We start from the raw sequence: 144,179 nt of genomic DNA, 5'->3' as shown, positions 1-144,179 counted from the left end.
GTGGAGTATGTTGTATCGATCGGTAGGAAAAAATAAGAATGTGTCCCTTTTACATTTAAGGCAGCAAAATGGGTGTGTAGACTTTCAATGGTGACTATAGGAAAGTGTGTGAGGCCTGGTAAGGATAACAGGGCTGTATAAAGCACCTCCTAACAGATAACATATACTCTTAAGTATTCTGAAAGACTGCATAAATGGAGAATCATATAGGAATGGGTCCTAAGGCAGTAATTCAAAACCATTACAAAATAATGGTTACATTAATTGTTGTCCCAGTCTGTTGTCCCCTCATGCTTCAAGATGGCTACCATTGTTCCTGTACCCAAGAAGGCAAAGATAACTGAACTAAATGACTATCGCCCCGTAGCACTTACTTCTGTTATCATGAAGTGCTTTGAGAGACTAGTCAAGCATCATAACACCTCCACTTTACCGGCCACCCTAGACCCACTTCAGTTTACATAACGCCCCAAGAGGTCCACAGATGACCAATCACCATCACCCTGCCCTATCCCATCTGGACAAAAGGAATACCTATGTAAGAATGCTGTTCATTGACTACAGCTCAGTATTCAACATCATAGTACCCTCCAAGCTCATCATCAAGCTGGAGGCCCTGGGTCCTAACCCCACTCTGTGCAATTGGGTCCTGGACTTTCTGACGGGCCGCCACCAGGTGGTGAAGGTAGGAAACAACATCTCCACTTAACTGACGCTCAACACTGGGGCCCCACAAGGGTGCGTGCTCAGCCCCTTCCTGTACTCCCTGTTCACCCATGACTGCGTGGCCATGCACGCCTCCAACTCAATCATCAAGTTTGCAGATGACACAACAGTAGTGGGCTTGATTACCAACAGCGACGAGACAGCCTACAGGGAGGAGGTGAGGGCACTCGGAGTGTGGTGTCAAGAAAACAACCTCTCACTCAACATCAACAAAAGAAAGGAGGTGATCGTGGACTTTAGGAAACAGCAGAAGGAGCACCCCCCTATTCACATCGAAGGGACAGCAGTGGAGAAGGTGGAAAGTTTTTAGTTCCTCTGCGTACACATCACAGACACACTGAAATGGTCCACGCACACAGACAGTGTGGTGAAGAAGGCGTAACAGCGCCTCTTCAAACTCAGAAGGCTGAAGAAATTTGGCTTGTCACTCAAAACCCTGTTAAACTTTTACAGATGCACAATCGAAAGCATCCTGTCTCACAGCCTGGTACGGCAACTGCTCCGCCCTCAAAAAGCAAAGCTCTCCAGAGGGTGGTGCGGTCTTCACATCGCATCACCGGGGGCAAACTACCTGCCCTCCATGGCACCTACAGCACCCGATGTCACAGGAAGGCCAAACAGATCATCAAGGACAACAACCACCCGAGCCACTGCCTGTTCACACCACTACCATCCAGAAGGTTGAGGTCAGTACAGGTGCATCAAAGCTGGGACCAAGAGACTGAAAAACAGCTTCTATCTCAAGGCCATCAGACTGCTAAACAGCAATCATAAACTCAGGGAGGCTGCTGCCTACATTGAGACCCAATCACTGGCCACTTTAATAAAACGATCACTAGTCAGTTTAAACAATGCCACTTTAATAATTCCACTTTAATCTTGTTTACATATCTTACATTACTCATATCACATGAATACACTGTATTATATACCGTCTACAGCACCTTGCCTATGCCGCTCGGCCATCGCTCATCCATATACTTATATGTACGTATTTTCATTCACCCCTTTAGATTTGTGTGTATTAGGTAGTTGTTGGGGAATTGTTAGATTACTTGTTAGATATTACTGCATTGTCGGAACTAGAAGCACACGCATTTCACTACACTCAAATTAACATCTGCTAACCATGTGTATGTGATCAATAAAATTTGATTTGATATTTTATTTGTTGTGTCGTTACAAGTGGCAGAGACTTCTTGTTAGAATAAAGGGCTTCTGGGTGACTCCTTGTTGGAGGGATATATAGTGTTTTTGGTTAATGTGTCAATACATAGGCAACTGTTTTTACTACAACTCAAACAAATGCCATCCGACTGGGGAAAAAACTGGTTGAATCAATGTTGTTTTCACATCATTTCAACAAAAACATTATATGTGATAACGCTGAATCAACGTGATATACTGGATTTTCAAAATGTCATCAAGGTAAGGGAATTTAGTATTTTCTTCTCAGCCAAGTTTGAACATAAATCCAATGACATGGTGAATTTTTTTGTTGATTTCACTTTGAATTCACGTTAGTTGACAACTCAACCAAATGTAAATCAAAACTACACTTTGAAATGACAGTGGGATACCTAATACTTAAATATACTGAAGCTGAGGGGATGGCTGAGCTGGAGCGCAATAGGTGGAGTGAAACATCAAATTAAAATGTCTGATTATCTACACTAATCTTATGCGCGCATTCAAACACTGACTTACAGTTACTGAGTTCAAATAAAGTGAAGCCAGTTCCGACAGGAAACCAGAGTGTGCATCATGCATCAGGTGATAGACTCAGCTGGTATTGCACCAACCAGATTCAGCACTCTACTGTACATTTACATGGCAGTTGACCATAAGTTGACCATGTCCACGCACACATCCTCTGATTTGCTGCCGCACGCAAGCTACATGCTGGATTTTCTTGCTAATATGCTGCTGCTGTAACATGAGTTACGTGCTATGTTTGTCTGTTTTTGCTATTCCACCACCCCGGCCTCCAGCTGTTTGGCTCTGCTTTCGTTTCAGTCAGGGGGATTGATAGCGTATCGAGTTCACGGTCTGTAGTCATTTTATTATCTTAATGATTGCTGCTTGCTCTGGCAGTGAGTTACCCCGAAGGAGCAGAGCCTAATTCCAAGACCTAATATAGACCATTGGCATTTATTTTCTAATAAATGGTTGAACAAATGCATGTGATGTTTTCTGTTTGAACTAAATATTGGTTTTGAGACAGCCATTTGAAATACAGTAGAATTAAACAATATTGACTCATACAATGCTAAATACGTTCAATTGTTAGTCAAGAAGCTTATGAAAGACCAAAGGGTGGAAGGTTGCTCTCTCATTACAATTGTGTAAGAATTTGTAAAAATCCAGCTATACACTGATGGATTTGGCCATCTGTGGGCTGTGATTTTGATGTAGACTTGATGGCCCGTGAATGAACAATTGGCATGATTATACGATTTAACATCCATTTTGAGAGTAAGACTATACAACAAAAGACTAATGTGTTTGTTCATGAATTCTGCTCAATGACTGCATAGTGTGTTGGGATCCTACCCAACCATCCGGTTGCCTATTTGGACTTAATGAAGCGCTCTGAAAGGGCTTACCTCCGGTTTCTTAACTTCCTCAAAGCCTACTGCTGGTTTGGGATGTATTGATGTGTTCAATAGTGGTGCAGCGCTAAGTGCCCTTGGATTGGAATTGATTACATGACAGAGCACATACTTTTGTAGTGCACTTCACATACAGCACATCTCTGTTCACATGTCTCACATTACTGGCTGAAAGCCTCATGGATTATCAACAGGAGCATTTTTAATGGAGAAAACAAGAATGTATGTAACTCTCCTTGACCCAGTCTGTAATCCCCACGTCTCAAGCTGACCACCATCATTCCTGTTTCCAAGAACTCTAAGGCTGCCACAATGACGACCAGCCTGTAGCACTCACATCTGTAATCATTAAATGCTTGAAAGTCTGGTTATGGCACACATCAACTCCATCATCCCAGACACCCTAGACCCACTCCAATTTGCATAGCGCCCAAACAGATCCATAGACGATACAATCTCAAATGCACTCCACACTGCCCTCACCCACCTAGATAAGAAGAATACCAGTGTGAAAATGCTGTTCATTGACTACGTGGCTTCAGCGTTCGACACCATAGTCCCATCCATGCTCGTCACCAAGCTTGGGATCCTGGGACTGAACACCTCCCCCTGCAACTGGATCCTGGAGTTCCTGACGGGCCGACCCCAGGTAGTGAGGGTAGGCAACATCACCTCAGCCACTCTGAACCTCAACACGGGGCCCCATAGAGATGTGTGCTTAGTCCCCTGTTGTACTCACTGATCACCCATATCTGCGTGGCCAAGCACGACTCCAACACCATCATCAAGTTTGCTGACTACACGAGGGTGGTAGGCATGGTCACCAGCGACGATGAGACAGCCTAAAGGGAGGAGATTAGTGACCTGGCAGTATGGTGCCAGGAAAACAATCTCTCCCTCAATGTCAGTAAGACCAAGGAGCTGATTGTGGACTACAGGAAATGGGGGAGGGGAGGGGAGTGGAGCAGGTCGAGAACTTCAAGTTCCTTAGTGTCCAAATCACTAAGGACTTATAATGGTTCACACACACGCAAACAGTCTTGAAGAAGCTGCGACAGCTTTTCAGGCACCTTCCCTTTTCCACATTTTGTTACCTTACAGCCTTATTCTAAAATGGATATAAAACAATATCCTCATCCATCTACACACAATACCCCATAATGACAAAGCAAAAACAGATTTTATAAATTTTTGCACAGTTATTAAAAATAAAAAACAGAAATACCTTATTTACATAAGTATTCAGACCCTTTGTTAAGAGACTCGAATTTGAGCTCAGGTACATCCTGTTTCCATTGATCATCCTTGAGATGTTTCTACAACTTGATTGGAGACCACCTGTGGTAAATTCAATTGATTGGACATGCTTTGGAAAGCACACACCTGTCTATATTAGGTTCCACAGTTGACAGTGCATGTCAGAGCGAAAACCAAACCAAAACTCTTCCTAGTGCTGGCTGCCCAGCCAACCTGAGGAATCAGGGAAGGACCTTAGTCAGAGAAGTGGCCAAGACCCTGATGGTCACTCTGACAGAGCTCCAGACTTACTCTGTGGAGATGGGAGAACCTTCCAGAAGGACAACCATCTATGCAGCACTCCACCAATTACACTCTCAGACCATGAGAAACAGGATTCTCTGGTCTGATGAAACCAAGATTCAACTCTTTGGCCTGAATGCCAAGCGTCACGTCTGGAGGAAACCTGGCGCCATCCCTATGGTGAAGCATGGTGGTGGCAGCATCATGCTGTGGGGATGTTTTTCAGCAGCATGGACTGGGAGACTAGTCATTTGTGAGGCAAAGATGAACGAAGCAAAGTACAGAGAGATCCTTGATGAAAACCTGCTCCAGAGCGCTTAGGAACTCAGACTGGGGCGAAGGTTCACCTTCCAAAAGGACAAAGACCCTAAACACACAGCCAAGACAACACAGGAGTGGCTTCGGGACAAATATCTGAATGTCCTTGAGTGGCCCAGCCAGAGCCTGGTCTTGAACCCAATCAAATATCTCTGGAGAGAACTGAAAATAGCTCTGCAGCAACGCTCCCCATCCAACCCGACAGAGCTTGAGAGGATCTGGAGAGAAGATGGGAGAAACTTCCCAAATACAGGTGTGACAAGCTTGTAGTGTCATACCCATGAAGACTCAAGGCTGTAATCGCTGCCAAAGGTGCTTCAACAAAGTACTGAGTAAAGGGTCTGAATACTTATGTAAATGTGATATTTCAGTTTTTAAATTGTAATAAATTTGCTATGTCACGGCCGTCGATTGAAGTAGCCCAAAGCGCAGTGTGGTAAGCGTACATATTCCTTTTTATTAGGATGACGCCGACAAAAAACATTACAAAACAAACGTGAAGCTTAAGGCTATGTTCCACAAACAAATACAACTTTCCACAAAGAAAGAAGGGAAAAGGGCTACCAAAGTATGGTTCCCAATCAGAGACAACGATAGACAGCTGTCCCTGATTGAGAACCATACCCGGCCAAAACATAGAAATACAAAATCATAGAAAAACAAAACATAGAATGCCCACCCCAAATCACACCCTGACCAAACCAAATAGAGACATAAAAAGGCTCTCTAAGGTCAGGGCGTGACATGCTAACAGTTCTAAAGTTTTTGCTTTGTCGTTATGGGGTATTTTGTGTAGATTGATGATGAAAAAAATATATTTAATCAATAGAAAAATAAGGCTGTAAACTAACAAAATGTGGAAAATACTTTCTGAAGGTACTGTATACTTGCATTCTCATGTTTCTTTAACTCTCATCGTAGTTCTTGTGTGGTATTTATTCTTTCAAATCTTTTTCTATTATTATCTATATTATTATCACTGCATTGTTGGAAAGAGCTTTCAAGATAAGCATTTCACTGTACTGTTTTACACCTGCTGTATCCTGTGCACGTGGTGAATACATTTTGAAACTTAAATTCCCTTTTGTCTACAAATGAATCATTAATATGTTGGATTCATGTCTGTATCTCAACCAACCATCTACGTTAAGGAATAGGACTGAATCAAATAAAACTTTGAGTAAAATGCATTTCAAATTTGATTTAGTCCAAATTCTATAACTTCGATTTTTGGTTGACATAGAGATGTGAATCCAACAAGTCCAGTTTGTAGACAAACTGGAATTAAAGTCAGACTAGTCAATGGCACAGATTGAACTATCCAAATAAATCTCCTGTTAATTGCGTTGACAACCAAACACAATTCAATATCACTTTTGAAATACAATAAATAGCCTATTAACAAATTATATGTTGGATTCATGTCTCCAAATCAACCAAAAATGTAAGTTGAAGATTGGGATAAAGCCAGTGGCTCAGATTAATTCATATGTTGTATGCATAAACAACATAGCTGACATTGTATTCCCATTTTACCTTTGCCGTGCTTTTAAATGGTTGAAAGCGCAATGATAGACATTTGGGTGACATCTAAACAAAAAAAAGTGACGTTTTTTCATTGAAATTTAGTTGTGCTTTTAGATGGTTGAAAGCATAGAGATAATACATTGGAAATTCAACTAACTTTTGGCTGTCTTTTTGAGTGGGTGAATATAGGTTGTAATCTCATTGATCAACGTCTCAACCAAATATTACCCAATGATGTGGTGTGCCCAGTGGGCTATTCCTAGGCTTAGGCTATAGACTTCAATTCTTGTTATTTTTGAAAGCCACTTTCGGACAATTCCTTCGTATTAGGAAATATTAGGAGAATTCGAAACGGTTCATAACTTAACTTGTCTCAAAGCTTTTATGATAGGCCAGTAGGAGGAATGAGGATAGGCTTTTGGCCATTTGGTTTACAACCTCGATGAATTTTCTACCATGGATATTTTCTTTCTTAGTAAGCTTAAACTTGATTAAACTTGTCATTCGATTTTTCTAAAGGCTATTGATGTTGTTTGATCGCTCTCATTATTAGTCCTCTGGCTACCTTACGTTTCTAGGCTACTCAAATAACTTTTTGAGATGGAAATCCGTTACATTCATTGTCTGATTGGGAGAAAGCCATTCATAAAACGATGAAGCCTAGCCTTTATATTCACATAGCCTATATTCCCTTCTCCATTCGATATGCTATGTTTTTTTTAAACAGCTAAACACAAGATAGTTAAGTGTCTGTTATAAAAAAAATTGATGAATAGGTTTAGGCTATAACTTAAAGCCCATGCATCCGACAGAGAGAGAGATAAACAATATTTTCTGAATGCATATTTTCCACTGCTTCAGTTGAATTCTCTGCTCTGTCTGGCCTACAATCCTCTCTTGCATTCTGTAGGCTACATAACATACAGTATTTATCAAAAGGGCTAGAGCAAATAGCAATAGGCAAATTACTCAGAATATCACTTGTGTGGGCTGCGAGACTCCATTCTTTACAGTGGGGCATCACTCAAGTTCAAATAAGCTAACCCCATCGTCTGTCACATTACGTCGTCGTCACCATCAACGATGGCTGTCGATCATCGTTGATAGATGATGCAATCGTAATACCACCCAACCTTACTAGTAATCCAAGTCTTTACTAAAAGCAATTGGAACAAAAATGAGGCACAATGTAAGTACACTGGAATAGTAAAGACCATGTCTCATACTACTCATACCACATACTGAGTTTGAAGCATTTTAGTTTGGAAACTTGCAAGTGACTCCGACAGTGAAGATGATAGATCTGGAAGACTGCTCTTTCTCATCGACGAACTGCCCATATCTGCTTCAGACATAGCAGAGGAAACAAAGAAAAGACCCGGTGCTTTCAAAAGTCTTGGATTTAACATTGGCCGGCTGGCCGACCTTCGTAAATGGCGATAACCTTCGTTCATTCTTCGACAAGAAAGACCAGTTGTCTACTGATCAAGGATGTGTTCTGTGGGGATCAAGGGTGGTGGTACCTCACAAATTCAAGAGGAGACCTGCATGCGGGACATCCAGGTATCACTCGAATGAAAGCACTCGCCCACAGTTATCTGTGGGGGCCTGGACTGGATCAGGACATTCAGAAGCATGTAGGCCACTGCTCACTCTGTGAAGCTGTTTGGAACAAGCCTGCTAATGCACCTCTTCATTCATGGTCCTGGCCTACTACACCATGGGAACACATACATGTGGATTACGCCGAGATTGACAAGCAACAATTCCTTGTTGTCGTCAATGTGCATTCCAAGTGGATGGAAGTGTTCCCTACTCAACTGACCACAGCTGAGAAGACCATTAATCTTTTCAGACACCTGTTCGCATACCTTGGACTAGTCAAGGAGCTCATCTCGGACAATGGCCGTCCTTTCCCATTGAACGATTTCCAAATGTTTCTCAAGAACAACGGAGTAAGGCACATCCTGTCACCACCTTAACATCCGGCATCAAACAGAGCAGCGGAGAGAGCTGTGTAAACATTTAAGAAGGACTAGACTCGAGGTTCAGTCTGTGCCCACCCACCAAAGGCTTCCCCATTTCCTGTTTACTTACCGTAACAAACCACACACAGTAACGGAACGTACACCAGCTGAACTATTTCTGAAACACCAACCTCGTACCCACCTGACATTGTTGAAACCAGACTTGTCAAACACTGTGGCAAAGCACCAGCTACAGCAGAAGAAATCTCATGACAGACACTCAAAGACTGTCAGAGATTTCAAAGAGGGAGAGAGGGTGATGGTACGTGATTTCCGACACACCAAGCGCGTGGAACTCAGGTGTGATCTTGCAATGCAGAGGACCATTGACTTACCAAGTCTAAGTTGGTCATCGCCATGTCAACGTTCATGTGGATCATCTGCTACGGTTCAACGCCCCAGCAGAGACACGCCGAGAGAACAAGAACAATAACGACCCCCAGGATTGTTCTCCTGACTGTGGACGTACGGGAGAAACAGAGCCTGACTTTCCACCCAAACCTGGCCCACCACCGGAAGCCCAGGAGGAGTGGAGATATCCTGTTCGACAGCGAAGGGCACCTCAAAAGCTTGAGCTGTGAGCTGAGCTGTTTCAGGAGGTAACGAACGGTAAAACAAACAAACATTTCAATATGTCCAAGATAAAAAGGAAAGAAAAAGGACATTACTTGGGTTAGTTATTAGGACAGAGGTTCCATCTTCGGGGCAGAACAATCCCCTGGATTTGTGCTAGGCTCTGAAAAGTCTGCTTCAGCCCAGTAGTTGAGAAATGTTTAAGAATGCATTGTTCAGATATTGCATTAGTATTTCGCAAACATATTTACCTTGTTCTCTGGGAGTTACAAGCTATGGAGGAGGAGTGTAGTATTGGTGATCTATATCTGTCAATATTAGTTACTATGCTGTTACTAAGCAGTAATGTATTACGGCAGTGTTATGTTACAACACCAAATAAGCAGCAGGACAGAACCATCGCTAGACCGGCACATTACAAGGAGCACAATAATAAAAGGTCCAGATGCACAATTAAAGGGGAATTACTCACTTAAAAATCAATATGTTCGTTTTCTTCCAGACCTGGATTCGTTTTCTTCTTCACATGGATTTAAGCATCGACATGGACTCAGAACATCCAATTTTTGTTGTTTCTCTATGAACAATTGTAATTTTGAGAGTGATTTAAAAAAAAATCTAAAACCAGGAAAAATAAAAAACTGAGAAACTATAATTTGGTGATACTATAATTTGGGAAAATAAAAATAATAATTTGGGGAAGAAATCACAGATTTTATAGGGCCCCATTAGAGTTGTTTATTGATCATTATTTTACCATGGTATATTGACAGAAAAAATAGTGCACTACTTTCTCTTGTACACTAAAGACCCAGGGAAGAGTTGCAGGGGAGAGGAGAAGAGAAGAATGTGCCTAAAAATGAGTAGCTCACAACATATTTAATTTTTTAAGTAGCTCGCATGCTAGAAAAGGTTGGAGACCCCTGGTCTATGCTGCCAGCTGACCTCGACTGGGCCCCACTGCTGTCAGTGGAGCACCTGTGGCGTCTGACTAATCTATCACACAAATGAACAGATGGGTGCCACAGTCAGCTCGTTAGTACCCACAATCCACAGGGGCCTCTGCACCATCACATCGTGATTGAGCTCCAGTCATGAATATTCATCGACTTTCTTCTCTCTGACAATGTGTAGACTGCTAAGGCTATGGTTCTATTCCACATATTTGATTGGAGATGGTTCCGAGGTTTTATTTTCTTCTCATGCGCCTATGGCTATCTAAAAATATATATACTTGTGAGGTCCATTCTATGATCAACAAAGACTTGCAATATGTCAAACACAGTTGGGAAAGCAGATCTTTGAATGTAACAGCCTTGTGTAGGTCTACACATACATGAGTATTTGCCAATGGGAGTTATGCTGTGGTGAGGTATTACTTTTATACTCAACTTATATTCTTTATGAAAATAAATTTTGCCCACAGCAGCTGAGCCCAGCTGCTTGGCTCCTGTGTGTTGTGTGTGTCATTGTTTGGAGTTTTTCCAGACCTCACCAGTTTTCGTTTTTTTTTCAATCCAGATATCTGCTCACCATTAGAAATCGTAAAACCGTCCAACATGGTTCAATCTGGTAAGGCCCCTACATTGTTAAACTGTGTTTGATCAGGCCCTTGAGCAGTGTCTTTAAAGGGCCAACGCAGCAGTATCTCAGTATAAAATCATGTCTGTGTTGTTTTCAGATACAATGGTGAAAAAGAAACAAAAATAGCTTCTTAGCAAAGTAAAATTTCTCAAGGAAGAATTTAGCAAAGACTGTCTGGGAGTGGTCTGAGTGGGGAGGGGCAAACTGAAAATGAGCTGTTATTGGCAGACAGGTTTGGAACTCTTTCTTAGTGGTATATTAACTAATTTCCTGCATTGTGTTGTCACCGTGAAGGCCGTAACTCCACCCCAGCAAAACAGGCTGAAATTTCAGGCAGTCTTTTCCAACAGCTCTTACACTGAAAGGGCATTATAATAATTTTCACAATGTCACAGTATTATTAGAACCTCATAGTGTGGACATATATATATTTATACACACTACCAGTCAAGTTTGGACACGCCTACTCTTTATTTTTAACGATTTTCTACATTGTAGAATAATAGGGAAGACATCAAAACTATGAAAGAACACATATGGAATCATGTAGTAACCAAAAAAAAACTGTTAAACAAATCAAAATATATTTTAGATTTTTTTATAGTCTTGAAGGAGTTCCCACATATGCTGAGAGCTTGTTGGCTGCTCTTTCTTCACTCTGCGGTCCAACTCATCCCAAACCAGTTCAATTTGGTTGAGGTCGGGTGATTGTGGAGGCCTGGTCATCTGATGGGTCAATATCACAAAACAGTACCATTTGGACCATGCAACATTTTAATTGTTCATTTCAGAATTTGTATTCCTTTTATGTCTTACTATAAAAATGAAATATTCGACGTGTAGAAAAACATGTTGGCCAAGCTCCAGCACTAAGAGTTAGATAATTATAAACACATTTTCAGTGAATCAGGCATATGATATGTCCACCCTGTTACGGAAATGCACTTATCGGTCTTTAATTACTTTCATTGGACTATTTTAATCATATTAACATTTTCATGAAGCTATTGTGTCCCCTTGTCAACCCTGTCCATTTGTTCTGATCAAATTCTAAAGATATAACAGATTTTGTACACAATGTGTGGTTTTATACAGAACTTAATCTAATTTGCACCTTATCTTTCTAAATTGAGACAGGTATTAATTATGTGTTATCGAAGTTTATAATTGTGTGGTGTTGGTTGTGTCTTACTCTGTAACTGAATTAATTTGAAAAAGATGCCAAGATAACAGGGTGGACACCCTGAACACACATAGACATCTACATAGTAATACATGTAGTAACAACATTGGAACTGCTATTTAGTTACATGTTCATTGTGAAAAACAACACAAAAATGCATTGCCGATACAAAATCATTGGAATTAGGATTAAAACACATTCCTGTTAAAACACATCTGTCCATCAGAGTACCAACAAATATCTTCCTTTGGGCTTGGCCTGAATAATTTGTTGATGCCATTCCGTTCCATGCAATTCACCTTAATGTTATGTTCCTCTACATCCATGATGATGCCAGGGTATCCTTCATGGTCATAATTGACAACACACCACTCCCCTACATGATTAAGTTCAATGGTGCCAGGTCGCCATGTGGTGTCAGCCTCGTCATGAGATGCAGGGAGCTGGTTAGATACTGCAGGGTCACCCAGAGTTGCCTCTTAGAGCTGAAAACAAGGACAGTCCAACATGCCACTATCCTTCTTGCACAGAGTAATGTCCCTGTATTTTATCTGGCCTGGTGAGACACTGATAACCTGATGAATCTTCATCGTTCCTTTAATGGCATCTAAGGCAGTCATCTGAGGTGAGAAGAGATAGCATATGATAAGATATAAAGGGTAACAAACACCTTATACATTTCAATACTCAACCAGCTACTGTACAATAAAAATGTATGTACAGTTGAAGTCGGAAGTTTACATACACTTAGGTTGTATGTATTAAAACTCGTTTTTCAACCACTCCACAAATTTCTTGTTTAACAAACTATAGTTTTGGCAAGTGGTTAGGACATCTACTTTGTGCATGACAAGTAATTTTTCCAACAATTGTTTATAGACAGATTATTTCACTTATAATTCACTGTGTCACAATTCCAGTGGGTCAGAAGTTTACATACACTAAGTTGACTGTGCCTTTAAACACCTTGGAAAATTCCAGAAAATTATGTAATGGCTTTAGAAGCTTCTGATAGGCTAATCGACATCCTTTGAGTCAATTGTAGGTGTACCTGTAGATGTATTTCAAGGCCTACCTTCAAACTCAGTGCCTCTTAAAATAAAGTGGGGATCCTAACTGACCTAAGACAGGGAATTTTTACTAGGATTAAATGTCAGGAATTGTGAAAAACTGAGTTGAAATGTATTTGGCTAAGGTGTATGTAAACTTCCGACTTTAACTGTATGTGTGTATGGGGAGGAAGGAGGGTTACCTCTGAAGACTGCAGCAACACAATAGACTTGGCCCTGGCTCTGAGTATCCTTTTTGAATCTCTCCATTTCTTCCTTTCTGCAGGCTGCACCCTGTCACTGAGTTCAGCTATTGTCTTATTCTTCCCTGTCTCTTTATCTTTCCTCCATTTCTCCCTCTCTTTCTCGAGATACCCTCTCCTTCTTTCTGGGTCAGCATTACGTCGTTCTCTGTATTGCCGCTGTCCTTCAGCTGCACTAAGAGGAGGTGCCATTCCTTCAGAAAGACCAGATTCAATTGATATGTATTTATTCTTAAAATACTATACATGCTATATATACACACTGTACTGTATTTAATACAATTCATGAACAAAGACACATACTTTGTAACACATTACTGCATCATATCCATTTGTCCACCCTGTTGAGTGCATGTCCACCCTGTTACGTGTACATGGATAACAGGGTGGACAATAACAGGGTGGACATTTTGAGCTAAAATTCGCAACTATGCTCCAAGTGATCGTGATGAAGCTAGGATAATGGCTGCCACTTCAAAAATAATTTGCATTGTTCGACAAATATATTTTGAAATTATGAAGTTTGATTAACGTCTTTTATATTTTTGCTTAACAGGGTGGACATGTTATGCTTTCCCACATCACATGAAAATGTAATAGTATGAAATCTAGATACTCACCAGGTTCACCACAGTTGTTTTCCCGCCAAGGAAGTGACATCATTTCCTGTTTTTGATGTCATTGTAGAAAATATATATTATTTGGGCTGCAATTTCTGAGGCTGGTAACTAATGAACCTATCCTCTGCAGCAGAGGTAACTTCCTTTCCTGTGGCAGTCCACATGAGAGTCAGTTTCATCATAGCGCTTGATGGTTTTTGCGACTGCACTCGATGAAAATTTTAAAGTTATTGAAATTTTCACAATTGACTGACCTTCATGTCTTAAAGTAATGACGAACTGTCATTTCTCTTTGCTTATTTGAGCTGTTCTTGCCATAATAAGGGCTATATTCTATATACCACCCCTACCTTGTCACAACAGAACTGATTGGCTCAAATGCATTAAGGATAGAAATTCCACAAATGAACTTTTAACAAGGCACACCTGTTAATAGAAATGCATTCCAGGTGACTACCTCATGAAGCTGGTTGAGAGAATGCCAAGCTTGTGCAAAGCTTTCATCACGGCAAAGGGTGGCTACTTTGAAGAATATCAAATATCTCACTTTTTGGTTACTACATGATCCCATATGTGTTATTTCATAGTTTTGGTGTCTTCACTATTATTCTACAATGTAGAAAATAGTAAAAATAAAGAAAAACCCTGAATGAGTAGGTGTGTCCAAACTTTTGACTGGTACTGTGTATATATATATATATATATAAATAAACACAGAAATATCAAGTTTTGGACTGCACTGGGCATTTACATGATAGCTCAGGTGGATCATCAATGATGACCTGTCAGTTAATAGTTGGGAAGCCAATCTGCAATGAGGGTGGGACAAAGAAGTGATGGACCCCTCCATTAACAGATAGAGCCGTCCCCACAGACACAGGCGACCACGGCAGGTCTCAACATTGTGTCATTCTGCTGCTTCCTTATTTTATTTGCTGTCCGGAGTTTTAATCTGCCCCACTGATTGCTTCTTGCCTTCCTGGGCTGCCAAGCCTGCAGAAGCCAATCAGGCGGCAGAGCTTTATGTCACTGTAGCCCAGACACAATCAACTGTGGAGATTATGGTAATGCCGTCACATCCCGGGAGCGGTGTAAGCCTCCGCTCAGAGATAAGGCCGTAGGACCTAGTCGGAGCATACAGTGGACAATTAGTTTCTAGTTCGGGATCAACTATCATTTCCCAGACACATTTCCGAGAGCTTAAATGGATTCATAATCCACCCGTGTGCCCGAGAATTCCCTCTCCTTGAACATTGGTGTGATTTTTGGGAGGTTTAAGTCACAGGCTAACGTAAGACCACAACAACTTACTGCATGGTCAGCTGTAGCGTTTTTCAACTTTAGGTATACTTTAGCTCCGCAGGCTAAGTCTTGTGATGCACAGATGACCCAGATTTGATACACGGATGGTCATTCTTTTTATGATATAGAGATAAATAGCAGCATAATGATGATTGCTCCTGCAGTTTATTGTGCAACGTTTCGACCCAAAGATCTTCGTCAGACTTCCATCTTCATGTCATGAGTATTTTGTTATACCCAGCAGTGGTAAGATATTGGATGTACTTACACTACATTTGAAAATGGTAATTCTTTCTATGTCATTTTCACTTGCCCTTACCTAAAACTCAACACTTATCTCTCTCCGTTTTGAAAAGCAAGTGGCCTCAGTTAATTTACAACCAACCTCTCTGTGTCAAGCACCCATTTAGTTTGAACCAGAAGAGTGATACACAAATCCAAATCAGAGGTGCATTAACCTTACAGATGGACATTATTCAACACTGCGTAGTCTTTTGACAAAAACACCAATCTACATGTATCAAATAGTTTCCAGGAAACCATAAAATGAAAGATTTCCATCTGAATTTCTGGGGAAAACTCATCTGTAGAGGCCTCTGAAGCATCATGTAATTGATGCCATGGAAGGCTTTGAAGGCATGCTATCACATATAAAAAAGTTAACATAAGAGTAAAATAATTTTTATATTACTATAAAAAGCAACAGAATCCATCCCTGACGTCAATGGTTTAAGGGAATGAAAGGAGCTATTCAGTAGACCTAGACAAGGATTGAAGGGCACTATAGATGGGTTCGTGGTTTAGCAACAAAACCGATGTGTGCGCAACTATGGGCAAAACAGACGGGTTGGCTTAGATTTGTTGACAAAGTGTAAACTATATTTCGGCAAAGAAAAATCTGGATTGAATTTTTTTTGAAAACAAATACATTTGCACAATGAGCACTTGTTGTCTTTCAAATACATTGTTACAGTTTTTGGTTAGCTAGCTGCCGAATTGTAGCCCTATTACCATAGACATGACAATAGTCAAAACACCTCAAAGCAAAACATGGTATCAAGAACAAGATGAATATATCTGAAACAAGCCACCTACAATTTCCCACATGGCAGCTTCTTGTCATTGTTGCCAACTATCTGGCCATCCAGAATTACAACACAGACTTCTGCCCAATTGAACTGCGCCCATCGTTTTCGTGACGTTGTCAGCTTACCCATCTAAGTTGACAAAAGAGCCCACAAATGTCAAGGGCAGATACACAAATATATAATCAAGTTAATAGAATACGACAAAGACAAGAGTCTGAGAAACATTGCAGTATCTTCAAATGTCTCCATTCATGATGACTGCTGAACAGTTAAAACGTGGACGATGAATGATCCATGACTCAAGTGAATGGTCCTTGACTCAATTGTATATTCAAAGTTATTGTGTTGTATGTTCGTCAACATACTTAAGTGTTATTTTCCTGATTGGAATGCACCCCGGTGAGTAACTTGTTTACATCAATGACTGTATATATGAATGGACAAAGCCATCAATTATGTAACACCATTCACTCCTATGTGAAGACTCAACAGCGCATTGAAGCCAAATTAAGTCGGTTAAAATGGCGTCTCATGGCGCCAACATGCACATTTTGAGCTACTCCAGGAAATGATGTTGCAGCCGAGCTCAGTGCTGTCTCCTCTCATTGGGTAACTCAAGTTGAAGGCCGACCGTGGTACTGTAGGCTGCCTTTAGCAACTAAATTATCCATATAACATCTGCTGTGTGCGATTTCTAAATAATCGCTTCAAGACATACATCTGGTGTATTATAAGCAATTATTGGTACCATGATTGTCTTCTAAAAAAAGTATTTACACGAAGATTGACCACGAAGTTTGCAATTTTTCCATTCACTAATGGGGGATCCTATTTTCTGCTAACAATGCCTGTAGTACTGCGGTCGGTACTGCAGGAACCTTCTGTGGCTTCAGTGAGAGTGGGAAGTCGTTCTCCCCTGGTTTACACCTATAGAGGTTTGTGAGATTATACTCCAGCCCTATTGATTTACTTTACTCTTTACTTTGTTATGGATCCCCCCGGTACTGCTGCTCATTCCGTTTCTGGAGGTCTACGTCACCGGCTTTCTAGGATTCACTGAATGAGATTCATTATCATTAACCCTGGACTGTCTTGTCTGATTACATACACCTGGTTCCCATTTCCCCTGATTAGTATGTTATATACAGTTGAAGTCGGAAGTTTACATACACCTTAGCCAAATACATTCAAACTCAGTTTTTCACAGATCCTGACATTTAATCCTAGTAAAAATGCCCTGTCTTAGATCAGTTAAGATCACCACTTTATTTAAAAAATGTGAAATGTCAGAATAATAGTAGAGAGAATGATTTATTTCAGCTTTTAATTCTTCAATCACATTCCCAGTGGGTCAGAAGTTTACATACACTCAATTAGTATTTGGTAGCATTGCCTTTAAATTGTTTAACTTGGGTCAAATCTTTCAGGTTAGCCTTCCACAAGCTTCCCACAATAATGAATTTGGCCCATTCCTCCTGACAGAGCTGGTGTTACTGAGTCAGGATTGTAGGCCTCCTTGCTCGCACACACTTTTTCAGTTCTGCCCACAAATTTTCTATAGGATTGAGGTCAGGGCTTTGTGATGGCCACTCCAATAGCTCGACTTTGTTGTCCTTAAGCCATTTTTCCACAACTTTGGAAGTATGCGTGGGGTCATTGTCCATTTGGAAGACCAATTTGCGACCAAACTAACTTCCTGACTGATGTCTTGAGATGTTGCTTCAATATATCCACATAATTTTCCATCTATTTTGTGAAGTGCACCAGTCCCTCCTGCAGCAAAGCACCCCCACAACATGATGCTGCCACCCCCGTGCTTCACGGTTGGGATGGTGTTCTTTGGCTTGCCAGCCTCCCCCTTTTTCCTCCAAATGTAACGATGGTCATTATGGCCAAACAGTTCTATTTTTGTTTCATCAGACCAGAGGACATTTCTCCCAAAAGTACGATCTTTCTCCCCATGTGCAGTTGCAAACTGTAGTTTGGCTTTTTTATGGCGGTTTTGGAGCAGTGGCTTCTTCCTTGCTGAGCGGCATTTCAGGTTATGTCGATATAGTACTCGTTTTACTGTGGATATAGATACTTTGTACCTGTTTCCTCCAGCATCTTCACAAGGTCCTTTGCTGTTGTTCTGGTATTGATTTGCACTTTTCGCACCAACGTACGTTCATCTCTAGGAGACAGAACGCGTCTCCTACCTGAGGGGTATGACGGCTGCGTGGTCCCATGGTGTTTATACTTGCGTACTATTGTTTGTACAGATGAACGTGGTGCCTTCAGACATTTGGAAATTACTCCCAAGGATGTACCAGACTTGTGGAGGTCTACAATTTGGCTGAATTCTTTTGATTTTCCCATGATGTCAGGCAAAGAGGCACTGAGTTTTAAGGTACACCTTGAAATACATCCACAGGTACACCTACAGTTGACTCAAATTATGTCGATTAGCCTATCAGAAGCTTCTAAAGCCATGACATCATTTTCTGGAATTTTCCAAGCTGTTTGAAGGCACAGTCAACTTAATGTATGTAAACTTCTGACCCACTGGAATTGTGATACAGTGAATTCTAAGTTAAATAATCTGTCTGTAAACAATTGTTGGAAAAATGACTTGTGTCATGCACAAAGTAGATGTCCTAACCGACTTGCCAAAACTATAGTTTGTTAACAAGAAATTTGTGGAGTGGTTGAAAAACGAGTTTTAATGACTCCAACCTAAGTGTATGTAAACTTCCTACTTCAACTGTATTACTAACCTCGATGTGGATGAGGACTTCTCCTTCAATGAGTCGGCGATGAAAGACATTGATTATCCCGGACCAGGCCAAAATCCCAGACACTCGGAGAAGGAGGAGACGGCGCTATAAACGCCGGCATGCAGGATACCTGACGAGACTACGTCGGAGAGTGGATAAGCCGCCTCTACCCTCCGTTCTATTGGTGAACGTGCAAACACTGGAGAATAAACTGGACGAGCTCTGTTTGAGACTGTCCTATCAAAGTGATCTGAATAACTGTAATATCCTATGTTTCTCAGAGTCGTGGCTGAACAAGGACATGGAAAATATCAATCAAGCTGTTTTTTCTCTACATCGGCAGGACAGGACAGCAGCCTCAGCTGGTGCGGAATCTCTAATATTAAGGAAGTCTGGAGGTCCTGCTCAGCTGATTTCGAATACCTCATGATAAGCTGTAGACCATTTGGGCTGTGATGGTAATTTGATAACCGTGTAACTGACAGTTATTGATGAAGACAATCATGAAAATAAAATATCTCAAAACCGTTTAAATAGGCCTACATTCATTTTGGTATACAGTACCAATCAAAAGTTTGGACACATCTACTCATTAAAGAGTTTCTTTATTTTTACAACTTTCTACATTGTAGAATAATAGTGCAGACATCAAAACTATGACATAACACATGTGGAATCATTTAGTAACCAAAATAGTGTTGTTGCCAAGGTTTACTGACACCGGACATATTCAGCCGGTGTTGAGCTTTCAAAAATAAATCAGTTATTCTGAACTCTGGCACACTAAGAAATGTAGCTAGCTAGCTAGGTAGACAGACGCGTGCTATATGGCAGACCAATACAAATTCATCTGTCGGCATGTCCAGCCCACTCATTATCTCAGCCAATCATGGCTAGCGGGAAGGTTGCTTTCTTCTTCTGTGGCTAAACCAACTGGGCTAATAATTTTATTCATATTTACAGATGGCAAAAAGTTTGATATTAACCTTTTCATGTGTGAGTTCCAATTATCTCTAACTGTCGCCCCAGCGTGAGTTTTTTTATGCAGGTGATGTTAGAACGTTCTCTCCGTTCCAGAATGTGATTGTTACGCAGCAGTACATTTAATCGGCGCTGCCCTCAAACCAAGGCACGCAGCCTGTTTTTATTTATAGGCTGTTTTCAACTTGTCAATTTCAAATGATTTTCTAACAATTTTTTTATTTTCTAAGAACAGTTTGAATTGAGGTGTGTTCCGCCTCATTCATTCACATAAAATGTGTCATTTTTACTTTTGCGGACCAATTGTTTTTGTTGACATTTCTGACTCGGACAAAATTCCCCAAGCACTTCCCAATTGTTTGTTCCATTCAAGTCTGCAGATATTTGCGCATCTCCCGTCCTGCACACACGTGTTCCACATTTTCCATTTGTTGCATTCATTGTTGTTTTCGTTACCAATAATAACTTTGGAAATGTGTGCGTTTCTATCAAAGTAAGTGCCTTACTACGTTACAATAGTTTCTGTATGTCGTGTTGTCATTTCTACTGAAGCATAATATATTTGTGTATATTCCTTATAACCACGGACACGCGAGGTGACGTTACTCATTTCATAACGTTTATGGTGTTCTATTCAATCATGCTAATGTAGCTAGCTACATTCTTCTATTAGCTCTGTAAAACAATGCTAATTGCATCAGAGAAGTATTAGCTTGTGTTGTATTTTGAAGCTACCCTGGCCTTATGACTCCCAAGTGGTGCAGCGGTCTAAGGCACAGCATCTCAGTGCTAGAGGCATCACTACAGACACCCTAGTTCAAATCCAGGCTGCATTTCTATCAAATTAAGTGACTTATTACGTTAATAGTTTCTGCATGTGAACTGTCCGTCCATCCAATTGCAAAAACATACCTTGTTCTGTAATCATCTCACCTGTTAGTTGGCGGTGAACTATGTGGGCATTGAGGGCAGCGTCGATCAGATGGAAAAATCTTATTATACCACTTTTTTGTTTTCCGAGTGCATTCCACAAAGCTGTTTATCATGTTCGCCTTATCCACTGCCCTCATTTTGAGGTTATAGTCAAGCACACAGTCTGGTTTGATTATTCTCTCTCTGTGGCCGACATGGTTGCTGTATGGACAGTGAAGAGGACATGGACGTCTCGTTTGTCATGCCACTTTACTGCCAGTTGTTGACCATTCTCCTTGAACTCCCTCTCCCCTCTCTGCATCTTCCTGCATCCGAATGCCGGCATCCCCTTCCTGTTTGACCTGACTGTGCCACAGGCCTCTGTGCTGTTGGAGAGCAGATGCTGGAAGAGTGTGGGACTGCTGTAACAATTGTCCACATACAAAGTGTGTCCCTTGCTGAGATGAGGAGCCAGCATGGTCATCACCACAGACAAGGACACCCCAAGCCCCTCATGCTCATCAATGCTATTGTGTTAGTATGCTAACCGCTAATTCTCCTCAGCCTTTTCACTATTGTTTTAGCATCCCCTTTAATCACTGTGTTACTAAATAAGCAGGGCCTTTTAGTATGCTATTGCAGTATGCTAATACACTAACACAGCCAAGTTATGCTAACTTATTAGTGCATATTAGCATCAGGGCCAGGGCAGCTCAAAATGCTTAACCCTGACCTTTTCACCAGACCTGCTGTTTTCAATTCTCTAGAGGCCGCAGGAGCGGTAGAGATACTCTTAATGATCGGCTATGAAAAGCCAACTGACATTTACTCTTGAGGTGCTGACTTGTTGCACCCTCGACAACTACTGTGATTATTATTATTTGACCATGCTGGTCATTTATGAACATTTGAACATCTTGGCCATGTTCTGTTATAATCGCCACCCGGCACAGCCAGAAGAGGACTGGCCACCCATCATAGCCTGGTTCCTCTCTAGGTTTCTTCTTAGGTTTTGGCCTTTCTAGGGAGTTTTTCCTAGCCACCGTGCTTCTACACCTGCATTGCTTCCTGTTTGGGGTTTTAGGCTGGGTTTCTGTACAGCACTTTGAGATATCAGCTGATATAAGAAGGGCTATATAAATAAATTTGATTTGATAAATAGTTTCTGAAAAAACAGTGTGGCCAGCTCAAATGTTGATTGTTGCGTCATTCGAAACTGGCCGTTCTAAATAAGCGTTCTAATTACACGGGTGTGATCGTATGCTACAGGGACCACTGTAGAATGATCACACCCGTGTGATGGTACGTGTGAAAATTTTGGCATTTTGATAAAAAAATATTTTTTACGTTCAAACAGCTCTCCTGTGAAGTTGTGACTTGCCACATACGCCTAGTTTCCTGAATCAGGTCACATTTATAAGTAATAACCTGAATAATAATAATGAAATGCCATGATAATAACAAAGTGCAATGGCTTGTTTCAAATAGATTTTATTAGGAAGCAGATCCATGTAAACAAGAGTACAAACAGAATTGTGAACTTTTTTACCTCCCCCCAATGGTTATGTTGGTGACTGTGTACATTGGCCGCGACAATTACCTTAACCTCAAATTCTAAGACCGTCACAGCCCTATAGACCATACTATTTATCAAGAGAGTTTTCAACTATATTTTTCATAGCGGTCCATTTACCACCCAAACCTATGCTGGCACTAAGACTGCACTCAACGAGCTGTATAGGGCCATAAGCAAACAAGAAAATGCTCACCCACAGGTGGCGCTCCTATTTGAATGCAGGAAATCTAATTTCTACCAGCATGTCACCTATGCAACTAAAGGCGAAAAAAGTCAAGATCACCTTTACTTCACACAGATTCATACAAAGCTGTCCCTCGCCCTCGATTTGGCAAATCTGATCATCACTCTATCCTCCTGCTTACAAGCAAAATACATACTAGTGACACGCTCAATACTGAAGTGGTCCATTGAAGCGGATGCTAAACTACAGGACTGTCCTGCTAGCATAGACTGCAATATGTTCCGGGATTCATCCGATGGCATTGAGGCGTTTACCACATCCGTCACCGGCTTTATAAATAAGTGCATCGACAAAGACATCGTCCCCACAGTGACCGTACATATATCCCAAACAGAAGCCATGGATTACAGGCATCATCCGTACTGAGCTAAAAGGCTAGAGCTGCTGCTGTCAAGGAGCGGGACACTAATCCGGAAATGTATAAGGAACTATCAAACACGGCCCAGTAAATGTCTGGGGCTGAGATCCCTGCCATCCAGGACCTCTATACGAGGCAGTCTCAGAGGAAGGCCCTAAAAACTGTCAAAGACCCCAGCCGCCCAAGACAGACTGTTCTCTCTGCTACCGCACGGCAAGCGGTACCGGACAGCCAAGTCTGGAACCAAAATGCTCCTGAACAGCATCTACCTTCAAGCCATAAGACTGCTGAACAGTTAATCAAATGGCTACTCTGACTATTTGCATTGACCTTTTTTTGCACTGACATTCTTGCACTGGGTCTATGCACACTCACTGGACTCTACCCACACATATTAAACTGACACTGCAACACACACATACATACGCACACACACACACACACACACACACACACACACACACACACACACACACGTGTCCGTCTGTCTACCTGTTTCGCATCCTTATGCACGCGCATAAGGAGGCTCTCCCTCTCTTGCTAATGAAATATTAATAGACTCTGCCTCTCGCTGGCATGCACTACTGCTAAGCACACATCGGCTGGAGGGGGTTGAGATCCATGCCCAGGCAGAGATAACAGAGAGGGAAGGAGAGGAGAGAAAAAATGTACAGGGCTGCATTAGACCTCAGCATTAAAAGCTCCTGCAGAAAGAGTGCCCCTCTTTGAAGTGGAGATATACTATTTATTTCTGTTTCTGCAACCACGTCAGCTGTGTACTAATTCAGCTGGGGCTTGAAACTACACTGTCTAATGTGGAAAGAAACATATTATTCTTATAGATTAAATTACCTTTACATGAAAGACTGCTGTATATGGTCGTAAAAGGATGGGTGTTTGTGGGTACAGTATCCTCACCAATGATTGTAGATCATATCGATCTACAATCATTGGTCATATCTGCTGAAAATGGACCCTCAATTCACATGTACCTTTTTCTGTGAGTGAAAACATACAGTACATACTGTGCATGTCTGTATGACATATTGAGTACTTCTCAGAGTCTTTTTCTCTAAAGCTCTTACCCACAAAATCACATTAAGATCGTATGTGGCTGTCAAGATCTAAAACCAAACAAAATCTAGAGCAAACAGCTGTAGCTTGTTATGGAACTTTAGAAGGTTTTAACCTAGTGTACAACCTCAACTTACATATTCTCAACTTTCTTTCGCTTATTTATTTAATTGACACATTTATCTACACACACATCAATCGAGAGTTCTTCTAAGAAACAAAAAGTAATACTCTCTTCTCAGTAGACTAGTGACTTTCCACAATTTGCCCTTGTCTTGCCTTGAAACCAAGTCTCCACTAAGAGGGCCATTGAGCAATGAGCAATAAGGATCAGTTGGTTTGAGCGCCTAAAAATTCATACTGGCACTATTTGAGTTCGAGCTCTGCTACAGTACGGGACAAACGAGGCGAAATGCAATTAAAAGTGTGGAAGAGAGAACATGGTTCGGCGCAAGCCATGAAATTGCGGGGAAACATCAAAGCCCAAGTCAGAGCAGGTGCAGCATTCTATAGAGTACAAAGCCAAAGGCCAAATAACTCTGAGCTAAATGTTTAATGAGTGGTGAGACATTGCTAACTACAGTGGATGTATGTTATACCCACTCCTGTATGATTACTAACATCAAGTAGTGATTGATTTTGTATTATTGAAACCAAACTGACTTTGGAGAGTGAAGAATTAAAGACAAGTTACAGTCCATCAAAAAGGGCAAAACAGTAGGAGCCAGTTACCTACATATCCTACTTGGGTCCCACTTATAATGATGTTCAGCATTTAAAGGCTTCATAAAGCCTTCATAATGCTTTAATAAGAACTACATGAATGTGTCTCTAAGCATCTATAACCGTATGCCATTTTTATTTTATTTTAACCTTTATTTAACTAGGCAAGTCAGTTAAGAACAAATTTGTATTTTCATGCTATATAAAGTGGTCAGAAATGTGTCATAGGTGTGTGACATAACCACAATTGTAAAATGTGGCATAACACACTGTCAAATATGATATAAACATGTCCTTTATAAAGGATGACATATTGTGCTGAAGGATGGCACACGAAATATAAATCAAATGTATTTGTCGCTGAATACAACAGGTGTAGACTTAACCGTTTAATGCTTACTTACGAGCCCTTTCCCAACAGTGCCGAGTTAAAAAGTGAGATAAATTTGCTAAGCAAAATGGAAATAGTAATACAATAAAAATAACAATAACATATCAAACAAGGTTTATTAAAAATAGACACTTACAAGCAAATACAAGAATATGTTTCAGTTTAATAAAATACGCTAAAAAATAAGATATAGATTTATCAATAATGGCTATTGTTGCCGAAAAGACTTTTGACTGTCTTGAATGGCCTTTTATATTCAAAACTTTGTAAGCTTTCAACTTTCCAGCTGACATAATTGAATCAAAATATTATTTAAAAAGGTCCTAAAGCAAAAATATACACAAATAATACATTATCTGATGACATTGCTTAAGAAAGGGGCACAAGACAGGGATGTACTCTCTTCCCCCTCCTGTTTGCGCTGGCAATTGAACCGCATGCAGAAAGAATTAGACAGGACCCCAATGTAACAGGTATCAGTATTGATAAACATGAATATAAACTAAACTTACACTATATATACAAAAGTGTGTGGACACCCCTTCAAATTAGTGGATTTGGCTATAATATAAAATCGAGCGCACAGCCATGCAATCTCCATAGGAAAACATTGGCAGTAGAATGGCCTTACTGAAGAGCTCAGTGACTGTCAACGTGGCACCGGCATAGGATCCCACCATTTCAACAAGTCAGTTCATAACATTTCTCCCCTGCTAGAGCTGCCCTGGTCAACTATAAGAGTTGTTATTGTGAAGTGGAAACGTCTAGGAATAACAACTCCTCAGCCACGAAGTGGTAGGCCACACAAGCTCACATAATGGGGCCGCCGAGTGCCGAAGCGCGTAAAAATAGTCTGTCCTTGGTTGTAACACTCACAACCGAACTGTCTCTGGTAGCAACGTCAGCACAAGAACTGTTTGAATGGAGCCTTATGAAATGGGTTTCATGGCTGAGCAGCCGCACACAAGCCTAAAATCACTATACACAATGCCAAGCGTCGGCTGGAGTGATGTCAAGCTCACCGCCATTGGACTCTGGAAACACGTTCTCTGGAGTGATGAATCACGCTTCACCGTCTGGCAGTCCGACAGACGTATCTGGGTTTGGCGGATGCCAGGAGAACACTACCTGCTCCAGTGCATAGTGCCAACTGTAAAGTTTGGTGGAGGAAGAATAATGGTCTGGGTCTAGGTCCCTTGGTTCCAGTGTTGGGAAATATTAACGCTACAGCATACAATGACATTCTAGACGATGCTGTGCTTCCAAACTTTGAGGCAACAGTTTCGGTGTGGAAGAACTTGACTGACCTGCAAAGCCCTGACCTCAACCACATCGAACACTGACTTCAAGCCAGGCCTAATCGCCCAACATCAGTGCCTGACCTCACTAATGCCCTTGTGGCTGAATAGAAGCAAGTCCCCGCAGCAATGTTCCAACATCTAGTGGAAAGCCTTCCCAAAAGAGTGGAGGCTGTTATAGCGGAAAAGGGGGGACCAACTCCATATTAATGCCCATGATTTTGGAATTAGATGTTTGACAAGCAGGTGTCCACATACGTTTGGCCATGCAGTGTATTTGTAGATGATCTCCTGATTTTCCTGACCAATATTGAAAACTCACTGCCCCTTTTGCTAAAAAATATATTTTCAGAATACTAAAATCTTAGGATATATAATCAACATGGGGGAAAAAATGTAATAATTGCAAAATATATATTTTTATACCTCATAATCTACAGCAATCCTTTAAGTGGACAACAAAACATATAAAACACCTCTTCAGAATGGCACGGCTTCCATAGTTATATTTATTATCGGTAATATCAATTACCCCACCGAAGCAATTCTTTAAAACAGTATACTCGGTCATAAGACTTTGTATGGGCAAATACAACTCATAGAATAAAAAGGAATGCATTACATCTTCCTGAGTCTGTGCGTGGTTTTAACCTTCCAGACTTGGAATTGTATCAACTCGCCACCCAAGGCTTTTACTTGCAACATATAGTTAAATGCACTGAAGAGGAACAATGGGTACATATTGAAGATGTGCATGGCCATCCCCAGATTTTTTTCTCAAGTCTATAGAATAAAGCAAAGAATGTCATAGATAAGCACTAGATAACAACATGGAGGAAAAGTAAACGTATTCTACAAGAGCCAATATCACTCCCTAGAAACACAACCTTATGAAACAATCCTTGTATAGCTTTTCCAAATTCACTGATAAATTGGTCCACAACTAAAAGGCATAGAAACCGTAAATGACTTGGTAATAGGAAATAGATTTATTTCCATGACAGGATTAAAACGCATTTTGGACTGACAAAATATTTTCAAATACATGTAACAATAGTTTCATATCACAAAATGTCGATTTGACATTTTTTGGACAGCAGAGTAATCTTGAGTCAATCCTAAATGAGTCAGAAAAATGTACTTATATGATAGGTAAGATATACAAAACCTTGCAGAGCCTATCGAACTGACAATCTCTTAGAAAAAAATATATAAACTATTGGAACCAAGACTTAAAAAGAACTGATATTTGTCACGATTGTCGAAATGACTGGACCAACGTGCAGCGTGCTTAGGGTTCCACATTTTAGTAAAGTGAAGCAACCCCCAAAAACAATAAAGAAACGAACGACCGTGATGAACAACTGAAGTGCTCTCATGCAACAACAACAAAACAAGATCCCACAAACTAAAGGTGGAAAAACGGCTGCCTAAGTATGATCCCCAATCAGAGACAATCAGAGACAACAGAGCTGCCTCTGATTGGGAACCATACCCGGCCAACAAAGACATAGAAAAACTAGAATGCCCACCCAAATCACACCCTGACCTAGCCAAATAGAGAAATAAAAAGGCTCTAAGGTGAGGGCGTGACAATATTGGCACAACATGGTGGGAATGTTGCAACATACAGTTGAAGTCGGAAGTTTACATACACTTAGGTTGGAGTCATTAAAACTTCTTGTGGGCAGGGGGCAGCATTTTCACTTTCGGAAAAATAGCATGCAAAAATTCAACTGCCTGCTACTCATCCCCAGAATATAAGATATGCATATTATTAGTAGATTTGGATAGGAAACACTCTGAAGTTTCTAAAACTGTTTGAATCATATCTGTGAGACTAACAGAACTTATGTAGCAGGCAAAACCCTGAGGACAAACCATTCAGAATTTTTATTTTTTTGATGGCACTGTCTTTTCAATAATATATCTTAGAGACACCAGATTTCTAATGGACTTGCTTGCAGTTCCTACCGCTTCCACTGGATGTCACCAGTCCTTGGAAATTGGTTGAGGTTATTCTTTTGTGTACTGAAGAAGTAGGGATATCGTAAATGAGGGTCACATGAAGTACATTTTTTGAGAGAGCCACGTTACGAAAAAAGTTGCGTCAGTTTGTTTTCTTTTTGTATTGGACACAGATCATCCCGTCTTCAAATTGATCGATTATTAACGTTTAAAAATACCTAACGTTGTATTACAAAAGTAGTTTGAAATGTTTTGGTAAAGTTTACATGTAACTTATGATATATTTTGTAGAGAAGTGGCAATAGTTGGAAGCTGTCTTTTTCTGGATGAAACGGTCCAAATAAATTGACATTTTGGATATATATCGACGGAATTAATCGAACAAAAGGACCATTTGTGATGTTTATGGGACATATTGGAGTGCCAACAAAAGAATTTCGTCAAAGGTAAGGCATGATTTATATTTTATTTCTGCGTTTTGTGTCGTGCTTGCAGTGTTGAAATATGCTACTCTATTTGTTTACTGTTGTGCTATCATCAGATAATAGCATCTTATGCTTTCGCCGAAAAGCCTTTTTGAAATCTGACACGTTGGCTGGATTCACAACGAGTGTAGCTTTAATTTGGTATCTTACATGTGTGATTAAATGAAAGTTCGATTTTTATATCATGTTATTTGAATATGGCGCGCTGTATTTTCCCTGGCTATTGGCCGGTGGGACGTTTGCGTCCCACCTGCCCGAGAAAGGTTAAAAGTAGTTTTTCAACCACTCCACAAAATTCTTGTTAACAAACTATAGTTTTGGCAAGTCGGTTAGGACATCTACTTTGTGAATTTTTCCAACAATTGTTTACAGACAGATTATTTCACTATATCACAATTCCAGTGGGTCAGAAGTTTACATACACTAAGTTGACTGTGCCTTCAAACAGCTTGGAAAATTCCAGAAAATTATGTCATGGCTTTAGAAGCTTCTGATAGGCTAATTCGACATCATTTGAGTCAATTGTAGGTGTACCTGTGGATGTATTTCAAGGCGTACCTTCAAACTCAGTGCCTCTTTGCCTGACATCATGGGAAAATCAAAAGAAATCAGCCAAGATCTCAGAAAAAAAAAATGTAGCCCTCCACAAGTCTGTTTCATCCTTGGGAGCAATTTCCAAAACGCCTGAAGGTTCCACATTCATATGTACAAACAATAGTACGCAAGTATAAACACCATGGGACCACGCAGCCGTCATACCGCTCAGGAAGGAGACGCGTTCTGTCTCCTAGATGAACGTACTTTGGTGCAAAAAGTGCACATCAATCCCAGAACAACAGCAAAGGACCTTGTGAAGATGCTGGTGGAATCAGGTACAAAAATATCTATATCCACAGTAAAACGAGTCCTATATCGACATAACCTGAAAGGCCGCTCAGCAAGGAAGAAGCCACTGCTCCAAAACCGCCATAAAAAAGCCAGACTATGGTTTGCAACTGCACATGGGGACAAAGATCGTACTTTTTGGAGAAATGTCCTCTGCTCTGATGCAACAAAAATAGAACTGTTAGGCCATAATGACCATCGTTATGTTTGGAGGAAAAAGGGGGAGGCTTGCAAGCCGGAGAACACCATCCCAACCGTGAAACACGGGGGTGGCAGCATCATGTTGTAGGGGTGCTTTGTTGCAGGAGGGACTGGTGCACTTAACAAAATAGATGGCATCATGAGGGAGGACAATTATGTGGATATATTGAAGCAACATCTCAAGACATCAGCCAGGAAGTTAAAGCTGGGTCGCAAATGGGTCTTCCAAATGGAAAATAACCCCAAGCATACTTCCAAAGTTCTGGCCAAATGGCTGAAGGACAACAGTCAAGGTATTGGAGTGGCCATGACAAAGCCCTGACCTCAATCCTATAGAACATTTCTGGTCAGAACTGAAAAAGCGTGTGCGAGCAAGGAGGCCTACAAACCTGACTCAGTTACACCAGCTCTGTCAGAAGGAATGGGCCAAAATTCACCCAACTTATTGTGGTAAGCTTGTGGAAGGCTACCCGAAACGTTTGACCCAAATTAAACAATTTAAAGTCAATGCTACCAAATACTAATTGAGTGTATGTAAACTTCTCACCCCCTGGGAATATGATGAAAGAAATAAATGCTGAAATATTATTATTATTATTATTATTCTGAACTATTTTTCTGACATTTCATATTCTTAAAAAAAAGTGGTGATCCTAACTGACCTCAAACAGGGAATTTTGACTCGGATTAAATGTCAGGAATTATGAAAAACTGAGTTTAAATGTATTTGGCTAAGGTGTATGTAAACTTCCGACTTCAACAGTATATAGGTCCACAGACAATGCAATCGCAATCACACTGCACACTGCCCTATCCCATCTAGACAAGAGGAATATCTATGTAAGAATGCTGTTCATTGACTACAGCTCAGCATTCAACACCATAGCACCCTTCAAGCTCATCATTAAGCTTGAGGCCCTGGGGTATACACCCAGCCCTGTGCAATTGGGTCCTGGACTTTGACGGGCCGCCCCCAGGTGGTGAAGGTAGGAAACAACATCTCCACTTCGCTGATCCTCAACACTGGGGCCCCACAAGGGTGCGTGCTCAGACCCCTCATGTACTCCCTGTTCACCCATGACTGTGCGGCCATGCCCGCCTCCAACTCAATCATCAAGTTTGCAGATGACACAATAGTAGTGGGCTTGATTACCAACAATGACGAGACAGCATACAGGGAGGAGGTGAGGGCACTCGGAGTGTGGTGTCAGGAAAACAACATATTGCGCAACGTCAACAAAACAAAGGAGATGATCGTGAACTTCAGGAAACAGCAGAGGGAGCACCCCCCTATCTATATCGAAGGGACAGCAGTGGAGAAGGTGTACAGTTTTAAGCTCCTCGGCGTACACATCACGGACAAACTGAAATGGTCCACTAACACAGACAGTGCGGTGAAGAAGGCGCAACAGCGCCTCTTAAACCTCAGGAAGCTATAGACATTTGGCTTGTCACCTAAAACCCTCACAAACTTTTAGAGATGCACAATTGAGAGCATCCTGTCGGGCTGTATCACCGCTTGGTACGGCAACTGCACCGCCCAACCGCAAGGCTCTCCAGAGGGTGGTGCGGTCTCCACAACGTATCACCGGGGGCTATCTACCTGCCCTCCAGGACACCTACAGCACCTGACAACACAGGAAGGTCAAAAAGATCATCAAGGACAACAACCACCCGAGCCACTGCCTGTTCACCCCGCTACCATCCAGAAGGCGAGGTCAGTACAGGTGCATCAAATCTGGGACCGAGAGACTGAAAAACAGCTTCTATCTCAAGGCCATCAGACTTTTAACAAACATCACTAACACAGAGAGGCTGCTGCCTACATACACACTCAAAATCATTGGCCACTTTAATAAATGGATCACTAGTCACTTTAATAATGCCACTATAATAATGTTTACATATCTTGCATACTCATCTCCTGTGTATATACTGTATTTTATACAATCTATTGCATCTTGCCTATGCCGCTCGGTCATCGGTCATCCATATATTTACATGTACATATTCTTATTCCATTCCTTTAGATTTGTGTGTATTAGGTAGTTGTTGTGGAATTGTTAGATTACTTGTTAGATATTACTGCACTGGCAGAACTAGAAGCACAAGCATTTCGCTACACTTGCATTAACATCTGCTAACCATGTGTATGTGACCAATAAAATGTGATTTGATCTTTTACAGTGTATGAGGCCTATCTGATCTAAAGCAACCCTTTCCTTTCTTTAGTATCTCTCTCTATAAAGACCCATCTTCTAATAGCAGTGGCCTTAAAAGCCAAACTGCAGAGCTGCAAATGTGGGACTATGGGGACCTTGTTTGGGTTTCGTTTGCGACCTCATATGACTAATTAGAGTCATGCAGAAAGAGGAAGAGAGGCAAAAAAGCCAGAGTGGTTACTGCACTTCTATAATAATTTGATAATGAATTACTTTGACTTCATATCAATAACGCATTTCTTACACATCTATAAGCATTTCATGAAAGTGTTAACAGGTCCTGACTGAATTATTAAAGGTTAATGAAATATATCCATAGCATATCTATAGCACATTCATGTCATCCTATGCAAGAGCTCATATTTATGTCTGTTAATAGATGCATCATTACAATGACAGGGTAGTGTCACAGGCCTATACTGGCCGGTGGGGGAAATGGGGCTAATACAGGCTACAGTGCTTTCAGAAAGTATTCACACCCCTTGACTTTTCCACATTTTGTTGTGTTACAACCTGAATTAAAAACGGATTAAATAGAGAATTTGTGTCACTGGCCTACACAATACCCATAATGTCAAAGTGGAACTATGTTTTTTGAAATTTTTACTAATTAATACAAAAATGAAAAGCTGAAATGTCTTGAGTCCATAACTATTCAACCCCTTTGTTCTGGCAAGCCTAATTAAGTTCAGAAGTAAAACATTTGCATGGACTCCCGAGTGGCGCAGCAGTCTAAGGCACTCACTGCATCTAAGTGCTAGAGGCGTCACCACAGACTCTGGTTCAATTCCAGGCTGTATCACAGCCGGCCGTGACTGGGAGTCCCATAGGGTGGTGCATAATTGGCCCAGCGTCGTTAGGGTTTGGCCAGGGTAGGCCGTCATTGTAAATAAGAATTTGTTCTTAACTGACTTAAATAAAAAATTAAAATAATAGTGTTTAATACTTAAGAGTCTGGTGCATCAATCTAAGCAACATAATAAAAAAATCCACATTCCCCATCAAAATCTATCAGTTTAAGCTAGAGATATGGGCTGGGTATCAACCCATCGCATCCGCCTATGTCGGCCTTCTGCATCTGTAGTGGAAGGTGGCTGAGCTACAGCGGTGTTTGTCAGACATCCCGAAAATCAGTCTTCAAATGAAAAAGTCTGTACGGTTTAGCCTACAAATTATTATGATTATGGAAAGGGGACGATGGTGTTCTCCGTTTTGCTCTATGACCCACACAAGTGTCAGGGACTTGTCTGATGGAAACCCATACAAATGAATGGAAGTATGGAGGTAGTTTTGTGCCAACAAAAATAAGGGGATAAATATGTGTCCAAAAAAATGAATGTTTCCTGAATGTTTCCTTCTTATACTGTATCTACTAGATATAGGACAGACACTTTATTGCAACAACAGGGGCAGGCAAATGACAGGTCAAGGCAGGCAGGGGTCGATAATCCAGAGTAGTGGGGCCAAGGTACAGGATGCCAGGCAGGCCCAGGGTCAGGTCAGGCAGAGGTCGGTAATCCAGAGTAGGGGCAAAGGCACCGGATGGCAGGCAGGCTCAGAGTCAGAACAGGCCAGGGTCAAAACCAGGAGGACGAGAAAAAGAGAGACTGAGGAAAAGCAGGAGCTGAGACAAAACGCTGGTTGACTTGAACAAACAAGACAAACTGGCACAGACAGACAGAAAACACAGGAAAAATACCCATGGGATAAGTGGGGAAGATGGGCGACACCTGGAGGGGGGTGGAGACAAGCACAAGGACAGGTGAAACAGATCAGGGCGTGATAGGCACTAAAGTACAATTGCGAAAAAATTGGCAAAGAAAATTAACTTTATGTCCTGAATAGAAAGCCTTGTTGAGTACCACTCTTAATATTTTCAAGCATGGTGGTGGCTGCATCATGTTATGGGTATGCTTGTCATCTGCAAGGACTAGGGATTTTTTTTAGAGATACAAATAAATGGAACAGAGCTAGGCACAGGCAAAATCCTAGCACATCACCTGGTTCAGTCTGCTTTCCAACAGACACTGGGAGACAAATTCACCTTTCAGCAGGACAATAGCCTAAAACACAAGGCCAAATATACACTGGAGTTGCTTACCAAGACGACATTGAATGTTCCCGAGTGGCCTAGTTAAAGTTTTTACTTAAATCGGCTTGAAAAACGATGGCAATACTTGAAAATGTCTGTCAAGCAATGATCAACAACTAACTTGACAGAGCTTGAAGATTTTTAAAAAGAATAATGAGCAAATATTGTACAATCCAGGTGTGCAAAGCTCTTAGACTTACCTAAAAAGACTCACAACTGTAATCGCTGCCAAAGGTGCTTCTACAAAGTATTGACTCAGGGTGGTGAATACTTATGTAAATTAGATATTCTATAAATATGTTTTTACTTTGTCATTATGTGGTATTGTGTGTAGATGGGTGAGAAAAAAACATATTTAATCAATTTTGAATTCAGGCGGTAACACAACTATATGTGGAATAAGTCAAGGGGTATGAATACTTTCTGAAGTCATACATTATAAAATATGGTTTGGCCTTTAGGCATATTCACTAACGCTGGTATGGCAGAATCACACTTGAGAACAGCCATAATGACGCATCAGTTAACATTTACATTTACATTTTAGTCATTTAGCAGACGCTCTTATCCAGAGCGACTTACAGTAGAGTGCATACATTTTATTACATTTTTTTTTTACATACTGAGACAAGGATATCCCTACCGGCCAAACCCTCCCTAACCCGGACGACGCTATGCCAATTGTGCGTCGCCCCACGGACCTCCCGGTTGCGGCCGGCTGCGACAGAGCCTGGGCGCGAACCCAGCCCAGCCTGGGCGCGAACCCAGAGACTCTGGTGGCGCAGCTAGCACTGCGATGCAGTGCCCTAGACCACTGCGCCACCCGGGAGGCTGTTAAGTTAAGATACCTAAATGAGCTCTAACCTTTATTGTGATTAGGACCTGTTATAACGTGTTCATTAAATGCTGATAGATGTGTAATGAATGTGCTATGGATAGTCAAAGTAAATCATTACCGATCATTTTAAATGGGAGACCTCATACAACATATAGACCTCGGGCACACAGCAACAGACAACCACAAGGACTGTAATCAATCGTCTCGTTTCACAACCTCCTATTCAGTTCAGTTAGACTGTATCTAACATTTATATTCAACTAATGCAATTTGAAGTATGCTCAGTGATTAGATAAAGCTGTCTCTTGTCTCTTACAAAATGGAAAAACCTAGCAGCTTTGCAGTTCTTAACACAAACCGGTGCGCCTGGCACCTACTACCATACCCGTTCAAAGTCACTTCAACATTTTGTCTTTCTAATTCACCCTCTGCCAACCCTGATGTCCTTGCCGTGTCTGAATCCTGGCTTAGGAAGGCCACCAAAAATTCTGAGATTTCCATACCCAACTATAACATTTTCTGTCAAGATAAAACTGCCAAAGGGGGAGAAGTTGCAATCTACTGCAGAGATAGCCTGCAAAGTAATGTCATACTTTCCAGGTCCATACCCAAACAGTTCGAACTTCTAATTTTTAAAATTAATCTCTCCAGAAATAAGTCTCTCACTGTTGCCGCCTGCTACCGACCCATCTCAGCTCCCAGCTGTGCCCTGGACACCATTTGTGAATTGATCGCCCCCCATCTAGCTTCAGAGTTTGTTCTGTTAGGTGACCTAAACTGGGATATGCTTAACACCCCGGCAGTCCTACAATCTAAGCTAGATGCCCTCAATCTCACACAAATCATCAAGGAACCCACCAGGTACAACCCTAAATCCGTAAACATGGGCACCCTTATAGACATTATCCTGACCAACTTGCCCTCCAAATACACCTCTGCTGTCTTCAATCAGGATCTCAGAGATCACTGCCTCATTGCCTGTATCCGCTACGGGTCCGCGGTCAAACGAACACCCCTCATCACTGTCAAACGCTCCCTAAAACACTTCTGCGAGCAGGCCTTTCTAATTGACCTGGCCCGGGTATCCTGGAAGGATATTGACCTCATCCCGTCAGTTGAGGATGCCTGGTCATTCTTGCATGCCCCGTTCAAAAAATGCAGAACTAGGAACAGATATAGCCCTTGGTTCACTCCAGACCTGACTGCCCTCGACCAGCACAAAAACATCCTGTGGCGGACTGCAATAGCATCGAATAGTCCCTGCGATATGCAACTGTTCAGGGAAGTCAGGAACCAATACACGCAATCAGTCAGGAAAGCAAAGGCTAGCTTTTTCAAGCAGAAATTTGCATCCTGTAGCTCTAACTCCAAAAAGTTCTGGGACACTGTAAAGTCCATGGAGAACAAGAGCACCTCCTCCCAGCTGCCCACTGCACTAGGCTAGGTAACACGGTCACCACCGATAAAATCAAGATAATCGAAAACTTCAACAATCATTTATCAAAGGCTGGCCATGCCTTCCACCTGGCTACTCCAACCTCGGCTACTCCACCTGGCTACTCCAACCAACCCCCCGCAGCTACTCGCCCAAGCGTCCCCAGCTTCTCCTTTACCCAAATCCAGATAGCAGATGTTCTGAAAGAGCTGCAAAACCTGGACCCATACAAATCAGCTGGGCTTGACAATCTAGACCCTCTATTTCTGAAACTATCCGCCACCATTGTCGCAACCCCTATTACCAGCCTGTTCAACCTCTCTTTCATATCGTCTGAGATCCCCAAGGATTGGAAAGCTGCAGCGGTCATCCCCCTCTTCAAATAAACATATCACTGACCATCTCGAATCCCACCGTACCTTCTCCGCTGTGCAATCCGGTTTCCGAGCCGGTCACGGGTGCACCTCAGCCACGCTCAAGGTACTAAATGATATCATAACCGCCATCGATAAAAGACAGTACTGTTTAGCCGTCTTCATCGACCTGGCCAAGGCTTTCGATTCTGTCAATCACCATATTCTTATCGGCAGACTCAGTAGCCTCGGTTTTTCTGATGACTGCCTTGCCTGGTTCACCAACTACTTTGCAGACAGAGTTCAGTGTGTCAAATCGGAGGACATGTTGTCCGGTCCTCTGGCAGTCTCTATGGGGTACCACAGGGTTCAATTCTCGGGCCGACTCTTTTCTCTGTATATATCAATGATGTTGCTCTTGCTGCGGGCGATTCCCTGATCCACCTCTACGCAGACGACACCATTCTGTATACTTCTGGCCCTTCCTTGGACACTGTGCTTTCTAACCTCCAAACGAGCTTCAATGCCATACAACACTCCTTCCGTGGCCTCCAACTGCTTTTAAACGCTAGTAAAACCAAATGCATGCTTTTCAACCGTTCGCTGCCTGCACCCGCACACCCGACTAGCATCACCACCCTGGACGGTTCCGACCTAGAATATGTGGACATCTATAAATACCTAGGTGTCTGGCTAGACTGTAAACTCTCTTTCCAGACTCATATTAAACATCTCCAATCCAAAATCAAATCAAGAATCAGCTTTCTATTTCGCAACAAAGCCTCCTTCACTCACGCCGCCAAACTTACCCTAGTAAAACTGACTATCCTACCGATCCTCGACTTCGGCGATGTCATCTACAAAATAGCTTCCAATACTCTACTCAGCAAACTAGATGCAGTTTATCCTTTTGTCAATAGGGGGTGCTATTTGCACTTTGTAATAATTTCGTTCCCAAATTAAACTGCCTCGTACTCAATTCTTGCTTGTACAATATGCATATTATTATTACTATTGGATAGAAAACACTCTCTAGTTTCTAAAACCGTTTGAATTATATCTGTGAGTGAAATAGAACTGGAGCTGGAGGAATTTTCCTATGAGGATGTGAGAATGCTGAAATCTGCTTGCTGTTCTGAGATCTGTTTATAAATCTGCCTGTCTTCTATTGGTTGAGATGCACTGCATACGTCTTCCCCTGGGTGTCAGTGAATAGTGAGAATTGAAATGGAGTTGCTAGGCAGAACTGGGAGGTTATAAATAGCCTGGGAACTTAGGGTCCGGTCTTTGTTCACTTCGCTCTGACGCAGGAAGGAGCTCTGGCTGTGGCTGTAGAACGCTCCGGTTATAGGCCTTAGATATATCCGGCTGTGTTTTTATTCGTTATAGGTGTTAGAGACATCATAATGTTGTTATATTAAACCGAGTTATATCAGTTTATATCGGTATATTGCGGTTTTCGGATATTCATTTGTACTGCGTTTTAGTGAGTCGGACACGTCTTGCCACATGGCTAATGTTTACAGCTTATTCCAACGTTGAAGGCGACAATCTACAACCGAGCAACGATTCTTTTGGACTAAGGACACCTTGCCCAAGATTCTGATGGGAGTTCATCAAAAAGTAAGAACTATATATGATGTTAATTCGTTGTTCTGTTGAAAAAAGTAGAACTATTATTCTGCTATGAATCTAGTCGCGGTCTCGCTTTAACGCACGCTGTATGTTGTAGTAACGTTAATTTTAAAAATCTAACACAGCGATTGCATTAAGAACTAATGTATCTTTCATTTGCTGTCCAACCTGTATTTTTTAGTCAAGTTTATGATTAGTTATCGATTAGAATAGGTGCCTCTCCCAAGATTTCTCCCGACATTTTCTTTGCAGCTTGGCTACTTTTCTCATTGTATAACCACGATTTGTGCCGCTAAATATGCACATTTTCGAACAAACTCTATATGTATTGTGTAATATGATGTTATAGAAATGTCAACGAAAGAAGTTTGAGAAGGTTAGTGAAAAAATTAATATATTTTGCTGGTTTATACGTTATCGCTATTTTTGGCTTGAATCAATGCTGTTGTGTGTTTGGCTATTGTAGTAAGCTAATATAATGCTATATTGTGTTTTCGCTGTAAAACACATAAAAAATCTGAAATATTGGCTGGATTCACAAGATGTTTGTCTTTCATTTGCTGTACGCTGTGTATTTTTCAGAAATGTTTTATGATGAGTATTTAGGTAATTCACGTTGCTCTCTGTAGTTATTCTAGTCGCTTTGGTGAGAGTTGTGATGGTGGCTGCAATGGTAAACTATGATTTATATCTGAAATATGCACATTTTTCTAACAAAACATATGCTATACAATAAATATGTTATCAGACTGTCATCTGATGAAGTTGTTTCTTGGTTAGTGGCTATTTATATCTTTATTTGGTCGAATTTGTGATAGCTACCTATGCAGGAAGAAAATGGTGGAGTAAAAAAAGTGGTGTCTTTTGCTAACGTGGTTAGCTAATAGATTTACATATTGTGTCTTCCCTGTAAAACATGTTAAAAATCAGAAATGATGGCTGGATTCACAAGATGTGTATCTTTCATCTGGTGTCTTGGACTTGTGATTTAATGATATTTAGATGCTAGTATTTACTTGTGACGCTATGCTAGGCTATGCTAGTCAGCTTTTTTACTGATGGGGGTGCTCCCGGATCCGGGTTTGGGAGGAACTAGAAGTTATCATAGTGCCATACGTTTTGTTACTAAAACACCTTATACCACCCACCACTGCGACATGTATGCTCTAGTCGGCTGGCCCTCGCTACATATTCGTCGCCAGACCCACTGGCTCCAGGTCATCTATAAGTCCATGCTAGGTAAAGCTCCGCCTTATCTCAGTTCACTGGTCACGATAACAACACCCACCCGTAGCATGCGCTCCAGCAGGTATATCTCACTGATCATCCCAAAAGCCAACACCTCATTTGGCCGCCTTTCCTTCCAGTTCTCTGCTGCCTGTGACTGGAACGAATTGCAAAAATCGCTGAAGTTGGAGACTTTTATTTCCCTCACCAACTTTAAACATCTGCTATCTGAGCAGCTAACCGATCGCTGCAGCTGTACATAGTCCATCTGTAAACAGCCCACCCAATTTACCTACCTCATCCCCTTACTGTTTTTATTTATTTACTTTTCTGCTCTTTTGCACACCAGTATCTCTACTTGCACCTTGATCATCTGATGATTTATCACTCCAGTGTTAATCTGCTAAATTGTAATTATTCGCTCCTATGGCCTATTTATTGCCTACCTCCTCATGCCTTTTGCACACAATGTATATAGACTCATTTTTTTCCTACTGTGTTATATACTTGTTTATTGTTTACTCCATGTGTAACTCTGTGTTGTTGTCTGTTCACACTGCTATGCTTTATCTTGGCCAGGTCGCAGTTGTAAATGAGAACTTGTTCTCAACTAGCCTACCTGGTTAAATAAAGGTGAAATAAAAATAAAATTAAAATAAGGGATCATAGCTTTCACCTGGATTCACCTGGTCAGTCAATGTCGTGGAAAGAGTATGTGTTCTTAATGTTTTGTAAATAACTGTTCATATGACACTTTTTCCTGTCATGTAAGTCTCCTACATACTGTCAAAACCAAGTTGAGAATGGATGGATGGACACTTAAGAAAACTGATATTCCAACAGTTCTTTCTCATCCAACTGTCTGAGGAATATTGAAGTTTTGGCTCTGTATGGAAGCTAACCTTCAAAAGAATTTCATCCCATTCATTCTTCACCTCAGAGGTCTAAACCCTTCACTTAAAAGAGTTGAGAATCTCAGTTTCAAAAGGGAAAAAACACAAGAGAATTTGTCTGGTGTGGCGAATGAACTATTCCCCCAACCCCTAAAAAGGGCAGCTGAGAGAACATTAATTCCGTCCTCATCTAGCAACAGAGAGATCTGCAATTCTAGCAGAGCGACTTTGTGGTCATATAATTGCCATTACCAAGCAATCATAACCAGGTAACAAGCATAATGGCTATGTGATACATAACACTGTAATGAGATCATTTTGATTATTAGTGGACTCCTCATTGTGGCAACACTTGAGGCCTCTGGCAATAATGTCCCTTCAATTACATGGTGATGTACTACATGTAGCTGTTTCAACGATCTGAACACTCAGGCAGGTATAATGAACATGACATGATGGATAAAGATGCTGGGTGGAATTGACAGTTCACTGACCTCTTGGGATGATTTTCCTACCCTCCCTGATGGGATTGAGTTAGAGGGGCCCAAGGAACAGATAACAGGTAGGCCAGCATTGGTCTAAACACTCCTCGGGGAGCGGTTGATGTATTTGATTTATTCCAGAACTAGCACACCTGATTCAACCTGATAACTAATCATCAAGCTCTTGTTGAATCAGGTGCTAGTTCAGTGTTACAACCAACAATTGTCTGCAGGGGAAGATAGGTTTGAGAAATACTAGGCTACGCAGTCTGAGAATCTCTCTTTCAAACGATGTGGAAGATTCTTTGCTCAACTCTCATGTTTTCTCTTCTGAAATCCATGAATTGTTCCTCAACATTTTTCAGGCAATTATTACAAAAATAACACATATTGATTTCCTGATGTTTGGGGGACAAGAGAAACATTTGTGTAGTAGAAATCCTTGACCAAGAGACACATACATTTCCATCAGAGGAGACTAGTGGGAGGAGCTATCGGAGGATGGGCACATTGTAATGGCTGGAATGAAATAAATGTTACCAAACACTTTTAAAAAAACGCATGGAAACAACGTGTTTGACTCCGTTCTATTGATTCCAGTCATTACAATGGGCCTGTCCTTCTATAGCTACTCCCACCAGCCTCCTCTGATTTACATAGATATGAGCAGTTCACCCAGTCCTGCCTTTGATATTTAACGCTGAGATCCACGAAAGGTGAAACAGTGCCACTCGTCAACCGAGGCGCATTGGTCATTGTCTTTTTTCGAAAAGGAGATGAGCATCAAGCAATGTAATAAAAAACTAATAGTACATACTCTGCTGTTCTATCGCACGCGAGATGATGTGCAATGAGATCCGAGGGAATAAAACAGTGTTCATTGTTTGAAGTAATGTCTTTGTTGTTGTAATATCGCAAATGGACTTGGCAGTTTCATTTTTTTTTTCCATTTGATTTTGATAAGGTTATAGATGGAACAGCCAGATGGGGAATCATCCTGGGTATATATGCCTTTGCGTACCGCAGCCAAGGATTCAATTATGGTGGGCAGATGACTGCCATATGCAAGTCTAAAACAAATATGCCGGGAAGAGTACAGACGAGTTCAGAATAATACCCCACCCCTCATAGAAAGGGCAGATTAAGGTTACTGGCCTCTGTGGTTCTCCCATGGGGGAAAATAGGTCAAGTGCATACGGTGCTCAGCAAACACTTGAGAATATCGAAAGCAGCTAGCTGTAGCTATCTGCTGTAGTGTTGCAGCATGGAGTGTCATTTGAATGGAGAATGTTGAGTTGAATCTACTCCCTTTCCATAGGAAGGTGCAAAGGACTAAAAATACAACAGAAGGAAGGCATTGAGGGGCCTCCTGAGTGGTGCATCGCAGTGCTAGAGGCGTCACTACAGACCCGGGTTCGATCCCGGGCTGCACCACAACCGGCCAAGATCGGGAGTCCCATGCACAATTGGCCCAGCGTCATCCGGGTTGGGGAGGGTTTGGCCAGGGGGGCTATACTTGGCTCATCGAGCTCTAGCGACTCCTTGTGGCAGGCCGGGCGCCTACAGGCTGACCTCGGTCGTCAGGTGAACGGTGTTTTCTCCAACACATTGGAGCGGCTGGCTTCTGCGTAAAGGCGGTAAGAAGCGCGGTTTGGCGGGTCATGTTTCAACCTTCGCCTCCCGAGCCCGTTGGAGTTGCAGCGATGAGACAAAATCATTGGGGTGAAATGCAAAAAAATTGAAGGAAGGCATTGACAAAATGGTGTCATACAAGCAATAGTTGATGTTAAAGAGATCTCTGACAAACCACAGTAAGATTGAGCACTTTGTTCTGGATCTTTGAGAAAATTGGGAAAATTGAAGATTTGCATCAGAGTCAATGAAATATTTTAAGATGTCACAATACCTGTATGACAGTGTTTTCCCAGACTATAATGCAACACAGATATTAGCATTACTAATATTTCCATACTGTAAAGTGTAGCTAGGGACAAGGGATACCTAGTCAGTGTATAACTGAATGCATTCTACTGAAATGACTTTCTACCGAGTAGAACTAACAAACGTGAGAATGTTTCTTCCTCGTCGCCAGTTTTGTTGTATAGCACACTGTATTACTTATTCAACAAATATAAGGACAGGTCATGAGACGGGAGTAGAAACTAACGTAGGCATTGTTTAATGCGTTTGACACGACAAAACATTCCAAGCATTCCAATGTACGGAAGCTGGGGGGCGTTACAGGTGCCCTAAAGGGACAAACTAGAATATCAATACACAAACAAATAGATTTCGATTTAGGTCGTTTTTTGCATGTTCAACTAACTGGCTAGCTAGATGGATATAATTTACATCTAGCTAGCTGGTAATTATCAAGTTAAATGTTTGCTAAATCAGTTGTGTCAGCATTACCATTGTTTGGCTGGAAGCAGGTTGAGTACAGGGCTTGTTTTTTAGCTGGTGAATTGTAGTACAGCTGTGGCAGTCAACAGGTTATAACAAGCTATAGGAGATGAATGAATTCATGTTTGAACAAACCTATTTCCTGGAATTTGTCTTTCAGCTTAAGAAGAACCTGCTCTCCTCCACCATTACAAGGAGAAGAAAGACGGTGAACAAGCAGCACTTCAGGTATTTTGTCTTTGTTCTACTATGAGCTTATTGCTTGAACTTGGTGGTCAGTGAATGTTACTGCTCGTTTGCAAGGTTGTAATGTCTTGTCGATTTTTGTCTGCTTTCCTCTTTTTCAGCTTAAGATTTTTTCCAAAGTGGAAATAGCGCCCCCCTATTGACAGTGCTTTCACTCAGATGGAACCAGATTTCAGCTGCTTTGCAAAGCTGACATCCTTCCTCCCAGAGATGTGCAAGCATCCCCTGGACTTGACACAACCCGGAAAACATATATTTTTTGAAATATCAGGACTTTTTCAAATCAAAAAGGGCATGAACATTACATGTCCAGCTCCAAAGGGCAGGATGGAAATAGGCTCCCAGGGTAGATTCCTTTGTTCATAACATGACATCAACCAAAGTCACTCAAAGGATCTCATGATACAGGCCTAGGTCTAGATAGTGTTTTTACCTTTATGTGTTTTAAGTTTTTCCTGCTTGTAGGCTAGCACTTGAAATCATTTCATGTTTAAACACCTCACTGCTTTAGCACATGGCCACAGTCACATGGGTTCACATGTGAATTCTTAAAGATATGAGTGGGTCTAAGGCTTAAAATGGTATGAACGATACTAAATGGGCGTGTAGCTGTTCAATGTGTAAGGTTATCTTTATTATAAAACAATAGGCAATTTAATACTGTTAATGTTTTGACTAATGGGGGAACTTGGTGAGATAATGTTCAGAGAATCCATTTTCTGTAATTTGGTGAAAGTAACATTTTCCTAAATACACGTTTCCCAAGGATTGATGTAGAGCAAGTGTGTAAATCGCAGCAGCTTTTTTAAAAGACTTTTACTCTTAAATGGGATTATACAATTATCAACTTTTAAAGCAGCATTACTTGCCCCATCCTCCAACTACAGTGTTTGATATATCATTTTGAAGCTCTGTCTGTACTTTTATACAATGTAAAAAAAAGCTAATAACTTAAATTAGATTTAAGCCCCATAGAGAAATCTCATCACATAACACATTTTCAGAGCGGCCCTGCAGACCTCATTGAAGACCGATTGTGATACCCCGGGGCAAAACTACTTTGACACCCCTGGCCTAGGCTATATAAAGTGAGTTTCTGAAACACGGAGTTGCTACTTGCTGATGTGAAGAAGAAACTGAATGAGAGTCCAGGGAGGAAAAACCAACAGGAAAATTGTCTGTAGCCTCATTTCGGGAACAAAGCATCCTTCAACTCAGGCTGCCAAACATACCCTCGTAAAACTGACTATCCTACCGATCCTTGACTTCAGCGATGTCATTTACAAAATAGCCTCCAACACTCTACTCAGCAAATTGGATGCAGTCTATCACAGTGCCATCCGTTTTGCCACCAAAGCCCCATTACTACCCACCACTGCGACCTGTATGCTCTCGTTGGCTAGCCCTCGCTTCCTATTCGTCGCCAAACCCACTGGCTCCAGGTCATCTATAAGTCTTTGCTAGGTAAAGCCCTTCCTTATCTCAGCTCACTGGTCACCATAGCAGCACCCACCTGTAGCATGCGCTCCAGCAGGTATATTTCACTGGTCACCCCCAAAGCCAATTCCTCATTTGGCCGCCTTTCCTTCCAGTTCTCTGCTGTCAATGACTGGAACGAACTGCAAAAATCACTGAAGCTGGAGACTCATATCTCCCTCACTAAATGTAGTATTATTAGTATTGGATAGAAAACACTCAGAAGTTTCTAAAACTGTTTGAATCATGTCTGTGACTATAACAGAACGTATTTGGCAGGCAAAACCCCGAGGACAAACCATTCAGATTTTTTTTTTTTTTTGAGGTCACTCTCTTTTCAATTAGTTTTCATTGGGAATCCAGATTTCTAAGGGACCTTCTTGCAGTTCCTATCGCTTCCACTGGATGTCAACAGTCTTTAGAAATTGGTTGAGGTTTTTCCTTTGAGAAAAGAAGAAGAAGTAGCCATGTTCAGAATGAGGAGACCAGAAAGCACGCTACACATTGTTTTCCTTCGGTATTGAACACAGATCATCCCGTCTTCAATTTTATCGATTATTTACGTTAAAAAATACCTAAAGTTGTATTACAAAAGTAGTTTTAAATGTTTGGACAAAGCTTACAGGTAACCTTTGAGATATTTTTTTGTCACGTTGTGCAAGTTGGAACCAGTGTTTTTCTGGATCAAACGTGCCAAATAAATGGACATTTTGGATATATATCGACGGAATTAATCGAACAAAAGGACCATTTGTGATGTTTATGGGACATATTGGAGTGCCAACAGAAGAAGCTCGTCAAAGGTAAGGCATGAATTATATCTTTATTTCTGCGTTTTGTGTCGCGCCGGGAGAGTTGAAATATGATGGTCTGTGATTGTTAGCCGGGGTGCAGATAATAGCATTGTTTGCTTTCGCCGTAAAGCATTTTTGAAATCTGACACATTGGCTGGATTCACAACAAGTGTAGCTTTAATTTGGTATATTGAATGTGTGATTTCATGAAAGTACATTTTTTATAGTAATTTATTTGAATTTGGCGCTCTGCATTTTCACTGGATGTTGGCCAGGTGGGACGCTACCGTCCCACATATCCCAGTTAAGCACCAGCTGTCAGAGCAGCTCAGAGATCACTGCACCTGTACATAGCCCATCTGTAAATAGCACATCCAACTACCTCATCCCCATTCTGGTGATGCTGTTCGGACTGACCAACGCTCCCACAGTGTTCCAGGCCCTGGTCAATGATGTTGAACCGATTTGTTTTTGTCCACCTTGACATCCTCATCTATTCCCGGTCAGCTCAAGAGCATGTCCTCCATGTCCGACAGACCCTCCAGTGTCTCCTGGAGAACCAGCTGTTCATGAAGGTGGAGAAGTGTGAGTTCCATCCATTCCATCTCCTTCCTAGGATACGTCATCGCTGCAGGGAGTGTTCAGATGGACCCTGACAAGGTGAGAGTGGTGGTGGATTGGACTCAACCCACATCCAGAGCGCAGCAGCAGCGTTTTCTGGGGTTTGCCAATTTCTACCGTAGTTTCATCCGGGGTTACAGCACCCTTGCTTCCTCCCCTCTCTGCACTCACTTCTCCCAAGGTGCCGTTCATATGGTCTCCAGGAACTGACCGGCGTTTTCTGACCTCAGGCAGCGATTCACTACAGCCCTCATCCTAATCCATCCGGACCCGTCCCGTCAGTTCGTGGTGGAGGTCGACGCTTCGGACGTCGGAGTGGGGGCTGTCCTGTCCCAACGCTCTGCCCAGCACCAGAAGCTGCATCCCTGCTCCTTCCTTTCCCATCACCTTAACCCCGCCGAGAGGAACTATGACGTGGGAAATCGAGAATTACTTGTTGTCAAGATGGTGTTAGAGTGGAGGCACTGGTTAGAAGGGGCGGAACAGCCATTTTTGGTGTGGACGGACCATAAGAACCTGGAATATCATCAGAATCCTCCTGATGATCCTCAGTCCCTTGGGTGAATGGCTGAAGTCTTAGATCTACTCTGTTTCGTCTCAGCTGTGATCCATGCTCCATTTGGATCTCATAGGATTGCGGTGCAACTTCTCTCTGCATACACCCTTGCTGCATCTAGGTTCCTATAGTGATGTCTCGGAGTCGTACATGATCTCCAGGTTTCAGTTCAGGTAAGTGTCTTGCACTTTTGTCGTGTCGCTGTTTGTCCTTCGCGAGTTTGAATTTGTGAGCACCTCTGAGTGTTAGCAAGTCCTTATGGATGGGTAGGTTGGTTCTGATGCGACGTCCCATCAACATTTGTGCAGGCGAAAGTCCGTTCTGCTGCGGTAGATCATCAGATTTTTTAGGAAATCCTCCTTTCCATCGTGTGCCTTTTTCATCAGACGTTTGACAATTTTGAATGAACTCTCTGCTAAGCTGTTGGACCTTGGGTAGTTGGGGCTGGAGGTGTTGTGTCGGAATCCGCAGTTGTTAGCGATCGGAATTCGGAACTTGAGAACTGCGGGCCATTGTCCGAGTACAGTTCATACGCAACCCCATGTCTTGCAAAGACTGATTTCGGGTAGGTGATTACAACTTTGCTGGAGGTAGTTGGCAGTGTTGCTACTTCAGGGTAGTTTGAGTAGTAGTTGGTAACAACAATCTGACTTGCCATTGCTGTCAAAAAAGTACATTCCAACTTTGTAGTAGGGTCTGTTGGCTACTGGATGAGGCATTAGCGTCTCTGCTTGCTGCTTTGGCCTGTAGGTCAAACATAGTTCACATGAAGCAGTGGTCTGGCTGATTTCCTGGTTCATTCTTGGCCGGTACATTACTTCTCGTGCTCATTGTTTGCATTTTTCCTCACCCAAGTGGCCCTCGTGTATTTTCTGTAGCATTTCTTTGCGTAATGTAATGGGAATGACAATCTTGTTGCCTTTGAACACTATGTCATCCACAATGGTGAGCTCTGCTCTGCACATCCAGTAATCCTGTATTCTCCTTGGACAGTTGTTTTCTATTCGGGCCATCCTATCAGTGTTGTTTCTTTCAACCCTTTCATTGTTTGGTCAGCTGCGGTCTCTCTTTTGATCTGCTCCATTCTCTCAGAAGACACAGGGAGTGATGCTACGATCATGTTGACATAGGCCTGAATCGCAGTGTTTTTCTGTGTTTCGAAGCTCTCTTTCTTGTCGACTGCTCGAGAAAGAGTGTCGGCGGCGAACATGAACTTTCCCGGGGTATAGATCATCTTCACATCATACTTTTGCAGGCTGATCAACATTCTCTGGATTCTCATTGGACAATCATTCAGTGGCTTAGACATGATTGACACCAATGGTTTGTGGTCGGTTTCTACTTCAAAGTCTTGTCCGCAGACGTATTGGTGAAACCTTTCGCACGTGTATGTGCTCACCAGTAGTTATTGCTCTACTTGTGCAAACCTCGTCTCTGTGCCTGTCTAGGCTCTGGACGCATAAGCGACGGGTTGCCATGTGTCGTCATGCTGTTGCAAAAGAACTGCTCCCAGGCCAAACTGTGATGTATCTGCAGAAATCCTTGTGCTTTTCTCTGGATCAAAGAACCTGAGCACTGGCTCTTCTGTGATTGTCTTTAGGTTTTTGAAGCAGTTTTCCTGTTCATGGGACCATTCCCATTCGTTTTTTCTGTTCCAGAAGACATCTGAGTGGAGCGGATTGTGCTGGCAGTTGAGGTATGAACTTTGCAAGGTAGGTGATCATGCCCATGAAGCGTCTCACATCGTCCTTGTTCTTCGGGCGCTCCATGTTGTTGATGGCTGATGTTTTCCTCGGGTCTGGTTTGACTCCATTCTCTGAAAGTACATCTTCCACGAAGGTAAGTGTTCACACCAAACTTGCATTTTCCCTTGTTTAGTTTTAGGTTGACTTTCCGTGTCAGGTCCAGCACTTGTCTCACTCTCGCGCTGTGTTCTTCTTTTGTGGACCTCCAGACGATGATGTCATCCATCATGGTCTCCACTCCTGGAATGTGCTCAAAGATCATGTGGATTGTCTTGTGGTAGACCTCTGGCGCTGAGAGAATCCCATATGGTAGATCTCTTGGGTCTAGACATATCCTGAGATCACTGTTCTTTTTCACCACAATAACCAGTGAGCTTACCCAGTCTGTAGGTTCATCCATTTTTGTGATGACGTCCATCTTTTCCATGCGTCCGAGTTCCTCCTTGAGCTTTTTCCTCAGTGCAAATGGAACTTTACTGCATGCATGCCCAACTGGAGTAATTTTGTCATCAGTACATATTTGGTGTTCTCCTGGTAAACATCCAAGACCCTCAAACACATCCTCATACTCAGCCAGTAGTGATTCTTGGTCATTTTCAGTCTGTGATGTCACTACTTACACTCTTTTCAACAAATTGAGCTTTTCACATGCAATGATTCCTAGAATAGGCTGTACACTCTTGTCCACGATCTGCAGCTGTGCTCTGAACTGTTTTCCTTTATGCTGTAAAGTTACTATGCAGCTACCTTTGACTGGTACGTTCTCCCCAGTATAACCAGTAACCTTAATTTTCACCGGGTGTATTTTGTTCTTCACTTTCAGTGTTTTGTAGTCATCCAGCGACAACAGGTTTACCTGTGCTCCAATATCAAGCTTGAATGGTATTATAGTTTCATTCACAGTCAATGGCACAATCCATTCAGCATTTACTGCATTGCATATTTCCACAGAATCAACAAAGAATTCTTCAATCTCCTCCTTGACTATGTGAACCTTTTTCTTTGCTGCCTCAGCTTTGCAGCATTTTGAGAAAGGATTATTTTTCCCACAGTTGTTACATGATTTGCCGTATGCAGGGCAATTTTTTGGCTTGTGGATGAATCCACATTTTCCACATGTAGTGTTTTGATTTCTCTCTTTTGCTTGTTATTGTTTTGTAAGGCGTTGTGTGTGGTGCTCCTCTCTTTTTATTGCATACACTGACGTCTCATCCCTGCGCAGCTCTTTAGCTTGTGCTCTGGTGGTTTCAGCTGCTCGACACATATTCACAGCTTTATCCAAAGTTAAATCTTGCTCACGCAGCAATCTCTCCTTGAGTCCATTATCAAGTATGCCACAGACTATCCTGTCTTTCACTAGTGAGTCTTTCAGATTTTCAAATTCACACGTTTTGCTCAGTGTGTTCAGCTCAGCCAAATACTGGTAAAAACTGACTCCCTGTTTCTGATCATGAGAGAAAAACTTGTATCTCTCAAACGTGACGTTCTGGCTTGGTACAAAGTACTCCTCGAATTTAGCCATTAGCACAGTCAATGTCAAGTTTGCCTCGTCTTGCTGAAAGCTATTGTAAATGTCCAATGCAATAACATGCAGAAAAATGGAAGCTTTCAATTTGTCATCAAATTGTCATGCTCCACTGGCTGCTAGGTAGATACTGAATCTCTGCTTGAAACGTTTCCAATTGTCAGCTAAATTGCCTGTTAACTGCATAGGAGTAGGAGGACTACGCCTATCCATGACGGAGAACAGGAACAGTGTCACTGTCACTCTCACTCCTGCGGCTTGTTGCCCTCGCTCTTGCAAGCTAGCATGTTCGACTACCCACGTCACTTGACTCGTGGTAGAATGTTCAATTATCGTTGCGGAAATTTGCAGCTACTCCTTTCCTTTCTCTGTCTCGTCATAGCGACTACCAATCTGACACCATGTTATGTTTGTTCCTTGTATAATGACAAACCGGGGTGTAGGTTTAACTACTTTTAATGAACATATACTTCAGCTAGAAAACTCTTTGTTTAGCCATGCAAGGCATTCTTCAACCATCTGCTTCCCCTGCATAGCCTGCTGGGTAACGTAGTCTAAATGTTATTAACACATAACAACACGGCATATACTTGGTTTTACCTGTATTAAGTACAAATTTCAGCTCAACAAAGGCTTTCTGCAGGGAAATAAAAAGACAGCTTGAAGCTCTAACAGAGCCTGGCCAGCTACGGGGGCAATAGCATACACCACAGTGTCATCTGCATACAGGTGAAAATGTTACTTTTTTTTACAGATAAACCAATATTGTTCATGTAAATGGTGAAAAGAACTGGGCCAAAAATCGAGTCCTTTGGGACACCCTTTGTTATGTCCAAAAAAAACTGATTTAACACCATCAATAAATACACAGTGTTTTGACCTTGAAATAATTTTCAATACAGCTACATGCAGCCTGGTCCAGGCCAATTGATGAAAGCTCTGAATAAGTAATGAGTGATCCACAGTGTCGAAGGTTTAAGATAGATAAATAAAAAGGGTGCACAGGGTTTCTTCTTATCCAAACAATTAAGAACCTAATTTAAAACCAAACAAGTAGCAGAGATGGTGCTATGACCTGGTCTGAAATCTTACTGGTATACATTTAGAATACATTTTGTAGTTAAAAAGGATCCAAGTTGAGTATTTACCAAGGATTGTATAATTTATGCTAGGGAAGAGAGTTTGGAAATGGGGAGATAATTATTTAGGTTACACGGGCTACCACTTTTGTGAAGGGGGAGTATATGGGCTGCCTTCCAGACCCTGGGGATGGTACCAGAAATAATTAAAAGTAAAAAATATGTGTTAAAGGATCTGCAATCAGAGGAGCAGAAACTGCAACAAGAAAGGATCAAGCAATTAAGCAAATCAGCCCCAGTGGATTTTTTATTTTTATTTTTTTACATCAATCTTGTGCAAGGTGTAGAAAGTTGTAGAAAGTTGTGGAAATGAAAACAAAGATTCACTAGAAGTTGACGGAACTTCCATCGAGTCAACTAGGTGCTGGGAGAAGGGAATACAGTTGACTGGCTGACCTAAAGCCTGCCGATATAAAACGCTGATAAAAAGCATAACTTAGCAAATTTTTGTCAGTAATGATGCCAGAGTCTGACACAACCTGCTTTAGGCAGGGAATTAAAATAATATCCATGCTTCAGTGGATTAACTGTTTTTTAGTCTGAGAGAAATCTTAGAAAGTAGCTAGATTTAGCTTTATTGATTGAGGAAGTGCATCTATTTCTCAATTATAGTTGGCAATCAGCTAGAGTCTGTTTTTCTAGCCTTGGCCCAGGCCTGATTTCTCACCATAACAAGGTCTGAAAGTTCTTTACAGAACCAAGGATGTTATATTTTTTACTCTAATGTGTTTAAAAGGGAGCGTGTTTGTCTGTCAGAGAGATAAACGTTGAACATCTGTGCTCACATACTCCCTTAAAAAGACCTCTGCTTGAAAAATGAGGTTAAAGCGGCAAAATTACTATTTGTCCCTCTTGAGATGCCGTAGCAACAACAGCCTCAAAATAGTCTGAATTAATCTAAGATAAATCAAGAAATCTCTATTTTAATGTTCACATTTATGCAGAGGTCCTAGTAATGCAATTTTACATCTAGCTAAGATGTTTTGGGCAGCATTTCTCAAGTGGAAAAATGTGAATGAAAACTAGTCGTCTCTACCGAACTCAAACACTTCATTAAAGAATCCCGTCCATGGTTCCCACTCCTACTAAGAGTAGTACAGTTGACCAATCACTGACGAAGGGGCATAGGCAGGCCTCTAAATAAAAGAATCATTGGTAACACTGGTGCACCCAACTTTAAAAAGGTTAGAAGCACCACATGAATTTAGGAGCACCAGATAATACGATTTTTTAAAATTGAGATACAGCCTATATTGGGCCTATAAGATTTCTAACTACTTTTGAAGCATACAGTATGTTGTGCTCTAGAAACAAATATGTAACACTGTAAAGATGAGTTTATTATAAATGCTAAAACATTGATGAAAATACCTGTCATTAAAATGACAAAGTAATTTGTAGAAAATTAGGTTTCTACATTGTGTAACAGCACTATATTCCTATTGAGATGACATTACATTGAACATCTGTCATTCATTCATTGCTATGCTAGGATCAATGACATACTGAAGAAGCTATCCCTTTTCCTTTCTTTCTGTGCCCCCAAATGTTCGGATATACTGGTAAAGCTAGCCAGCCAATGAGGTAACATCCCACAGGGCACAGACTGGCGCCAATTCAACGTCTATTCCACTGTGGTTCAACATAATTTAATTGAAATGACGTGGAAAATACGTTGATTCAAACCGTGTGTGCCCAGTGGGATGACTAAATGTAAACAAATGGTTAACGATGCGCATAGTTTTAGAATGGCCCAGGTCATGATTTATGAATGTAAAATGCGGTCCTGGTGATCCGCTATAGGAAGATTTTGCGGTGGTATATTTTTTGAGGTGAAAAAGTTGCGGTGGTATATTTGGGTCAGATCTTTTGACCTGGTTGTGCTAGAAGCACGCTCTTTTCACTGTAGTATTGGTGCAACAATGACGCTATCGAATCTGCACTAGATTTTTTTCTCTCACTCAAACAATGTTATAGCGAAGCCTTATAATCAGAACACTTATTATATGGAATATTTTTTGGTAGTCGCACAGTGCTCCCAAAATAAAACTCCTGTTCGCACAGCAAAATATTTGGTCGCACTTTAGAGCCCTGAGCGTAGACTTCGGCTAACAAACTTCGACAAGCCTCAAGAAAAACATTTCTGTGCTCGAACAACTGGGGAAAAAACCTGCCAAACACAAAAAAACGAACCACTGTTCACTGTGTCCCCTAAATCAGGTAGGCACATTCTTTTATATGATGTGGGAGTGCCTTACATTTAAATGCTTCCGGGGCAAAGTTAGGAAATTCATTTCGAAGTGCATGAATGTAAATATTCAATGCTTTGCAACTATTATGTTACTTAAAGATGACAGCTCCTCTCAGAGATGACTACTGCTGGCAGGCAGCACTAAACCCCAAAAATATGTTGACTCTTAGATGGCAATCACATCACTCTCTCCCAATTCGCCAGTGGATACAGTTACTATTAGAAGGTATAACATTAGAGTAATTGACAGCGAGAATGAATGGTGCTAGTCAAGGAACAATTGAGGCCTGGACAAATATTCTCGACTCTGTAAAGAATAATCTCAGCTAAAGCATAACACATACAAATAAACAATCCATAATATCCAACACATACTGTACATTCATACAGTACCAGTCAAAAGTTTGGAAACACCTACTCATTCAAGGGTTTTTATTATTGTTGAATAATAGTTGTCACGCCCTGACTTTAGTTATATTTGTTTTCTTTATTTTTTGGTTAGGTCAGGGTGTGACAAGGGTGGTTTGTTTAGTTTTTGTATTGTCTAGGGGTTTTTGTCTTGTCTAGGGTTTTGTTTATCTATGGGGATTTTGTATGGTCTAGGGGTATGTAGGTTTATGGTGGCCTAAGTTGGTTCCCAATCAGAGACAGCTTTTCTCGTTGTCTCTGATTGGGGAGCCTATTTAGGTTGCCATTTTCCATGTTGGTTTTGTGGGTAGTTGTTTTCTGTTTTGTGTTGCTGCACCTTACACGACTGTTTCGTTTTCGTTTCACTCTCTTTGTTATTTTGTTTAGTATTTTTGTTCTAATAAAAATAACATGAACACTTGCCACACTGCGCTTTGGTCCGATGACTACTCTTCATCCGAAGACAAATATCGTTACAATAGTGAAGACATCAAACTATGAAATAACACATATGGAATCATGTAGTAACAAAAAAATATATACACTGCTCAAAAAAATAAAGGGAACACTTAAACAACACAATGTAACTCCAAGTCAATCACACTTCTGTGAAATCAAACTGTCCACTTAGGAAGCAACACTGATTGACAATAAATTTCACATGCTGTTGTGCAAATGGAATAGACAAAAGGTGGAAATTATAGGCAATTAGCAAGACACCCCCAATAAAGGAGTGGTTCTGCAGGTGGTGACCACAGACCACTTCTCAGTTCCTATGCTTCCTGGCTGATGCTTTGGTCACTTTTGAATGCTGGCGGTGCTTTCACTCTAGTGGTAGCATGAGACGGAGTCTACAACCCACACAAGTGGCTCAGGTAGTGCAGCTCATCCAGGATGGCACATCAATGCGAGCTGTGGCAAGAAGGTTTGCTGTGTCTGTCAGCGTAGTGTCCAGAGCATGGAGGCGCTACCAGGAGACAGGCCAATACATCAGGAGACGTGGAGGAGGCCGTAGGAGGGCAACAACCCAGCAGCAGGACCGCTACCTGCATAGGAACTGAGAAGTGGTCTGTGGTCACCACCTGCAGAACCACTCCTTTATTGGGGGTGTCTTGCTAATTGCCTATAATTTCCACCTTTTGTCTATTCCATTTGCACAACAGCATGTGAAATTTATTGTCAATCAGTGTTGCTTCCTAAGTGGACAGTTTGATTTCACAGAAGTGTGATTGACTTGGAGTTACATTGTGTTGTTTAAGTGTTCCCATTATTTTTTTGAGCAGTGTATATATATATATATATATTTTAGATTCTTCAAAGTAGCCACCCTTTGCCTTGATGACAATTTTGCATACCCTTGGCATTCCCTCAACTAGCTTCATCTGGAATGCTTTTCCAAGAGGCTTGAAGGAGTTCCCACATATGCTGAGCACTTGTTGGCTGCTTTTCCTTCATTCTGTAGTCCAACTCATCCCAAACCATCTCAGTTGGGTTGAGGTCGGGTGATTGTGGAGACTAGGTCATCTGATGCAGCACTCCATCACTCTCCTTCTTGGTCAAATAGCCCTTACACAGCCTGGAGGTGTGTTGTGTCGTTGTCCTGTTGAACCAGATGGGATGGTGTATCGCTGCAGAATGCTGTGGTAGCCATGCAGGTTAAGTGTGCCTTGAATTCTAAATAAATCACAAAGACAGTGTCACCAGCAAAGCACCATCACACCTCCTCCTCCATGCTTCACAGTGGGAACCACACATTGCGAGATCATCCGTTCACCGGTCTAATATTCATTGCTCGTGTTTCTTGGCCCAAGCAAGTCTCGTCTTCTAATTGGTGTCCTTTTTTTGCAGCAATTCGGCCACAAAGACCTGATTCACGCAGTCTCCTCTGAACAGTTATTGTTGAGATGTGTCTGTTACTTAAACTCTGGGAAGCATTTATTTGGGCTGCAATTTCTGAGGCTGGTAACTAATGAACTTATCCTCTGCATTTCATAGTTGTGATGTCTTCACTATTATTCTACAAGAAAGAAAAATCATGGAATGAGTAGGTGTGTCCAAACTTTTGACTGGTACTGTACATACAAGCAAAATACAGTGCCTTCGGAAAGTATTCAGACCCCTTGACTTTTTCAAAATTGTTACATTACAGCCTTATTTTAAAAAGGATTAAATAAAAATGTTCCCTCTGCAATCTACACACAATACCCAATAATGACAAAGCGAAAACAGGTTTAGAAATGTTTTGTTTTTTTATTAAGTATTTACATAAGTATTCAGACCCTTTGCTATGAGACTCGAAATTGAGCTCAGGTGCATCCTGTTTCCATTGATCATCCTCAAGATGTTTCTACAACTTGATTGGAGTCCACCTGTGGTAAATTCAATTGATCGGGCATGATTTGGAAAGGCACACATCTGTCTGTATAAGGTCCCACAGTTGACAGTGCATGTCAGAGCAAAAACCAAGCCATGAGGTCGAAATTAATTGTCCATAGAGATCCGAGACAGGATTGTGTCGAAGCACAGATCTGGGGAAGGGTACTAAAAAATGTCTGCAGCATTGAAGGTCCCCAAGAACACAGTGGCCCCCATCATTTTTAAACGGAAGAAGTTTAGAACCACCAAGACTCAGTAAAAGGCACATGACAGCCCGCTTGGAGTTTGCCAAAAGGCTTCTAAAGACTCTCAGACCATGAGAAACAAGATTCTCTGGTCTGATGAAACAAGATTGAACTCTTTGGCCTGAATGCCAATCGTCACGTCTGTCGGAAACCTGGCCCCATCCCTACGGTGAAGCATGTTGGTGGCAGCATCATGCTGTGGGGATGATTTTCAGCAGAAGGGACTGGGAGAAAAGTCATGGTCGAGGGAAAGATGAACAGAGCAATGTACAGAGAGATCCTTGATGAAAACCTGCTCCAGGACCTCAGACTGTGGCGACGGTTCACCTTCCAACAGGAAAACGGTCCTAAGCGCACGGCCAAGACAACACGGGAGTGGCTTCGGGACAAGTCTCTGAATGTCCTTGAGTGGCTCAGCCAGAGCCCAGTTTTGAACCCGATCGAACATCCCTGGAGAGACCTGTAAATAGCTGTGCATCAACGCTCCCCATCCAACCTGACAGAGCTTGAGAGTATCTGCAGAGAGGAATGGGAGAAACTCCCCAAATACAGGTGTGCCAAACTTGTAGCATCATACCCAAGTAGACGCAAGACTGTAATCGCTGCCAAAGGTGCATCAACAAAGTACTGAGTGAGGCCTTCCGGGTGGCGCGGTGGTCGAAGGCACTGCATCGCAGTGCTAGCTGTGCCACCAGAGATACTGGGTTAGAGCCCAGGCTCTGTCGCAGCTGGACGCGACCGGGAGCCCCATGGGGTGCGCACAATTGGCCCAGCGTCGTCCGGGTTAGGGAGGGTTTGGCCGGCAAGGATATCCTTGTCTCATCGCGCACTAGCGACTCCTGTGGCGGGCCGGGTGCAGTGCACGCTGACCAGGTCGCCAGGCGTTTCCTCCGACACATTGGTGCGGCTGGCTTCTGGGTTGGATGTGCATTGTGTCAAGAAGCAGTGCGCCTTGGTTGGGTTGTGTTTCGGAGAACGCATGGCTCTCGACCTTCGCCTCTCCCGAGTCCGTACGAGAGTTGCAGCGATGAGACAAGACTGTAACTGCAACCAATTGGATACCACGAAATTGGGGAGAAAAAAGGGTTAAAAAAAATGTAATAAGTACTGAGTAAAGGGTCTGAATACTTATGTAAATATGATATTTCAGTTGTGTTTATTAATGCTTTGTTATTATGTTGTATTGTGTGTAGATTGATGAGGGGAAAAAAACAATTTTAGAAATTTTAGAAAAAAGGCTGTAACGAAACAAAATGTTGAAAAAGTCAAAAGGTCTGAATACTTTCCAAATGCACTGTACATATACACAATACATGACCACAATTATGTGGACAACTGCTCATCAAACATCTCATTCTAAAATCATGGGCATTAATATGGAGTTGGTCCCCCCTTCGCTGCTTTAAAAGTCTCCACTCTTCTGGGAAAGCATGTTGGAACATTGCTGCAGGGACTTGTTTCCACTCAGCCACAAGAGCATTAGTGAGGTTGGGCACAGATGTTGGGCGATTAGGCCTGGCTCGCAGTCGGCGAGACAGGCCTAATCGCCCAACATCTGTGCCCAACCTTCCCCAAACTGTTGCCACAAAGTTGGGAGCACAGAATCGTCTAGAATGTCATTGTATGCTGTAGCATTAAGATTTCCCTTCACTGGAACTAATGAGCCTAACCCAGTCCATGAAAAACAGCCCCAGACCATTATTCCTCCTCCACCAAACTTTACAGTTGGCACTATGTATTGGGGCAGGTAGTGTTCTCCTGGCATCCGCCAAACCCAGACTCTTCCATCAGACTGCCAGATGGTGAAGCGTGATTCATCACTCCAGAGATTGCGTTTCCACTGCTCCAGAGTTCAATCACGGCAAGCTTTACACCACTCCAGCTGACGATTGGCATTGTGTATGGTGATCTTAGGCTTGTGTGCAACTGCTCGGCCATGGAAACCCCTTTCATGAAGATCCCGACAAACAGTTATTGTGCTGAATTTGCTTCCCGAGGCAGATTGGAACTCAGTAGTGAGCGTTGCAACCGGGGACAGACGGTTTTTACGCTCTACGTGCTTTAGCACTCGGCTGTCCCATTCTACCAGCTTGCGTGGCATACGACTTCGCGGCTGAGCCGCTGTTGCTCCTAGACGTTTCCATTTCACAATAACAGCACTCACAGTTGACCGGGGCAGCTCTAGCAGGGCAGAAATTTGATGAACTGATTTGTTGCAAAGGTGGCACCCTCTGAAAGTGCCATGTTTGAAGTCACTGAGCTCTTCAGTAAGGCCATTTTACTGCCACTGTTTGTCTATGGAGATTGCAAGGCTGTGCGTTCGATTTTATACACCTGTCAGCAACGGGTGTGGCTGAAATAGCCGAATCAGAGCTCATATTGTAAACGCATATTCAGCAGCCCTTTCCTCTGTACTCCAGTAGGCAAGCGTATCCGCCTTTATCCATTAATCTCTACCTATACAAAATATATAGCGTTATACTGTAATTAGTTGCCTTGTTTCATAAATCCATAACACATACTATAAAAAAAGTATGGTAGTTATTGACATGTTTGTCTGTTAAGTCTGCTTATTTATCTCTCTGTCATCTGGTTTGTCTGGCCATTTGACTGGTTGTCACGGAGGTTTAATGTGTGCATGCTTTAGCTCCAACTTCAGTCTATCAGGTTATCTGACATGGTTTTCCTGCCTGTCAGATATCGATTTGTACTGTTACTGAACTAAGGTAGTTAGGTAGCTAGATTACAAAAAATCCTAAATCCTAATTTAGCTCGATAGGATGGCATTTTTTGTGTTTGGTCCACTATCACTGATCAGCTGATGGCTTATCCATCATGTTCATTCACCACACATCCAATGTGGTGTATGAGCCTATCTAGACACAAGCAAAGTGTGAAAGTCTTTGATGTAAGTCAGATAATGTCATTCTGGTTAGTCTACAGCCCTTTAGTGACTCACATGTCAGATAGACTGAAGTTGGAGCATAGCAAACCATCTTTTACATGGTAGCTATATTCAGAGTGGCTTTTTCTACAATATTCACCACATAGACAATTACAATATTTATAGAATAAAAATCTAACTTAATCAATTACATGTGGAAAAACATATTTGAGTGAGCATTAGCAAGCCAGCAGCAGATGAAACAGAATGTGAATTCTCTCCTCCCCTTCCCTCTCCCTGGTTTTAGCTTGCAGCTATCACTGTCTAGCTGGCTAGGTTTAGGATATTTACCAGCCCATACCAGCGACAAACTTACTGTAGCTACGTTATCGACATATGGCAGTACACAAAGAAACTCTCGCTCACTCTTTTTGCCAGCTACAAAGAAATAGCCACAAATTCATTCAGAAACGGAGGAGGCTAGCTAGCTAAAGCAATAGTTAACGCTAATGTAGCTGCTGCCTCTTCAAGCAGCATTGCAACCACTAAATACAGACTTTTTAATCAAATAATTTACTTTTCAAGTGACATTATTGATAAAACATTGTCATAACCAATTTAACAACTTTCTTACATCAACTGATCCACCTGGTTTCCATTTAGAATCTTTCAAAATAGAGTTTGAGAAAAAACAGTTTCCGCCCACAAAGTCCTAAGCCAATTATATCTATTTGTAGCTCATGTTGTCATGTGTAAATGGCAGTTTTCAGAAATAAAATTGGTGATTGGACGGCAGTATTATAAGGCTTTAAACCATCATAACTATTGGAAAAATGTTGAAGAATCCCCATTGCTAACATATGGTTATCTTTCATTTTGACATATGTACGTATATTGTAGTCCCAAAACCGTACATTTACATATTTCTTGATATATTAGATGCAGTGGAGGAAAGGGAGGACCATCCTCATCAGTGAATTTCATTTTTTTTTTTTTTTTTTACCATTTTAAAAGTTATCCTTGTGGTGGAAAATCTACCCTTAATCAATAATGAGGGGCAAAATGAATAATCAATCAAGGTATTACTTTTATTAAGACTTGTTATAACAAAGAGGCTGGTCTCTCCATTCACGCAAGTGACATGAAGTGAGAGCCCCTGAGGGGAGTTAGCTTCTGGGTTATATACTATCTCAGGATAGGTCAGGATAGGTGCAACTTCAGATATGACGTACAATGGTTCCAAACACTAACCCCACACATCCTGTGCTAGACCTTGGGCCCGAAATACAAATAACTTGTTGTTTTGTTTGAATCCTGGCTTAGGAAGACCACCAAAAATTCTGACATTTTCATCCCTAACTACAAGATTTTCAGACAAGATAGAACGGCCAAAGGGGGCGGTGTTGCAATCTACTGCAAAGATTGCCTGCAGAGTTCTGTTTTACTATCCAGGTCTGTTCCCAAACAATTTGAACTTCTACTTTTAAAAATCCACCTCTCTAAAAACAAGTCTCTCACCGTTGCCGCCTGCTATAGACCACCCTCTGCCCCCAGCTGTGCTCTGGACACCATATGTGAACTGATTGCCCCCCATCTATCTTCAGAGCTCGTGCTGCTAGGCGACCTAAATTGGAACATGCTTAACACCCCAGCCATCCTACAATCTAAGCTTGATGCCCTCAATCTCACACAAATTATCAATGAACCTACCAGGTACCACCCCAATTCCGTAAACACGGGTACCCTCATAGATATCATCCTAACCAACTTGCCCTCCAAATACACCTCTGCTGTTTTCAACCAAGATCTCAGCGATCACTGCCTCATTGCCTGCATCCGTAATGGGTCAGCGGTCAAACGACCTCCACTCATCACTGTCAAACGCTCCCTGAAACACTTCAGCGAGCAGGCCTTTCTAATCGACATGGCCGAGGTATCCTGGAAGGATATTGATCTCATCCCGTCAGTAGAGGATGCCTGGATATTTTTTTTAAATGCCTTCCTCACCATCTTGAATAAGCATGCCCCATTCAAGAAATTTAGAACCAGGAACAGATATAGCCCTTGGTTCTCTCCTGACCTGACTGCCCTTAACCAACAGAAAAACATCCTATGGCGTTCTGCATTAGCATCGAACAGCCCCCGTGATATGCAACTTTTCAGGGAAGCTAGAAACCAATATACACAGGCTGTTAGAAAAGCCAAGGCTAGCTTTTTCAAGCAGAAATTTGCTTCCTGCAACACAAACTCAAAAAAGTTCTGGGACACTGTAAAGTCCATGGAGAATAAGAACACCTCCTCCCAGCTTCCAACTGCACTGAAGATAGGAAACACTGTCACCACCGACAAATCCACTATAATTGAGAATTTCAATAAGCATTTTTCTACGGCTGGCCATGCTTTCCACCTGGCTAACCCTACCCCGGTCAACAGCACTGCCCTCCCCTCTGCTACTCGCCCACGCCTTCCCCATTTCTCTTTCTCCCAAATACAGTCAGCTGACGTTCTGAAAGAGCTGCAAAATCTGGACCCTTACAAATCAGACGGGCTAGATAATCTGGACCCTTTCTTTCTAAAACTATCTGCTGAAATTGTTGCCACCCCTATTACTAGCCTTTTCAACCTCTCTTTCGTGTCGTCTGAGATTCCCAAAGATTGGAAAGCAGCTGCGGTTATCCCCGTCTTCAAAGGGGGGGACACTCTTGACCCAAACAGCTACAGACCTATATCTATCCTACCCTGCCTTTCTAAGGTCTTCGAAAGCCAAGTCAACAAACAGATTACCGACCATTTCGAATCCCACCATACCTTCTCCGCTATGCAATCTGGTTTCAGAGCTGGTCATGGGTGCACCTCAGCCACGCTCAAGGTCATAAACGATATCTTAACCGCCATCGATAGGAAACAATACTGTGCAGCCGTATTCATTGACCTGGCCAAGGCTTTTGACTCTGTCAATCACCACATCCTCATCGGCAGACTCGACAGCCTTGGTTTCTCTAATGATTGCCTCGCCTGGTTCACCAACTACTTCTCTGATCGAGTTCAGTGTGTCAAATCGGAGGGTCTGTTGTCCGGACCTCTGGCAGTCTCTATGGGGGTGCCACAGGGTTCAATTCTTGGACCGACTCTCTTCTCTGTATACATCAATGATGTCGCTCTTGCTGCTGGTGAGTCTCTGATCCACCTCTACGCAGACGACACTATTCTGTATACTTCTGGCCCTTCTTTTGACACTGTGTTAACAACCCTCCAGGCGAGCTTCAATGCCATACAACTCTCCTTCCGTGGCCTCCAATTGCTCTTAAATACAAGTAAAACTAAATGCATGCTCTTCAACCGATCGCTGCCTGCACCTGCCCGCATGTCCAACATCACTACTCTGGACGCCTCTGACTTAGAATATGTGGACAACTACAAATACCTAGGTGTCTGGTTAGACTGTAAACTCTCCTTCCAGACTCACATCAAACATCTCCAATCCAAAGTTAAATCTAGAATTGGCTTCCTATTCCGCAACAAAGCATCCTTCACTCATGCTGCCAAACATACCCTTGTAAAACTGACCATCCTACCAATCCTCGACTTCGGTGATGTCATTTACAAAATAGCCTCCAAAACCCTACTCAATAAATTGGATGCAGTCTATCACAGTGCCATCCGTTTTGTCACCAAAGCCCCATATACTACCCACCACTGCGACCTGTACACTCTCGTTGGCTGGCCCTCGCTTCATACTCGTCGCCAAACCCACTGGCTCCAGGTCATCTACAAAACCCTGCTAGGTAAAGTCCCCCCTTATCTCAGCTCGCTGGTCACCATAGCAGCACCTACCTGTAGCATGCGTTCCAGCAGGTATATCTCCCTGGTCACCCCCAAAACCAATTCTTCCTTTGGCCGCCTCTCCTTCCAGTTCTCTGCTGCCAATGACTGGAACGAACTACAAAAATCTCTGAAACTGGAAACACTTATCTCCCTCACTAGCTTTAAGCACCAGCTGTCAGAGCAGCTCATAGATTACTGCACCTGTACATAGCCCATCTATAATTCAGCCCAAACAACTACCTCTTTACCTACTGTATTTATTTATTTATTTATTTTGCTCCTTTGCACCCCATTATTTCTATCTCTACTTTGCACTTTCTTCCACTGCAAACCAACCATTCCAGTGTTTTTTACTTGCTATATTGTATTTACTTCGCCACCATTGCCTTTTTTATATTTTTATTTATTTATATATATATTTTGTTTGCCTTCACCTCCCTTATCTCACCTCACTTGCTCACATTGTATATAGACTTATTTTTCACTGTATTATTGACTGTATGTTTGTTTTACTCCATGTGTAACTATGTGTTGTTGTATGTGTCGAACTGCTTTGCTTTATCTTGGCCAGGTCGCAATTGTAAATGAGAACGTGTTCTCAATTTGCCTACCTGGTTAAATAAAGGTGAAATAAAAAAATAAATAAAAAATTGTTCAGTACTAACAACTTAGGATATTTCGTGTTACGTTGTTCTCTCCCCTAGTTCAAGATGGAAACTATCTCCCCCTAGGAGGAGGTGACTGACGCACAGACACTGTGGAGACAAGTGATTGGTTCCCCATTACCCATGCCATCCCTTCACATGGTTTGCAATAAAGACACACAGTTCACATATGGAAACAATGTTTCCTTCTGACCTCCTTTGCCATACTCCTTACTGATATTCTGCATAGCAACAGGGACATGTGATAGACAAGCCTGACTTCTCCCCTCTCTGGACCCAAGGTGACTGAGGCCCATTTGAGGGAGGAAGTGCAGCTGCCAACACCAGAGTCCGAAAGGAGACAATCTAATAACAAGAGTTTCAACAGTTCAATCATATAAGCATATTCTGCACATAAGACAACTTAATTATCTATGTTACTTAGCTAATTCTGATTTCTCCACCACATCCTTTATACATAAAACTACACTAAATATAATCGCATCACTAAATAATTGATTAAAACACACCACTTTGCGAAAGTCTACAGTAGCCTCAACAGCACTCTGTAAGCTAACACCATGGTGTAGACGGGGGACAGCTAGCTTTCGTCCTCCTCTGGGTACATTGACTTCCATACAAAACCAAGGAGGCTCATGGTTCTCAGCCCCTTCCATAGACATACACAGTAATTATGACAACATCCAGAGGACGTCCTCCAACCTATCAACGCTATTGCATGATGAACTGACATCTTGTCCACTCAATCAAAGGATCAGAGAATGAATCTAGTACTGAAAGTATAAGCTACAGCTACAGTAGCTAGCACTGCAGTGCATAAAATGTGGTGAGTAGTTGACTCAAAGAGAGAGAAATCATTTGTTGAACAGTTTTGAACAAATACATTTCTTCCAAAATGAAGGAGAAGCAAGAGAGATAGAGATTTCATTTTTTTTTCCAGTTTCACTTACTTAGCTAGGAAATATAGTGAGCTAGTTTAGCCTACTCATACACCGTGCTCAAACAGAGGGATGCTATGTTAGCTAGCTGGCTATCAGTGGTGGAAAAGTACCCAACTGTCAAACTTGAGTAAAAGTAAAGATACCTTAATAGAAAATGACTCAAGTCACCCAGTAAAATTTTACTTGAGTCTAAAGTACGTGGTTTAAAATATACTTAAGTATCAAAAGTAAAAGTATAAATCATTTCAAATTTGTTATATTAAGCAAACCAGATGGCACCATTTTCTTTTCTTTTTATTATTTACAGACAGGCACGGGCACACTCCAACATTCAGACATCATTTACAAATGAAGCATGTGTGTTTAGTGAGTCTGCCATATCAGAGGCAGCAGGGATGACAAGGGATGTTCGGTTGATAAGTGGGTGAATTGGACTATTTTCCTGTCCTGCTAAGCATTCAAAATGTAACGAGTACTTTTGGGTGTCAAGGAAAATGTATGGAATAAAAAGTACAATATTTTATTAAGTAATGTAGTGAAGTGAAAGTAAAAGTAGTCAAACATAAATAGTAAAGTAAAGTACAGATACCCCCAAAAACGACTTAATTAGTACTTAATTAGTACTATTTTTACTTAAGTAGTTTACACTACTGCTGGCTATGACTATCCAACACTGGAACTCTTCCAAGTCAAGGTAAGCTTTTGGTTTTACTAATTTATTGCCACCGGGGCCCACCGGTGTAACTGCTTACTGACTGTACACTGTAATGTTGCTGCATGATTGCAGTGGGTTTACTAATACGTTAGTTCTATTAGCTTTGTTGACCATGACGTTACTTTAGCTAATATGGAGACAACAATGTAGGCTGTGTGTAGTGGTTATGATATGGTTTGGCTTGGAAAGTTTATTTTGCCTGGACACATACAGCTGATGTGCTGTGCATTGAAGTCCACAAGCAAAGGGAAAAGGAGAGAGGAGGAGAGCGAATAGATGCGAGAAGGAATACGACGTGGCAGGTATGAAAGTGAACTGTGTTCACATGTGATCATGGGTGTGTATTCATTCCGCCGATTCTGTTGAAAAACGTTTCTTAAATGGAAACAAACGGAACAAAACAGCGATAAACATAACTGATTTTATCCAATAGAAACTATTGTTTGCAATTGTTGAACTTATGATTACACCCTATATCAGCTAGATGCAGGCAAGAGTGTGCAATGCAGTATTGAATGCAACACTGTCTGCCACCTCAAAATGTTGTATCAACTTGTGTGCACCTACGTTGTAAACTTTCATTCATAGGCTAGGTTTTAGCAACCTCATAATGGCTATAGGGAATATTTGAGTATCATGTAGTAGCCTAAACCTAGCTTGTTATATTGTGCTGGGTGAATGGAATATGAATGACAGTCATCCAATATGCTGTAATAGAAATAAGTCCAGGTTATTGAAAAAAAAAGAACATACTCCCTCATCTCAAACAGCACCGACCACCAATGATTAAATGTAGTGACACTTCTTAAAAATACATGAAGATTTACCAACTTGCTCACTCATTTTCTCCAAAATGTTTGCTGATACTCACCATCTGGCCAAGCTGGAGAGGGGTACAATCCCATCACCTGGTGATATTTGTAGGTGTGTGGCTTAAGGCACATTCATTCACACACATCAAAAGATGGGACAGCATTGTTTTGAGAAAGACTAATTAGATCAGTATATTTCAATGTAATAATAGAACAACTCATTATGTTTTAGCAACATGAAAATCATATTAAAATCTGTTCATATACACCCCGAGGAAGAATGACACCTTTTTGTTCTGGTAATTTTCACGTTGTCATAAATTCCTAGCATGCTTGAGAAGGACGTATAGCAAGGCATTTGTGAAAATTCTATAGCAATATAGAGTGGGAAGCAGCCGTGCGTTTGGACAATTAATAGCCACTGCAGCAAATAAAACCTAATAAAAACATCTGTCTTGTCCAGGACTGGAGTCTACACAGACCGGCGCGCCATAGCTAATCAGAGCTACATTAGGCCTATATGCAAATAAGCAATTTGCCAAACGGGCCTGCCATCATTCACTTTGAGCTGGACTGTGTGTTTACAGGCAGTAGCAACAGCGTGACCTTAGATCATTAGAACACATTCGCCAAAAGCCAGAAAAAACACCTGAATGGATATCTACAAATATTTAAATACCACGGGACTCCTCTTACGTTTGGGAAGTTCACAGTCCTATTTATCACACAACCACGAAAAGGTAGGCTCTCTCTCCCTATGTTGCCTATGCACATCAACAAGATCAACAACTAATGCTAGCCAGAGCAAGATTAGCTAAAATCCAACACCAGAAACATCAGATAAACCCTCTCAAACTTTTTAAGGTAGTTGGCCATAAAAATTGCATTGAAACAATGGGCAATAGTAGCCTGCTCATCCTTCTGCAGCTTGCCTGCCAATGCATGCTTGTCCCAACCTACGTTTGACAACTGAATAGGAACTTGCCTGCCTGCCCATTTGATCAATGCCAAATACATTTGATTGACAACTAAAATATATGCTAACCGTGGATAACAGTCGTTCAAGTTTAGCATAGCTAGCTAGCAAGCAAAGTGATTCATATTTCTTGCTAGCTAACGAAATGACATCTCTAGCTTTAGTCACCGAAAAATGATATGAGTGTAAAAAGTAGGTCACTCACCCACTCCTCCAATTACAGGACATCCTCCCCGCAGCTAGCTAGCAAGCTATCATTAGGCTCTGTGTTTTTAGCTTTCTAAATAAATAGCTAGCTACATAAAAAATATTCATTAGCCTGAGGTGTCAAACTCAATCAGCGCTCGGGCCATATTGAAGCAACTGTGACTGCACCCTTTATAATGTCCACTTCATAAAGGGTGCTGTATAGCGTTTTAACATATTAAAACAAATAGATAAATTACATTTGTTCAGCATTTGCTGCTATGTTTACATATGTGCATAATATGCTGTGACCCAAACAAAAACACAGCTAAGTTTGTTGTAACATTAAAATGTTTTTATTTTTTTTGCCCTGCATAGATCTCCGCTGTGGTTTTATGCAGCATTGCTGTATGGTGCACTGAATGTTTTGTAGTTGAGTAGCCAGCCTAGGCTACTGCTCAAATGTTGCTGTAATAGGCCTACATGTGTTTCCTTCGCATGGTGTTTTGTTGCAGGTTTTGTTTTTTAGTTATTCATTGTCTGGCTTTAAAAACTGAAGCCAGACTGTAACATTTTAGTAGCCTAGCTAGGACTGTGACATGCGTCTGTACACTTTCCCTCCGCTGCACGCTGTAAACGGGACACACAAAAGCAGCACAATTGAAGTTGAATTCACTGATGCAGGTGCATCAGGCTGTAATTTCATGAAGTAGATGACTCAACTGTTGACTCATTTATACTCACCTTTGTGTCCTATTCGGACTGCGGGCCTTGTGTTTGACACATGTGCGCTAGCCTAATAGCCACGTTATGACTGAGTTGTGGTCATTGCACTTGCTAGTTTGATTGTATTGGCATTCCCAGCCTTAGTTGCAGTCATTTGTTTTTGTTCAAAATATTGAGTCATTGAAACAGAAAAAGTGCATCCCGAATGGGTGGAGGCAGCAAACAATGTACCAGATCTATAACACACATTTCTATGTGAAATAGGTCGAGTCGCCCAAAAAGTGACTTATTGCAGCTTTAAATCCACTTCAATCAGTGTAGATGAAGGGGAGGAGACAGTTTAAAGAAGGATCTTTAAGCCTTGAGACAATAGAGACGTGCCATTCAGAGGGTGAATGGGCAAGACAACATATTTAAGTGCCTTTGAGTGTGTCAAGAACTGCAACGCTGCTGGGGTATTCACGCTCAACAGCTTCCCGTGTGTATCAAGAATGGTCCACCACCCAAAGGATTTACAGCCAACTTGACACAACTGTGGGAAGCATTGGCGTCAACATGGGTCAGCATCCCCGGGGAACGCTTTTGACACCTTGTAGACCATGCCCCGACAAATGGAGTCTGATCAGAGGGCAAAAGGGGGTGCAACTCAATATTATTTGGGATCTTTAACTGTTTTCTAAATATTTTTTGAGGGGTGGGACTGCAATTTGCAACACTTCTGCAGACTCACACATAACTGCAGCACAACAAGACGTTTTCCTCTGCCACATCTACACTGGACAATACAGTATAGACTACACAGGAGGTTGGTGGCACCTTAATTGGGGAGGACAGGCTTGTGGTAATGACTGGGGCGGAATAAGTGGAGTGGTTTCAAATACAGTACATCAAACACATCTGTTTGATGTCATTCCATTAACTAAATTCCAGCCATTATTATGAGCCGTCCTCCCCTCAGCAGCCTCCTACCCTCCTGTAGGTTTTTCCGCTTCAACCCTAATATAGGGCACCTGATTCTAATAATTAGCTTGGTGATAAGCTTAATCGGTTAGTTACAACTGGGGTTGGAGCGAAAACCTACAGGAGGGTAGCTCTCCAGGAACAGGGTTGGAGAGCCCTGGACTAGAGTGTTCCTAACCATTCAGTAGTGTTCCTTCCTTTCAGTAGGGATAGATAGAACGCCTTAAAGCAGGGAGGCTGCAGAAGACAGATGGTCTCGGGAGACTCACGCTGCAGTCCGTCATGCAAGCGACAGCAGCATAGCGCACTACGGCCATGGATGGCTGACCCCGTCCTAACAGGAAATAGAAAAATAAATAGATCCGGATGGACAGGCTGAGAGTGTCAGAGCTACGTGTGGAGAGAAAAATACTGGGCCGTGACAAAGGCTAGAAAGATGTAAAGTTGCTGAGTTTAGACAGCCCATTGCTATAGTGTGTACTCTAAACAGGGGTGCACTTATTTTTAATGAGAAAGGAAGGTCCGTATTGGCCAAAGATACATTCATATTTCATGTTTGGCAAAGTGTGCTCTGACCTAAAGGACTAGGCCTAGGGCTATGACGATATTGTGTATGGTTGCTAGGTACTGTAAGGACAAATTATGGATAGAACAAATTCCTTTCCAAAACAACGAAAAGTGATTTGGACCTGAAAGTATACCGAACCAGCAAAAGTAGATGTACTGGATGGGCTATATCCTACAAGTTTTATTTTCCAAGGAATAACGATGAAGTCAATATGAAATATGATTGTTATATGATTATAGACCGAAAACTATAATGTTGTGCAAAGCAGAGTAATGTGCATAGCTTTTAGTAAACCTAACCCCTGGGAATAATTTAATTAAAGTTGACTTTAAATCAAATCAAATTTTATTTATCACATACTTTGTAAACAACAGGTGAAATGCTTACTTTACATGCCCTTCACAAAGATGTAGAGAGAAAATTATAAGAAAAAAATAACACAAAGACTAAATACACAATGAGTAACGATAATTTGGCTATATACCCGGGATACCAGTACAGAGTCGATGTGCAGGGGTATGAGGTAATTGAGGTAGATACAGTTGAAGTCAGAAGTTTACATACATCTTAGCCAAATACATTTAAACTCAGTTTCACAATTCCTGACATTTAATCCTAGTAAAAATTCCCTGTCTTAGGTCAGTTAGGCTCACCACTTTATTTTAAGAATGTGAAATATCAGAATAATAGTAGAGAGAAGGATTTATTTCAGCTTTTAATTCTTTCATCACATTCCCAGTGGGTCAGAAGTTTACATACACTCAATTAGTATTTGGTAGCATTGCCTTTAAATTGTTTAACTTGGGTCAAACGTGTCAGGTAGCCTTCCACAAGCTTCCGACAATAAATTGGGCACTTTATGTTGGTGTTTCTTTTGTTTTGCCAGTTACCTGTACATCTTGTACATACAACATGTTGTTATATACATGTATATAAAATAGTGTTGTAACAATTGATTTAGGACAAACTCTTATAATACTACATTTCCCAGAATGCATTAGTTTAACCCTCAAGTTGACCCTAAGGCCTTCAAAAAGAAGCCAAACAAATTACAGTTGAAGTCGGAAGTTAACATACACCTTAAACAAATACATTTAAACTCAGTTTTTCACAATTCCTGATATTTAATCCTAGGAAAAATTCCCTGTCTTAGGTCAGTTAGAGAATTATTTCTTTCATCTTTTCATTTCTTTCATCACATTCCCAGTGGGTCAGAAATGTACATACACTCAATTAGTATTTGGTAGCATTGCCTTTAAATTGTTTAACTTGGGTCAAATGTTTTGTGTAGCTTTCCACAAGCTTCCCACAATAAGTTGGGTGAATTTTGGCCCATTCCTCATGACAGAGCTGGTGTAACTGAGTCAGGTTTCTAGGCTTCCTTGCTCACACACGCTTTTTCAGGGCTTTGTGATGGCCACTCCAATACGTTGACTTTGTTGTCCTTAAGCCATTTTGCCACAACTTTGGAAGTATGCTTGGGGTCATTGTCCATTTGGAAGAGCCATTTGCGACCAAACTAACTTCCTGACTGATGTCTTGAGATGTTGCTTCAATATATCCACATAATTTTCCATCTATTTTGTGAAGTGCACCAGTCCCTCCTGCAGCAAAGCACCCCCACAACATGATGCTGCCATCCCTGTGCTTCACGTGGTGTTCTTCGGCTAGCAAGCCTCCCCTTTTTTCCTCCAAACATAACGATGGTCATTATGGCCAAACAGTTATATTTTTGTTTCATCAGACCAGAGGATATTTCCCCAAAAATTACGATCTTTGTCCCCATGTGTAGTTGCAAACCGTAGTCTGGATTTTTTATGGCGGTTTTGGAGCAGTAGCTTCTTCCTTGCTGAGCGGCCTTTCAGGTTATGTTGATGTAGGACTCGTTTTACTGTGGATATAGATACTTTTGTACCTGTTTCCTCCAGCATCTTCAAAAGGTCCTTTGCTGTTGTTCTGGGATTGATTTGCACTTTTCGTACCAAAGTACGTTCATCTCTAGGAGACAGAATGGGTCTCCTTCCTGAGCGGTATGACGGCTGCGTGGTCCCATGGTGTATATACTTGCGTACTATCGTTTGTACGGATGAACGTGGTACCTTCAGGCATTTGGAAATTGCTCCCAAGGATAAACCAGACTTGTGGAGGTCTTGGATGATTTCTTTTGATTTTCCCATGATGTCAAGCAAAGAGGCACTGAGTTTGAAGGTAGGCCTTGAAATACATCCACAGGTACACCTCCAATTGACTCAAATGATGTCAATTAGCCTATCAGAAGCTCCTAAAGCTATCACATATTTTTCGTAATTTTCCAAGCTTTTTAAAGGCACAGTCAACTTAGAGTATGTAAACTTCTGACCCACTGGAATTGTGAAACAGTGAAATAATCTGTCTGTAAACAATTGTTGGAAAAATTACTTGTGTCATGCACAAAGTAGATGTGTCACACCCTGATCAGTTTCACCTGTCCTCGTTGTTGTCTCCACCCCCTCCAGGTGTCGCTTGTTTTCCCCAGTGTATTTATCCCTGTGTTCCTTGTTTCTTTGTGCCAGTTCATCTTGTAAGTTAGTCAAGTCAACCAGCGTGGTTTTCCTGTACTCCTTTTGCTGTTCTCTTTTTGATAGTCCTCCCAGTTTTGACCCCTGCCTGACTCTGGACTCCTTTCCCGCCTGCCTGATCATCCTGCCTGCCCTGACCTTGATTCTGCCTGCCCTTCGGTACCTTTTGGACTCTGAACTGGTTTTGACCCTTTTGCCTGTCCATGACCATTCTCTTGCCTTCCCCTATTGGAATAATAAATATTGCAAGACTCTAACCATCTGCCTCCTGTGTCTGTAACCTCGGTCTCGCCTTGTGTCATGACAAGATGTCCTAACCGACTTGCCAAAACTATAGTTTAACAAGAAATTTGTGGAGTGGTTGAAAAAAATGTTAATGACTCCAACCTAAGTGTATGTAAGCTTCTGACTTCAACTGTATATACATATAGGTAGGAGTAGTGACTAGGTACCAGGATAGATTATAAACAGTAGCAGCAGAGAATGTGGAGTCAAAAGAGTTAGTGCAAAAAGTGTCAATGCAGATCATCCGGGTAGCTATTTGGTTAACTATTTAGCAGTCTTATGGCTTGAGGGTAGAAGCTGTTCTGGGTCCTGTTGGTTCCAGACTTGGTGCATCGGTACTGCTTGCCATGTGGTAGCAGAGAGAACAGTCTATGACTTGGGTGGCTGGAGTCTTTGACAATTTTTAGGGCCTTCCTCTGACACCGCCTAGTATAGAGGTCCTGGATGGCAGGGAGCTCGGCCCCAGTTATGTACTGGGCCATACGCACTACCCTCTGTAGCGCTTTGCGGTCAGATGCCAAGAAGTTGCCATACCAAGCTGTGATGCAGCCAGTCAAAATGCTCTCAATGGTGCAGCTGTAGAACTTTTTGAGGATCTGAGGGCCCATGCCAAATCAATATTTTCATTCTCCTGAGGGGAAAGAGGTGTTGTCGTGTGTGGACCATTAATTCCTTAGTGATGTGGGCCGAGGAACAACTTGAAGCTCTCGACCCGCTCCACTACAGCCCCGCCGTTGTGGATGGGAGCATGCTCAGCCCTGCGTTTCCTGTAGTCCACAGTCAGCTCCTTTGTCTTGCTGACGTTTAGGGAGAGGTTGTTGTCCTGGCACCACACTGTCAAGTCACTGACCTCCTGCCTATAGGCTTTCTCATCGTCAGGTCGTCAGCAAACTTAATGATGGTCTGTTGGAGTCGTGCGCAGCCATGCAGTCATTGGTGAACAGGGAGTACAGGAGGGGACTAAGCACTTAACCCTGAGGGGCCCGCGTGTTGAGTGTCAGCGTAGAGGATGTGTTGTTGCCTACCCTCATAACCCTGGATTAGGGTTATGAGGGTAGGCAGTTGCAGAGGGAGGTGTTCAGTCCCAAGTTCATGACCTTATTGATGAGCTTGGAGGGCACTATGGTGTTGAACGCTGAGCTGTAGTCAATGAACAGCACTCACATAGGTGTTCCTCATGTCCAGGTGGGAGAGGGCAGTGTGGAGTGCAATAGAGATTGTGTCATCTGTTGGGGAGGTATGCAAATTGGAGTGGGTCCAGGGTGTCTGGGATTTACATTAGGATGTAAAGCTAAATCATTTGCATAAATTAAATAATTAAAGCTCCATTTTCAATGTGTGCAATAATGATCCATTTTTATCCAGTTACAAAATTAACTTCACTTGGCAAGGCAGAATATTATAAAGATTATACATCTCTACTGTATATTTCCACATTTTTCAATCACAACCGTAAGTGTGTTCAAGTAGTACTGTCCAGGCATGTTCAGCAAAACTCAGTCATGTATAGCTCAAGATAAAAACAGAGTACAACACACAGCACAGTACTCTACTGCTTGCTTTATAGAATGCAAGACTCATTTCCCCTGAGGGAGATACAATCAAGGGAAACTAAAGAACTATGGGTAAGTGTCTTTCAATTCATCCTGCTTTCCTCCCTGTGAGCTTCCCTAGCCGCCCTCCCTCTTTCCCTCCTTCCCCCCTATCCCCCCCTCCCTATATAATGAATTGATCCACTTGTTTTCACATAGGATTCATGGTATTTGCCTGTAAAAACAATTGGGCAATGTTTCTTTCAGACAGCCCTATTTTTACCTTCTTTTTTTAAGTCTTTACCTCATTTGCCTTTTATATAGCCGTTGCTTTTGCCGGGAATGAGCAAGAGACATTCAACTTTGACCCTGTCATGTCATGGTAACCTGACAGATGCAGGTTAGGAATTCCTCTGTTTAAATTCAGACCTACCATTGCTTTCATTTCTTCACATTCACAATAGCAAGTTGGCAGCTTTCCTTAATCTACTTGTAAATAATTACCTTGTATTGTCCTGTTATGGTGAATAAAAAGTTGGATACTCAAAACGTCACTAATTTGTTTATGCAGGTCTTAAGAAACATTATCAGACTAATATAATTTATTTTCAAAAGAATAGAATAGCATATTTGAGTTTAATTATGTTACTGGTCTGTGCTGCCCATGGCTGTGCCATGCAAATTAAATCAATAGTTGTTATTTTGTTCATTAAACAGACAAGAGACTAGGGCTGTCCCTGACTAAAAAAGGTTGTCTGTTCTTTCAACCAATGGATTGGGTAAAATATTTAAACGTTTATTTTTCCATATATAGACACACCCTATGTGTTTTAATCAAATCAACGATATGCATTGAGCTTGTCTGATGCTTAAAGCTTATGGTTTGATCAAATAAGACAAAGGAGCACCAGACATCTAGATAACCAGAAGAAAAAAAACTTAACCTGACATAACTATTCTCCTCCCGCTCCTGCTGGCTTTCGCAAATTCTGCCATTACTCTCCTGAAGTTGCAATAGGCTACACGAGGAGTCTGCAACTTTCTCATGTGGAATGCCAATTTGTCTTACCATTTCTACCAATCTGCGTGCTGGTTATGGTTTTCATATGCACATTTTCATGAAACAGTTTCATTTAATTTATAATAACATCTTCATATCTCAAAACCATTGTGGTTAATCAAAATGTTATCCAATTCTAAAATTCTAAAAAATACAAACCTAAAAAGTAACATCTATTGCCATTGCCAACTATGTAAAAATAGCCTACATAAAGCCAACAAATAAAAACATTGTAAAAAAATATCCTGACAAAATAAATATCCTATAAATCACATTGGCTATACGTGGCCTGTCTGCAATGAACTTGAAACATTGTATCAACTGTTAACTCTGCCCAAAGCTTGCCCTAGCGAACTTGCAACATCGTATAAAATATGCTGGGCCCTCAGAGCTTCCTGAGCCAGTGAGCTTGGGACAGACACAGCTGTAGGCTATTTGCACAAGAGATAAGAAGCAGTCCTTGACTTGGGCAGGAGCTCACCGGAGCTGAGTACCGGCACCTCAAATTTTCTACTGCTTGAGCTCCTGTTCCTCTTATAGAATATTATCTCAACAGTATTGTGGAGCTCCTGCACTAATATAAACAGTACCAGCACCCAAAATGAGTACTGGAACCTATTTCAGTCCAAGTCAAGCACTGATAAGAAGAAATCAGGTAGGCCTATGTTATGAAGCTTCCATTGGGTCAGTGCATTACATTTTTCCCTTTCACACTGAGTGGTTGTCAAAAGGGAGAGAGCTGGGAAGTTTTTTGAAAAACATTGAGGAACTATTGTAATTCTCAATGGATGTAAAAACATAGTTTATTTGCTTGCTGTACGAGATGAATAAAACATTACTTTGAGAAGCTCCATTAATGGTGGTGCGTTAAGCCAATAAGAAATACTATCAGATCCCAAAATGGGCACATTTATAGGCCAGGAGCGCTCCAAACAAAAGACAATGACTAAATTGACAAAACACGTAAATGGAATGAAATAAACCAAAACTTGTTTCTCACAAGTTGAGCATAGGTTGTGCACTCTGCAAACAATGTGTCCACTCCGACAATGAGAACGGGAAGACTGGAATAATAATATTGAATGCATTAAAATAAATTACTGTAAGTAACAAACATTGTAGATTAGAAATGATATGAATTAACAGTAAATGTACTACAGGTGATATATGTAATGGGGAATTGATATACACTAACAATCAAACACAAGCAATTCACACAATGAAGTTATGAAACAATGAATGTGCACAAATTGGCGGAAGAGAGCGCATTCTGGAGAGAGAAGTGCATTGTGTATCTGGGCACATGGTCAATCCGACATCTGCATTGGCCTTGCAGCATTTACAGTGATACAGCCTCAGCAGAAATCAGAGCATTCATACTTCTTGCACTTTGTGGAGCAGTGCAGAACTGTTGTCAAGGACGTGAGTTTGTGTTTTCTACAGGATGTACCGCCCCCATCTACCATCAACCAATCATGTCAATGCAGAGCTATAGTATACAGAGCCCTCCGCATTGTTACAAAATTTGGGAGGTGCATGGCGATGCGGTACAGAGCTCGATTTGACCTGATGAGCTTCCAACCACATTTTCGGATCAAGCATAAATGGGCTTCTAGTCTAGGCCTCTGCAATCGATTAGTTCACTGAGATGGGTGCAAGTATATATGTATGTATTTATTACTGCTCTACTAAAACAATCCTGTCAACCAACAGCCTAACGACCAAACAATTGACCAGTCGACTAATTGGGGTCAGCCCTACAAGAGACAAAATTAGCCTACATTCCCCTGCACTGATCACAGTCAACACACACAGGGCCTATATTTTATAGTAAGACTGAATATAATTGAATATAACAAAATAAATGATAAATAATATTTTTCACACACACATGTCACGGACATGTGGAACCTATTCTGAAACAGAGCCCATGTTCACATTTTTGAGCCCATGTCCAAATTTACCATTAGAATCTGCTCTTTCTGATCATGTAAATAAATACAAAATCTGACCTGGATGAACCTCTGTAGGAGGATCTCAGAAAGTAGTGTCTTTATCCATGTTGGATGTGATTTACAACTATCGCACGCTTTCTCTTCTTTCAAACTCCCCAACAGTTATTTTGGCTGAAGACAGATAGCCTACTAGCGATTTGTAATTTAAGTTAGAAACGTATGCATATTAACCCATCATTTAGTAGCTAAATATAAGGGCCTTTAAATATTTGTCAAGAAAAAAATATAAAAATGGCAGTGTGCATTCCCCCAGGCTAAGTGCCAAAGCATTCCTGTGACAATAGACAAAAATATCTACATATTTTTATATGGAGAGGATAAATGCATTAAAAGCATTTCTGTGATGCTTTGCGATTGACAAATACAAGTTTGATGTCGTACGACAATAGAAGTTTCATGATTTAATGCATTCCAAAGATGAAAGGTGACGTTTATACTGATAGGTTGGTGGCAAAAAGTTGGCGGCATGGTAAAGTCGGCGGAAAAACGTATTGGTATGAAAGGTATTTTGGTTTGGTATTCCCATCAAATTCTGGGATTAACATGAGATGCATGGAGCCTATGTGAAGGAGCTTGAGAGAACTCTGGTCCTCTAGCGGATGGATAGATTGATAGATATGCTGTCTCCAAAATGCAGCCTCTGATTTTTCTTTGCCCATCAGCTTAAGTACTTCATTAAGTGATATGAGAGGGGAGGGAAAGCAACCTGAACTCCGGGGTGGATGTAACATAGTAAATGAAAATCCGGGACACTCAAATTAGTATATGTTATGTTTGGTATGGTATGGTTTGTATTCATTTGTGGATGTCCATCATCCATTTCATATGATATGTTACGAATTACAATTTGTATGATATGTTACAAATTGCAATTCGTACAATATGTTATGAATTTCAATTTGTTGTGGCTAACGTTAGGTAAGTGGCTAGGTGGCTAATGCTAGGTAGGTAATGTTAGCTAGGCTAGGGGTTTAGGGCTAGGGCTAATGTTCATAGCAGGAAATCAGTCAATTTAAATAAATTCATTAGGCCGTAATCTATGGATTTTACATGACTGGGCACGGGCACAGCCATGGGTGGACCTGACAGGGCATAGGACCACACACTTGGGGGCCTAGCCGATCAGAGTTTTCCCCCACAAAAAGGGCTTTATTACAGACAGAAATACTCATCTGCATCCCACCAGTGGTACAGTGGGACCTTTTGTAAAAGGGCTTTACAAATGAAAACATAGCAATGTATCAACCTACGTGACATCAAAGAGGGACAACCAACTTTCTGGTAGAGAATGCAGTGATGAGCACTAAAATTGCAACAAAGAGCAGTGTGCTATGATAAACTGCATCTAACATACGTAAAGAAGTGGCAGCTGCGTTCATATAGATGATGTCGCCATAGTCTAGGACCGATAGGAACGTCGACTGAATCATCTGCTTTCTACTATTTAGCGAGAGGCAGGACCTATTTCTATAGAAGAAGCCCAATTTGTATTATCAGCTTCTTAACTAACTCATCTTTGTTTTAAAGAATACTATAACGCCCTTGATGGAGTGATGCTGAATGTAAAACATAGCATCTAAACTCAGGCTTCAGTTATGTCAGAGTGTCCCCTAGTGGTGAGTATACACAATCACTGCTCTATCCATAGAAATAGAATGACAATAACAGGAAAAAGTTCTTCCATTGACTTGAATGGGGATGTCTGTTCTATTCTGGTTCTATGCATCTATCCCCCATATCCATACAGGAGTCTCACTCATCCCAGCAGGCAGACTGACAGCGTGATTCATGAGCAGCACTTACTACCAGGGTTTGGCTCAATTCAGAATTTTGGAATTTCGTGAATTGAATTGGCCACACCCCACAGGATGTAGAATTTGAGTTTGAGTGACAGGAAGTAGAATTTAATTCAGTGCAATTCAAAGAAATTCCACTCAGTCATGGAACATCAGAGTTTCATTCAATCTGACAGGTCACACTACAAGATAACAAATAATACATCACTTTTCTCTGGAAACAATGTACATATACTCTTGTAGCCTTTTGCTAAGAATAGCCAATTGCTGTATATTTCCACCCACCATTTACAGTTGAAGTCGGACGTTTACATACACTTAGGTTGGAGTCATTAAAACTCGTTTTTCAACCACTCCACAAATTTCTTGTTAACAAACTATAGTTTTGGCAAGTCGGTTAGGACATCTACTTTGTGCATGACACAAGTAATCTTCCAACAATTGTTTACAGACAGATTATTTCACTTATAATTCACTGTATCACAATTCCAGTGGGTCAGAAGTTCACATACACTAAGTTAACTGTGCCTTTAAACAGCTTGGGAAATTCCAGAAAATTATGTCATGGCTTTAGAAGCTTCTGATAGGCTAATCGACATAATTTGAGTCAATTGTAGGTGTACCTGTGGATGTATTTCAAGGCCTACCTTCAGACTCTTTGCTCTTTGCTTGACATCATGGGAAAATCTAAAGAAATCAGCCAAGACCTCAGAAAAAAAGGTACCACGTTCATCTGTACAAAAAATTGTTCGCAAGTATAAACACCATGGGACCACGCAGCCGTCATACCGCTCAGGAAGGAGACGTGTTCTGTCTCCTAGAGATGAACGTACTTTGGTCCGAAAAGTGCAAATCAATCCCAGAACAACAGCAAAGGACCTTGTGAAGATGTTGGAGGAACCAGGTACACAAGTATCTATATCCACAGTAAAACGAGTCCTATATCGACATAACCTGAAAGGCTGCTCAGCAAGGAAGAATCCACTGCTCCAAATCCACCATAAAAAAAGCCAGACTACGGTTTGCAAATGCACATGGGGACAAAGATTGTACTTTTTGGAGAAATGTCCTCTGGTCTGATGCAACAAAAATAGAACTGTTTGGCCATAATGACCATCGTTATGTTTGGAAGAAAAAGGGGGACGCTGGCAAGCCGAAGAACACCATCCCAACCGTGAAGCACGGGGGTGGCAGCATCATGTTGTGGGGGTGCTTTGCTGCAGGAGGGACTGGTGCACTTCACAAAATAGATGGCATCATGAAAAAGGAAAATTATGTGGATATATTGAAGCAACATCTCAAGACATCAGTCAGGAAGTTAAAGCTTGGTCGCAAATGGCTCTTCCAAATGGACAATGACCCCAAGCATACTTCCAAAGTTGTGGCAAAATGGCTTAAGGACAACAAAGTCAACGTATTGGAGTGGCCATCACAAAGCCCTGAAAAAGCGTGTGCGAGCAAGGAGGCCTAGAAACCTGACTCAGCTCTGTCAGGAGGAATGGGCCAAAATTCACCCAACTTATTGTGGGAAGCTTTTGCGAAGCTACACAAAACATTTGACCCAAGTTAAACAATTTAAAGGCAATGCAACCAAATACTAATTGAGTGTATTTAAATTTCTGACCCACTGGGAATGTGATGAAAGAAATAAAAATATGAAATAAATAATTCTCTCTAACTGACCTAAAACAGGGACTTTTTCCTAGGATTAAATGTCAGGAATTGTGAAAAACTGAGTTTAAATGTATTTGGTTAAGGTGTATGTTAACTTCCGACTTCAACTGTAATTTGTCTGGCTTCTTTTTGAAGGCCTTAGGGTCAACTTGAGGGTTAAACTAATGCATTCTGGGAAATTTAGTATTATAAGAGTTTGTCCTAAATCAATTGTTTCAACACTATTTTATATACATGTATATAACAACATGTTGTATGTACAAGATGTACAGGTAACTGCCAAAACAAAAGAAACACCAACATAAAGTGTCTTAATAGGGTGTTGGGCCACCACGAGCCAGAACGGCATCAATGCACCTTGGCATAGATTCAACAAGTGTTTGAAACTCTATTGGAGGGATGCTATTTTTTGACCAGATATTCCATAATTTGGTGTTTTGTTGATGGTGGTTGAAAACACTGTCATAGGCACAGCTCCAGAATCTCTCATTAGTCTTCAATTGGGTTGAGATTTGTTGACTGAGATGGCCATGGCATATGATTTTCATGCTCATGAAACCATTCAGTGTCAGTGACCACTCGTGCCCTGTGGATTGGGGCATTGTCATTCGATGGAGGCATAGTCATGGAAGCCAAACTAATGGCCTGCCCAGCATTTTCATACATGACCCTAAGTATGACAGGATGTTAATTGCTAAATTAACTCAGAAACAACACCCGTGTGGAAGCACCTGCTTTCAATATATTTGTATCCCTCATTTACTCAAGTGTTTCCATTATTTTGGCAGTTACCTGTGTATTTTTATAGACTACACCTAGAGTAGAAGAGGCATTTGAATTTCGCTGAATTGAATTCTATTTCATTTCTTTCACATTCAAGTGCAATTCTGTATGCTATTTATCACTTCAATTCAAATTCGAGAATTTAATTGAGAAGATCTCATAAATTCCAATTAAATTCTTGAATTTGAGTTGAAGTGGTAAACAGGATCCAGAATTGCAACCCTGGGACTGACGCCACTGGCACAGGCATTAATCAGTCCACTCATTTTCCCAGGGATTAAGTAACAAAGTGGCGATATATCTTGGCAAGAGTGCCTGCCTGTATTACAAACTGTTCAGATAGTCATAATCACACTTTGAGGGCACACCATGGATAGTTTATCAGCTGCCATTGGCAGCGTTTTAGAACGCATTAATTGAACGCATACATTTTCGAAACTCATTAATAACAACAACAACAACAAAAATTGGCCGATGCAGAGGAATGTGATGTGTTAGGCCCAATCACAAATGAGCATCGAGAGACAATGGTGAGGTAATTCTGATAGGACTCCATTTGCTATTGAAGGAAAAATCAAATAGATATGCATTAAGTTAGATCACAATCTTTTGGCATAATTGGATCAATGTTAGAGTATTTTTAGTAAAGGGTTTTCTACAAAAGACTTGAGCTGCACAATACAAATGAGATCCTAGAGACACCACATGAGGGCAGTGTGTTTGTAAAGATACTATTTCAATTTCAGGAATCATATGGAAGTACAGTACAAACTGTGTCACAAAAGTTAGCTGTGTGTTTGTTTTGAATGTCTGTTTTTGCCATATTTGTGAGTGTGTGTGGCGTACGTGCATCTGCCTACATACAGTCTTCACATGTGACTGTGTGTTTGTACTTGAGTGTTGTTTCTGGGAGTGTGCTTACAAATCGCTAATTTACTATGCCTGTATTATTTCCTGTTGTCACAATTAATTATTTACAATGTGCTGTGTTGACTACAAACATTACCAATCATCAAGGCAAGGCATGAAGCAAGCAGCTTTCTGTCTCTCTCTCTCTTTCCCTTTATCCCTTTATCCTTCTCTTTTCATCTCTCTATCTTTCCTCTCTCTCTGCACCCTCCTCCTCTCTCTCTCTTTCTGCACCCGCCTCTCTCTCTCTCCCCCTAACTCGCTCTTTCTCTCTCCCTACATGTCCCTTTATCCCTTATCTCCCCCTCTCACTCTGCCTCTCTTTCTCCAATTAAAGCCCTGATAAGAATCCATTCTCGCCCGAAGGCTAAATCTACGTCGGACCTCTAAAGGTCCAGAGCCATCCGATTGTCATAGATCCTCCAGGTATGTAATGGGCCCTTCATCTTACGACACATGTGATTTATAAACACTCTGGATCCACCGCCTGGCCCAATATCCTAATGGTGTTTTACTGCTTATTCTATTTGAAGCAAGTATGAACACGTGTTCTACAATATGTGCCATGTTGGAAGCTTAAAGGGACCAGGGTATGGTATGGAGATTTCCTGTGACATATAGGCTAATTCCCTGGGTGCATTTAAAAGGCTGTGATCATAACGGCAGATATGCAGATACTTTGTGTGTGCTGCTTTCGAAGCTGTCTGACACTAGAGGCAATATGGCACTCTGGAAAATCATAAACATCTTTAGCTCTCCATTACGAACAATATGAGCGCATATGCTATGAATAAAGATACAATATTTAGCTCCTCATTGTATCTTATTCCCTTCTTTGTGATTCAATTATCAAAAAAATAACATGTTGTTGTGGTAGACTGAGTTAATAGGATCCTTAAGATATTCCGTGTCTTTATTATATTCACAATGCCTAATATATGGTTTTAATGCTCAAATTATTGAACTTCACAATTTCATTAAAAAATATAAAGAAGAATAGATGAATGAAAATGAAGTACATTATGTTATTGATGCTGCTGCTTCTTCATACTCTGGAAGAATAACAATACTGCTGTGTGCGTGCATTCGCACATACACTCAGTGGCCAGTTTATTAGGTACACCACCCCGTTCACGAAAATGGTTCGCTCCTACTGCCAGTGAGTCACGTGGCCGTGGCTTGCTATATAAAGCAGGCAGACAGGCATCGAGGAATTCAGTTACTATTCGAATTAACATTAAAATGGGCAAAACGAACGACTTAAGCGACTTTGAGCGTGGTATGACAAATTCCAGTACCCTGTTGCGTCACGCTGATGGCAGAGTCAGGATTTGGTGTCCGCTGCATGAGTCCATGGCCCCATCCTACACGATGCCAATGGTACAGGCTGGTGGGGTAATGGTGTGGGGAATGTTTTCCTGGCATACGTTAGGTCCCTTGATACCAATTGAGCAATGTTTCCATGCCTCTCAGAATTCAGGCTGTTCTGGAGGCAAAGGGGGGTCCGACTCAGTACTAGATGGTTGTATCTAATAAACTGGCCACTGAGTATATGTGTTTGTGGGACTGTGAAAGAAGGGAATCGGACTCATTCCCAAATTGTTTCATGATCAGGAAATGACATACTAATTCATGCCTGAGCACAACACAGCTCAGATCAATTTAGTAGTCCTGCAGGCATACCCCTTCCAAATAGGGTTACATTGATTTGACTAAATTTGAGCTAAACATTCCCAGAAGGCTGACCCTACCAATTTCATTGTAATACAGTAATCCAAAGTTGAATACCGCCCGTATCATTTAACTTCAAGCTGGATTTCTCCAACAGAGGGCAGAATTTAATTTGTGATATCTGGGTTTAAATTATGCAGATTTGATGTAATCCAGATTAAAGTATTACTATAGAGAAGAGTGGTCACTGAGAGGTCTCCATGTTGTCGGTCCTGTGTTGTGTGTGTGTGTGTGTGTGTGTGTGTGTGTGTGGGGAATGGGGTTATATGACATACTGTGTGAGCAGATTAGATGTTATGCAATGCCAGTTGATGAAAACACTCAACTAAATCTCCCTATTATTACTCAACCCTACAAGGCAATGTATGCATCCCAGCCAATGAATGCATTCATCAAGATTTTGTGAACAGTGGCATCATCAGTCCCCGACATAAAAGGATTTATGATGTTGAAAAGTCAATGACATGCCAGCACAGTTTTTTATCAGAGGGAAAAGTAGAAAATAGTTTGTTTGAACGTGCACCCATACTTTCACCTACTGTATCACTGATGTACCGATGGGTATGTATAGCTTGTATTCAGTGACTTTCCTTTTGGGAGTGTTTCTGCTTTAATATGGTTAGGACTTCTATCCATGAGGTCACATTTTTGAGAACGCAGGTCTTGATTTAATAGGACCCTGCTTCTTAGCACACAGTAGTACTGGGGTTACCTGAGTCCATGAGGTTGAGACATAAGGTAAGCCTGATATCTTGGGCTGTGTCTCACTTGGGCTATGCTGTCAACATGAGCCTGCACTTCAGATAGGATTCAAGCAGTGAAACTCCAATCTCCCTCGACAGTACCACCCTTACATTCCACTTAAACACAGCCATCCAAGCATACACACACATAGGCACACTTACACACACACTGAGTGTCTCGGTCTTGTCTCCGTGTCAGATGCACTTGTATTAGGTCTTGACTCGGTCTCGGACAGTCAGGACTCATCATTTCTTCCCGAAACCAGCCGAGACCAGCTGAGACCAAAAAAGAGTCAAAAACTCCTAATTATCATCTTCCATTCAGTCAGCGCATAAAACAGCTCTGCCAGGCCAAATATATACACTACTTTCTTAAAACATGAATATCTTAACAGTCTTTAAATCTATTATAGACATGTTTGTGCAGTGGCGAACCTATAGGCCTTCAGTGTGTGACAGTTTTGTGATTCTGAAAGGACAGCAACAGTAAAGCAAGTGCACTCATGTAGGAGAGTGAACCTTTTGTAAAACACAAAGGGCCAGTGGTTTAGTGGAGGGTATATGCAGGTATACACTTTATACACACTTTTTTTTCAGTGGGCATTGCGTATACTCACTTCTTAATCCCTACTGGTATCAAAGTAGTTTAGTGGAGGTATATGATTTATCAATTATGTAGTACAATAGAGAAATGATGCACAAAGTAGCCTACACAATCGCAAAGCCCGTGAAATATATTCACATGCACGCCGCACACATAGCCTAGTTTCAGTGGAATATCATCTGCAGGCAGCAAGAGTGTGCACCTCTGAAATGGTTTTGGCATGGAGCAGCTCACAGAAGAATGACATCGGTAGCCAGCAGGGTAGGAAAGACGTTTCAACTTATGATATTTATCAGTAAATGCTAACTAAGGCTACAATGGGTATGCAAACCAGTGTTGGTTAGTAGGCTATTTGGGATGCGCAATTTTCCTCAAGCTTTTCATCATGCCCTGTTTGCATCAGGGGCGTATACATGGACTGACAGGCCGACCCAATCAGATCGATTTGGTTTAAGCATTGTTGTGGACTTAGACCATCACATTTTTGCATTGGTGTAAAGCACTTAAGTGAAATACTTTAAAGGACTACTTAAGTAGATTTTTGGGGTACTTAACTTTATTATTTATATTTTTGTCTACTTTTACTTCACTTTATTCCTAAAGAAAATAATGTACTATACTCCATACATTATCCATGACATCCAAAAGTACTTGTTACATTTTGACAGGAAAATTGTCAAATTATCAAGAGAGCATCCCTGGTCATCCCTACTACCGTTGATCTGGCGGACTCACGAAAAACAAATGCTTCATTTGTAAATTATGTCTGAGTGTTGGAGTGTGCCCCTGGCTATCTGTCAATAAATTGAAAAAAAATCTGGTTTGCTTAATATAAGGAATTTGAAACAATTTATACCTTTACTTTGGTTACTTAAGTACATTTTAGCAATTCCATTTACTTTTAGTACTTAAGTATATTTAAAACCAAATACTTTTAGACTTTTACTCAAGTAGTATTTTACTGGGTGACGTTCACTTTTACTTGAGTCATTTTAAATTAAGGTACCTTTACTTTTACTCAAGTATGACGATTGGGTACTTTTCCCACCGCTGAATTTATTTATCATTTATTTTAAAAAGTGTCATTTTGAAAGTGAAAATCTGAAAAATCGAAAGAAAAACTAATTTCAAAAAACATAGGAAAACATCGGATTTTTCCTTCGCTGGGCAGACCGTTTGGAAATCTTTTGACAAAATTAGACTGTACCACCTTCTCCAGGCACCACTTCACTGAATAAGGCCGATGGAAAGACAACAGTCACACACAGAATGATGTTAAAGGATAGGCAGTCCATAAACTCAAACATAATAAGCCAGTAGGTCCCAATCATAAGAATACAAAAACACTACCATAAAGCATTTCCCAATAAAAAATAAATCAGAAAAATACCTAATAATTAAAGAGCAACAATAAAATAACAGTAGCGAGGCTATATACAGGGGGTACCGGTACAGAGTCAATGTGCGGGGCTACAGGTTTGTCGAGGTAATTGAGGTAATATGTAATATGTGTATCATGGCACCGGAGAAGATGGCTGATGTTTAACGTGCTCCTAACCGAATGTGTCTTTTCGTTGTTGTTTTTTCCCGTTGTTTATAACTTATTTTTTTACTTTAACTTATTCTGTACATAATGTTGCTTATGACCGAAAATAACTTCTGGACTTCAGAACAGCGATTACACACTACGAACTGGCAGAAGCTTTTTCTTCCTTTAACGAGTCCGACGAGCCCAACGTGAAGGACATACTGCTTTCCCGGGAACAGGCCCAAATCCCTGTCATTTGCGTGAAGAGAAGACGGGAGAAAAAGAGGACGGAGGTCGGGCTACCTTCTGAGAATTCGTAGGCGATTGAATAAACCCCCACTGCCTTCAGTTCTACTAGCTAACATGCAATCATTGGAAAATAAAATCGACAACCTATGAGCAAGATTAAACTACCAACGGGACATTAAAAACTGTAATATCTTATGCTTCACGGAGTCGTGGCTGAACGATGACATTATCAACATACAGCTGGCTGGTTATACGCTGTATCGGCAGGATAGAACAGCGGTGTCTGGTAAGACAAGGGGGACCAGATTACGCATGTTTGTAAACAACAGCTGGTGCACGATTTATATCGAAGGAAATCTTGAGGTTTTGCTCCCCTGAGGTAGAGTATCTCATGATAAGCTGTACACCACTATCTACCTATAGAGTTTTCATCTGTATTTTTGTAGTTGTCTACATACCACAACAGACCTTTGTTGGCACTAAGACCACACTCAATGAGCTGTATTCCGCCATAAGCAAACAGGAAAATGCCCATCCAGAGGCGGCGTTCCTAGTGGCCGGGGACTTTAATGCAGGGAAACTTAAATCCATTTTACCAACTTTCTGTCAGCATGTTAAATGTGCAACCAGAGGGGAAAAGACTGTACCACCTTTGCTCCACACACAGAGATGCATACAAAGCTCTCCGTTGCCCTCCATTTGGTAAATCTGACCATAATTATATCCTCATGATTCCTGCTTACAAGCAAAAATTAAAGCAGGAGGTACCAGTGACGCGAAGGTAAGCGAAGGTAACCTCCCTAAATGACTGCCTGTAAACACACAGTTCAGTTCAAAGTGAATGGCAGGCCTGTGTGGCAAATGAGTTGTTTGTATAAAGGCTTATGGTAGCTCTGATTGGCTATAGCGCACCGGTCTGTGTAGACTCCGGACAAGACAGATGTTTTTCTTTGGTTTTATATAATGCATTGCCTAATAATTGTCCAAATGCACTGCCGCTTTCCCTCTCTATATTGCTATATAATTTTCACAAATGCCTTTGTAAACATAATTCCCAAACATTCTAAGAATTGATGAAAATGTGAAAATGACCATATCTAATTGGTCACTTGTCAGAAAATGTTTTAAAAGTGTCCTATTCTTACTAGGGGTGTAAATGAACAGACTTTAATAAGATTTCATGTTTCTATAATGCTGTCAGTTCCACTTTAAATGCAACAATGTTTCACACACATAAGTTATTTGCAAAGAGATGACGAACAACGACAAGTGCGCTGCAATAAAAAACACAGTTCCACTCACCAGATGGTGATCATTTGAAGCAAAACTTCTTGTTGAAAGGTATTCTTGAAAAGGGAGAAGCTAACAAATTTTAAAAAACATCCTCTTTGATAACACCTGCTGCAGCCGCTGAAAACTAGCCGACAACAAAAGCTAACTAGCTAGACAGTGGGAAAACTACTGCTCGCTATTGCGCAGTGACCTGTTGGCCTTCAAGAAGGCAGAAGTTTCCATATGTTTTTTTTTAAATAAAAACGGTCCCACCTATTAATTCTGAAATCCCCATCCCAGATCTGGGATTTCTGTCATTAAAAACCCTGACTAGCATAGCGTAGCCTAGCGCCAGAGGGTAATCATAAAATATTATTTCATGAAATCACAAGTGCAATATTGCAAAACACAGTTTAGATTTTTGTTAATCCATCTGTCGTCTCAGATTTTGAAATTATGCTTTCCAGCGAAAGCAATACTTGCATTTGTGTAAATGTATCGATCGCTCGACAAAACAATAAGAACAGCTAGCGCCAGGTAACTCGGTAACAAAAACCAGCAAAGCAATCAAATTAATCGTTTACCTTTGTTGATCTTCGGTTGGTTTCACTCACGAGACTCCCAGTTAGACAGCAAATGTTCCTTTTGTTCCATAAAGATATGTTTTATATCCAAATACCTCCGTTTGTTTGATCACAAGTAATCACATCACAAGTAATCTACCGGAAAAAGCGTTCGCGACAACGGCGGAAGAAATTCCAAATTATATCCATAATGTCCACATAAACATGTCAAACGTCGTTTTTGATCCAACTTCATGGTGTTTTTCACATATCTATTCGATAATAAATCAACCGGGACAGTTGGCTTTTCACTAGGAGCGAGAGAGACAATGGCTACCTTTCAGATTTGCGCAAAAATCACCCGGAGAGCCCCCACCTGTCCACTTACCCAATGTGCTCTTGCAGGCTCATCCTTCAAAATAAAGGCCTGAAACTACGTCTAAAGGCTGTTGACACCTTAGGGAAGACATAGAAAAAGAGGGCTTATTGATGTGACTTCACATATGTGATAGGAAGGCATTGGAACACAGAGCTCTCAAAATGAGTGCCACTTCCTGCTTGAAATTTTCTCAGGTTTTCACCTGCAATATCAGTTCTGTTTAACTCACAGACAAAATTCTTAGAGTGTTTTCTATCCTAATCTGACTATTATATGCATATTCTAGTTTCGGGGGCTGAGAAATAGGCAGTTTAAAATGGGTACGCATATTTTGCCAAGTGTTAAAATTGCGCCCCCTAGTTGGAAGAAGTTAAGTCAAAATGTGATTGGTTGATTCCACTGTCACTCCAAAATGTTGCCCTAATACAGTTGAATGCCAGATGTCTTTATCTACTGTAGCTTCTGATGGCCTAGCCAATAGCTGACTTAGCTAGCTAGATTTACCTCCTTAGAGACCAGCAAAGAACAATCCTGATTGGATATTTTTTATCTTCAGTGTTAACCCTTTCCAACACAAACAAGAGATTAAATCAGAACATCATTGAAAATAATAATATAATTATAATTATAATAATTATTTTATAAATCCTTAGCCCTTCTCTGAATGTGTAGAAGGCCCATTGTTCCCCACTGTGTTTGGGTTAGTAATCATTTGTAGAGTGGCTCTATTTTCCCTAATTTTTTCACTACTCTGAATGTCTAAATATGTTGTTCTGAAATATGAACACAAAAATACTGGATTTTCTTAAATTATGGTGATGATTTGACAAAATGTTCTGGTCTCTGTCTCGGACTCCTTGTCCCCCTCCCAGTCCTGGTCTTGACTCAGTCTTGCCACCCCTCCGGTCTTGACTCAGACTCGTTTTGCTTCGGTCTTGGTCTTGAATCGGTCTCGCTTTAGGTGGTCTCGAACACAACAGTGATAAGTAGCCTACTATTTCTGTGGTAGCTTGAGGTCTTGCCAACAGAAGCGGACATCCCATGACCTGTGTCTGGCCAGTCACTAAGGCCAGGGTTGCGTACTGAACGACCAGTTGAAAGTTGAAAAAAATTATAACGGTGGCCTAGAGGGCCCTTACCATATGGTGTGCTGCACAAGGTTTGCGATTTCAGAGGGTCACACGTACTGGAATTGATCAATCCACACTTTGCCACAACCACCAAACCTGAGCAAACGGTGTGCACCGTTTGGGGAAATGTGCCATTCAGTACAAACCGTCACACATCGTAGCAAACGTTAAAGTGAAGTGAATGCACGCCTAATGCTAAACAGGGCTATTTAAAAGGTGAGGCTACGCACTGTAACTCAACTTAAGCAAAGAACGGAGCCACATTCACATGATTTATACAGTAGATCAGCATTGGGATGCATTGTGATGGAGCACCGCAGCTCCTTCAGAGTTGTGCTAGACAGTGAAGAGAGCACAGTGCCTTCTTCAATGATTTATAGTCGGAGTCCCATGCTTTCTCTGTCAGTTGATTCTCATTCCCATAGTACTGGGTGGCCGAGTCCCTCTGGCTGATTTGTGTGTCTAATTACGACGTCAGTGTTTGATTGATCATCTAATCGAGGATTTTTTAAGAGAGCTATCAGTCACATACCTTAACGGAGAAGTCATGTGACTGCAGTGGAATATTGGCCAATACAGCTGGCCATGAAAAATAAACGCTGAGAAATCTGGGTATCACTTGTTAAGGTCTATAGTGTGGTACAGGACCAATTACAAAGATTGTCAAGATGATTGCTGTAGATATATCAAAGGGGCATCCCACTTTGCACAATCTGGTTAAATCTACGTTGTTTCAACGTATTGTGATGTGGCATCTACGTGGAAAATACATTGCATTGGAAAAAAGTTATCAACTGTTGTTTTGAGGGTGACATTTATGTCATCATGGTAACCAATTTTCAACATAGACAAACCTTGTATAAAACATGTTTATTTGTAACTTTGAAAAAACGTCAGATCTTCAACGTAATATCCACTATAACAAAAAAACAATAGGTTGGGCAGCACCTCCTACTGGAAGGTTGATCTATCTACAACTATGCCTTTGGTCTCTCATCCATGGTTTTCACAAAGACCAAGCTTGCTTAGCTGTGATATTTCTCAATGACCGTTACCAATGTGCATGTGCAATCGTGACAATTATTGTTGAGAAATCTCCACTTAGATTCACTGTTGCTATTGAAGTCATTCCAAAGGGTAAGTTTAACAGAGCAAATGAAATGTGACCACATTTTATCACTCAAATATCATAAATGATGCTATTCAGGCCAATGTTGCGTTTGGGAAGTCATCAATAGCTATTTTTTTTATTGAACACAGGATTCAACAAAAATAGACAATACATATCTTCACTCTTAGAAAAAAAAGTGCTTACTAGAACCTTAAAAGGGTTCTTCTGCTGTCCCCATAGGAGAACCCTTTGAAGAACCCTTTTTGGTTGCAAGTAGAACCCTTTTGGTTCCAGGTAGAACCCTTTAGGGTTCCATGTAGAACCCTTTCTACAGAGGGTTCTACATGGAACCCAAAAGGGTTCTCCAAAGGGTTCTCCTATGGGGAGCCAAATAACCCTTTTGGAAACCTTTTTTTTTAGAGTGTAGGGATTCAAGCTTTGGTTGATTTCAAATGGAATTAACATTTGTTAACAAAAACTTAGATTTTTGGTTTAAATGGAGACGTGAATCCAACATATCAGATATAAATGTGTAGACAAACTGGAATTAAAGCCAGACTCAGTGGCACAGATGGAACTAACCAAGCAGAAAATACATATCCTTCAAATGTTAATACAGTATGCAGCGTTTACCATGAATGCCGTCTCCACGACCGCATGAACATTGCCTTTAATTATCAACTGCACTATAAAGCGGATCTTCAACACTGCGAATTGAATAGAGCCCTAAGCTATCAGTGTCTTCAAATAAAAAATCTACGCAAGGCACCTCTAAGTGATGCAAGCCCAAAATAGTCCCTCACGTGTAAGCCAACCAGCCATTGCTTATTTAGATACGACACAGTTGGAGAGGTGAATGAGTTTCACAATAGTTGCCACAGATGTCACTGAAATGTGGTCTAAGTTCTCCATATTTAGAGCAACTGCTAAAGTAGCTCCCTCTGGCCAAATACTGTTTAAAATGCAAAGCTGGTTGAATGGAAGGGTTAAAAAAAAAAAACGCATGCACACTTTTACACACTCACACACACACATCCCTACGGCTTTGTTCCCTCGAGCATGCTCTGCTCTTCAAAGCGGTTTCAGAGACTGCGTATGAATCCTTCAGAGAGCGTCTTTGGAGTGTGGGAGATTATTGTAATGAGGCAGATGGCTGTGCAACATAAAAACATAAAATGGATGGTTACTACAGCTTCTCCCCCTGCTGGATTCTCACAGCTCAGATCTGGTCTTTGACTTAGGGGTAGGACGACTTCCAGTGCGTCCATGGCACTCCCCATTGGTGGTCCAGTTGTCTTGGAAGATGAGAAGAAGCAAAAGGACAAGAACAAGATGAGCAGCATAAGGATTGAGATTGTCTGTACACTGTTGGGCTCTGTATAACATCTGCAACCAGGAAAGGAGCGAGGGACTAGATCAAGATTGTCAGTAGAAGGGTGTGATGAAGGACCACAGAGTGTTAATGCATAGAGGAAGTATAGGGCATTGTTTTGTATGTGAGGCGGAGACAGAGCTGTTCATGTTGTTAAATAAACTGGATCAATATTGTTTGCTGGAAGGTGAAACCAAGTGTGTGTGAAGAAGAGTGAGATAAACAGTTAGATGAGTATAGGCCAACCCTGGCCTGTAAGAACCAGCCTGCAGTGAGTAAGCTGCGCGAGTGCCACGCCGGGAACAAACCTCTTCAGACCAGATCAAGATCACTGGCTGAACATACCGCTGATCAAAACTGATTCAGCAAAGTCCAGATTCCCAAGCAGCGGACTCAAACACCTGTCCACCCGTTTTCCCAGCAGAACATAGTGATGAACCTCCCTCTCCCCACCATGATACAAGTCCCACTTTTCAGTATAAGTGCCCAAAATATAGACAAAACCAAGGAAAACTGTTTTTTTCCTTCTCTCAGCTCCCTCACCTCTTTTATTAAGAAACCCCTCCGATTATGAGTTTCTATGGAAGCTAGCGGCCCAGTTCCACAATCGCACAAAGGGCCAGGATTCTGGGAAACCGTCAATGTCAGCACAATCACTATTTACAGGTGCCTCTTGAAGGCTTATTCTAATCTATCCGTCACTGAACAAAATAGAATAATACAAAAAGGATGGAGTTGTCTTCGGGAAATGACAAATGGCTCCTTTCTATTCTGTATCCTGCCAGTGCACGTGATGTGATTTTGAGAGAGGGAGGATTCAAACTACACAATATCTGTGCCAGCCCTGGATGGTTACGCAGTATGAAGATCGGATGCAAGAGAGGTATGCTACAGTAGAGGACACTGGGGATGTTTTAATATTTAGTTACGAGCTGCATGCCTTTAGATGTAGGGCATGAATGGGTTACTGAGAGAGACTTTGTTGTTAGCAGAAACTGCATCACCAGAGAATTATTTTTGACATTTGACCTTTGATTCTGCGTCACGAACAGTAAATATTTCACAAAACGGGAAATTCAAAGCTAAGCCGTTCAATAGCACATCCCTGTGCAAAAGCCGAAGGGGTTTGAATTAAATTCTCTGTCTGTTAGCTGGCTTAAGTCCCATCTGTTTCTCCTAATGCATTCATCCTCACATCATTTACTTAAGTAAATCTGCTGAATGGTTTATCTAAGTTCTACCATTTGTGGCATGATCGAATATTAACTTCCAAAATGTGTGGATGATTACACAGACCAATTACAATTTAGGTCCTCTGGGATATAAACTCAGCCAAAAAAAGAAACGTTCTCTCACTGTCAACTGCGTTTATTTTCAGCAAACTTAACATGTGTAAATATTTGTATGAACATAACAAGAGTCAACAACTGAGACATAAACTGAACAAGTTCCACAGACATGTGACTAACATAAATGGAATAATGTGTCCAGGAACAAAGGGGGGGTCAAAAAAAAGTAACAGTCAGTATCTGATGTGACCACCAGCTGCATTAAGTACTGCAGTGCATCTCCTCCTCATGGACTACACCAAATTTGCCAGTTCTTCCTGCGGTTTTGTTTCACCAGCGGTGATGGTCGGATTCGCGTTAATCCAGACGTGCTCAATGGGATTGGTCCCAGACGTGCTCAATGGGATTGGTCCCAGACGTGCTCAATGGGCTGAGATCCGGGCTCTTCGCTGGCCATGGCAGAACACTGACATTCCTGTCTTGCAGGAAATCACGCACAGAACGAGCAGTATGGCTGGTGGCATTGTCATGCTGGAGGGTCATGTCAGGATGAGCCTGCAGGAAGGGTACCACATGAGGGAGGAGGATGTCTTCCCTGTAACGCACAGCGTTGAGATTGCCTGCAATGACAACAAGCTCAGTCCGATGATGCTGTGACACACCGGCCCAGACCATGACGGACCCTCCACCTCCAAATCGATCCCACTCCAGAGTACAGGCCTCGGTGTACCGCTCATTCCTTCGACGATTAACGCGAATCCGACCATCACCCCTGGTGAGACAAAACCGCGACTCATCTGTGAAGAGCACTTTTGCCAGTCCTGTCTGGTCCAGGAATGGTGGGTTTGTGCCCATAGGCGACGTTGTTGCCGGTGATTTATTGTGAGGACCTGCCTTACAACAGGCTTACAAGCCCTCAGTCCAGCCTCTCTCAGCCTATTGCGGACAGTCTGAGCACTGATGGAGGGATTGTGCGTTCCTGGTGTAACTCGGGCAGTTGTTGTTGCCATCCTGTACCTGTCCCGCATGTGTAATGTTTGGATGTACTGATCCTGTGCAGGTGTTGTTACACGTGGTCTGCCACTGCGAGGGCAATCAGCTGTCCATCCTGTCTCCCTGTAGCGCTGTCTTAGGCATCTCATAGTACGGACATTGCAATTTATTGCCTTGGCCACATCTGCAGTCCTCATGCCTCCTTGCAGCGTGCCTAAGGCACGTTCACGCAGATGAGCAGGGACCCTGGGCATCTTTCTTTTGGTGTTTTTCAGAGTCAGTAGAAAGGCCTCTTTAGTGTCCTAAATTTTCATAACTGTGACCTTAATTGCCTACCGTCTGTAAGCTGTTAGTGTCTTAATGACCGTTCCACGGGTGCATGTTCATTAATTGTTTATGGTTCATTGAATAAGTATGTGAAACAGTGTTTAAACCCTTTACAATGAAGATCTGTGAAGTTATTTGGATTGAGTTTAGGTTAAACACCTCACAGAAGAAATGTATGTTTTGTAAAAAAAAAAATATAATTTTCATGAATTTAAATTATGCCTGCCAATTTGAAAAAGAAATAGCAAAGTGTGCTTGATATATAATTTCCATGGTACTATCCAGTACAACACTGACATATTTCAAAATGTAATGTAAATGGTTAAATGACAAATTATTTATTCTGTTTGCCATTTCATTTCCATGTTGTGATAGCATGAATGAATTGACAAAAACAAATATCTCCATACTCTGTGTGGTTTAAGACTGTCAAAATTCAAATGATCAATAAAATTTGATAAATCAATCGCAATGCTTCATTTTGCTGTAGAGTGGTGAGGAGGAGGGACTCCGGTTTCCGGAAACGACTTCACCAATCATTTTCTGTATTCAGGGTTCACTCAAACATAGTTTTAATCTTTGTTTTACTATTGACAGTTACAGCTGATTTCTATTTACAGTTATATTGATCCCCTTTCCTTAAATGTAAGTCATCTGATTTATTTATCGTTTCAGTCTCTGAATTTTTTTATTAAACTTTTCACTCCTGATATCAGGGCATAAAAATGACAATATGTTTCCTGAATTAGCCTCGTGAGCATGTGCACCCATGCAGATTTTCTCTGTCTAAACTAACTTGCTAACTTATAGTATGCTAATTTTGGTCCTCATTGCCAAACTTCATAACTTCACTACACTCTCAACTTCAAAATGTATTTGCTAGTTATACAATTATGTAACTAAGAAATTCACTGGAAAGAAACATAAAAATGATTTATGGTTTTATTGAATAGTCATGACTGGTTCGATATACTGTATCTGTCGTAATACGACGTTGGCAAAGAATATCATTGCTACCTAAAACGGGATCCAAGTTCAGTTTTGAGATCCACCTGTGTCATTGGTGTAGGGTTAGCTGGACGTTTCAGACTGGTCTTGAAATTGTGAAAAAGGGTAGCCTCTCCCCGCTTGACTCGATGGGATATGTAGGGATTTTGCCAACCCAGCCAGATATGTACACAGTCTTGTACCATTAACCTTTTTTAAACTGACTATCATATTTTTGGATTTAATCGAACTTTATTCATATAATGAGTAATCCGGGAATGTCATGAGTTAATTGACACGAGGAAATAGCAACTCTACAATGATTACAATGAATGGCTAAATTACTGCTGGACAAAAAGTTTCTAAGAAGTTCGTCCTCCTCACCACTCTGTTCAGTTTCCTCATTCCTCATTACGTTACCAATTTTTAAGTGGGTTAGACCTGTCCATCAATTCAAATGAGATTTTGTTGAGTTGCGTCGTGATTCTCCTCCCTTCTCCCAAAGTGTACACTTGCATACTTATTAAAATGATGAGGAGTTTGCAAGTGCACACCATAAGAGAAGGGTGGAGAATTGGGACGTACGACCTCATGTGCTCTCTCAACCACCTATACGCCTATTCCTGTAGCTGAGGGCTACAGCGATATTACAATGAGTGGATTCGATTAAGCTGGCCTGAGTGGACAGAGATTGTACCAGGTGAAAAGTGATTGTATTAGTTTTGAAACCGGGCTGCCTCCTGGGCGTGAGCTGAGTGCCCGGTTCAAAGCCCACGGCGAAGTCGTCTCAAAGGTCGTTTCATGTCATTTCAGAAAGCCATGACACCCACCATCTCAGATTGCTCTGAAACCATTTCTGTAGTTAGAAACAGATGAGATTAGCATTCCTGCAACATTATTTTGTTGAAATATATTTTTTTAAATCGAACAATGAGTAAGACATGAGGAATCCAAAGAAATTGTCAAAAGCCCCCCATGGACCCCCCACGCCAATCCTACCCCAACAACCAGTACAGTGTCAGTTCTCTGTGTCTGACAAGTAGTATGGAGCTGCAGCTCGGAGTATTGTTCCTTTATCCTATGTAATGTATTCTCAGTGAATTTGGTGATGTTTTTTTCCCCAAGAGACAGCAAAAATACTATTTACACACTATTTGTATTTATATTCTGATATACAATTAGATGTTTAGAAAGATGTTTAAAGCTAAACTTGCTTTTTGCCTGAATAACCTCTGGTGGCAGAGCATTCCACGATGACATGGCTCTATGCATAACTGAGCGACTCACTGAATCTGTTTTTGGTTTGGGTACAGTGAAGAAACCCATAGTGGCGTGTCTGGTGGGGTATGTCTGTTTGAAGTGTATGCAAATAGATTATACAAGTAGTTAGGCATTTTCAACACACAAATGTTTCTTTAAAAAGACGAGAAGTAGTCAATTTCTTCTCAGCCCACAACCATGAAAGATTACCATGCCTGTTGATGTTCATTCTATGTGTGCAGTTAAGGGCGGGGCGTGCTGCTTTGTTTTGAGCCGGCTGCAACTTTGCTACGTCTATCTTTGCTGCAATTGACCATAATACTGGAAAGTAATCAAGATGGGACAAGATCAGAGCCTGAACAACTAGTACTGTTGATCTTTGTGATCAACACTAAAAATGCAGAACATCTCATTATAACAGACATACCTCTCCCCGTCTTCACTTCAACTTTGTCAATATGTGACCCGAAATATAAAAATCTGTTTTTGGCAGAAATGCCTTCTGGAACATGTTAATAACAAACGTGCCTTAATAACAAACTTGCATGCCATCTGTAAATATGAGTACAATTGTTAAATTACGAGCCTAGTTAGTTAAGCCACGGAAAAAAACAGTAACCTTCCCGTTAGCTATGATTGGCTGAGATAATGGATTCGCTGGACTTTCCAAGAGATGAATTCGGATTGGTCTGCCATGTAGCATGCTTCTGTCTATACGTTTGACGAGCAGGTGTCCACATCATTTAGATCATGTAGTGTATGTCATAACGGCTTACGTAACGTGTCATAACCTGTCATAATATGGTCAGATGATGCATAGACCTGTTGTGACATATACTGCGTTATTTTATGGCAGGTTATGACACTTACATAAGAGTGGAAAACCCCACAGAACCTACCACAGTAGTCATTTTATGGCTGGTTATGACACCTACATAAGAGTGTCAAAACCCACAAAACCTACCACACAAGGTAACACAAGAAAATCCATGACACCATAGGCTATGTGTCAACCAGTGGCGGTTCTAGCTTGTATGGCTCCCAGGGCGAACTGTACAAAGTTAGAGGTGCGCTATTTGATAGATTCTCCCGCTCCCCTTACCTCGGGCTTCCAATGGGGAGACCTGAGGTCAACCTACCCCCGCCCCCCTCCCCATCTCTTACTTCTGAGTGGGAGACCTTCCCAGGCAGTAGCCTGCCTAGCTCACAAACTAGAATTAGGGCACCCACTCCGACATGGTTAATTGACCCGCAGTCCTACACGGTGACATGATATCATTGACGTGAAGTGCAAATGAGCGATAGAAAACCGATCGCGCAAATGTCACCATTCGTAATATTATTATGTCCCTGGCAAGATGCCGCCCTAGGCGGCTGCCCATGTCACCTATGCCTAAATCCGCCACTGGTGTCAACAGTATGTTTATGTTATATATATATTTTTAGAAATCGACAGTGGTGGAAAATGTACCCAATTGTCATACTTGAATAAAAGTTATGATACCTTAATAGAAAATGACTCAAGTAAAAGTGAAAGTCACCCAGTAAAATACCTCGAGTAAAAGTCTAAAAGTATTTGGTTTTAAAATATACTTAAGTGTCATAAGTAAAAGTAATTGCTAAAATATACTTAAGTATCAAAAGTAAAAGTCTAAATAATTTCTAATTCCTTATATTACGCAAACCAGACCGCACAATGTGTTTTTTTTATTTATGGATAGCCAGGGACACACTCCAACACTCAGGCATAATTTACAAACAAAGCATTTGTGTTTAGTGAGTCCGCCAGATCAGAGGCAGTAGAGATGTCCAGGGATGTTCTCTTGATAAGTGTGTGAATTGGACCACTTTCCTGTCCTGCTATGCATTCAAAATGTAACAATTACTTTTGGGTGTCAGGGAAAATGTATGGAGTAAAAAGTACATTTTATTTAGTAATGTAGTGAAGTAAAAGTAAAAGTTGTCAAAAATAGAACTAGTAAAGTACAGATTCCCCCAAAAACTACCTAAGTAGTACTTTAGTATTATAGTAGTATTTTTACTTATACTGGAAATTGACCATACTAAATTATCATTGTAATTACGCACACATTGACATCAGACATGCACCTACCCCAATGCTCTGTTGCTGATAACTGGGATGAACGCAGAAGCAGATTCCAGGAGCAGATGACTGATATAAGGGCGTGTACGTGATAGGCCTATCTGGCTTATATGATTATGATGGTCATAATGCTTCTTGACAGTGTCATAAAGTGTATTTTCTTAGTCCAAGTCAAGTTACACAGGTTGGGCATGATGCTTCATGACAGTTTCAAAGTGTATTTTCCAAAAGTTATTTAAAATATGATGAAAAAAAACATGACTAAAGAATTCATTCCAACAACAAAGGCTTTAAGAAACACATTTTCAACAGGAAAACGAAAGGAAACTTCTTGGCAGAGAAAAAACTCATTTGAATAAATTGGAGATTTGACATTCTTATGTATGACAAGTTATGTCAGCTGTTGTGACATATTGTGACATAGTTATGACCGTGTCATAACGTGTTATGGCAGTTGGTGTCAAATAAAGTGTTGCCCAATATGGTAATACCTATGGCTTTCATAACCAACTCAGTGCCTTCGAGGTTAGTGTCCTCCCTGAGATTTGAAGGTTGGACAGTTCGATCACTGGCCGAGTCGTACCAAAGACTGTAAAAATGGGACAAGATGCGTCTCTACTTGGCACTCAGCATTAAGGAGATTGGGCCCAGGTAAGGCCCTGTACTTGCTGGGGGTAGGGATGTACTTATACATCAAGCTGCCTCACACAACAGAAACTGCCTCACACTAGAGAAACAGGCTCATGCTCCTATGAGCCGTTCCGGCTCGCACAAGCCAAGGCTCGTGCAAAGCTACCTTCTTACTTACTTTGGCTTGCAGCTTTAAAATCAGCAGTTGAAACAATAACAAAGCATTTTCCCTGCCCCTGTTTCGGTAAAAAGCTAAGGGATGTGGCTGGAGAAAATTCATAGACAAAGCTAGGGATGAAAGGACAGACCATCCACGCTATTATAATAATAGTTTTAACCATGTTTAAAAAATATATATATATTTCACCTTTATTTAACCAGGTGGGCTAGTTGAGAACAAGTTCTCATTTGCAACTGCGACCTGGCCAAGATAAAGCATAGCAATTCGACACAGACAACAACACAGAGTTACACATGGAATAAACAAAACATACAGTCAATAACACAGTAGAACAAAAGAAAACAAAAAGTCTATACACAGTGAGTGCAAATGAGGGTATAGAGTATTTATTTACATTTACTTTGTTTGCAAACAAGCTTATATTTTGGGTTCTGATTGAATTAAGTTCATGAGGCACTTATAAATTATATTCTTCAAGATCAAAGGGTGCATATGATGAATTTATGAATCCAAAAATGGATGTACCAACTGCAGATTTCCCCTTTAACAGTATTGAGTCAAGGAACAGCTTTACTGTTCAAGAAAATGGTGTCACAGTACTTAAGGGGCAGCGAAGGCTAGTGGGGTTCCAATCTCTTGTGGGGATACCGTGATGGTGCCATGACAGATATGACAACCAGCAGTTTTTGTAAATACTGTCCCTGTCACTGTCCCTGATCTGTTTCACCTGTTTTTGTGATTGTCTCCACCCACCTCCAGGTGTCACCTGTTTTCCTCATTAGTTCCTGGGTACTTATTCCTGTGTTCCCTGTTTGTCTGTTGCTAGTTTGTCTTGTCAACCAGCATGCTTTTCTCTGTTCTTGCTAGTCCTCCTGGTTGTGATCCTTGCCTGCCTCTACTCTGAACCCGCCTGCCTGACCATACCGCCCTACTTGACCTCGAGCCTGCCTGCCACCCTGCACCTCCTGGACTCTGACCTTGTTATGATCTTTGCCTGTCCACGACCATTCTCATGCCTGCCCCTTGGATTATAATAAATGTTGGAGACTCGAACCATCTGCCTCCCGTGTCTGCATCTGGGTCTTGCCCTGTGCCCTTATAGTCCCACCAAGGACTAACTCACAGACTAATGGCCAAAGCCGAAGTGGTCCTTCCCCCTCTCACACACACAGTCACTATGTCAATATACTGTATACAGTGCATTCCGAAAGTATTCAGACTCCTTGACTTTTACCACATTTTATTACGTTACAGCCTTATTCTAAAATTCATAATTTTTTTGTTTTTTTCTCATCAGTCACAACACAATACCCCATAATGACAAAGAAAAAAATGGTTTTTAAATTTTGGGGCAAATTTATAAATATTAATAAATAAAATAAAATATAAAATTAAAACTGAAATATTTACATAAGTATTCAGACCCTTTACTCAGTACTTTGCTGAAGAACCTTTGACAGCGATTACAGCCTCAAGTCTTCTTGGGTATGACGCTACAAGCTTGGCACACCTGTATTTAGGGAGTTTCTCCCATTCTTCTCTGCAGATCCCCTCAAACTCTGTCAGGTTGGATGAGGAGCGTCGCTGCACAGCTACAGTGGGGCAAAAACGTATTTAGTCAGCCACCAATTGTGCAAGTTCTCCCACTTAAAAAGATGAGAGAGGCCTGTAATTTTCATCATAGGTACACTTCAACTATGACAGACAAAATGAGGGGGGAAAAAATCCAGAAAATCACATTGTAGGATTTTTAATGAATTTAGTTGCAAATTATGGTGGAAAATAAGTATTTGGTCACCTACAAACAAGCAAGATCTGGCTCTCACAGACCTGTAACAACTTCTTTAAGAGGCTCCTCTGTCCTCCACTCGTTACCTGTATTAAGGGCACCTGTTTGAACTTGTTATCAGTATAAAAGACATCTGTCCACAACCTCAAACAGTCACACTCCAAACTCCACTATGGCCAAGACCAAAGAGCTATCAAAGGACACCAGAAACAAAATTCTAGACCTGCACCAGGCTGGGAAGACTGAATCTGAAATAGGTAAGCAGCTTGGTTTGAAGAAATCAACTGTGGGAGCAATTATTAGGAAATGGAAGACATACAAGACCACTGATAATCTCCCTCGATCTGGGGCTCCACGCAAGATCTCACCCCGTGGGGTCAAAATGATCACAAGAACGGTGAGCAAAAATCCCAGAACCACACGGGGGGACCTAGTGAATGACCTGCAGAGAGCTGGGACCAAAGTAACAAAGCCTACCATCAGTAACACTACGCCGCCAGGGACTCAAATCCTGCAGTGCCAGATGTGTCCCCCTGCTTAAGCCAGTACATGTCCAGGCCCATATGAAGTTTGCTAGAGAGCATTTGGATGATCCAGAAGAAGATTGGGAGAATGTCATATGGTCAGATGAAACCAAAATATAACTTTTTGGTAAAAACTCAACTCGTCGTGTTTGGAGGACAAAGAATGCTGAGTTGCATCCAAAGAACACCATACCTACTGTGAAGCATGGGGGTGGAAACATCATGCTTTGGGGCTGTTTTTCTGCAAAGGGACCAGGATGACTGATCCGTGTAAAGGAAAGAATGAATGGGGCCATGTATCGTGAGATTTTGAGTGAAAACCTCCTTCCATCAGCAAGGGCATTGAAGATGAAACGTGGCTGGGTCTTTCAGCATGACAATGATCCCAAACACACCGCCCGGGCAACGAAGGAGTGGCTTCGTAAGAAGCATTTCAAGGTCCTGGAGTGGCCTAGCCAGTCTCCAGATCTCAACCCCATAGAAAATCTTTGGAGGGAGTTGAAAGTCCATGTTGCCCAGCAACAACCCCAAAACATCACTGCTCTAGAGGAGATCTGCATGGAGGAATGGGCCAAAATACCAGCAACAGTGTGTGAAAACCTTGTGAAGACTTACAGAAAACGTTTGACCTCTGTCATTGCCAACAAAGGGTATATAACAAAGTATTGAGATAAACTTTTGTTATTGACCAAATACTTATTTTCCACCATAATTTGCAAATAAATTCATTAAAAATCCTACAATGTGATTTTCTGGATTTTTTTCCCTAATTTTGTCTGTCATAGTTGAAGTGTACCTATGATGAAAATTACAGGCCTCTCTCATCTTTTTAAGTGGGAGAACTTGCACAATTGGTGGCTGACTAAATACTTTTTTGCCCCACTGTATTTTCATGTCTCTCCAGAGATGTTCGATCAGGTTCAAGTCTGGGCTCTGGGCCTCCCGAGGGCGCAGAGGTCTAAGGCACTGTATCGCAGTACTTGAGGCGTCACTACAGACCCAGGTTCGATCCCAGGCTGTGTCACAGCCGGCCGTGACCGGGAGACAAATGAGGCGGCACACAATTAGCCCAGCGTCGTCTGGGTTAGGGGGGGTTTGACCGGCCGGGATTTCCTTGTACCATTTCATGGTTTACTACATGCTGTTAGTAGTTTCATTGTATTACCATCGTTAATTTTTGTACCATGGTAGCTACTACAATTTACAAATATTGTTTTGTCACTACCATGGCAGGAAAATAACATTGTATTTGCATCAGTACCATGGTATTTTCCTGCCATGGTAGTGACCAAAAAAACATGATAATACCATGTTATATTTATTGTACTACCATGGTATATTTTTGTAAAGGCTTTGAGTGGTGGACCATTCTTGATACACATGGGAAAATGTTGAGTGTGAGAAAAAACAGCAGCGTTGCAGTTCTTGACACAAACCGGTGCGCCTGGCACCTACTACTATACCCCGTTCAACGGTACTTAAATGTTTTGTCTTGCCGAATCACACAATATATGGCACACATAAACAATCCATGTCTCAATTGTCTCAAAGCTTAAAAATATCCTCCCTTTCATCTACACTGATTTAAGTGGATTTAACAAGTGACATCAATAAGGGATCATAGCTTTCACCTGGATTCACCTGGTCAGTCAATGTCATGGAAAGAGCATGTGTTCTTAATGTTTTGAATACTCAGTGTATACTAGCCATCATACTAGCTGTAAGTAGCTTGCAGCAAACACCATTCCTGATCTGCCTCCCCGTGTCTCCTCCCGTGAACTCCTTGCTCACCGGCTGTTGTTGCCAGCTTGCCAACATAGCTAAGATGATCTATACAGTATATAGAGTTATTCAGTATATAGTGCAGCTTCGCTTCTTCCTGTCTGGGCATAGCTAGCAAGCCCATGGAACCTCTTCCGCCTCACATTACTGAAACCACGCCCATATTGTTTGATTTACAGGTCTAGCAAAAAAATAAAAGAGTTATAGCAGCTTAGCCGGCCCCGCACACTAGTTTGGGCTATGATTACTGCCTCACAGACAGAGCTTTGTTCCATTTTAATGCAGTCACCGCAAAGCGCTCCATTTCTCAACTTGACAAGCCCACTTTTTAGACTTTTTATGCCATCCCTCATTTTCAAAGAGTCCAATATCCTGTTAGTTTTTGCTACCTTCTTAAGTGATGATAATGATCTCCACTTTCCTGCTTTCGGAGCTCTTTCGACTATCTATAGCTGGCAGATTTGTGAAGAGGATGAGGGGAAGAGGAACACAGAAGAATAAAGAGATGGATTCTAAAATAACTAGAAAGTCAGTGACATGTGCATATGGTTTCAAAAGAGCTTGGATTTCCAAATGAAAGCCGTCGTATCTCAAGTCGTATTATGCCGATCTCGACTTCCCGACTTGTGCTCGAAAGTCTCGTCAAGCCTTCAGAATTGACAAGCCTCTATCCCATGCAAGCAAAATGACCACTGTTGACGTGTGACCATCCCAAGTAGTCCAACTTTCCATTCTTAATCTGGTGATTCGACTTGGTGTTTTTGACTCAGCTGGGGGTGAGTTTGCAGAAGGCCTCAACTAATGTTATTTCTCTCAATAACCCAGCCACAGAGCCACAATGGAGTAACATCAAACTTCTGTTTGACGGTCAATCTTCTATGCGTGAGTGATTGAAATTTGTAAACGAAGCACTTTGCTTTTCTACAGGAGGTGTGATTCTAGGTCGGCAAGAGAAACATGCTACTACAAAGGCTTTGGGAAACCCACCCTTGACTATTCCACGTATTCTAAGTAACAGATACCAAGTTTGATCAAATCAAACTAGCACATAAAGCACTCTTGCTTCCCATTATGGGACAAAATTGATATGACATGCAATTGTGCATCTTTAAATCATTGCAATCCTTGGCAAAGTCAGCAGGTTTCCGTTATTCATACCGGGGCCTTTGGTGGAAGCTGAACGATTCACCCATTCACAACAAATAAGCCAACCCCATCTTGCACTAAAGAGCCCATGTATTCCACATCTGAGATGAAAGAAATATGAGGACATTACTGAATGCAGCTGTGAGTTAATATTGAATCCCCATAGACATTCTGAGAAAGGAGATAATACTCTGCAGTTACTTTTTAGTGATGATGTACACAGTGTACAAAACATTAGGAACACTTGCTCTTTCCATGACATAGACTCAAAAGGTTCTACAGCTGCAACATCGAGAGCATCCTGACTGGTTGCATCACTGCCTGGTACGGCAATTGCTCGGCCTCTGACCGCAAGGCACTACAGAGGGTAGTGAGTACGGCCCAGTACATCACTGGGGCTAAGCTGCCTGCCATCCAGGACCTCTACACCAGGCAGGAAGGCCTGGTGTAGAGGAAGGCCCTAAAAATTGTCAAAGACCCCAGCCACCCTAGTCATAGACTGTTCTCTCTACTACCGCATGGCAAGTGGTACCGGAGTGTCAAGTCTAGGACAAAAAGGCTTCAACAGTTTTTACCATCAAGCCATAAGACTCCTGAACAGGTAATCAAATGGCTACCCGGACTATTTGCATTGTGCCCCCCCCCGCGCCCTCTTTTTACACTGCTGCTACTCTCTGTTTATCATATTTGCATAGTCACTTTAACTATACATTCATGTACATACTACCTCAATTGGGCCGACCAACCAGTGCTCCCGCACGTTGGCTGACCGGGTTATCTGGATTGTGTCCCGCCACCCACCAACCCGTTTTACGCTACTGCTACTCTCTGTTCATCATATATGCATAGTCACTTTAACCATATCTACATGTACATACTACATGTAGATATGAGCCTGACTAACTGGTGTCAGCCTGACATATCAGCCTGACTAACCGGTGTCTGTATGTAGCCTCGCTACTGTATATAGCCTGTCTTTTTACTGTTGTTTTATTTCTTGACTTACCTATTGTTCACCTAACACCTTTTTTGCACTATTGGTTAGAGCCTGTAAGTAAGCATTTCACTGTAAGGTCTACACCTGTTACATTCGGCACACGTGACAAATAAACTTTGATTTGATTTGAGACTGACCAGCAATAGCGGTGCATAGATAAAAATCACTGGGGAAGTACTTTGCTCTGTTCATCTTTCCCTCGATCCTTACTAGTCTCCCAGTCCCTGCCTCTGAAAAACATTCCCACAGCATGATGCTGCCACCACCATGCAGAAATGTTTTGGGCCCCTTAAAACCAGATCTGTGCCATGACACAATCCTGTCTTGGATCTCTACAGACAAGTCCTTCAACCTCATGGCTTGGTTTTTGCTCTGACATGCACTTTCCACTGTGGGACCTTATATAGACAGGTGTGTGCCTTTCCAGATGATGTCCAATCAATTGAATTTACCACATGTGGACTCCCATCAAGTTGTAGCAACATCTCAAGGATGATCAATGGAAACAGGATGCACCTGAGCTCAATTCCGAGTCTCATAGCAAAGGGTCTGAAGTCATATGTAAATAAGGTATTTATGTTTTTTATTTTTAATACATTTGCAAAATCTTCAAAAAACTCATTATGGGGTATTGTGTGTAGATTGATGAAAAAAATATATATCCATTTTAGAATAAGCCTGTAATGTAACAAAATGTGGAAAAAGTGAAGGGTTCTGAACACTTTCCGAATGCAGTGTATAAGCCTAAAGGCCGAGACAATAAGAAGACACAACCTCTGTCCAGTGAAGTCCACAAAGGATATTGCATGTACAGTAACAGACAGTTACATGACCTACAGCATGGTCAAGCAAGTTAATGTTTCCGACATTTTCAGACCCCTAAACTACTATTGATTTTGAATCACAGAGTTACCACAAGTCGTAAAGAAAACAGGAGCTGCCTCCACTATTCCGGCACCATTTCAACTTCAACATTTCAAAATCATCAAATCAGCTCTGCTTAGTCAAATACAGTGACAACTAAAAGATACCAAATACAATTTAGTACAATCCACATAAGCTAAATATGATGTGGCTGTCCATTGTTCTGATTTCTGTGTGCGTGTGTGTTCGTGCAAGTAGAAAAACATGTTGAATCACCCTACTTGTAGGGAAATGCCAAAGCCACTGTCCTCTCCTTCATGTTGACAAAACAGTCTCTCACTCTGTCATCACTCTGCCGGGGCAGCAGGAGGCCTAGTGGTTAGAGCGTTGGACTAGATCAAATCCCCGAGCTGACAAGGTAAAAACCTGTCGTTCTGCCCCTGAACAAGGCAGTTAACCCACTGTTCCTAGGCCGTCATTGAAAATAACAATTTGTTCTTAACTGAATTGCATATTATAAGTTCAACATTTGCAACTCTGAATATTCTTATCATTTTTGTCCAAAAGGATTAATTGTCGGAGTAGAGGTCCTTGTGCATTTCAGGTAAAATAACAACTCAATGTTTATATCCCAGGACAAATTAGCTAGCAACAGCAAGCTAGCTAAATAGGACAAATTAACGTTAGCTAGCAAGTGCAAGCTAACTAGCTAAATTGCCATACATGTTTAATGCTTTTCGACCTGTCCCCAAATTAATGTCATTGGTTCAGAGTTTGTTTTGAAATTTTAACCTGCGTGTCGTGATCGAGTTTGGTGTGGGGGGGGGGCAAAATAAATGTATGCACGATAGCACACGATGGAGCACGCGCGCAGCTGGTTTGGATTCCGTGTGAGAAGTTTTTCTCAGCCATTTTTATCTGTTACTGAAAGTTATTGCTAGTTTGACCACCAGAGGGGATCTTTGAGAAGCATTTGATAGTATTCCATATTGGCATTACCAGAGAATTTAAAACCTTTTTTGAAATAACATAGTATATGGGATTGATTTTAAGAAATTTGGCTTAATTCATTTGATTAATATTAATATTTGGGTGTTTCTATTCAGATAGAAACAAAACCCTCAGGGTTTCCGTTAGGATGGAATGGAAAATATGGCGATGTACAACATGACCGTCAGGAGTATTTTTCACCGTGCCAGCTCCTATTAGTTCTATTGAGCACTGTGGCACCAACTCGCCTTCCAAACATTCTATTCCCAGCTTATTGTTCAACGTCACAATGCCTGCTTCGCTATTGTTGGCAATGAGACCTGCTCACGTTGTTTTATAGTTTGAATGTAAACAACAACAAAAATAATATTGGAACTGCGGTCTACCCATTGATTCCTATGGGGGAAATATAAGCATGTCTGTCTATTTCGCCAAATATCTCGCAATGTGTATATTTAGATTTTTTTCAAGACGGACGCCATTTTAATCATGAGAATCTCCTCTTTCCAATTATGTAAGCCTGGGCAGCTAGCTCGGTTGTCATCAAATGCTAGCCGCAAAATACTTTTTGCCTTTGGAATGCTGAGCTCCCCCCATTGTTTTCCTATGGAGAGGCATGCCGGTCTATTTCGCCAAATATCTCACTGTGTGCATTTTGTTTTTTTCAAGTCGGGCACCATTTTAATCAGATAATCTCCTCTTTGTAATTATGTAAGTCTGGGCTGCGAGTTCGTTTGTCATCGATCGCTAGACCAGAAATAGTCAGAAGTTTTTATTTTTTCCCTACTTTCTCATTACGCAGACATAAGCACAGTTGACACCATCGAGGTGCGGATGTTTACTTTCTCCACAAGTAGTTTTTTCCAGTTTCGTCTGACGAACAGATTGTAGTGGTAAAATAAAAAGGTATACATTTTTTGTGCCATTTAGGCGAAATGTAATTCTAAGCATCACTCCAGTCAAAACAGGCTCTGCAAACGTTCGATGCCATTAATTTGCTATGGGCTCGCGCTAGTGTTCCAGTTTAGCCAACGTTCTTAAGACGTTTTTCAGCCTTGGGTGAATTTTGACTCGTTCTATTGTCCAGCCTATAGATAGCCAGAGCGAATTTACGAAAGCACCCGAATGTCCATTGAGAACGCACAACGACTCTACCATTTAGCTAAGAATGACAAGAATAATCAAGTCAATAAACGTTGGGTAGTTAGATAGCCTATAGTTAATATACAGGAAAGTTTGATGTATAAGTAGCCAACCAACGTCAGGTAGCTAGCTAACATACCGCTATGCTATGTGGTTCGTAAGGACAGTGTGGCTAACAAATTGTCAGCCAACATAACGTGTAAGGTAACTTACTTGAAATGTCATTACTTTATTACATTGCTCAACATTTTCTTAACATTTGACATAAAGCAATGAATTTGCCTATAGTTAATATACTGGCTAGGTAACGTAAACTCACCCCATTCCGTACAAATGTGCACAACCGCAACATTCAAACGAGGCTACAAAGAAAACTAATGGGACTGTAGCGACTTCAAAATCGGGGGTGTGAACTAGGTTTCTATTCAAGCATTGATCGACATGGTAATGGCTCTATAGTATTGGAGAAAAGTTGAAAAAACGGACCCTCCGTTACAACGTGACGTGTCATGTCGTAACGTACAGCACGCGTAAAGCAACTATTTCTGTCTTACAACCTCTCTCCAACAGGTGTAGCACCAGGTGTAGCCAGTCCAGTCATCGCCACCTCACCCACTCTTAAGATAACCATCATTGGGCCCCCAGTTGGCCCGAAGGTTAGGAGACACTGCAATTGTGATGAACTGAGAGAATATTAGGGTAGCCCTGTAATTCATGAATCATATGCTGTCTGCCGCTGTCCTTACCTCTTTCCCCTTCTGTCTTCTACACCTCTCTCCCCACCTCGTCTTTCTTCCTCGTTTTATAATGCACACCATATGTGCATTGAAGTACAGATTGAAATTGTATTTATAATATAATATTGCAATCATTATAATTATAATGAATGTATTAATAACACCTGGATAATGAACTTCTTTCAATAAAGCGTTTCACATTCTCCACTGGTTGAAATTAAGTATCTCATTGAAATACTATCCTGTGTCCTCAGATTAATGCAGATGAAGGGAGTTAGATATGCATAGTTTTTTTCTGTATATATGAATTACAAATCAATCATGTTTCTAGTCTATTGCATAGTTACAATGTGTAATCATTGATGTCCCAGGAGCAGGAGTGGTAAACACTGTTGAAGTGTATAATTGTAATACATACATGCAGACACAGCATCGTTCAAATAAAGGAGTTTGATATGACTGAAAAATAATGTCTCAGAGATTCATACCTGAACCGCACCTTTATTTGCCAAGGAAGAGTACATGATCAGTGAATATATTCAATGTACCGGCTACAATGTGGGAATCTCATGCGTGGTAATAACTACAGTACATGTATATAGGATTTGCATCATTGGCACAATAAAGTTATTATATTCTACTCAAACCATAGGCTTCATTAATGCCATTCAGACTTGAAGTTGATACAACAACTATGATAGCTAAGGTTCATAGATAGGTTCTGAACTAATATTCATACCAAACGTTTTAGGGTCCAGCCACAGATCGGCTACATACTGTAGCTAGGTACACATCCATAGGCATACAGTTATCTTTATCCTCCACTACACAATAAGCAAGTAAATAGTTAGCTAGCTATGTGACTTCAGCTGCATTGCAAGGCAAACTTACACAATTGTACATTCAATTTGTAGTAAATTCTTTAGCTAGCTAGATTCTTTACATCCACTGTTTCATAAGACAACAGCCTGGTTTGCTGGTTTTCTCAGGAGTCCCTAAAACATTAAACAACACAAAATACAAATTCATTCTCCTAACACTAGCTAGCTGGCTAATGTTAGCTAGTCAGAGAACTTGCTGAATAGCGATTTTCGTAAATTTACTTTACAACCAAAAAATATGCACAAACGTTTATCTCTACATTAACTAACACATTCCTCTCAATTGTACATGTTTTTGCTTGACTCGTTATGACGTTATAACATTTGGTTCCACTGTAATGTTTTGTCAGACATCTTTGTTGAAGAACGCCACCAGGGACGGGTGGCTTGCGTCAAAATTCGTCATTGGAACCACTCGATATGATTGGTCATATAAAAACATTGGGACCCAAATGCATAATGAGTGCTCTAACTCCCCCTGGTGGTGGTCTGGAGCAATGAAGCCGTGACGCTGGGTACCTCTAAGTCCTGCGGTGCAAGCTCGCAACTTTTAAAAGGAGGAACCACTGTATGTGTGCCATTCAGAGGGTGAATGGGCAAGATAAAAGATTTAAGTGCCTTTAATCAGGTTATGGTAGTAGGTGCCAGGCGCCCTGGTTTGAGTGTGTCAAGAACTGCAACGCTGCTGGGTTTTCACTCTCAACCATTTCCCATGTGTATCAAGAATTGTCCACCACCCAAAGGACATCCAGCCAACTTGACACAACTGTGGGAAGCATTGGAGTCAACATGGGCCAGCATTCCTGTGGAACGCTTTCCACTCCTCATGCCCCGACAAATTAAGCCTGTTATGAGGGCAAAAGAGGGTGCAACTCAATATTAGGACGGTGTTCCTAATGTTTTGTACACTCAGTGTAGACCAACTGTGAAACTGTGAAAGGACTTGATGCAAATTGTGTATGTATATAATTTCACAGGTATTGTGACAAAGATGACATGGGAACAAAACAGGGGATGCTAAATGGATCTGTTTATCCGGATCCGGATGTATCAAAATAGGAATGCTTTTCTAGGATCAGTTCTCCCCTGTCCATTTAATCTTATTCATTGAGATCTAAAGGGCAAGACTGATTAGCACTCATACTCTAAGACACTTGATATATACATGGACCCATACACATCCAGAACACGAAATGCTCCCAGAGACCACATTTTTACAAATCTGTTAGTTCCATGTTTTTGCCCACACCCACCCATGAAGAAAACATTTTAGACACGTATGCTCTGATAAATCACACGACATATCTGAATTGCATGAATGCTCTCTCTTGTCTCCCTATCTGAATCCTGACCTCCACACGGCCATTTAGACAAACGGAGAAATTCTGCTGGGAAACTGCAATCGTAAACATCTGCTTCAGCGTAGGGATCGGGTCTCTCCAGCTGATCCCCCTACTTATGCCGCCCTTGTGTAGCATTGACACTGAAAGGGCACAGCCCCAAAAAAATACTGGATAGCAAACAGAGATAATGACAGTTTAAAAATGGGCGCAGTGAAAGGCGTTACACTGCACTTCAAACACCCCTGCCTGTTTTGACAGTGGTGTAAAGTAACTAAGAAACACTTTGCAGTACTACTTCAGTCATTTTGGGGGGTATCTGTACTTTACTATTTATATTTTTGACAACTTTTACTTTCACTCCACTACATTCCTAAAGCAAATATCTACTTTTCACTCCCTTACAGTTTCCCTGACACCCAAAAGTACTCATTACATTTAGAATGCAGGACAACAATATGGTCTAAATCATGCACCTATCAATATAACGTGTTGTCATCCCAACTGCCTCTGATCTAGTGGACTCACTAAACACAAATACTGCATTTGTAAATTATGTCTGAGTGTTGGAGTCTGCCCCTGCCTGTCTGTAAATAAATACAAATACAAGAGTGACAGAGTGAAAAGAAGGAATACAAGAAAATCATGCCACCTGGTTTGCTTAATATAAGGAATTTGATGTATAGCATTTACTTTAACTTTTAACTTTTAGTTATAGTGTATTTTTTCCACCCCCGTACTTAAGTACATTTAGTGGGGCAGTTTTTTCTCCTCAAAGACAACTGAAAGTGAAACAATTGCTTTGAGCTGGGTGTTGCTAAAGCGCAATTGTGGTGATGCACAAAGATGTGTGTTGCATGTTGATATCTACCAAGATGGTGTAATTACATCATGACGGTGAGTCAGAGATTAGGAGATACTGCAGGAACTAAAAGTCTACTGAGGGCTAAAAGCCTAAGACCTCCTTTATGAAAAGAGTTTGTGAATCTCATTCTACAGTAGATATTGTTTCCATTTAGTTTTTGTTCAGTTGTCATGATCGCACGGTCATACATCTGGCACAGGTTACGTAACATAATGTCGACCCAATCTCAAGGATTTACAAATGTGTCTAGTGACTGAACTCATGTGATTACGCCTCAACTCTAAATTGTGCATATCATAATTAAAGAATGCATATGTAATCCCAAAATACTGTAGATCCACTGAGTGTACAAAACCTTTAGGAACACCTTCCTAATATTGAGTTGCACCCCCTTTTGCACTCAGAACAGCCTAAATTTTGGGGGGCATGGACTACAAGGTGTCGAAAGCGTTCCACTGGGATGCTGGACCATGTCGACTTCAATGCTTCCCACAGTTTTGTCAAGTTGGCTGGATGTCCATTGGGTGGTGGACCATTCTTGATACACATGGGAAACAGTTGAGTGTGAAAAACCCAGCAGCTTTGCAGTTCTTGACACACCCAAACCGGTGCGCCTGGCACCAACTACCATACCCTGTTCAAAGGCACTTAAATATTTTGTCTTGCCCATTCACCCTCTGAACGGCACACATACACAATCCATGTCTCAATTGTCTCAAGGCTTAACATGTTTTCTTTAATCTGTCTCCTCCCCTTCATCTACACTGACTGAAGTGGATTTAACAAGTGACATCAATACGAGATCATAGCTTTCCCCTGGATTCACCTGGTCAGTCTATGTCATGGAAAGAGCAGATGTTCCTAATGTTTTGTACACTCACTGTATATCATTATGTATCCATAGTGTCTGTAGCTTTTAGATGTCCACCTGGATTCGCTATGCACATTTAGGCCAACCACTTGGCAGACAAATTATTGGCAAACGTTATTGGCCAAAGCAGGGTTGTTTTGAGGAGGGTTTACTTTGAACAGCATTTCTGCTGTCCTCACTCTCGTGTCAACAACAACATCAACAACACACAAACTGTTGACCTAGTAGCTCCTTGTCTGTCAGGGCAGAGTGATTCATCATGGGAGTTAAGAGTTTAGTTTGAATGATTTTTCATATCTCTTTCCAACAACAACCCATGCAGTCCCTCTCTATCCAAAATATAAAGCATTTTTCACCACATTTACTTTACATAACAAATTGCCCACCGGGGCGTACAAACACATTGATACAATGGCCATCTACAGCTCCCTAGACTGAATGCATCGTCATGGTGCCAGACTCAAAGAGCACTGTACTGCACACCAGACATTAGCTACTGTATCTTAAGAGTTTTCTCTGGTTGAGATCTTGGTATTTACTGCCATTTGTCCCAAGATGAACACTGATGGCCAATGTTAACATGAGATAAGCAACTCAAACTCAGTAAACTAAGTCAAATCGTCAGTGCAGTGGCAACAGGGAGAGCGCCTACACTTAGAAAAAAAAGGTGCTGTCTAAAACCTAAAAGTTTTCTTTGGCTGTCCCCATAGGAGAACCCTTTGAAGAACCCTTTTTGGTACCAGATAGAACCCTTTTGGTTCCAGGTAAAACCCTTTTGGTTCCAGGTAGAACGCTTTTGGATTCCACAGAGAGTTCTACATAGAACCCAAAAGGATTCTACTTGGAACCAAAAAGGGTTTTACCTGGAACCAAAAAGGGTTCTATCTGGTACCAAATAGGGTTCTCCAATGTGGACAACCGAATAACCCTTTTTTTCTAAGAGTGTAGAGAGCCATGGGATGTGGCTCTGTAGTGTGGCTCTGAATTACACTTACTGTATGTAATAGCACACTGGCCTGAGGCAAGTAAAAGCGTATTGGGATAGATAAGGGTGTGAGATTTTGGGGGTCATCCAACTTACCATCTGGAAAACCCTTGGTTATAGACTGGTGGTCTTGTCAGGGTTGTGTTTTTTTGCCCAGTCAATATAGTTAGCACCTGACATACTGTATGTTCATTATGTAAGTGTAAGGGTACAATAGTTTTTGGGGGGGGTTAAACTATTGTGTCAGCATCCATGATATTGTTCCAAGTGTGTCACTGCAGTAGATGCTTTGAAACTTGCAACGCTCAAGTCCTCCATGGAAATCCACAGCAAAATGTTGTCACTAATAAGACAGCAAGCAAATGCAAAATTGAATAGCCCTGGGTGAGATGTGCACTTTGATTTATCTGTTTAAACTCCAGGGAGTCCATGCTCTAATTGTTTTTTATGATCCCAGGCTCGTTTTTTTGAGAACACATACACACATCATTTATCTCTCTTACATTTTGAACAGGACTACGCCACAAACACAAAGACGTGAGTGCATTCATGCAAAGGTAGGCTAAACTATTATCCATTATATTGGCCAGATACTCGAGTGACTGCTCTAACAATGAAAATACATTTCTTCAAAAATGGAAGGCAGTCTGGAGGAGGCAAGATCAGTTGGGACCATTCTAGTCAATGGAATGTCATATACGATTGTGACCAACAGGCACAACGGTTTCCACTAGTTACCACAGCCACAAAGTCGAAATGGGCTATTATCGTAAAACTTCATAAAAACAGAAATTGTATTTTTTTTAATCATAATTTAAGATTTGAGTTAGACATACGATTAGCAGTGTGGTTAAGGTTAATGTTAGGTTTAAAAGCACATTTTAATAAGATCATTTGTAGGAATGAGCAGGGTTTAAGACTTTGTGACTGTGGTAACTCATGACGACTAGCCACAACTCTGATAGTGTTTTTTCTCAAAGTTGCCGGGATGTCACATGTCCTACTTATGTCAGTACACCCGTAACAATGTAATCATTACGAGACGTCTATTCGATCAAATAAGCCACACATAGTCAATAAGTAATTCATGTTTTAACCAAATTCTACACGCTCATTGACCTCCATACAAAAACAACTCGCTTGGTGAGCGAAAAAATATGAAAAAACGCCCTGTTATCCCTCTCGCTTCACCTCTTCCTTTCTGCCTTCCCCCATACCCATACCCACAAGCACACGTACACATTCAAACTATCTATCTCGCTCTCTCACACTCTCATTCAATAATGAGAGAGGTTTATTGGCATGTGAAATAGATAATAATCACTCTCTCGCGCGCTCTTATACATACATATACGTACGTACAAACACGCACAAACATACACAGACCGATATTTCTGCGGTAGCCTAATTGAAAAAGATGCAGAACTTCAGAACCAAACTGTAAATTGTGTTACAGCCTCAATTTCAAATGTATTACATTTAGATTTTGTGTCACTGATCTATCTACACATGCCACAACGTCAAAGTGGAATTTTGTTTGTAGAAAAGTTTCTACATTTATAAAACATGTAAAGCTGAAATGTCTTGAGTCAATAGGTATTCAACCCCTTTGTTATGGCAACCCTAAATAACTCCAGGAGTAAAAATGTGCTCATTTTGTGTTCAATAATAGTGGTTAACATGATTTTTTAAATGACTACCCCATCTCTGTACCCCACACATACCATTAGCTGTAAGATCCCTCAATCAAGTAGTGAATTTAAAGCACAGATTTAACCACAAAGACCAGGGAGGTTTTTCAATGCCTCACAAAGAAGGGCACCAATTGGTAGATGTGTAAAAAATAAAATAAAAAGCACACACTGACTATATCTCTTTGAGCATGGTGAAGTTACTAATTAGGCTTTGGATGGTGTATCAATACACCCAGTCACTACAAAGAGGCAGGTGTCCTTCCTAATTCAGTTGCCGGAGAGGAAGGAAACTGCTCAGGGATTTCAACATAAGTTTAATGGTTGTGATATGAGAAAACTGAGGATGGACCAACAACATTGTTGTTAATCCACAATACTAACCTAAATGAAAAGAAGGAAGCCTGTACATAATTCAAATATTCCAAAACATGCATCCTGTTTGCAACAAGGCACTTAAAGTAATACTGCAAAATGAAATATATATATATAACATTTACATTTTGTCCTGAATACAAAATCATTATGTTTGGGGCAAATCGAACACAACACATCACTGAGTACCACTATTTTCAAGCATGGTGGTGGCTGTATCCTGTTATGGGTATGCTTGTCATTGAGAAGAACTAGGAAGTTTTTGGGATACAAGAAATGGAATACAGCTAAGGTCAATAACCTAAAACACAAGGCCAAATCTATACTGGAGTTGCTTACCAAGATGACATTGAATGTTCCTGAGCGGCTTAGCTAGAGTTTTTGTATCAAATTGGCTGGAAAATCAAGAAAAATGGCTTTCTAGTGATGATCAACAACCAACTTGACCAAGCTTGAATATTTAAAAAAAAATTAATGGGAAAATCCAGGTGTGTAAAGGTCTTAGAGATTTACCCAAATAGACTCACAGCTGTAAACGGTAAGGTATTTTTTAACATGTATTGTCTCAGGGATTAAATACTCAAGATATTAGTCTTTTATTTTTCATATCTTTTTAATAAATGTAAGACTTTTTCTTCCACTTTGACATTACAGAGCATTTTGTGTAGATCATTGACCAAAAATGAAAATTAAGTCAATTTTAATCCCATTTTGTAACCCAACAAAATGTGAGATTTTTTTTTTTTCAAGAGCTGTGAATACTTTCTGAAGGCACTAAGTAATACAACCAGCATAATCTTTGTGAGAAGTTGGCAGACATGAGCGCAATTTCGCACAATGATTGATTACAGTGTCATCTCTATCAGGTGTCCATTAATTGTGCCTGCTAGGAGTCCCAGAAACTCACGTTTATAGCCTAACTTAGTTGATCAAAGATAACAAAAACAGAAAGCTTTTCCCTACCTTGGAAACGTGTTTACTCAGTATGCTACTGCTTGGGGATGGGGTCCCGAGTCAAACATATAACCAATTCATTAACTTGCAAAGATAAGTAACACATCCGTGCATGCTAAATATCCGTCCATATGAAATAACAGCTCAGTTTACATCGCTGCTTACCTTATCATCAGAAGAGTAACGACGAACATTTTGGGCTACTCCCGCACTTTGATTCATGTTTCAGCACCTTGGACCGCTCCAATGGTGGTAGAAATAAATACAAATCACCGTGCGCCTTTATGAATCCGCGCTCTCTTTGTATTGAGCAAGCAATGTTGTGTTGGTGATATATAGAGGGCAATTGGCCGACAGGGGACTCGTTGGAACTAGTGATGGGTCGTTCGCGAATGAACGGCTCTTTTTGAATGGCTCTTTTTGGTGAACGTGTGGAAGGGAATCGCATCTGTAAAAGAACCGTTCGTTTGGCTCCCTGGTTGGCATACTGTTTTATTTTTATTTAACTTTTATTTAACTAGTTAAGTCAGTTAAGAGCAAATTCTTATTTACAATGATGGCCTACCCCGGCCAAACCCTAACCCGGACGATGCTGGGCCAATTGTGCGACCTATGGGACTCCCAATCACGGCCGGTTGTAATACAGCCTGGAATCGAACCAGGGTCTGTAGTGACACTAGCACTGAGATGCAATGCCTTAGACCCCTGCGCCACTCTACTACTGCTTTTTGAGCTCCAGACAACTAATATCTGCATATAAGTTAGAAAAAAGTGTCTGAAGGTTGTAATTCCTTACAACAAGAACAATAGATAGTGAGGAGAGATACTTTTTTCTGGTCCACACACATTTTTACAGTGCTTTTAAAAAAACGTACTTTTTCTGCTGGCCATCTAATAATTTGGTCAGGTAAACAATGTATTTGAACTCACATGTGACGGTCTGACATAATGGCAGTTAACTTTCTAGCTTTACATTAGAGATGTGATCGTTTTTAGCTGGACGTTGTATTTTAGCTGAATAGAGCCACATGAGCTGGGTCAATGCCCATCACCACTTGGAACCAGTTTACTATTCCGTTTTTTCCCACGCTGTGCTTTTTCTGCTATGACATGCATGGTTTCTCACAGCCAATGATGCCAGTGCGTCAAAGGTTACTGCAATCCGGGATCCCCAGTGGTGGTCGCCGATTGGCTGAATACCCGGGGCGAGTGGTGGTTGGAGTCAACAAAGCGGCATGACAGAAATGCGATGCCAAGTTTTCGAACTACCAGTAGTTTCTTTGAGAAGATATATAAAGTGATCTGTGTATTTGAACAACAGCATAAATACACCTATTTCACTTTTGCATGTCAAAACCTAATGACTACCACTGTTTGGAACATATTCAATTATACTATTTAGGATGAACAGCCAGCTCACAAATGCAACGGGGAGAACGCAACAGTGATTATCTATCTGGGGACAGCTGACATCATGTCAGAAAGCATGATGCGCTAGCCAGTTACATGAAATAACTTCACATTTCCGAGTTAGTCAGATATTAGTTTAGAAAGACTGAAAATTGGCATGGGAGTTAACTACATAGCAAGCTGCTTATCAAAGGTAGATACAGAAAGAAAAACTAACAGGTCTGTGAGAGCCGGAATTCTTACTGGTTGGTAGGTGATCAAATACTTATGTCATGCAATAAAATGCTAATTAATTACTTAAAAATCATACAATGTGATTTTCTGGATTTTAGATTCCGTCTCTCACAGTTGAAGTGTACCTATGATAAAAAATTACAGACCTCTACATGCTTTGTAAGTTGGAAAACCTGCAAAATCGGCAGTGTATCAAATACTTGTTCTCCCCACTGTAACTGGTTAAGTTGACTCAGAAAATCGACCAAACTATTTCAATGTTTCTCAAAATTACAGTAGATGGGAAATTAATTTGATCATGCTTTGTGATACACCCGGTTTTATGCTGTTTTAGTCCACACAACATGTCACCCTGTCACCTACAGTAGAACCTGATGAACAACATGGGGGGAAAGGAATATTTGCCATGCTTTTTTTGTCCTACTAGATCCACGATGAGTAGGTTCTAGCTAGTGTGTCCTTCTGTCCTTCGACTCTTGTTGGATGTAGTTGTCCAGTTTATCAGGTCCCAGGATCCCATGACGGTTATGATGATTTATTTCCGAGTTAACTACAATTAGCTTTTTACTTTAGCGCCATCTGTACCTGATTGAGCAGATCTAGTCTCACGTGCGGAAGTAATCCGTCTGGTGTGAGAGACTCATTGAGATGGATTCTAGAGGAGACCCAGAAGTTCTGACTGAACGGATGCACATTTGAGCACCCTAGGGCGGTCCATTTACTTTGTGCTGTTATAATTTATGCAATGAAATCCTGCGATTTCATTGAGACAGTTCCCCCTCATAGATGGGTTAGCTGACAACGTCACGAGAACAATGTGCACGCTTCAATGGGCAGAAGTCGGAAAGTTGTTGTGATTCTGGATGCCCAGATAAATACCAACAATGACAAGAAACTGCCATGTGGGGAATCGTAAATTACTCGTTTCAGCTAGTTTCATCTTGTTCTTGATACCATGTTTTGTTTGAAGTGTTTTGACTGATTTCATGTCAATGCTAATATGGCAAAACATTTGCTAGCTAGCTAACCAACAACTGTAACGATGTATTTGAGAGACAATATTGTGCAAATATATTTATCCATGAATTATATAAATATATACTTTAAAATATAAATATTTGAACTTAGTTTTTTACCAATCACAAGTTTTGTAATTTTTTTCACAAGTGGGGTGCCGCCCTTAATCCCCAAATGGGCAGGCCACCGCTGCCTTACCCTAAACCCTAACCTTAACCCTTACCCTAACCTTAAGCATAACCCTTACCTTTATCGCAGGGGTGAAACTTTGGTTTTAAAAGTGGGTGGGACGGTCGGATAAACACACCAAACAGCCTACCCGACCTCTTGGAGGCGTCCGCGAGGTCCTAAAGCACACCGTTGCCTTGTTTTGTAACTGAGTGGGACAAAATTGCAATTTCAGAATGTGGTCTTGATGGAAAAGACAGACAGGACCATATTTGAAAATGCACCCCTCTGGAATTTCACACCCAACCACAATGATGTTGTAGGCTACTCTCGCCTCTTTTTGAGGGCCTCTCCCTTGGACCCTCCGCTCACACCTCCACCGTCATAGAGCTATGGGCTACATTTAAGTTCTCAACCATTCTCCCGAAGTGTGCACTAGTACACTTCCTGTCATGGATTTAAAAGGAATAGACTGGTGTGAGGAATATGTTGGTGGAAACTCCCTCCAGCCATACTTAACACCAATCCAACTGAGTGAACAAGCACACTTTCTGTAGGACGGTAGACAATCGGAACCCAGCCATTGAGAACCTGATGGCCCCCAAGGGACTTTGTAGAATCCACCTCTGAGCTTATTCTAAGCTGGTCCCCACATCAACCTCCTGCTCCAGGGCCCAGAGAGATTACATGACCCAGATTCTCATCCAGGGAGTGGGTATCTTCTTTGACCTGTTGGGAGCCTGACTATCTCACTGTGTCATGCCCTGATCTGTTTCACCTGTCTTTGTGATTGTCTCCACCCACCTCCAGGTGTCATCTGTTTTCCCCATTAGTCTCCGGTGTATATATCCCTGTGTTTCCTGTCTCTCTGTGCCAGTTCGTCTGGTTTTTGCCAAGTCAACCAATGTTTCTCCTAGCTCCTATTTTTCCCAGTCCCTGTTGTTTCCTAGCCCTCCTGGTTTTGACCCTTGCCTGTCCTGATGCTGAATCCACCTGCCTGACCACTCTGCCTGTTCTGACCTCGAGCCTGCCTATCCCCTTGTACTGTTTGGACTCGGACCTGTTCACTGAACCCCTGCCTGTCCTGACCACGAACCTGCCTATCGCCTAGTACTGTTTGGACTCTGACCTGGTTTATGAACTCTCGCCTGTCCCCAACCTGCCTTTTGTCTACTCCTTTTTGTATAATAAATATCGGAGCTCGGCCATCTGCCTCCTGTGTCTTAATTTGGGTCTCGCCCTGTGCCCTTATACACTGTCTGAATCAGTCAACCTGAATGAAGGAGCATAAGGTTGCCAGATTGGTCCCTAAGACCTGCTGGGTGCACTCAATGAGTATGAAGGGGTTTCCCCTGAGAATCTGAAAACATGGATAGCCGATAAACTACAGCAGACTGGAGGCACTGGGATAGCTTGCCTACATGTCTCTCTCAACCGGTGTAATAGATTTACGTAAAAGACAACCTGAATAGATATCGTGCAAAAGGCTCAACCTGATCAATAACGTATTATTGAACTACATAACAAATCACATTACAGAAAAATAATATACTGTTTTTAACTTTCATTACATTTTTGTTCAACCAGTCACTGCTGAAAGTAGTTCAGGAACTCTGTCCTGACAACTGTGTGACCAGATCTGGAAAAGAAAGTGTTTGTGCGTGTTGTGTCTTGACTCCATTTGTCTCAATGTTATAATGCAGTGACGTCTGCCTATGTTTTGGGGTTCCTATACACAGTATCTCCAGGTATCGATTGTAATAATCCATCTTTGCAATGACTAAACCAACTCCATTTCTAGATCTGAAGATACAGTACATATATGGGATGACACTTGTTAACCTTCATGGCTGTATCATCTCTCCTAGAATGGACCCTGGGAATGCGTTTCCAACACACTGTAGTGATGTGTCATTTGAATGTCATATGTTGAACAATGCTGAACATCATGTTGAATTGACCTTAACCAACTTTAGATTTTCTCCAGAAAATGCTTTCTCTACCTCTAAGACAATCTGTCATAAAAATGGCTCTCGACACCTACAGTAGGTGTGATACCATGTGACCTAGCAGGACTAGAAAAGTAATGTTCCCCTCTCTCTTACTCTCTTAACTCTGGACACAAAGGAGTGAGAAAGACGTCCATCTCCAGCAGGCCGACCACAGGCCCTGGACCTTTGCCTTTAATGGACAGAACTGTTTACTGATAAGTTAGGGGAAAAGTACCTTTTAGGGAATAGTACCTGTAACCCAGTACAGAAATTGAGACAAAAGTGCCCATGCAGTAAACAGGCTCAGAAGAAGACATAAGACTTAATGTCAAGTGTGCTCCCTCTCCGGCCTCTAGGTCACCAGGCTGCTCGTTATGGCGCACACCTGTCACCATCGTTACGTGCATCAGCGCATTATGACACTCACCTGGACTCCATCACCTCCTTGATTACCTGCCCTATATACAGTGGGGAGAACAAGTATTTGATACACTGCCGATTTTGCAGGTTTTCCAACTTACAAAGCATGTAGAGGTCTGTAATTTTTATCATAGGTACACTTCAACTGTGAGAGACGGAATCTAAAACATAAATCCAGAAAATCACATTGTATGATTTTTAAGTAATTAATTTGCATTTTATTGCATGACATAAGTATTTGATCACCTACCAACCAGTAAGAATTCCGGCTCTCACAGACATGTTAGTTTTTCTTTAAGAAGCCCTCCTGTTCTCCACTCATTACCTGTATTAACTGCACCTGTTTGAACTCGTTACCTGTATAAAAGACACCTGTCCACACACTCAATCAAACAGACTCCAACCTCTCCACAATGGCCAAGACCAGAGAGCTGTGTAAGGACATCAGGGATAAAATTGTAGACCTGCACAAGGCTGGGATGGGCTACAGGACAATAGGCAAGCAGCTTGGTGAGAAGGCAACAACTGTTGGCGCAATTATTCGAAAATGGAAGAAGTTCAAGATGACGGTCAATCACCCTCGGTCTGGGGCTCCATGCAAGATCTCACCTCATGGGGCATCAATGATCATGAGGAAGGTGAGGGATCAGCCCAGAACTACACGGCAGGACCTGGTCAATGACCTGAAGAGAGCCATTAGTAACACACTACGTCGTCATGGATTAAAATCCTGCAGCGCACGCAAGGTCCCCCTGCTCAAGCCAGCGCATGTCCAGGCCCGTCTGAAGTTTGCCAATGACCATCTGGATGATCCAGAGGAGGAATGGGAGAAGGTCATGTGGTCTGATGAGACAAAAATAGAGCTTTTTTGGTCTAAACTCCACTCGTCGTGTTTGGAGGAAGAAGAAGGATGAGTACAACCCCAAGAACACCATCCCAACCGTGAAGCATGGAGGTGGAAACATCATTCTTTGGGGATGCTTTTCTGCAAAGGGGACAGGACGACTGCACCGTATTGAGGGGAGGATGGATGGGGCCATGTATCGCGAGATCTTGGCCAACAACTTCCTTCCCTCAGTAAGAGCATTGAAGATGGGTTGTGGCTGGGTCTTCCAGCATGACAATGACCCGAAACACACAGCCAGGGCAACTAAGGAGTGGCTCCGTAAGAGGCATCTCAAGGTCCTGGAGTGGCCTAGCCAGTCTCCAGACCTGAACCCAATAGAACATCTTTGGAGGGAGCTGAAAGTCCGTATTGCCCAGCGACAGCCCCAAAACCTGAAGGATCTGGAGAAGGTCTGTATGGAGGAGTGGGCCAAAATCCCTGCTGCAGTGTGTGCAAACCTGGTCAAGAACTACAGGAAACGTATGATCTCTGTAATTGCAAACAAAGGTTTCTGTACCAAATATTAAGTTCTGCTTTTCTGATGTATCAAATACTTATGTCATGCAATAAAATGCAAATTAATTACTTAAAAATCATACAATGTGATTTTCTGGATTTTTGTTTTAGTCTCTCACAGTTGATGTGTACCTATGATAGAAATTACAGACCTCTACATACTTTGTAAGTAGGAAAACCTGCAAAATCGGCAGTGTATCAAATACTTGTTCTCCCCACTGTATGTCACTGCCTTTGGTTCCTTCCCTAGGCATCATTGTTTCTGTTTCATGTCTGTGCGTTGTTTGTGTTTCTTGTTTTGTATTATGTTTAGTTTATTGATTAAATCACTCACTCCCTGAACTTGCTTCCCGACTCTCAGCGCGCTCGTTACAGAATGACGCCTCACCAAAGGGAAGCATCAGGGAGTGTTTTTTTAGTTTTGGAGGTGATGTCGGGTCCGGGTATCAGAACCGGAGCTACCTGGGAGGCCTCAGCCGATTTGTCGGATCCCCCTCCCTTGACGGGTTCCCCTACCTCAGCTGGCTTGACAGGCTGCCATGCCTCAGCGGGTTCGATAGGCTCCTATGCCTCAGCTGGCTCGATTTGCTCCCATGCCTCAGCTGGGTGAACAGGTTCCCGTGCCTCGACCGAGGCAACCAGGGAGGTCTCAGCCGGTTTGTCAGGTTTCTGCGCCTCAGCGGAGGCGACCGGTCTGCTCCTGATCCCCGGGATCGTCCCTATGGTTGGCGTCCTGCGGCAGGATCCGAACACGCTGGGGAGGGGGTACTGTCACGTATGCTCTCTCTCCGGTGCTCTAGGTCGCCATGCTCCCGCGCCTCAGCTGGATCGAATGGTTCCCATGCCTTAGCAGAGGTGACCGGTCCGCTCCTGATTCTTTGGATTGTCATCTTGGTTAGCGTCCTGCGGCTAGAGCCGCGCCTCGGGGAGGGGGTACTGTCACATGTACTCCCTCTCCGGCCTCTAGGTCACCAGGCTGCTCGTTATGGCGCACACCTGTCACCATCGTTATGTGCATTATGACACTCACATGGACTCCATCACCGCCTTGATTGCCTGCCCTATATATGTCACTCCCTTTGGTTCCTGCCCTAGGCGTCATTGTTTCTGTTTCATGTCTGTGCGTTGTTCGCACAGCATTGGATGAAGGGGAAATGGCCAGGTATATGCATCTCAATGTCACTGTTCTGTTCCGACCTGGGCCACACAGAATAGCTTGTTTTTTCGCACTACTGACCCCAGATGAGCCAAACCCGAGCTGTGCTGATTATAGATGCTGCAAAAGTACTGAACGGACAATGTGAAAAGAAAAGTACAGCTTGGTTTGGGTCGGCAAGAAAGTGTGAAAGGGGTATGACAGCTACACCATGTACCGATCTGAAGAAAAATACAAGAAACACAGCTTTGAGTAGGGGTGTTGCTGTAAAAGCTATCTACTCTACCTTTTCATTGTGAGCGTGATAGAGTTTTCCCACTGCTCCACCCCCTCGCCTCACTCTCGAACCTCAGCATCAATAAGTAAAGTGTCTCATCTCTTTGGTTCTCACAGAGCTCTTTGAAGAGGATCGCTTCCCCCAACTTGAAAGACATTTTCCACTGAGAGATATGCTGCCTTTTGAGCTGGTAAAGGTCGAGGTGGGAGTGAGGGGTCACTGTCCATCGATCAGCTTCCAAAATGTCACTGGTAGCTATAAAGTCGGATGGGGATGGGCTCTGAAATGAAGCCCGTTGCAGGAGTCTTTAGACTGGTCTTCTCATCCCAAAGACTGTCCCTGCATATCTGTCACTAAGTGTCACATCTAAGTGGCTCGTTTGTGTGTGTGTGTTCACCGTGTGACCCCTGAGTATCTTCCGTTAGGAAAATGGAGAACAGATACTTTATCTGATTTTACATGACTTTCTGATGCATTGGTCCACTCATTTCTGTGCAGTTTCCAACGTTGTATCGTTTTGGACCGTTCTGCCTCACTGTGCATGTACATACATCTCATCCTCACCTCCCTGTTTATCCTGACAATAATCTGTGCATTTAATCCTGCCCGATTTCCCACCAGTCTCTGGTGCCAAATAAATGTCTGTAATCTCAGACTATTTTAATCTATCAAATCAACATACATATGCCCTAACTACCAGCGAGCATAGATTTTTTTCTATTTATAACTTGGTCATGATTTCATTCTCTATTGTATTCTGTAAACAACTCCCGGTGACAGTTATGAGCTCTAACGTGGGAATAAGGGTCAAGCTCTAGTGAGGCAGCCAATCATGATCAAGATGTTTCAGCCTGATCATGATAGCACAGTTCAACACATATTTTATCCACTCAAACATTCTCTTTCATTTGTTTTATCTATAGCCCTAGCTCTAGTCTCTTCTCATTTACCCACCGTATGGATTGATTCCTACGCACTCTTGGGGAGAAAAAGGTGCTATCTAAAACCGAAAATGGTTTTTTGGCTGTCCCCACAGGAAAATCCTTTGAAGAACCCTTTTGAGTTCCCTGTATAACGCTTTACACAGAGGGTTATTTTTTCTAAGAGTGTGTCATTCACTCTCATCAATCTCCTTTGATCTCTATGCAATAATTCATAACTCCTGAAACGTCAAAATGAGGAAGATCGTGAGTGTATAAGAGATGGACAGAGGAAGAGAAAGACTTCAAATAGAAGGGTGAGAAAGCCAGTGTCATCCTTATTCTCCTTGGTTCTGGAGTTAATCGGTGTCTGTCTTGTCTTAGCTCAACATTGATCATTGGGACCTTAAACAACAGTCTATGATGCTTTTCTCGTCCCCTGATGTAAGGATTCATCAATCAAGCAATCAATCAATCAGTAATCAATCAACAAATCAGCTTGATGTCCCAGTGACCACTCTACAGTAACGAGAGTGTCGTCTCCTGTGCCTACCTTCAGCTAAGGCAGCTACACTACATGGCACTCCTAGCCTGTCAATCACTTTCCCTCCCTCTCTACCCCCTCTCTCCCCAGAGAGAAAGATTTGAGTGTTTGTTTGATTTAATGGTCCCCCTCCTGTTTAGTGCTCCGTTTCACTTTTAACATTTCAATCCCTGGTTGGAAGATTGCTATTTTCATGCTCTTCTGATGTTTTTCCTCTGTGCTAGAGTGTTGTCTTCAATCCTCTCATAAAAAACCAACCACTGCTAGTGTGCTTTCTCTCTCCTATACCTATGCAACAGGGATTTTTTTAGATGGATGAGAAGGAGAAGTCATTTTCTTCCTTTGATGGATCCCAGACTTCCCAGGTGTTCACAAAGTTCCGTTATCGGAAGTTAATCTGCTGGTTTAAATGTATTTCCCTTAATGGAAAAATATTATATTCCCATAATGTAAAAATATGACCACAATTATTGTCCTCATACAAAAAAGAAAATGTTGTCCAAGCCCACTTTGTAGCCAAACCCCAACCTTTTAAGTAATGTGCATTCTCCAATGATAAGAGTATTCATTAATAACAAGAACAGTAATATGGAAAAAGTAATCTCAGAGATTAAGAATGTGTTCTCTTCACGGTGCTTTATTTAATTAAACTCTTAGCTGACTTCATGTCATTTTTATTGTTTTAATGAAACTATAACTTGCTTTGACACAAAAATGTTGGCAAATGTCATGCTCATCATTGTATTCAAATTAGGTCTGCTGGATATTTCTGTTCCAAACAGCAAAGAGAACTTTCTTGGCCTCGCAAATGAAACCTACAAAACTCATCAAACAGAGAATTTAGATAAAAATGTAATCCAGAAGCTGTATCCCCCATTGTTCTAATCCAAGAAAGCCCAATCATTCAAAGGAATGGTTTAATAGGATTTCCATTTGCCATGTCACAACCAGAGAGAGCCAGAGAGGTCATGCTTCTGAGTGGACTCATCCACTTCTGTGTTTTTTATCTTGGAAAATGAGGGAAAGTAGGCTAGCATCCACCCTCTCAATCCACACATATCAGATGAAAGGTGAAGTAGGCAGGTTGACCTTCTAGCCGCTAGCTGTGATTACCACTCAGGTTTCTATTAAGGCCAGCCAGGGCACACCCAATCAGCACCCACCGAGCATGTAGCATGCATCGCTACACAGCTACGCTAGCACTTTCTCTCTCTCCCTTTCGGTTGCCTTCTTTTTTCCTATTTCATCACGCATATCGCTGAGTGTGTTTTCAACTGTGTTCTCCAGGGCCACTTTTTTCCTTGTCATATGTTGTCCATTAATTATAAATGAAAGACTGTGTCTCTGAAACATGTTGTTGGGGACATGGGTTGATGGTATGGGGCCAAGGTGAGAGGAGACCCTAGGGACTTCCTTCTACTTCATGAGAGAGAAAACCACACTCAGAGAGAGAGAGAGCGAGAGAGCGAGAGAGAAGCTTTACTGTACAGGACCCTGCAGGGTATGAAGAAGTGTATACAGTACCTGGGATGATGTAAACACCACCCAAACATACATGAAATGAAAGCATGGTGAGTTCCAAATATGTTGTTGTGGCTTTCATGAAAGAGTATTGTAAAGACTAGAGAGAGAGAGAGGGAGTGATGCTTCACAGAACAGGACCCTGCAAGGTATGAAGAAATGTATACAGTACCTGGGATGATGTAAGAACCACCCAAACATACAACTAGAGCATCGTGAATAATGTCCAGAAAGCTGTTGAAATCGGTCAGTGCGGCTAAATATATGGGAACATAATTTTACCCGTTTCTCACAGCAAGAAAATACATTTGTCGGGGTTGATACATTGTTAGTTAGGGCAAATCAAGTCAAATATCTTAAAGTGGAATTTACAAACTTTAGAAGCCTTTTTAAGCCTTGAATACACCGTAAGTTTACATTTCCTGCTGTGCAGGACATTTCCTGTAACAACAGGGTAATCAAATTATGATCCTACATCTGTACATCTATCTACAAAGTATGGTTGTGTTGAAATGCCATGCAGAATTTATAACCCAAAGCCATAGATATACAGGTAGTGCAGTGGCGATTTTTGCATGTAAATCTTGGTGCGGCAAACTACATAATACATTAATTACACTATAACGGTGACAAACGGTGCCCACAAATGGTTTGGGCCTACATAAAGCTGTCCCAACAGCAGAGCTTTTTTTTCAGTACAATGGCGTGAATCCTTACCACTGCTACACCTGGCATTCAGTGGAGCCTGGTCTGGCAGTGAAACAGTTCATTCAGCCTCATTAACTGCCTTTTTAAAAAACATAGCTGATATGGCTGACTTGGTTAAACAAATGTCGTTTCTACTGACAATTGAGATGTGCAAACTATGGCATAAGGGGACGACGAGTGTATAAGAGGCAATCCTTAATTTCGATTAAGACATTAATGAGCGAGCTAAGACGGACGTAGTCAATATAGCTATTTGTTCAGCACTTTTTAAATGTACAGTGACAGAATTTAGAACTTGGGCTATTCTTACAGTATTCTCCCTGTACACCAAGTCAGAACCGTAGGATAAATAAAATGGGCATATAAGCAGACCATGAAAGCTCTTACAATATTCAACGATTACATTTCTCAAAATTAGGCTATAGGCTAAATTGTGCACCACCAAGTCAAATTATTAGGGTGAGGCACATGGGCTACTAACAGCTTACTACGCAACATACACTTAGTACTTTCTTTCTTAGCTACAGTACACATATCTCCCTGGCATATTACATAATTTATGCAGCAGCATACAAGACATTTTTGGACTCACCTTGTTGTGCTCACTTGAACAGGAAGGTGGAGTGGCAGTCCTTTTTGTCATCAAACTTTTTCATCAAAGTTTGGCATTCTCTGAAGATATGGTGCTTTCAAGACAACTGGGAACTCCGGGAAAAAAACAAAGTCAAATTATGACGTCTGTCACGACTTCCACCGAAGGTGGCTCCTCTCCCTGTTCGGGCGGTGCTCGGCGGTCGTCGTCGCCGGCCTACTAGCTGCCACCGATCCATTTTTCCTTTTCGTTTGTGTCTATCTGTATTGTTTACACCTGTGTCATGTTAGTTGATTTCGGTGGGTATATTTACCTCCGCTGCCTTCAAGTCTTTGTGCGGGAGTATTTTCTGTGGTGACGTTATTTAGGGGTGCGTGTCTGCACCACGGGGTGCTCTCGGCAGTTGTGCTGTTTTGGATTTGAGTTTAGTAGTAGAGGTTTCTCCTCCGTGTGTGTTACGCTTTATTCCCTGTGTGTGGCAATCTCGTTTTGGGTGTGTTTTAGTCCCATGTTGTAGTTGTGTTGGGACTGCTCATTAAACTTTTGCCACTGGGATTTCCTTGCTGTCCTGCTCCTGATTCCTGCACCTTCCTCCGTTAGGAGGCACCGTAACAACGTCAGTGATCTTCAGGTCAGAGCTCTAGAAAGAGGCCCGAGTTCCTGACTTGAAATTCCAAGTTGGATGACCATTCAAAACTTATTTTCCCAGTGGGAGCTCATTTTTTTCAGAGTTTCCAGTTGTCTTGAACTCACTGAAGTCTGAAATTTCCCAGTTCCAAGTTTCCAGTTGTTTTGAACGTGGCAGAAGTCAGGCTGGATTGATTTATTCAACCTTTTCTGTCCCATAGCATGTGAATGTTTGTTATTTTAAGCTTGGAAAGAGACCCTTAAACCCAGACTTTGACCACACACCCACTCCACTGAATAGCAGGATAGTGATTTCTTTGCAACGCTTGCAGTTAGCCACTGATCCCTTCCAAACCACTCATTGTTAAATTTTCAATTCCCAACTTGTTGTGTAATGTTTATGTCCAATGGCCGATGAGCACCGATACGTTTTATCTATAATTTCTCTTCATATGACAAGGATTGAAAAGGATTTGCCAGTAGATTGTTGGCATGATTCAGGATGATGACTGCTTGTCTAGCTTGCTAGCTAAGATTTTTAAAGTATGATGTTGGCATGATCAGGTCAATCAAAGCTACGGTAGATATAATGTGATTTGACGTCTGTGGCCAATGACCTTGAACCTTCTTGGATGGGCACTTCTATTCTAACTCTATGGCGAGTGCTCCCCGTAGATTTTGCGGTGACGTAGTGTCCCCATGAGTGACAGAAGGCTGAGCCAATCACGGCGCAACTAAAGAACATTACTAACCCCTACGCTCCGTATTTACCGCTGGCTGCCCAACCACCACAGAAAGCACTGAGCTAGGCAGAAACACCTGCATTTTGGAGCTGCCTTACTCAGGAAAGCAAAAAAGAGACCATGTTTGTATGCAGCTTTATAAACTCAATTATTTTTTTTACATTGTTTGCAAACTGCTTTGTGACACGTACTAATGCCTTAATAACATGCAAAACAGTCAACAACAAAAAAGTACATTTTTTTTACCTAAACAGGTAGGGCTCTGAATGACGGTTTGCCACTGAGTAAGTGTATATACAGTATGTACAGTGGCGTGTCCAGCACATTTTGAAAGGGGTTGGCCAAGGTGGGGTACAGAACTAGTTTAGGGGGGCCATAACATTTCGAACCTTAATCGATGCACGGCGGATGTTTTCAATGTAATTTTGATGGTTCAACGCATTAAATACTTCAGCTTAGGTTTGGTACAAATCCCTGTTCAAATAAATCATAAAATAATTCCAAAAGTCTTGTTACAGTGTTCGCATTCAAGGTCAGTAATTCATATGAAGGTATGCTAATTACACCGTGACATTCGGGTGGGTCTGTATTTATTTTTTGGGGACTTCTTATGTCTGCACTGGCTTTATGGGCTTTATAGTAAAGACATGTAACAGAACTGTAAAAATACCTTGTAATGTGTCATGAACACAACCAGTCATGACGTTTGGTTAAGTTGGTTAGCTGTGCACATTCATCTACTCCAAAGTAAGTCCAGCATCCGAACAGTGCACTGCGCACCTGCCATTGGAATGGAAAGGGACATATATTACAAACACCATAAGTGTGATGACATTAAATCTACAAAGTGGCGTGTATTAATGGATGCCAAAATTGTAACAATAAAAAAGAAATGTAGAAAATTATTTCTCATTTGTGTCTATCCATGTTTTCATAATTTTCCTTCAATTCGCAAGAGGCTGAATCTACACTGAACAAAAATATAAAAATGCAACATGCAACAGTTCATATAAGAAAATCAGTCAATTGAAATAAATTAATTAGGTATAAGGGCACAAGGCGAGACCCAAATGCAGAGACATGAGGCAGATGGTTGAGCTCCGATATTTATTATAACAAAAGGTGTACGTAAAAGGCAGGTCAAGGATAGGCGAGAGTTCATAAACCAGGTCAGAGTCCAAACAGTACCAGGCGATAGGCAGGCTCGAGGTCAGGACAGGCAGGGGTTCAGTGAACAGGTCCGAGTCCAAACAGTACAAGGGGATAGGCAGGCTCGAGGTCAGAACAGGCAGAGTGGTCAGGCAGGTGGATTCAGCATCAGGACAGGCAAGGGTCAAAACCAGGAGGGCTAGGAAACAACAGGGACTGGGAAAAATAGGAGCTAGGAAAACCGCTGGTTGACTTGGCAAAACAAGACGAACTGGCACAGAGAGACAGGAAACACAGGGATATATACACCGGGGACTAATGGGGAAAACAGATGAGACCTGGAGGTGGGTGGAAACAATCACAAAGACAGGTGAAACAGATCAGGGCGTGACATTAGGCCCTAATCTATGGATTTCACATGACTAGGAATACAGATATGCATCTGTTGATCACAGATACCTAAAAAAAAAGTAGGGCCGTGGATTTTGCCGGGAACTGGAAAACTCTGTTGGACACGTCGGTCAAGAGCATCCCAAACATGCTCAATGGGTGACATGTCTGGTGAGTATGCAGGCCATGGAAGAACTTGGACATTTTCAGCTACCAGAATTTGCGTACAGATCCTTGCGACATGGGGCCATGCATTATCATGCTGAAACATGAGGTGGTCTCAGACGATCCCGCATGTGAAGAAGCCGGATGTGGAGGTCCTGGACTGGCGTGGTTACACGTGGTCTGCGGTTGTGTAAGGCCAGTTAGACATACTGCCAAATTCTCTAAAACAATGTTGGTGGCAGCTTATGGTAGAGAAATTAACATGAAATTATCTGGCAACAGCTCTGGTGGACATTCCTGCAGTCAGCATGCCAATTGCACGCTCTCTCAAAACTTGAGACATCTGTGGCATTGTGTTGTGTGACAAAACTGTACATTTTAGAGTGGCCTTTTTAATGTTCCCAGAACAAGGTGCACCTGTGTAATGATCATGCTGTTTAATCATCGTCTTGATATGCCACACCTGTCAGGTGGAAGGATTATCTTGGCAAATTTGAGAGAAATAAGCTATGGTACACATACTAAGACAGAGAGGTGCTGTTTCACTCACTCGGATGCTTTCTCCAGTGAGATTGATGAGTCTTGCTGTCTGTGCACATCTTGGTCGAAATTATCGATATATTCAGAGATGACCTATCAGATCTCAGAACTGGGGTGGCCAATTAGATTTCAGCAGGGGCCGTGGCCAACCCTGGGCCACCCCATGAACAAGCCACTGCAAATGTAGGTCCCTGGCATGGGTACAGCAGATCAAAAATAAGTGTAGAACATAAAAAGAAGATAGCTCAGGGACTATGAGCTGGTTTGAAATAAGGGCACCTTTCCTTCAGGTAAATGCCGTATGTTGTGTGTGCATAACAGATGTTCAGAAATAGCCAGAAGAGAGGAAATTGAAAGACTAGCCTCCTCTATGGCAGCAAAGCCATCGACATATGTGATCAATAAATTATGCTGGAATAATGATAACTAAGAACTGTGTCAAAGAATATAGGCTACACTGTAACGTGAGCTATTGGTATTTCAACATACATGACTTGACTGTCTGGATTTAAGCTGTGTGTATTCTGCATTTCTTTCTTCCTTAAAACAATTAGAAACTGAATCGCTATGTAGATACACATGGCTTACGTAGCTGCACATGGCTTGGTAAGTGTGGATTCACCTTGAACCCCATTTACTCTAACAAGGAGAGATTCACACGGCTAACTGTGTGCTTTGTAGAGCATCAAGTGGAGATTATCCCAGGCGTTTGGGACCTCCACTGGCACACTTCACAGTATGGGTGTAAGCCTGACGGAATAAAAATTCATGCGTTGGAGCTATATAAGACTTTTTGCAATTAAGAAGAGAAAGAGTGAGAATAGCTGCACAGAGGGAATAACCCAAGAGCGGGAACGTTTCTGTTGAACAGAGAGATAGTGACACAAAGTGCAGCATAAATCATATTTTAAATGGTTTCAGTGTTATGGTGCCAACAGTAGCGGGCCAGATTTGCATTTAAGAGGGAATAAAACAATAAAGATGGAACAAAAGGTAGAAAGATGTTTAGGCAAGGGACATGAAGTTAAAGTATAAATAAAGACTGTTTGTGGTGTAAGCTTTGTTTTTGTCTTTAATTCCAAAAATAATAGATGCAAACCTTTACTGGTACAAATGCTTCCTAAATCACTTCCAAACAGCTCGTTCACAAAGTTGTTACAGCGACGTTCGAGAAAAATCATGAAAGACAGTGATAGATAGTGAGTAGGCCATTTACATCGGTTTTCAATCCCCTATCTCTTTGGTATACCACAACACGAGAGCCATGTAATGCTCAGTGCTTATTGACATCTACACTCTTAGAAAAAAAGGTTCTATCTACTACCTAAAAGGGTTATCCAGCTGTCCCCATAGGATAACCCTTTTAAGAACCCTTTTGGGTTCCATGTAGGACCCTTTCTACAGAGGGTTGTACGTGGAACCAAAAAGGGATCTCCTATGGGGAAAGCCAAAGAACCCTTTTGGAACCTTTTTTTTTTGTAAGTGTGTACTCATCAGCAACCCATCCACATATGGTTTGAGAGTAGCAAAATCCCACTAGAATGCATGGACACAAGCGGATAACAGCAGGCAGCATTATCAAATGGTCTCTCCCCATGAACACTGGGAGCCCATTAAGCTAGGAAACACCTATGTTCAACAGAGCACCACTAGCTTGTATGTCCTACTATGAGCACTGTACACCACATCTGTGACACACTCAGAGAACATACTAGTGGGAGTGTTACACACCAAGGGAGACGGCTGTGTGAAAACTATCCTACTGGGCACACCACATAATTTCAACATGGATAATTGGTTAATATTTGGTTGAGACGTTGATTAATGAGATTAATGTTCACCAACAAAAATAGTAAAGTTAGTTGAATTTCCAATGTGCTATCACTGCGCTTCCAACACCAAAGTTGAAATGGGAACACAATGTCAGATATTTTGTTTATTTATACAACAGATGAATGTGTTATGACTGTGCTTCATCTAATAGCAGAACCAAATGACCTGGATTGCAGTTGAGATTAAATTAAGAGTACATGGTGCAATTGATCAATGCCCGTTCGAGATTATGCACAGGTTATTACAGCAATTGTGAAGATCTCCACAGACTTGCAAGGAACTATGCATGTTATCTTGGATATGCACACTTTATAGGATTATATAAGAATACATGTATAGTCACAGTAACATCAATGTGAAATGTTTTCTTAAGTAATCATAAAAAAAGTGTGCATGTTCAAGATAGTGTGCATAATTCGTTGCAGGTCTGTGGCGACACAATTGCTGTAATAATCTGTGCATAATCTCGAACGGCATTGATCACCAAATATCATTACATATTAAATCAACCTGAGCTTGAAAACCTAAGCCTATTGTATTAAAACATTAGCTGTTGATGACTGCAAATTCTATATAGGCGTAAATAGCCTCACTGATGATATATGAGTGATAAAGTATGGTCACATTTAACGTACTATGTTAAACCTTTCTTGTGGAATGACTTTGATAGCAACAGTGAATCTATTTCGTTTTCAAAGGTGCACTCTCAAACTTTTCCACATTAACCTGCAGGTACTCACACAACTTTTTTCATTGAACTTTTCCCCCCGGACGCTTTATCTGGACATAGATCTGCAGGACCTCCTCCAGCCGAAAAAGCTAAGTAACATTATGCCTTTTCGTTGCAGTCGCTGTACTCATAATATACAGAAGAACTATCGCCTTATGGTGAGGATAGCTAAGTTGCAAGCCCGGCTTCAGACGCAATCGTTAGGTAAGGGAAATTTAAATGTAGGAAAGGATGATACAGCGATTCCACCATTAAATACAGGTAGTAGTGTTTATATATATATACCTGCTCTATAAACTCTATTTATTTTTGTTGTGTTTGAAAAATGTATTGGCGGATCCATCACCCCTCCTCTTTGTTTCTACAGCTTTTTTGCTACATATACATTGCACACATTAGGAACACCTTCCTAAAATTGAAAGACACAGTCATTTTTTGATGTACAGTACCAGTCAAAAGTTTGGGCACACCTTTTTCTTTATTTTTTACTATTTTCTACATTGTAGAATAATAGTGAAGACATCAAAACTATGAAATAACACACATGGAATCATGTAGTAAACAAAAAAGTGTGAAACAAAGTAGCCACACTTCAAAGTAGCCACCCTTTACCTTGATGACAGCTTTGCACACTCTGGCATTCTCTCAACCAGCTTCATGAGGTAGTCACCTGGAATGCATTTCAATTAACAGGTGTGCCTTGTTAAAAGTACATTTGTGGAATTTCTTTCCTTCTTAATGCACTTGAGCCAATCAGTTGTGTTGTGACAAGGTAGGGTGGGTATACAGAAAGCCCTATTTGGAAAAAGACCAAGTCCATATTATGGCAAGAACAGCTCAAATAAGCAAAGAAAAATCACAGTCCGTCGTTACATTAAGACATGACGGTCAGTCAATGTGGAAAATTTAAAGAACTTTGAAAGTTTCTTCAAGTGCATTCGCAAAAACCATCAAGCGCTATGATGAAACTGGCTCTCATGAGGACCGCCACAGGAAAGGAAGACCCAGAGTTACCTCTGCTGCAAAGGATAAGTTCATCAGAGTTGCCAGCCTCAGAAATTGCAGCCCAAATAAAAGCTTCACAGAGTTCAAGTAACAGACACATTTCAACATCAACTGTTCAGAGGAGACTGCATGAATCAGGCCTTCATGGTCGATTGCTAAAAAGAAACCACAACTAAAGCACACCAATAAGAAAAACAGACTTGCTTGGGCGAAGAAACAAGAGCAATGGACATTAGACTGGTGGAAATGTGTTCTTTCGTCTGATGAGTCCAAATTTGAGATTTTTTGTTCCAACTGCGGTGTCTTTGTGAGACGCAGAGTTGGTGAACAGATGATCTCTGCATGTGTAATTCCCACCGTGAACCATGGAGGAGGAGGTGTGAAGGAGTGGGTGTGCTTTGCTGGTGAAACTGTCAGTGATTTATTTAGATTTCAAGGCACACTTAACCAGCATGGCTACCACAGCATTCTGCAGGGATACGGCATCACATCTGGTTAGAGCTTAGTGGGACTATCATTTGTTTTTCAACAGGACAATGACCCAACACACCTCCAGGCTGTGTAAGACACACCTCGACTCTCTGACCAACACGGAGAGTGATGGAGTGCTGCATCAGATGACCTGGCCTCCACAATCGCCCGACCTCAACCCAAATGAGATAGTTTGAGATGAGTTGGACCACAGAGTGAAGGAAAAGCAGCCAACAAGAGCTCAGCATACATGGGAACTCCTTCAAGACTGTTGGAAAAGCATTCCAGGTGAAGCTGGTTGAGAGAATGCCAAGAGTGTGCAAAGCTGTCATCAAGGCAAACTGTGGCTACTTTGAAGAATCTAAAATATAAAGTATATTTTGATTTGTTTAACACTTTTTTGGTTACTAAATTATTCTATATGTTATTTCATAGTTTTGATGTCTTCACTATTATTCTACAATGTTGAAAATAGTAAAAATAAAGAAAACCCCTTGAATGAGTAGATGTGTCCAAACTTTTGACTGGTACTGTAGATATACAGTTGAAGTCGGAAGTTTACATATACTTGGGTTGGAGTTATTAAAACCTCTTGGAAATAGGGGGCGCCCTTTTCACTTTTGGATAAAATTGTGCCCAATTTAAACGGCCTCATACTCTGTCCTAGATCATATGATATGCATATTATTATTACTATTGGATAGAAAACTCTGAAGTTTCTAAAACTGTTTGAATTATATCTGTTAGTAAAACAGAATTCATTTGGCAGGCAAACTTCCAAACAGGAAGTGAAAATTCTGAAATGGGTCTCTGTGAAATGCATCGCCTATTCAATTGCCTTGTATTTATGGATCTGTATGCACTTCATACGCCTTCCACTAGATGTCAACAGGCAGTAGAATGTGGAATGAAGTGTCTAGCCTTATGTTTGACCGGATGAGAGTCTTTGGAGTGACAGGTCAGCCATATTGATAGTATTTGGCTACGCACTTGGGCATGTCATATCTTTGTCTGCAATGCGTTAGGTAGACACGAAGAAATGCTCCGTCTGGGACGTTATTGGATATATACGAGAAAAACATCCTAAAGATGGATTCTCAACTGAGTTTGACCAGTTTATTCGACTTTTATTATCACTTTTTGAAATTTTCGTTCATTGCGTCAAATCTTCATGGACACGTGAGCTACACATGCTAGCCAAAGTTGCTAATTCGACAGAAGAAATGGACATTCTAAAACAAAACAACGATTTATTGTGGAACTAGGATTCCTGGCACTGCATTCTGATGAAAGTTCATCAAAGGTAAGGGAATATTTATGATGTTATTTCGTATTTTTGTTGACTCTATTGACTCCAACATGGCGGAGAATGGCTGAGCGCTGTCTCAGATTATTGCATGCTGTGCTTTTTACTAAAGTTATTTTTTTTAAATCTAACACAGCGGTTGCATTAAGAACCAGTGTATCTTTAATTATATGTCCAACATGTATTTTTCAGCAAAGTTTATGATGAGTTTTTCTGTTAGATTACGTGACTCTCTAAAATTTCTCCGGACATTTTGGAGCCATTTCTGACCATGTCGCCAATGTAAAACCACGATTTGTAGCTATAAATATGCACATTTTCGAACAAAACATAAATGTATTGTATAACATGATGTCATAAGACTGTCATCTGATGAAGTTGTTCAAAGGTTAGTGATTCATTTTATCTCTATTTGTGGGTTTTGTGAAAGCTATCTTTGCGGTGAAAAAATGCTGTTGTGTGTTGGGCTATTGTGGTGAGCTAACATAAATATATGTTGTGTTTTCGCTGTAAAACATTTAAAAAATCGGACATGTTGGCTGGATTCACAAGATGTTTATCTTTCATTTGCTGTATTGGACTTGTGATTTCATGAAATTATATTATATTATATTCCCTGTGGCGCTAGGCTAGGCTATGCTAGTCAGCGTTTCTGATGAGAATGATCCCGGATCCGGGATGGGTGGTCCGTAGAGGTTAACCTTTTCTCAATAGGGGGTGCTGTTGGGACTTTGTAATAATTACGTTCCCAAATTAAACTGCCTCGTACTCAATTCTTGCTCGTACAATATGCATATTATTGGATAGAAAACACTCTCTAGTTTCTAAAACCGTTTGAATTATTTCTCTGAGTGAAACAGAACTCATTCTGCAGCACATTTCCTGTCAGGAAGTGAGATTTCTGAAATCGAGGTCCCTGTTCTGAGGTCAGTTTATAAGTCCCCATGCAAGCTATGGGGCTACATGCACTGCATACGCCTTCCTCTAGATGTCAGTAAGCGGTGAGAATTTGAATGGACTGGATTGCACAATCTGGGACACTATAAAGGCTCATGGAACGGAAGTACCGTTATTTTCAACGGGGCGCTTGGCGCAAGAGGGACATCACAATGGCGTCCTGAAAAGCTTTCGTTTTAGCAGTTCTGTATCTCCGGCTCTGATTTAATTTGATTTTTGTCTTAAAAACTTCATAAGGTAGTTAATTTAAACAGACTTATAGCAGTTTATATCAGTTTATTGCGATTTTCTGGGATTTCTTTGTCACGCGCTTTCACGAGTTGGACACCTCTCCAGTGGGTGGCTATTGTTAGCTGCTATTTCTACAGGAGAAGAGGACATCTTTCAACCAAAAGACGATTGTTCTGGAGAAAGGACACCTTGCCCAAGATTCTGATGGAAGCTCGTCAAATAGTAAGCAGTCTTTATGCTGTTAATTTTAATTTATGTTGACAAATGTCAAATAATAATTCCGCCATGAATTTCGGTGCGGTCTCGCTTTAGCGCACGCTGTATGTTGAAGTAACGTTAATTTTAAAAATGTAACACAGCGATTGCATTAAGAACTAATTTGTCTTTCATTTGCAGTCCAATCTGTATTTTTTAGTCAAGTTTTGGATTAGTTACTGATTAGAATAGGTGCCTCTCCAAAGATTTCTCCCGACATTTTCTGGGCAGCTTGGCAACTTTTCTCATTGTATAACCACGATTTGTGCCACTAAATATGCACATTTTCGAACAAACTCTATTTGCATTGTGTATTATGATGTTATAGGACTGTCATCTGAAGAATTCTGAGAAGGTTAGTGAAAAAATTAATATATTTTGGTGGTTTATACGTTATCGCTATTTTTGGCTTGAATCAATGCTGTTGTGATGTTTGCTATTGTGGTAAGCTAATATAACGCAATATTGTGTTTTCGCTGTAAAACACTTAGAAAATCTGAAATATTGTCTGGATTCACAAGATCTGTGTCTTTCATTTGCTGTACGCTGTGTATTTTTAAGAAATGTTTTATGATGAGTAATTAGGTAATACACGATGGTCTCTGTAGTTATTCTAGTTGCTTTGGTGAGAGTTGTGATGGTGGCTGCAATGGTAAACTATGATTTATACCTGAAATATGCACATTTTTCTAACAAAACATATGCTATACAATAAATATGTTATCAGACTGTCATCTGAGGAAGTTGTTTCTTGGTTAGTGGCTATTTATATCTTTATTTGGTCGAAATTGTGATAGCTACCTATGCAGGAAAAAAATGGTGGACAAAAAAAGTTGTGTCTTTTGCTATCGTGGTTAGCTAATAGATTTACATATTGTGTCTTCCCTGTAAAACATTTTAAAAATCAGAAATGATGGCTGGATTCACAAGATGTGTATCTTTCATCTGGTGTCTTGGACTTGTGATTTAATGATATTTAGATGCTAGTATTTACTTGTGACGCTATGCTAGGCTATGCTAGTCAGCTTTTTTACTGACGGGGGTGCTCCCGGATCCGGGTTTGGGAGGAACGCATTGGCATGGTGCAATAGATGGTATAAGGTACAGTATTTACATATGAGATGAGTAATGTAAGATATGTTAACATTATTAAAGTGGCACTGTTTAAAGTGACTCGTGATCCATGTATTAAAGTGGCCAGTGATATGAGTCTCTATGTAGGTAGCAGCCTCTCTGAGTTAGTGATTGCTGTTGTTGTTGGTAATCAAGCCCAGTACTGTTGTGTCGTCTGCAAACTTGATGATTGAGTTGGAGGCGTGCATGGCCACACAGTCATGGGTGAACAGGGAGTACATGAGGGGGCTGAGCACACACCTGTCGTGTCTTTACTATCATTAACTGAAGACTGATAGTTTTTATCAAAGATTCTCTGTAATTAGTTATTACGCAATCAACTGATTAATAACGTAACTAATTAACTAGGAAGTTGGGGCACCAAGGAAAGTATTCAGATTACAAAGTTATAATTTCCCAATATAACCTTTCAGATATTTTCATATCTGATCAATAATAGTCTTCTGATTAATGATTTATTTATTTTACCTCACGTTAGTCTTATTCCAAATGTCGTAAATTGTTGGTTATCTGCACGAACCCAGTCTTCACTACGAGTCATCCATACATCAATTGTCTTAAATCATTTATTTATTACTAACTAAGTAATTCACAGAAATGCATAAACAAACAAACAAACAATTTAAATGTGGTTACAAGAAATGATAGGAGAATCGGCCCTAGTGGGCTAAACCGGCATGGCGGCTTCTTAGACCAAAGGGAAGTGGGGGTCGACTGAGATGAGACACTACAAAATTCATAATTATAACAATTGAAATGCTAATCCTTTGCACATGAACGCTCACTCATTCGGGAACAACT

Source organism: Salvelinus namaycush, chromosome 13 (genome assembly GCF_016432855.1).
Source record: "Salvelinus namaycush isolate Seneca chromosome 13, SaNama_1.0, whole genome shotgun sequence".
NCBI lineage: Eukaryota > Metazoa > Chordata > Actinopteri > Salmoniformes > Salmonidae > Salvelinus > Salvelinus namaycush.
This window is presented reverse-complemented; position numbering follows the sequence as displayed.